The sequence below is a fragment of the Corvus hawaiiensis genome, chromosome 5 (assembly GCF_020740725.1).
Source record: "Corvus hawaiiensis isolate bCorHaw1 chromosome 5, bCorHaw1.pri.cur, whole genome shotgun sequence".
Taxonomy (NCBI): domain Eukaryota; kingdom Metazoa; phylum Chordata; class Aves; order Passeriformes; family Corvidae; genus Corvus; species Corvus hawaiiensis.
The window spans coordinates 7958660-8101546 of record NC_063217.1 but is presented as its reverse complement, the minus strand read 5'-3'; the positions used below and the strand labels follow the sequence as shown (position 1 = coordinate 8101546).

General features: G+C 43.5%; 4 protein-coding genes across 11 annotated transcripts; 3 read left to right on the top strand and 1 right to left on the bottom strand.

Annotated features, from left to right (window-relative positions):
* Positions 1 to 84132: 84132 nt before the first annotated feature.
* TACC3 (transforming acidic coiled-coil containing protein 3) lies at positions 84133 to 104218 on the bottom strand. 4 transcript variants are annotated; one of them, XM_048304691.1, is made up of 16 exons: positions 104137 to 104218; positions 100278 to 100458; positions 99995 to 100140; positions 96573 to 97652; positions 95305 to 95404; positions 94645 to 94837; positions 93589 to 93635; positions 92600 to 92733; positions 91832 to 91943; positions 90969 to 91121; positions 88533 to 88600; positions 88399 to 88442; positions 87296 to 87456; positions 85872 to 85978; positions 85552 to 85672; positions 84133 to 84304 (listed from the first exon to the last, which is right to left on the bottom strand). In XM_048304691.1, exons 2-16 carry the CDS (start codon positions 100455 to 100457, stop codon positions 84239 to 84241), a joined length of 2712 nt encoding a protein of 903 aa, XP_048160648.1. In that variant the 5' UTR covers position 100458; positions 104137 to 104218; the 3' UTR covers positions 84133 to 84238. The 4 variants fall into 4 exon arrangements, with proteins under 4 accessions (XP_048160648.1, XP_048160650.1, XP_048160649.1 ...); XM_048304693.1 differs by lacking the exons at positions 100278 to 100458; positions 104137 to 104218 and having other exon boundaries at positions 96573 to 97496; positions 97598 to 97652; positions 99995 to 100134; XM_048304692.1 differs by lacking the exons at positions 99995 to 100140; positions 100278 to 100458; positions 104137 to 104218 and adding an exon at positions 98664 to 98715.
* A 1461-nt stretch (positions 104219 to 105679) lies between these two features.
* On the top strand, positions 105680 to 113273 carry TMEM129 (transmembrane protein 129, E3 ubiquitin ligase). Its single transcript, XM_048304739.1, has 4 exons — positions 105680 to 106096; positions 107215 to 107689; positions 109952 to 110111; positions 112649 to 113273. Exons 1-4 carry the CDS (start codon positions 105892 to 105894, stop codon positions 112895 to 112897), a joined length of 1089 nt encoding a protein of 362 aa, XP_048160696.1. The 5' UTR covers positions 105680 to 105891; the 3' UTR covers positions 112898 to 113273.
* A 4829-nt stretch (positions 113274 to 118102) lies between these two features.
* Positions 118103 to 128749, top strand: LOC125326531 (histone RNA hairpin-binding protein-like). 5 transcript variants are annotated; one of them, XM_048304891.1, is made up of 12 exons: positions 118103 to 118203; positions 119737 to 119853; positions 121093 to 121197; positions 121551 to 121682; positions 122363 to 122512; positions 123326 to 123460; positions 124062 to 124178; positions 124578 to 124685; positions 125082 to 125195; positions 125535 to 125648; positions 126401 to 126592; positions 127437 to 128749. In XM_048304891.1, the coding sequence occupies exons 1-10, from the start codon at positions 118151 to 118153 to the stop codon at positions 125638 to 125640; spliced, it is 1137 nt and encodes a 378-aa protein (XP_048160848.1). In that variant the 5' UTR covers positions 118103 to 118150; the 3' UTR covers positions 125641 to 125648; positions 126401 to 126592; positions 127437 to 128749. The 5 variants fall into 5 exon arrangements, with proteins under 5 accessions (XP_048160848.1, XP_048160847.1, XP_048160846.1 ...); XM_048304890.1 differs by having other exon boundaries at positions 123323 to 123460; positions 126450 to 126592; XM_048304889.1 differs by having other exon boundaries at positions 123323 to 123460; positions 126418 to 126592.
* Positions 128750 to 131207: 2458 nt separating this feature from the next.
* LOC125326678 (histone RNA hairpin-binding protein-like) lies at positions 131208 to 138960 on the top strand. The gene is made up of 9 exons (XM_048305133.1): positions 131208 to 131414; positions 131475 to 131589; positions 131860 to 131991; positions 134180 to 134284; positions 134806 to 134865; positions 135120 to 135251; positions 135814 to 135963; positions 137218 to 137302; positions 138001 to 138960. Exons 2-9 carry the CDS (start codon positions 131546 to 131548, stop codon positions 138115 to 138117), a joined length of 825 nt encoding a protein of 274 aa, XP_048161090.1. The 5' UTR covers positions 131208 to 131414; positions 131475 to 131545; the 3' UTR covers positions 138118 to 138960.
* The last annotated feature ends 3927 nt before the right edge of the window (positions 138961 to 142887 follow it).

Below are 142887 nucleotides of genomic sequence, written 5' to 3'. Positions count from 1 at the left end.
CTGTGACAGCAAAATTTGCCATTAGAATTTGGATTTCTGTTTTGAAGCAACCTGAACTTTTTGATGCCACTGAGTGTAAAAGTTCCTCAGCCTGAGCTCTGAAACTCCAACACTGTGTCTCAGCTGGACTGGAGAGCCTGAGCACATGGCTTGGCTGCAGAGAAATTAAACCAGGGGGAATCCCTGCTTAGTTTTCAGAGACTCCAGTTTAAAATGCTCAACACAGAGTTTGTGCAAACTAGCCAGAAACTTACCTCCTGGTTCTGACCTGAAGGCCGAAGAAAATCACAAAAGCACAAAAAACCACTTGACTCCTGAGATGGCCAAAATGATGGTATTCCTGTAAAATCAGCTTGTGCCATTATTGTCCTGACCTCTTGATCCTACACATGTGAGGTTTTCACTACATCAATCCCAACTTCTGCAAACTTGATGGTAATTAATACAAACTCTATTTTGGGAACGACTTAAAATCTAACACATATAAAATGCAATGAGGGATTGCATTTTATAGATTGTATTTCCCTTCATTGAAAGGGATCTCTCCCATTAAAAAAGGATGCACTGCTTAAGGAACATTTAGAAAACTGGTCCCTCAAGCACAGGTTACTGGAGGCAACAGCTGAGAATTGCAAGCAGCGACACAAAGGGCATGAACCAACGTTGAAGCAACCCTCTGACATCCCCAAATTAGAGGCAATGGTGAGGACACAGCAAATTGCTAATTGTGAGATGGTTTTGTTTAACTGTCCTGATAGCCCAGGGGGCTAACGCACTGGCTGCCTCAGGCAGGGCAGGGATAGCTGTCTCCCTGGCTGGGAGATCACAGTGCTCTGAAATGCCCTTCCTTCCTACAGAGATGAAAGGCAGCTGGGATGAACAGCTAATTTATTGGGATTACAGTGCTCAAATATAGCACATTTATCTCCTTCTAAGTGTTTTGCTTCTCCCACCACTCAGCTCAGTGAGATAATGCTGGTGGTCCGAGGGATGCTGTGGTAGGTGCAAGAAAGCATTCAATTATCCATTGTGGATGATTTCTAAGCACAGCCCATTTCTGTCCACAGACTGAACTGGCATTTTTCTAAAATATCATGGAAATCAATAGGATTTATGCACTTACAACATTTCAGTGTTTAGGAATACCCACAGGATGTGTCTGATTTTCTTTTCCTGCTGTATGCCTTTACCTCCCACCTTGATGCCAGTGGGTCTCCTGCTGGTGCACACAGAGGCAAGGGGAAGATCCAGGGCTACACTGGGGGTGTGTGTGCATAAAAGGGGAGGTGGATCAATACAGTAGGCTGCAGCACATGAGTACCAAGTTTCTTTGGCCTCCTGGGTGGTGTGCATTGGCAGAGCTGAAAGTAAATACTTTTGGCTTATTCCTAAATTTGCAACCAACGTGGATTTAATTTCACATTTGTCACTAGGAATGTGCAACTGGCTACACTGCACTCCAGTGATGAGTGTGCTTAACTGTCCACGTGTCCAAACCCTTACAGGGCTTGCATTCACATCCTCACACAGCTGCCTTTGCACATCATTTTTAAAAGCCTACACACATCTGTAACCTCACCTATCAAAGAAATCTGTGTTTCTAACCAAACATGCATAAGAATAAAAAGCAAGTGCAGTGTTCACACAGAGCACAGAAAAGAAAAATGGTCATGAGCAGATAACTTCTTGCTCTATGCATGTTGGATGTCAGGAATACAAAGATGTCTACAGCCTTTCCCTTTCCAGGAACACTCTGCACTGAAGCCAGCTCAGGACTGAACACAGTCAGAGGTTTTGCCAATGTTAAGCAGGATGCAAACATTCCTTTGTGGAAGTTTCATGCTTATATACACCTCCATGACTTCCATATCTTTAATGCAGTGTGACATTTCTGCTCTAATCAGGTTGTGTCTCACTGCAACCCCTAGATATTTTGCTGTCTAATCAATTATTTCTTGTATTGGTTGGAACAATTAGCTATGCCTAAGTGGGGTGTCTTGCTCTTCCTGATTTGCTCTCTTCCTTTTTCAGCTCACTTACTTTTCTTGGGGTCTCTGCCTCTAATTTTTAAAATAATTTTAAATTCCAATATTTTCCTCCATAGAAAATGCTAAAATTTTCTTCCTAGCCTAGCTAATCTTGGTGTTCTATCAGCATTTAAAATAGCTCTTCCTATTCTGTTGTCTCAGGGGGCCACTTAGTGCATCCTCCAATTCGAGGGCAAGCCATTTTTATCGTTTGTTTTCGGAGTAAATACTTCCAATCCATGTTTACCCAGTGATGAATATTTTCATCTAGCCTCTCCTTCTTTGGGTTCCCAGTGAGAATAGTGTATTCTGGCATATGCCAGAATCACTCCTCTCCCTCACCCAACACCCCTCTTTTCTTCTGATCAAGGGGAATAACTTTTTAACCTGAACAGCTATTGAACATAAGCAGCTGCTATTGTTCATTTTTAATAGAAGGACTACACCTGGGCATGAACATTAAAGTCACCATGAAAATAACACAGGGGATTACTGGGGAACTTCCAGTCAAAAGGAATTTGACAGAAGTGGGAAAAAAACCCAAAAAACACCCCAAACCAGAATATATCTCATCAGACAAGTCAGAGAAGGCAGACTGACTAAATTAACCCAGAAAATAGAAGCAAGTGGTTGTCCCTTGCATTACCAGGTCCCTGTACCACCGTGTTTGGATGCATCACAACTTTCTGACTCACTGCAGGCAAGATATCCTCCTGCATCTGGTCTCCATTAGACAGTAGGCGTCAGGAGGAGGTGAGGTCTGCTATGGCTTCTTATTTGGAGCTCTTGTTGCTTGGTAGTACAAACAGTGGGCTGTTAAAAAAGCCGAATGCTGATATTTCCACAGTGCTTGTAACACAAGCTCCAGTTTACTTCGGTTTGGTCACAGTGGTTTACACACAGAGCCGCACACATTTAAATATAATATTTATTAAACTTACTGAAGTTTATTCTGAGGCATGACTGCAAACCAGTTTATTCTGGCTGGGCCAGGGAGCCTGTGTCGAGTTTGGAAGTGCGATGTCCTGCCATGTGCACTCGCGGAGCTGGAGCAATCTGCTTTGAATTAGCAGCCCAGCTTAATTTATTGTGCTTGGCCTGGCCCTGCTACCCAGTGACCCCGAGCGAGATTGCTCTTAAAAGAGATAATATGACTTGATAAAACATAAGAAAAAGGGAAGAAGTATCAGCTCTCTGGGCCTAATTACAGCCCACGGTGTATTTCCTTCGTTTCTAGGATGCCTGTCATACACAGGCTGCAGGAGCAGCACTGTGCACCTGTATTTTGGCTGGCAATAAACTCTTCTTCCCACACCAGTGATCTGCCAGTGGTGCAGGCACAGCATCCATCACCCACACAAGGTGCACACTTGCAAATTTGTGTGAAATGCCTCTCTCAGCCTCTCCAGGGCTCCAAAAGCAAAGCCAGGCTTTATGTGGGATACAGACTGAGCCAAAATTGGAGCTAAAACTTACAACCATTTTCATAGGGAATCTGGATGTAGTGCCCAGCTGGAAAAAGGCTCTTTTGTGTAGAATTGCTGAGTAAAGAGATTGCCTTGGGATGTTCTAAGCACATGTAATTTTGATTATTGCTTTACGATACAAGAGGCTACATATCCCATGACAGAAATCCACAAACAATTGTTAACTTGTAATCAAAGTTATGCAGCACATAGAGCATTTCCCCCAAACAACATTCATTGACCTTACTTCCATCAGCTACAGGAACATCCCTCTTATTTTTTTTTCATAGACAAAAATCAGTCTGTTGGAAAGCTCATCAAGATCCACAGCTATTAATAGGGAAATCTGTACATCACTAGTTTTTCTGATAGTGCAAATTCTCAGAACAGTGAAGATAAAGTAAAGGCTGAGGAAGAGAAGAATGGAGAAAAACAATTTGCTAGGCACCTTCCAAACTTAAAGGAGAATTGGTTTTCCTGCCCTTTCAAATTACTACAAACCTGTTTAGAATTTTGTCAGTAAAATTAAACAATTGAGAACAGTTCCAGCTAAGCTCTAGATACATCCATCATCTCTTTGTTAAGCTCATTTAACTCCAGGTATTTCACTTTATTGCTTGGGTTGATTTGGGGGACAGAAGCTCATTCCTAAGCAGTTCAGTGTTTCAGAGCCTCCTAATACTGTTCTTACACAGATCATCTCTTAACACAGCAGCACAGGATGCTGGGGATCTCATTTAATAAATTGCTGAAACACTGTTATTTAAGTTTTATTTTAGCCTGACTGTAATTTGATCAAATTCTGTTTAGCTTCTTTTAGAAAATGGAGTTGTGAAACATTTTCATTTTATTAAAAAAGAAGTTCCTGCTGATATAGAAAGTTTCGATTTTGGTTTTTATTTCTTTATTTCTCTGTGTTTTACCCCTTTCCTCCTCACCACATAAAAATGGAAGCGTTTCTCTTACATCCAGTAAAACTCAAAAAAAAGCATTTCATAGGGTTTTCAATCCATATGAAATCACATTTTTCATTGTATTTTGCAAATAAATCAAAACGGTCTCAAGGAAATTTCAAAATAATTTCATTCTTTTCTCCATGTCTTTCACTCACATTTTGGTGGTGGTGGTGGTGGGAAAATGTGTCCTGCTCTTCATTCTGTTGGTGGAATCCAATCAAGGACCAAAAAGAAAAAAAGCTTAGAAATGCCACTTCTGTTCAAAAGACAATACCACTTCTGGTTTTAAGTTACAGAAAACCATTTATTTGGACATTTAAATTTACTGAGGTTCACAAAGATTTTTTTTTCTCCCCAAATTATAAATGGCATGTGACTGGGTTTCTGTTCCCTCCCGCCATCTTTTGTCTATCTGCTGCTCCTCCAAACACAGTCTGACAAAGTGGATCCAGTCCCATCAGCCTCAGTATCCTTCCTGGACAGGGGTGTCTCACAGGCCAGGTCTCCTTGGAGGGATCCTGAAAGGATAATTCAGATGACTCATCTAATTCTGGGCAGCAGAGAGTGGGAGGCCTGACTGGTCTGTAGCACTTGCAGTCACAGCCAGGGGAGAGGATTTCACAGCAACCTGCCGTGGAAATGCTGGTTCTTCCAAGAGACAGGAGAGATCTGCTCCCGTGGGGTCTCTTGGATGATGTAGAGATCTTGTGCTTCTCTAGCATGGTGAGAGGAGGGGCTGGCTCGAGCTATAAAGGGCAATCTTGGCTCTCCCTGCACAAAGGTTACCAAGAGCTGGGATATGCTGCCTTTCCACAAACACTGCTGATTGCCAGCATCTATCAGCTGGAGATAGCTGATGGGCCCTGCCAGGAGAGGTTGTTGCAGCAGCACAAACCAGGCTCTCTTGCTCGTGTTAAAGCACACGATTTTCTTGTCAGGTGTTTTGTAGTTGCCGTAGGCTCACAGGCAGAGCTGCCTCTGTTTGCTCAGCCTTGCTGTCTGCAGTCAAGAGAAGTCCCAGCTGAGGGATGTGGGGTAGGATCCATATGGGAGAGCTCCTAAATCCAAGGAAGAGCAAGTGACAGCCTTTGCTGTACACATCCACTCACAGTCCTGGGGCGGAGCAAGTGAGCCCAGTTCTCTGGAAGGTCTGGAGGTCCAAGCCCTGCTTCACCACTTCGTGCACTGTTCTAAGGCCAAATCCTCAGAAATGCCCCAGTTCCCATTGCCTTTGTGTATTACGGCCTCATTTCCTCCAGCTCTCTGCCGGGGTTTTCCTTCCAGTTTCGCACCAGAAGAGCTGTATTTCCCTGTTTTCCCCCATTGTGATGCTAACAGGCTGGCAGGGAGAGCAGGGGGCTGTGCCAGCCAGGGGAGGACGGCCAGCACTGCCCCGGGGAAGGCGCAGCAGAGCGGGCTGGATTTGGTGTGTCAGCACAGCTACACAGAGATGCTTCTGCCAACAGCAGCACAGGCTGATGCTCAAGGAAAACCGCTCTTCCCCAAAAAAACCCAGGCATTGCAATGTCCCAGAGTTTCTGGGGAAGAAAAGGGTGGGGGGGGGGGGGGGTCTCTCCTCTCCTTGTGCTCTTCAAGTACCAGTTTAAGCTCCATTGCATTCACCAGGAAGTTCTGGAAATAATGGGAGTCCTGGACTGTGGACAAAAAGTCCTTGAAATAATGGGAGCCCTGGAGTGTGGACAGAGGCTGGGGCACCCTGGGATGGAGATGACTCGGTTACAAAGGGCTTTTTGATTATGAACAAAGCAACCAAGACCAAGCAGTTCCAGGTCCACAAGATCCAAAACCCCTCAGAGGAAATCCCAGGTGACAAACCACCAGTATTTGCAGCACACTGGCTTCTCAGCCCTGCACACCCCAGTGCTGCAGCCCAGCTGCTCCCAGGCTCAGGGGCTGCACAAAATCCTCCCAGAGAAGATAACTCTCTCTGGAATTAGGGCCTTTGTCTGTTCTTTTCTTTTTTAATCTCATGGAAAATATTGCTAGCTCACCACCACCTCAGAGCTGTGGGGACCTTGCCTGAGGCCACCTCTCAAGCCAGTGGGGTGGCATGGGCTGCAAGGCTGGGAAGACAGTGCTGCCAAGCCGCCTTTGGAAGCAGCCCTTGTTGGTTTTCCCTTTCAAACTCTTTTGTTGAAAATCCTTAAGGCACTGAGAAAAAGGCCCTTTCTCAAAACAGTTCCTCCAGACAGCCTGGGAGAGCTGGGAGCTCAGCCCATGGGTGCCGACAGCCTGCTGGAGGGGGCCACCACGGCCCATGCAAGGTCCAGGGCCAAGGACCAGCCCTGAGCAGGGGATGGGCAGGTGTGGGTGATGTCTCAGCACCTACACAAAGGATTCGGTCTTCCTCCTGCCCCAGACCGAGATGATGTTCCCTTGTCACCCTCAAAATTAACAGTAGGACTTGCTAGGATAGGACCCCCAGAAAATGTCCCCGGTATTTAACACCTTCCCAGCCTCATTACAATAGGCGGTTGATACTGATATCCATGGAAGCCCAATGCTCGCCACCCTGGTTAACAGAGCATTTGAATAAGGAGAAGGACAACTCACTCTCCCCAGCTGCAAAATGATCTGGTGTTCAAGGTTTATCTCTTCTGCTGCCTTTCTTCTTAACATTAAAACCTAACTTTTTATTTCTTATGCCCAACAAGCATTTAAATGACATGTTTAGTAAGAGTAACTAAAAGTGCTGTGATGTCTCCCTGCTTCAAGTCCCAGATTGCAGCACCTGCTGGGACAAGACTCTCCCAAACCCGTGAGACCAAATGCTGCAGGATGCTCAGGCTGAGCTCTTTAAACCATCCCAGCTGCATCTATAGCCTCTGAGCTTGAATTTAAACCATCCATGGCCTTGCACATTAGAGATCAAACAGCCTCCATCTTCCCAACCAGGGTATCACTTCAAAAGGCTCAGGTGGCAAGAAAATATATTCCTCTGAGTTGTTTTATGAAGAGCGTACACTTAGTATGGAATCATAAAATGGTTTCTAGTCAAATTAATGAATGTGCTATAACTTTGGGAAGCTGCAGACACCATTCAGATGGAGAAGCAAGCAATACATGGATTGCATTGAGTTCCACATTGATTAGAAATAATACAGGACATAGATTTTCCTTTAAAAGAAGCAAAGGCAGTGAGTAAAGCAAAACATGGCTCCACACAGAAAAATGACAGCACAGCCTAATGCCAGCGCAAAAGGCAGTGAAGCACATGCCTTTCTGTGCTGCATGCATGTGGAGGGCACTCTCCCCAACATTTATCTTCATTTCAAGGTAGTTAGTGAAGTGTAGGGAAAAAATCAACAGCAATAAATGAGTTGTTGCAACCTGCCCCTTCTGCTCCAGTGATTTCCTGTTTTTGTAAATAGGAAACGCTGCACAACTTGGCGAGGACTCGATGTGATAACGCTGAAGAGTGATCAGCCAGCCAACTATGAAACCACACCGGTGTCTGCTGAGGAAAACCCACAAGCTGTCAAGAAAGCTGCGGGATGTTTTGGGACACGATATATCAATTATCCAAGGTGAATGCCTTTATTTATAGATGGATTTCTTTTCCTGTTTTAATTCCATGCCTTCTCAGTCTTACAGTAAGCCACCTGGCCAGTGTGAATACACACGTTAATTTCAAGGTAATATATTATTCTGTATAATAAAAACAAGTTGTCTGGTTGTTTTTAGTGAAGTTGTCTAAGCGTGTTCCCATGGGCTTCCCACCTCCCAGAGCAATCTGTTCTGTTTCATCATCACTTTTGTGTCATTTCCTACCGAGATGAGTGGCACCGAGACAATTTCCAGACGTGGTTATTTGTTCTCCTTGACCTGAGTGACTGCTGTTTTCTAAGCCATTTGCAGTGTCAGTCCTTGGATTTGACACTTGGACTTCTCCAAGTGGGGATTATAATGTTGTATCTTTCATTCAGGCTCCTTATTAATTTTCTGGAGAGAGTTACAATGGAGCTGTTCCAAAAATTTTTTCCTTTCCAATACTTCTGCAAATCAGGCCAATTTCACCAATTTCACATTACTTGATAAGTCAGTTTACACCAAGTAAAAAACCTTTCCCTGGACCACCAACCCTGAATCTGAACAGGTTGTTTAACAACAATGACTACTTATTGGTTCAGTTTTTCACCCATATCTAAGGAAACTTTAACACACTCTGTTCCCAGCTGTGCCTGTAACCTGCAGAGATAGACTGAGAGCAGCTTACAACTCCAAATATTTCCCTCTTTTGAATTCTGTCCATCACTTCCTTGTTGGTTCCCCTCTCAAAGTAAACAGTTCAATGAAAGTTTAAGCAATCTTGAATGAGGTCTTTGCAGTGACCTTATGGCTTAGAAGCAGATGAACCCAGAGCTCATTGGGCAATAATTTCCTATTGTTCGTATACAATCTCATGCTGAAAATGGGATGTGCGTCCCTAAAGCCAGCTTCTACTGTAGTTGAGCAATGTGTTGTCAGGCCCCTTCTTTAAGCAGCTGTCATCTGTAAGCTCAAACATAAACTCAGATGACCTGAGCAGCTCAGCTCTTCTGAGTTACCAGAAGGAGTTCCAGAGCATAAATAAGGCACCACAAAAAGGTCTGAAAGTGAGTCTAGGGGGGTTTTGAAGTCTTGCTCCAACTGGAGGGCTGTTGATCCATCCTTGTTTTCTGTGGAAGTTTGCATTTCCATGTGCCTTGTTATACTGCACCCCAGCTGAGGCCTCTCAAATTCCAGATAAAAGCCCTTTAAACAACACATAAGGTGCTCCACTTGTGTCACTACTGCCGCATTGATGACCCTGTAGGGCTGTACCCCATGGAAGAACTACTCCTTTACTCCACCCTTTGCGGACGAACCTTTTGGGTGGAGAAGAGTAGGACCAAAGCCCTGAAGGCACAGTGTCCTGAATCAGATCATCACATTGAGTCCGTCATTAAAAAACATTTTTCCCAAGGGCAAAACAAAGCTCTGAAAAGAGCATCAGGAGAGCAGTGGTATTTCCACTGCCTTCACGTCTCCTTTTCATCCGGGGATATTTCCCCCCTTCATCAAGGCCATGGTAGAGGAGCAGAGAAAAAGGGGTAAACCTGTTGTTGCCAGCACGAAAATTCCAGCCAGCGAGTTTTTGTCACCACTTCCTCCCTAATTCCCCCATTTCCCCTCCTCTCTGTTCTTGAGGAGGCAATGTTGTGTTTGCTGATGCCAAGGAGCCTCAAAGGAAGGAGCAGTAACAAGCATATCTCTTCGTGCCGGCAGCCTCTGGAGGCAACCTGCATCCCTTGGCAGGGCAGGGCTGGCCTGCAGCGGGCGGTGAGCCCAGAGCAAACACCTCAGTGCTGCAGCACGTTGGGCTGGGAGGCGTTTGGCTTCCAGTCAGGAGATGAGGCTTCCCAGCACTGCCTGAACAAACACACCTACTCAGCGCCAGGTGTGCTCCCTCATAAACACTTCCGCTGGATGCACCCGGCAGCACCGGCTGGATTGACAGCCCTGCCACCGCCCCGGGGGGGTTGATGGAGCTGGTGAGGATCTCCAGGCGTTCCACCAAAGTGGATCAGGAAAAAGCCCAAGTGAGTCAGCAGAAAGGTACGATTCCACACAGGCCCTCTGGACATGATTTGTTGGACTCTCACCCACCAAGAGAGTAGGAGTGTTTTCTTGTTGTTTCTAATGAGTTTTGGATCAAGGTTTTATCGCAAGGAAAAGAAAATAAATAATGTCGATTATAAAACGCTCTCCTCCCCTAGCTTCATTTTTTAACATGATTTAAGAGCGCCCAAGGGAAAACACTTAATCCTAAACCCGTTTTGGATTTGTATTTTAGGAACATGCAGGAAAGTTATGTGATGCAGCATGTATTGAGCTCCTACCAATTCAAAGGCAGACTTTCAAAGGTAGAGTGCAGCTGGCCACATGAATTCCTTTAGCCAGAGCAGGAGAAATATCTGCGTATCCTGTGCACTTCTATATGGAGTCAAGAGGATGTAAGAGAATGTAAAGCCTTTTTTCCATAATATGCACAAGAACACACAGCACAAATTTATCCATGGCAATTACTTAATTCTCTGGATGTTAACTCCAAGAAATTTCAACACAGGAGAATCAAGGATGGGGATATTGAAAATCATCATGATTCCCAAGAAGCTGTCACATAATTCCAATTTCAGTCCACCCAAACTGATTGAGATGAATGAATTTCAAATATAGCCATCTGGTATAACTGTACAGCCTAAAGAAATGACTCAGTGTCCTCCCAAAACATCAAGGTCAGCAGCCTGTTGGGTGCTGCAAAGCTTTACAGTGTAAAAAAAATTGAAAACAAAAGTACACTGGAGACCAAAGATGCCCCCGAGGCTGATGGACTCTAGCATCCATACGAAACAGGACTCCAAAGGACCCAGAGGGGTCGTCTGGTCCATCTACCTTCTCCAGGACAGAGCCTGACTCCCTTGCACTGTCCCACAAGGGAAGAAACCCCTGCAGAGAAGAAACCCCTTGAAACACTTTGCAAGCGTTCAGTCACAAAGAGCTCTGTTTTCCTCAGTAAGTTTGCTTCAAGGGAATACAACACTCCATACCCAAAAGGATTCCTGGCTGCATATGCAAAAACGAATCTTTGTGAGGGGAGGAGGCTGCCACACTCCCATTGCTCATCCAGCCCATCTTCATCAGGAGTGCAATCAGTTCTGCCTCCAACAACACAGGGCACAAAAGGGAACCCCAGCAATGACCCCAGGGCAGGGGGGAAGGATCAGGTGAGGTAAGCAGATGAGATAACCAATACTACAGGACACTGAGATGTTATTGCAATGGTAGAATAACTTAGGAATGCACAGTGATGCAGGGAAAGCAACTGAAACGAAACACTACATTTTTGATGGGCCCAAAATAAGGTCCAGTGCAGTAGATAAGGGATTCTGCTGCTACTCTCAGCTGGGTTTGGATGAAGTGTCCCGATCTTAGATTAACATGGGGAAGTTCAGCTGCACAAGGCTGAGATCAGTACGGCAAAAAAATTATCGGTTACAGTGTGTCACATCTTTCCCATCCCAAACTTCAGTCGTTCTGGTCGCACTGACACTCTGTGGACTACAAGATAAAAAACATTTTTATGTTAGCATAATTTCAGCAACACACTTCATGTGATGATTGTTGGCAGAGGCAGAGCAAATGAAAGCCTCACTGAAACCAGGGACAAAGATCCTATTGACTTCCCCATCATCTGCCTGAGACCACGATTCATCCCCAGCTGTGGGATTCCACAGCACCTCCTGGACTAATGCAGGTAATCGCCTCTTATAATTTTTATTATTTCTGATGTTTTTCTTCCACGCTGACACATGCTATATTGGCAAAGGAAAAGAGCTAAAGAGTGTATATTTTTAAATACCCTATAGGGACAGGCTGTATTTTTTATGTGGAGTTTATGTGGTTTGGATCAAAAATCAATGAGGCAAGTAGTTTTGAAATCAGAAAAATTACTATGTTGCCTTAAAAATTATATCTTTCCCATCTTTTAAAATGCGCTTGTTTCTCGTCATTGTTTTCCAGTTTTTCCCTTCTGAGGGTATAAGAAAAATTGACTTGAGATTTCTAGCCAATATAAAGTTATATTGTCCCATAAGGATACTATTTTCCTTGTTTTTTAACTTGGTCTATATTTACCTCTTTGGTCAATATGGGTGAGCACTGAACTCAACTTCAAGTCAGTACAGGTTTATGCTGGCAACTCACTGTAATATGCTTTGAATTAAGTAACTGGAGGGGGTTTTTTTATTTCCTGCAACGCAAATTTGAGGGAAGGTATGGTTAAATCAGAACAATGGAGTTAGAGTCTGGAACCACTTCAAAAACAAATTAAAATACTTTATGTCAGGAACAACCACAAATTCCTTCACTACCTGCTGACATTTTTGCAAACAGAGATACTATTTTAGGAGAGTGTAATCATAATTCAGCCCAGTAAAGGAAGATATTTCCCATTTCTTGACATCAGTTACTAACAAGGCACATAATGGCAGGGTAAGGACACTGTCAGGTTCTTTCCTCTGCAGAGAGGTGGGGCAGAGGAGCAGGTAGGGACCTGACTGCATTTTGGTTGGCATTTTGGAATCAACACTGGTAGCCCATCACAGGAGGAGGAGAGCAGTTTACACTGAATGAGGCAGCTGGGATTTGAAAAAAAGACCTTACACTTTGTGGCTGGTGGGATGGGCATTGGTGTGGATGCGTGGTGACTCCAAAAGCTGTGATACAGCTGCCTGCACAAGCCCATGGGGATCCCCTAAGTCCTCATGTGGTCCAGAGTCATCATCAATGCAGTGCAATCCATGATTTGTGTTCCACAGATCTTATGGTACAATCTGGATCACAAGAAGCTCTCCGGGTGCTTACCTTCAGGTGTTCCATAGTAGTGAATCAAGTAAGAGTAGATGTGGATTGGATATTTGGAGTAAATTCTTTACTGTGAGAATGGTGAGGCACTGTAACAGGTTGTCCAGAGAACCTGTGGATGTCCCATCCCTGGAAGTGTCCAAGACCAGGCTGGGTGGGGCTCTGAGCAACCTGGTCTAGTGAAAGATGTCCCTGCCCATGGCAGGGGAGCTAGAACTAGATGACACTTAAGGCCCCTTACAACCCAAACCATTCTAGGATTCTATGATTCTGTGTTATTTTATGTTTTTTTAATATCAGCTTTTTTGGCTTATGCCTTTGGGCAATTTTCCATTTTTTTTTTCAAGAGTTTTTTCAATGAAGGTTGAGATTTTCATGCAATTGTTTACCTGCCATTGCTCAAGTTTTAAAGGAATGTACCATGATTCATAAGAATGGCACCAGAGCTGGCAAACTGATTTCAGACACATGAATCACCCTATCAAATACATGGGATTTATCAGCAAGATCAGGGCACAACAAGCAGTGACAAACCATGACAAGCAGGAGTTTGGTGTGAAAACGGGCTCACAACACAAATTCCAAGGAGAAGAGAAATTATATGATGCAAACACCCCGTTTGTGGTTGTAAACATGTGGTAATCACTTCCATTAGCACTGTAACAGTTTCCAGCCCCAGGAGGACAAAGCCCTTGGTAGCTCGATTCCTTTTTCCCAAAAAACTTCAGCCTGCCCCTGCCAAACAGCCCTTGGCTGTACATGGCCCCTGAACAGATACAATCAGAACAGGCCCTTATTGTATCCTGGGGCTGAAAGGCCAGCTCCTGCTCCAGAGATGAAAAGCAATTAATCTTGAATGCCTGTTTGTACAGTAACTCTCCCCCTTCCCACCTCCTGGCTCTGGTAAGCAGCTTTGTGTGGAGCAGACAGGAGCACCTTTCACACAGCCCATCAGCCCCCAAGTCCCTCCTGGCAACTCTTGGACCAGGAAAAAAGTGGTTTGGCATTAACTCTGCTGGGGCGTTTCCCTGTCCCACACAGTGGAAAGAGCAGGGGCGCGACAGCCAGGGACTGGTGGCAGCTGCTGGTGCTGGCCAGGCCTCTGCCACTGCCACAGCATGGCCAGCAAGGCACGTCACCGCTTTCAAAGGAAGGCTCCTGGCTCCTTTTCAAGCCTCTGAGATTGCTGGTGGCAATTCATTCACTGAAGTGGTCACTACACCAACAGATCAGCAGATTTCCCTGTGTGGATGTGTGGGTGTGGGTGCATTTATATTTCAATAGGAGCTGTGCTTGTTTTCACCTGGGGCCAAAAATTGTCTATAGGCACACAGATACTGAGGGAAGGATCTTGCAGTCTCAGGTGGGATCGAAGAATAAACTCCTCTCCAAAAGCAGATGGGTCCTCTGAGACCTTCATCATCATCATAATCTATCTTCTGTACTTTGCTTGCTGCTGCATGGTTTGGCCGTGGCAAACACCATCAGCCCAGCTACTCTTTCATACTGCTCCAGGACCAAGGGGTGGAATTCCTTTTCCTTGTATCTCTCCAGATCCACATTACCTCTTTCAGAATCTCAGGTGTTTGGCTTCAGAGGGACAGATCCATCCTAAGGTGTGGCCTCTGGGTATCCAGCAATAGCCTTTCACAAAGCAAGAAAAGGAACCACATTAAAAGCATACTTTTTAAGTTTTGACCTTCATCACTGTTTCTAAGACTTGAAAGGAGAGCTGGAACTGGCCTCTGTGTGTCTCACACCTGGGAGCAAGAATCACAGCTAGAGCTAGAGATTTCATGGCTCAGATTTTCTACAAATATTTCTCATTTCTGAATCCTCTGCATTTTGCCCCAGAGGTCTAATTTGAGTCCCCAAATCCATGTCCCCACAGACTCTAGATAACATTTCCACCAATCCCCATGCTGTCATGATGGGAGGGCACAATATAACTCTGCCAGTGGGTGATCCCTCCCCACAGGGCAGTCAGAGGTTGGTCAGGTGTCTTATTTGGGGGCTACCACATTCATTTCCATGGAGCCAAGGCCTGAGAACTGCAAAGCACTAGTTTGGTGCCCAAAATTTCCCATGACTTCCACATGCACTCAGTACACATAAGAATGTGGCCCTCATATACTCAAAGGAGGTAATTTCTATTGCTTTTGCCAGCATTTAAGTAGTATTACAAGTGCCCAGAATAAAAATCCAGTCATGAGGACAGAGGACAGCAAAATTAACCAGGGCAAAAGCCCTAAAAGCCCTTTAATCCACCAATCAGATGGTATCTAAAATATTTTAAAGATAATAAATAATATATATCCTTGCTAGGTGAGTTCTCTTTGGCCAATGGAAGGGACCTAAGCATCATCCTCTGTTGGGGAAGATGAAACAGGAAAGCCTTGGAAATATGATTGCCTGACAAAAGATTTTGGGAATATGAAAACTACAGGCAACATCGAAATGAAAGCCACTTTTGAAATACCAGGTCTTAGTTACTGAACAACTAGAAAACAATGGTATGGCCGACTGAAGTAATCTCCTCTTGATGGAACAATACCCTCTGCTTGCAAACAGGTCCAAGGGTCAGAGCAGACCCTACTAGCTCAGCAGAAGGGGTCCAAAGAGTAGTTTTTAGAAGTTAAGATGTAACACTCTATGGTAATATAAGAACTCTTATAGGCTGTATGTAAATGCTATAGGATTTGTATCTTGTATTAGATTGGTTAGTGACAATTAGAATATTCAGTGCAGAAGATGATTTATTGTATTGTAACCAGGACTTCAGACATTCTCACTCTCTCTCTTCTACTCATTCTCATTCTCATTCTCATTCTCATTCTCACTCTCTCTCTTCTACTCATTCTCATTCTCATTCTCTCTCTTCCACTTCCACCCATGCTCCTACTCTCTCTCTCTCTCTCTCTCACCCGTTCACTCTCTTGCTCTCTTGGGCCTGCTCAGAGCTGAGTCTACCAGCTCTGAGCAGTGCCCCAATACCCACGCCCTTTACAATAAACCGACTGTGTCCCAAGACCTGCCTATAGAGATCTCTCGTCTCCATCCGTCACCGTCTACGTCCGGCCGTCCCGACTGGACCCCAGAACCCCCGTAACCTACAATCCTCCTTACAGATTCTGCAAATTCTTCACACTTCAGCAATGATAAATCTTGATGGGCTTGTGGATTTTGCCCCCTTTCTATTTGCTGATGACAAATTTCTAGAGGAAGGTCATTTAGCGACCATCAGCATCTAAAGTGACTTGAGTGTGAAATGGATAAAACTTGCTATTTCTGGAAGTTTACGTCTCCAGCTATCATTTGCTTGCCAGATTTCTTGCCCCCATATAAAGGAAAGCCAGATACACAACGGTGAGAAGTCCTAGGTGAGACCCCTCTGTGGCCTACCTGTCCAAAAAATTACATTTAGAAAGGGGTCTGAAGCCAACCACTGATAGGAATTGGTCTGCCTCCAAACTCATTTATTTCCAATTAGTCCTTCAAACTGCGTGGTAGAATCCACTGTTGTCTAAAACCACTTATTTTGTGCCTTTAGACTGAGCCCTCTTAAAAACCACAAAAGCATGAGCTGTCCCACCTGCATTGCCTCTCCCACGGAGGCTGGAGGCTGGAGACCCCGGATCTCTTGGGCTTTGTGCCTGGAGATGGCACTGGCCTTAACAAGGGTGTGATCTGTGATGACAGTAATTCATCACTTCACAGTCTGGGAACATGAAGGGAAGGTTCTCCTCTCCTCTCTGCTGATTTCTATTGAAGAGAATTAAATATCCATCAAAGAAGCATGTCTCCTCCTGCTCTATATCCTCCCCAGGCTATGCTTTTTCCAGAGTACACTCCCATTTACATTTTTCTTCTGTTTATATCATGTTTTCAGCAAACCAAGGAAACAAAAAACCCAGAAGGCTAGAAAGTCATGTCTGTAAATCTCCTTTCAGTATCAGATTGCTTCCAACAAATTTTTAGCTCTGACTTTACTATCTCTGATCCCTAATTCCAGCAGCACTGCTTTAGGCTGGCCTTCAGCAGAGTCACTTTCATGACTAGCTGATAAAACTTAGCTGAAGTCATTGGAACCCAAGTAGCCCCAAACCAGAGGAATGGGGGAAATCTGGGGGAAATGGATTCTGCTTCCCTTAGTAGCTGAACATTTTAGGGGTCAGGTGAACCAGGCTTCCTAAAGCAAGTGATTGTGCATCTCCCATGGGGAGAGAGAGGAGGGTACTTAGGAATTCTACAATGTGAGGGTCTGCCCAGCTAAGAGAGGGAACTGGCTTCACTAACTATGCAGAGACATTTTCACCCAGTGTAGGAGGATTATTCCTCAACATGCCTTAGGCAGGTGGACTGGATTCCTGCATTTCAAATGAATGCAGAATTAATTACATGTGTGGCTCCTTCCAGCCAACAAATATCACCAGGAATTACTGAATCCTGTTTTATTTCTGTCCCCAAGATATGAATGGGAACCTTTCCACCAGCTTCAACAGATCTTGAGCATTTTATATCCCCATAACAATCAGAGTTATTTCTCTGAGATTTTGAACTAGAGCATCACTTGCTGTCAGCTCTCCAAAATTTTGCTACCACCTGCAAGCCCCAGCAAATCCCAGCCACAACTGCCTTTCACAACATCCGTCTACACATCAGTGAAACCTACAGCTTGTAAAGAGCAGATGCAGCCCAATAAAGGCGGATGAGACATCTGAGCAGTGCCCAGGGGCTCTGCCATTTCCAAAACGCCTGGTTTCCCTTTCCAAGAGCTTGTCTCTTCTGCACACTCCCTCTGCGTGGGTCGGCTTCGGGATGGATGGCTTCCAGCTCCTGCAGAAAACAAAGGACAGGCACATCTGGCAGAGAAGCTGCCAGACACTCATAAATCATGACTGATCATGGTGTTGCTGTGACATACCACAAGATGCCTTTGAAGAGCTGTACCCAGCCATAACTTGATAAATCCAGCACTGCTTCTGCCACTCATGAGCGGAGCAACGACTGCTCTGGCGCCGCGTAAGAGCTGTGGCTTGCACAGCACTGAATGATGGAGCTTTCCTCATCCTCCCTCGCTTCGGATGAACTTCCCACAAGGCTGGAGAGGCGGCCTCCCCACCCATCACCATAAAAACATGTGAGGTATCAAAAGAAATCAAGACGCCAGCCACACCAATAAACACTGGGGTCTTCTGGCGTCTCTGACGCTCATTTTTCTGATGCTCAGGCAGACGAACCACGCTTGATCACTGCTTGAAAATCAATGGCCTATTCTGTAAAATGCTGAAAGGAATGAAATATGTCAACAAGATACTTCCACCACAGCTTCTGAGCTGGGACTGTCTCTGTATAGTCCAAAGGGCTGAAGGCATGAGGTGGCCCATGTTTAGCACAGACCTTCTTCAATTTGATCTACACTATAGAAATATAAATATATAAACTAATTTGAAGTTTTGCTTTTGCAGAAGTATAAAGCCCCATCTCCCTGCCTTTTGTAGACTGATATCAAGGATTTCACTTGAAATGGTACTGACATTTCTCAGTCTTGTTCCCCAACCACATCCTGTACATTGCTGGTCAAAAATGAGGAGTAATTCAGTGAAAAAATGCACAGGTTCCTGGGTTTTCTTGTAAGGAAATTCAAAATTCCAGTAATAAATGTTATCTATATTTGGAAATTGGAAATATTGGAACCAGCTGTCACACCCATATATTTTTCCCTGCCTGAAAAAAGAATCATTTTTGTTGTGCATAATGGTGATAAGAGTGGGTAAATGAAGAGTAAAAAAGGGTCAGGAAATAAAAGATGGATAAATAAATTCATTCTCATGATTCAGGCATTGAAATGGGAACTGTACTAAAAATTTACTGGATAACTGAGGGACACCATCATCCATTCATCCTCACCCTTTATAGCCTTTAGAAGCACATTTTGTGACCACTTTCCTTACTGAACAGCTCTGTGAATAAAATAATTTATTGATTTTAAGATGCTCAGGCCGTGAAAAATTAAGACATAAACTTTTCCTAGGTCTGGATGCTGATGTTGACACAATCATGACGGCCATGAGAACGGAACATGCAAAAAATTCAATGTTTTTTGGCAAACAGAATATCTTTTCATTTTATTCTGACCGCAGTTTAGCAAGGTCTGAGGTGGTGTGCTCTCTCACTGACTTTATGTCTGTTTTCAGCGGTATACAAAACAGATCTGAAATTCAAAGGGTCAGTTGCCTTCACCTCCACCACGTGCCTGCTAATATAACCCCACTGACTGCAGAAATATTTCCCAGAGTTGCATCCAGAGCAGAGAGAACTGGAAATGTCCCACATTTTACCTGAAACAAACAGCTGTCATTATTTCTCTTTACAGCACTTGCCCGTCTCCAAGCAGTGACCCAGTGAATGTCATGGGGAGGTGACTCCCAGATCTTCCCTTTACACATGAGCTTTTCACCTGTCATACATGAAATCCCTATTTGTGCTTGGTCTTTGCATATTAAGTGCTTTAATTAATTAATTTTGAGTTAAATATTTTTAGATTAAATCTTAAAATTAACCCATCAGCCCAGGTACAAAAATCCAGTTCCATTATCAGTGTTTTCAATTGTTCAAATTAGTTTATTAAGAGAGTTGCACCCTTCCCAGTTAAAAGTTCCCCAGTTAAAAACCACTAACTTGCCCCTTTCAAACTTCAAACCACCGGTACACCATAAGAACTACCTTTCCTGTGTTTACTGTATACTTTTACAAGTGTTTTAAGATGTGTTGGATGTATTTCAAGACCTTCCTTTTTTTTTAAGTGTTTTCACTTGCATTCTGATTCCAAGGCCAAAAAACCCCAGTTCTAATAGCCAGCAGCTATTTTTAGCCACAAAGCCATTACTCTGCAGGCAAGCTCCATGGCAACCTGAATACCTGAATTTTAATGAAGGCATTGTAGCTCCCTTATCTCAACTAATATCACCCCCCTCTGACAACGATTAGCCATTGGTGGACAGAGATGATCTATCAAAGGGAAAGAACCAATCACTTTAAACCGAAGGGGCGGGCTGTGGGCGGACGGGGGGGGCGGAGCAAAGACACTATAAAAAGAACGAAGCAGAGAGGCAGGGCCTCTTCTTCCTCTCTGTCTCTGCAGGCTAGCTGTAGTAGACGTAGGTGCTGGGCATTCAAAGCCTTACTCCTTTTAAGGGGCCTTTAGTAATTTTTTTTAAAGTCAGCCCAGCACTGCAAGTTCTTTTTCTCTACCTGAGGTCTAGTGCTATCTCAGCCAGAAGATCTCAAATCCCTGCGCTCCTGGGGCATACCATCTACTGAGCCATAGGATCCCAAATTTTTATATTTTTCTAATTTCTGTAATTTTTCAATTTTTCTGTTTTCAATAAATTAATCTTTTTAAGAGTTGTCTCATTTCTCACATCACCCATTTAGCTCCCTGAATTATCTTTTTATTCAGAGTCTTTTAAGCAAATATATATGAATAAACCATATTTTCCTCTGCACCAAGTTATATTTGAGTCATTGGAGTCTTGTACCTTGCCCAAGACAAGGGTGTTAAAAATACAGACATATTAAGAATGGCTACTCTGTTCTGAGATACGGAATCCCAGTACTGCAGCTTTCCAGGTTTTATAGACCATGTGGGCTGTGGTTAAGATCAAAGATACAGACTTTTTTCCCCCTAGAAAGCCAATAATGGGAGGTTTCCATTGTGATGTAAGAGATAATTCTACAAAAAATTTAAAAAGTGGAAATCATCCAGGTTGGATCTGACCCTTCTACTCACTCCTCTGCTGCAAGAGAGAAGTTCTACAGCTCGGCTGAGCAACACCAGAGGAACTGCTCAGCCATATGGTCTAATTATGGCTTTTGTGTGTACTTTCCATGTATAAATGACTTTCAGGATTGCTGTCAGGAACAAGCAGCACATTGCACTGTAGTGGTGCCAATTCTCGTCATTTCATTATGTTTTGTCACAACTGGCATTCTTCCCAAACATCAGCTCTTTGACTCGGCCTATTAAGCAAGGATCTCGGCTTTCACCAAAGACCCGCATCTCTGGCCTCCAGTCTTGCAGATCAAAGCTTGCAAACATGACCTGATCGGAGCTCCAGAGGGCTCGAAAACAGGGACATAAGCACAAAGTCAAGTTTTTTGCAGAAGGGCGTATTTTCTGGGCTCATCCCCAGGCAGAGGGCAGTGTGGCAGGCAGTGCTGCTGCACGCACACGTGTCATTGCAGGAAATGCCCCGCTCAGGCAGCATGCAAGGCTGCATTTGTGTGCACCAACACACCATCCACAGTGCTCCTGCAGCTTCAGTGTCCACAACGCCTAACTTTCAGCTGCTGGAAACAGCTCTGAACAGCTGACAAGGAAGGGGTTTCCGTTGCAACGTTTTTAATTAAAAGTGCTGATTCCAATCAACTGGCTAATTTGGGACTAATTTTTTTTTCAATGTGTTGCTTTCACAAAGCTATTCAAATCTGGGCTAAACACAGAAATACTTTATTTTGATGCTTTCATAGGAAACCTTTATACAGTTTTGCTTTCAATGCTTTGCAACAAATGGTCTGATTTATTCTCTGGAGCTGCCTAACTTTAGATGGAATATGAAAAGAGCTTGTCTTCAAAGAAATTAAGTTAAATTAAGTTATTCTCACTTTAAACAGATTAACTGAAATTAAATCATTCTCACTCTGTAACTACATTTAGATAATTCTTAACATATTTTAAAGTCTAAACCATAATACTACATGCAAACCAGGGCAAGGGCTTTGTCACAATCTCTTTTGAAAACAAAATGAAAATTTCATTCAAGTCAGTTAAATGAATATCAGTATTTTGGTTTGCCTGCAGAACAGAAGAATCATCTCGTCATGCAGCCCTTTTCTTTTCATGACTATTGGTTGTATACTTCCATGCAACAGAGTACTAGGTAAAAAGGCAAGGTTGAAATCCATTTCTTATAACAGACAAGCCTGACATCTGGTTGTATCTTCCAGAAACTTTTGATTGGCAGGAAAATAAGTTGGAGAGGCCATCAGTATTCTGAACAACTAAAGATCTTTTCCCATTGTACAATGTATCTGTAATTATCTCAGAGGCGATGGGCTCAGATCTGAGTAGAGATGATGCAGCCAGAAAGACTGCAGGGCGCATCCCCCATGCAACAAGATCTGCCATCTAAAGAGACAACTAAAGTTTTCTGTGAGTCTTGAACTGCAGCAGTTGATCATGGACTGCCACAGGGGACTGGTCTCATCCAGTACTGCACCCTGTGCAGCCAGAGACACCTCCCTCGACAATACAAAGATTTCTGTGCCTGGACATACAGCACAGACTCAGACATTTTGCTCCAGAAGTTGCACTAAATGTTACAGATGCAAAACTGTCTGCGCCAAATTTCTCTGGAGCCAGAGGTTGCTCCCGGGCCTGGGTGCCACTGACAGTAGAAATTAATCTTTTTTGAGAGGCTGACATCTGTCTTCATGCCACATTAAAATACTCCCTCCCTTTCCACCACTCAGTAAATGGAGAAATCTTCTTTGATGGAAGAGATAGCATTTAGGATTGATTACATAGTGTCAGTTGGTTGGGATTTTTTTCATTTTCAAGTACGTAGCTTTAAATTCCAAACCAAAACATCATTTGTGAACAACAAAAATCATGTGTTACTCTGTTTGAGGTTCATTTTGAAAATCTGAGAGCTTGGTCCTTTCTCCAGCACATGACTTTTAAAATTACTGGTGTGACTTAGTTAAGTACTTGCATTGTAACAGGATTTTATTTCTCACTGAGAACACACTCCTGGCAATTGTCCAGCCAGTTATTACTCCTGCCTCATGTGGCTACAGTGGAATTCAAGCCTGTACATCCTATCTGTGCTCTCTGTCCTTACCAAATTTTGATGCCATTTAGCTTTCTACTCTTTATTCACAGCCTATGCTGAATAAATAGCAGTGAACAGACCTGCAGAAGGAGCGTGTTTTCATTGGCATTCCTTGGTATGAATGTTTTGTTATTCAAAGCATCTGATACTGTTCTCACTCTTTGTTCAGCTTCAAAGCTGGATGTAGTGGTTTGGTCCAAAATACTCATTACTGTTTACCTTCTGTGAGATAAGAATTAGGAGAAAGCAAAGCAGGCACAAAACTTGAAAGAATATAAAGAAGTTTATCAACTGACCTAAAAGAGGGAAAAAGAAAAAATAAAATCGTACTACACCTTCAGAACTCTTCTCCTCCCCCCACCTTTCCCCCTTCTCCCACTGTAAAAAAGACAGCCCTTGAGATGTTCAGTCTGCTTACCACTTCCATAATAACCTTGCTCAGTTCACTTAGGGAGAGGAGTCTCTCTTGCTCATGCTATGGAGACATCGCCACAAGAAGTTCTCTCATAGCTCAGTATCACAGCAAGACAGCCGCCCGGGTTGGTTCTCTGCTCACATGTGAGGGTCCCTTCCCCCAACTTACAGCTTTTCCCACAACTGATTTCAAGGGTCCAATCTTGAGCTACTGGGACACCATTTTAAGGTTGAGCTGTTCACAAACAAAAGTTCTCTTCACCCATCTCTGGGAGCATTTCATCTGTAAGAATAGAGGCCCTCCCCTTTTCCTGGGAGAAAAGGGTCCTCATCATCTCCATCTCTAGGACTATCTCTGGGAGCATCTCTAGGAACACAGGTCTTCTCCTTCTGATTGGAACAAGAATTCTCATCACTTCCATCTCTCCCTGTTCAAACTTCTCATCAAATTACAGCTGCTTCAGCATTTGCTTATTTCAGCACAGGTGCTTTTGCTCACAAGTACAAGTTGAACGCTCCACCCCCCATGCTTTCATGAAATTACAATGGGTACTCTGATATATCATAGTCCATCACCACCATAGCTTTACAACAGAATTTCAGCTTTAAGCATCTCCTCTTTCTCCTCCCTCAGGATTTCAGCTCTTCTTTCTTTACTTAATGTCTGCAGGCTCCATCTGTTCTGGAGGAAATTTACAGCACTAAAAGGGTTAATCTCACCTGGGCCTTGCAGCTGGAATTTCGCTTATCGCTGTTGGTCACATGATCTTTGCCAGACAGCAGGGCAGCTTCAGCTGAATCTTCGGCCGCACTGGAGGGGGAAGCCAGGCCAGACCATCTACACAGAGCAGGGCTGGGAGGAAGGGCTGCAGGTGGAACAGGGCCACACGACTCCAGGATGGCTGTGTCCTGGCCTGGGCCCGGCCTGAGCAGGTCCCGGCCCGGACCCGGCAGGGCTCACTGGGCCCTGTACGGGCCCAGCCCAGTTACCAGTCCTCCAGCTGGAAGCAAGAGAGAGCTTCCCAGGGTTTGTCCATTCTTAAATGTGGACCACAGAGGCGGTCAAAATTCTAAGTGGCTTAAAAAATTGTCAGTATTCACACTAGCCAGTTGATAGGTTCTGTTAGGTCATAGAGAAAGCTGTAAGCACCTCTTTGCAGGAAAATCCGGAGCTGTGCTTGCTAACACATGACACTGGATTACCTGACAATTATTTCTTCTGCTGTGTATTAGGTATGTCATGACTCCTGAAAAGAAATGCCAGGTTATGAGGTATAAAATAGAAATCCTAACGTGGCCCATGATACTGCAAGATTCCTCTGCTTTCCTTAGCACTCAAGACTTCTAGGATCCAAAATGGATGGTGTGCAGTTTCCTTTTGCTTTCACCTCCTTGTTAAATTGTGCATGGAAACAGCCTTGTTTCCAGTTCCTCTGTGAAATGAAACATTAATCAACACTCCTCAGTTAACAATTTGCAAATTGTTTCTTAACCTTCAGTAAGGTCCAAGCTTGGGTTTAAAGCATAAGGAAAGGGAAAGCAGAACTCAGCTCAGTTTCTGGCCAGGATTTGTCCTCTGATGCAGCCCAAGCCTCTGTACCTGTTTCCAAATCTCTAAAACCTGGATAAGTATTAGATCAAGATCAAAGACAAGGAAAACATGAAACAGAGCTTTTCCTGGCTCTTTCCAATGCAGAAAAATCAACATTTCAGTGAGATGGCAAGGCTTGAAGCACATCTAAGACTCACTGATCTCCTAAGACTTGGTAAACTTCAGCCCACTGATGTTGATATGCTGCTCTATGAGCTGTGAAAGAGCTGCTGAAGAGATGTACAGTTCCTTTTCAAACCACAAACTGATCATAAATAAAAGTTTCAGTCACATAAAAGGCAATTTAAGGACACTGCCTACTGTCTCAAATGCTGCGCAGTAAAGTACAAAAGTTTCTCAAACTGCAAGTCAAAACCCTCAGGAGGCTGGAAGAGGAAAGCAAAGTATAAAAAAGGATTAAGAGAGTTATAACATTGGGGCTTATCTAAATTTTTAAGCATTTAATTGAGTATTAGCATGTTAATAATTTTTAAAAAAGAATAATTTTAGGGGGAAAAAACTAAGAAAAATGAACAGTAATAGTTCTGACCTCCCGCAGTTCAGAGAAGTGGGACAACTGAGTTTATCAGCCGCTGGTTTCCACAGCTACTGAGCTACAAGGCATAAGTCAGGAGGTGCTGGAAACTTCTGAGCTCAAGAGTGGTATATGGAGGGTCCGCAATAAGTAGGTGCCCTCCTGACAGAAGAGCAATTAATCGCCACACAAAAAACAAGCAGAAGCTTCTTTGTTAAAATGTTGGACACCTTGACATTAGATGGTCTAGATATCAGACATTTGCCTGGGTTCAAAAAGCCATTAGGCAAATTCATGGAAGAGGAAGCAACACAGAGATATTAAACACAAAAGGTAATTTGTAGTTAAACTGCAAATCAGTGATAGGAAGGGAACTATTTTTGAGAAGCAGCACTACATTTACCATTTTTCACATGCTCTTCCCCAGATCAGTAAAACACGGGCTCCCAACCTGAGAGGATCATCTCTCCCAACAATTTACAACCTCTTTTTCACCAGTTGCCACTCTGTACTTCCTCAGAGTGGGGATGAGGGTTTGCATCTACAGATGGGATTTAGCCAGCTCATGTCCACTCCAAGATTATTACATGGACAATTAGAGGTATTTAGCAGTTAGGTAGTGTAAAGACTTTCCCACGTGCAGAGGAAACGGGTGTTGCTACTCTGGGGGCAATGATCAAGATGATGCCAGCAGCAGACAGAGGAGCTGCTGTTGCTAACAGGCAGAGTGCACCTGAGTGAAGACACAGCTGAGCTGCATTCAGAAAGGAATCAAATGCAGGTGTGTGCATGGGGAGAGGCTGAAGCAGCTTCTGATTGCAAAAACTAAATAACCCACATACCCTCCCTGTGCTGAAGGTTTGGTTTCACAGAGGAGTTGTCACAAGGAAGTGGGGAGGCCTCTGTGCAGGGTCATGTTTTTATTTGTAAGCAAATTTACAGGAGCTGCTGATCACTGTGGTGTGCCTGAGCTACTGTACACCCTCACTGGACCAGAATTCAGCACAGTGGTATTTAATTTCTGATTTAGCGTGGCCTTCTGGTTTTGTGTCACTGAGTTGCTTAATATTTTAAGGCTAAAATTTCCACATGAGAAAATTAGTTGAAAAATGTGTGGTGGGGTGTTCTGACTACGAAGGTTGTGTATTCCTTGTACTGAGTTTTGCCTGTCAATCTCTCGGTGCAGTGCCCAGCACAGCGGGGACTAAACTTTGGCATAGTTAGCCACTGCTGCAGTAATAAAGCAAATTTCCTATGCAGATAGTTTCTCATGGTTGGGGTTTATTTGGGTGTTTTTTAATTGCCCCCTTCATTTTATTGTGGTAGATGAATTTTAATTGATTTTTATATGAATGCCCCTGTAAAAGTCAACAGCCTAAGGAACTACAGGCAAATTATATCTATTTCTTGTCTGTCTTTTAAGTGTTTCTGTTCCCACTTGACAAATTTTGGAAAACCTTTTCCTCCCACACAGGAAATAGAGTTTTTCAGCTCCTCAGAGGCTCAGGCTTCTCAAGAGCTGTGCACCTGGGTAAGATATAGTTTCTATAATAGCACATGTATTTCCAGAATCTCCCAGGACCTTTTCCCTGTGGTCATTAGGGATCTCGTAAGAAATGTACATGTGCATGCTCTGAGCTGCCAACAGACTGAGCATGAGGGGATAGACTATAACAGAAATTAAAGTGTTCCTTCAGGAGACTGCAGTCTGATTTTGGGTTATGCTGAGCTAAATCAGAAGGTGCTCCTGCAAAATGTATCCACAAATTGGAGAAAAAAATGGGCCTCCACAACAGTGCAGCCTAATAGGTTTAAGAAAAATGCAGTGGAATTGTGTTAATGGCCTGCTTGGGCCTCGTGGCTCTATATGGGAATTCTCAGCAATTCCATCAGTCACACTAATGAAGGCACCATACCCAAACCCTTCTGTAGACAGAGCCTTCTGCCAGTCAAGTGTTATGCTCATCCTAGAGCTAACTCCACAATATTTTCTCTTTGTTGTTTGCTTGTTTGTTTGGGGTTTTTTTCCAGGGAAATTGCCTTGATCTGATCCTAATCTTGTATTGATGCAACTTTCTTTCCTCCAGTAAGGCTGCTCCTGATGGGTGTGGGGTAAGGGAATGCTGAACCAGCTCCTATATGGGTTGGGTGAAGTTCCAGGTTCTTAGCACCTGAGAAGTTTAGAATCAAGGGAGGCAAAATGTTAGAAACTATGTGTTGGGACAAAAAGTAAACATCTTGGATTTTATCTGATCACAAAGATGCTAGCGGTATCTGGTCCATCGGGGACTTGGAATCAGGGACAAAAAACGAGCCCTGAAGTCCACAAAGTACTGACATTCTCCACCTATTGCATGAAACAGGAAATTAATGTTGAGGGAAATTTGCGGAATCACTAACAGCTGTTTTGTTTAGGGGAAAACCAAGTGGATATCCATCCATATCGCTTGCTGTGTACTGTTCATCTGCTTTCATGAAAACATTCACCCTGTGGTTATGTCGAGAGCTCAGCTCATCCATTCCCATCCAATGCAGGATGAGATGGTCTGGTAGGTGCTGGAGCAGAGTAAATATTTTGAGAAATAAAGTAAATGGCAGCCTGTTCTCCCCACAAGGCTTTCTGTCTGGATTTGCAAGTGCACACTGGAGAGCAACTGGAGAAGATGCAGGAAGTTGCTGCCTCTGTGTTTCTTTCACAACTCCCATGTCAAGAGCTGGGCCTTTCCAGCCCTGCTCTTGGAGCAGCCTCTTGCCCTGGGAGCAGTCCCCAGATGTCAGTGACACTAGTCATGCAGAGAAACTGGGCAACATCTGGCCTTATATTTTACAAGTCGTGTATTTTTTGCATTGCCCAAGATTTCAGACAGCAGAAGTACTGGGAAATCAGCCTCCTACAGCCAAAACTCTGCAGTCTCTGTTAAAATGGCTGCATTATAAATTACAGCTGATCATCCTCAAGTAGTCTCTGAGATGTTAATGCCTCCTGTAGTCACTTAAAGGAGAACAGGGATAAATCTACTCTTTAGCCTGGGAGGAAATATTTATTGTTATTCCCTGTGGTAAAACCAGCCTGATTGGGCCACAAAAGACTGAGTAACACAGTAAATATGCTTAATAGTTGTACTAGTGAATGGATATGGTGGGTGTCATGACATTACCCAAGACATCTGCCTACCCATATATAACTGTAAAACCATCCCCTAGCAAAACATATCATTTTTAACATTATTCTGCTGCTCTGCCCATAAAAATGTTATAAGGCTTGTGAATTTGACCTGTGGAGCAGAGAAAACTGGTAGCAAGAGCCCCTGAATAATGGCACATCATTATGCAGACATTATTTCTCCAAGTATTTCAGAGAGAGTTATCACAAAGAGGGAAGTTCAGCCTCATCCCTTCCTTTGGTTACACAACTCCACTGACTTAAAGTCAGCTCTTAGCTCTGGGAAAGTGCCTGCTTTAAGTGGGTCTAGCAGAGCTTTATTAACGCTCCATTCATGCTCATTTTCTTCATACAAACTGTCACTATTTGTCAGCAACTGCTGCACACACAGGATATTCATCAGGTTCAAGTAGGCAGAAAAAAAATGAGTTTGTTATATCAAACCTGGCTCTTTGAAGCTGTGTGAAATACAGTTGTTGCCACCTCAGGGAGCTTGGAGCAGCCACATCAACATCCTAAAGCTCAGCCGAGCCTGCCAAAGCCTGGGGACGGCTGCGTGCTGAGGTCCTGCAGTGCCAGTGGTGCTCCTGGCCACAGCGAGGCAACGTCACCTCCTCCAGCCCCACCGCGGTGCACAGCCACCAGCGCTGCTCTCCACAGCTCCTAATCCCTTCCTGGCCCCAGCAGGTCACCTGCAGCCTCTGGGCCAGCAGGCCTGACCCTGTCCCAGCAAGGAGCTGAAATGCCTGGCAGCAGCAGTGACTGCTTCAGTGGGTTTCACAGGGCAGGCTTTCCCTGGAGAGGCTGGGAGACTCATGACTGCTGAAGTTTGCTGTGTGCATTTACCCAGAGGTGCTGTGGGTGCCCTGTCTGTGGAAAGACTCAAGGACAGGTTGGATGGGGCTTTGAGCAACCTGATCTAGTGGAAGGTGTCCCTGCCCATGGCAGGGGGGTAGAATGAGATGATCTTGAAGGTTCCTTCTCACCCAAACAATTCTGTGATTCTGTAATTGATTACCAACCCACTCTGGTATGCTTCTCCTCCTGCTCAGTGACCACAGAGGTCTGCAAAAAGTACCATTGAGCCAGACTTCATCACTGGGGACAAGATTTAAAAAAACTCCTACTTTATTCCTAGCCTTTATCTTCTTTGCCCTGATGACAAGGCATACCAACAGTATCCTAATAGCTAGTCCTGCCCAAATATAAGTAAGGTTTGCTAGCCAGACACAAAACTGACATTTCTGTCCCTCTCCATCCACCCAGCTGCCCAATTGCTTCAGCAGCTGTTTTAAAGCTCATGTGGAAGCACAAAGATCCCAGCAGCAAAGGGGTGTAAGGAACTGGCTTTAATGTGCAGATGCTCACCTCTGCCTACATCTGTGGAGCATCTCTGGGCCAGGGCAAAGCATGTCAGCCGGGCCAGTGTCAGATGGTCACTATACTAACTCCTTACAGCACTGCTCAGGATAAAAATGAAAGGTGGGATTGATTAGAGTATAAATCCTCCAGCAAAAGTGGCCAGGAAGGGGAACAATAGCAGATGGGTCTTTAAATTCACTGCTGAATCCCTGCTGCTCTGCAGAACATCTCTCAGTTGCTGCCAACCTCTCTGCAGACACCAGGGGCTGTGCAGACCCTACAGGTGTCTGTCTGTCTGTGTTCCAGAGCTGACAGGACACACTGCACAGCACAGGAGTATGAATCTCACCCAGCAATTGTGCACCAACTGCTCCCTTAACCAAAGCCTTGGGTAGGTTCCCAAGGTTAGAGGGAGAGTATTATTTGGATGAGAGTCCCATGGAGTAAACCCCAGAAAATATAACAAATAGCAAGAGGAACCTTGCTCCTGAATCAATGCTCCTGCAGTTGCCCTGCACAGCATTAACTTGGAGACCAGCAGGCTGCCAGAAGTGACAACTTTCCTAAGAGATTTAAAACCAAAGTTCCCTCTGACAGCTTAATCCCTTGCATGTATATGGCACTTCACATGCCCAAATATTAACTGATTCATGGTTAATTAACTCGTGGTTATAAATTTCCCCTGGCACTTTTTGCAAGACTCAGGATGTAAATGTTAAACCAAGTGTCCCAGGCAAATTGCAGCACTGTAAGAAAAATAATAGGGCAGATCATCACCTGGTCTAGTGCAGTTATGTAGATATACTCGAGCCCAAGGCCTGACACAATTGCTCTTGAACTCATTACAGCAAACTGCAATGAATGAAGTGCAGAGCTCCTTCCTATGCTTAACTCCAGTAATTAATTCCCTGCTAACAGAGGGGACATGGTATAATATAACGTGTTCACATTTATTCAGGTGAGTATTATGACGTTGTAATGAAGGAGTTGAGGAAGACAAGGTGTTTCAAGGCAGTGGAATTGAAGGAGTATTGCAAAAGAGCCCTCTGTATAAAAGCTGATGTTCATAGCACAACCTATTCCTTTGCTTGAGCAGCACCCAAAGCAAAGGGAAATTTTACCCCGAAAGAAACTCTACAGGGTAGCTCCTTCACCTCTCTGCCTTTCCCAGAGCTGGTTCGTCCCAGAGACTTTCATTAGAGCTCAGGTCAGCTCCCCAGGGGCCTCTGAGAGGGAACACATACATCCTTGGCTGCCTCCCTGGGAGGACTGGGAGCACACCTCCTTCCTCTTCCATCTTGCTCCATGTCAAAGTCTTTGGAGACCCTCAAAAATTTTCCACAGAGCTAGTTTCACTTTGACCAGTGCTACTCCAGCAAAACCAAACTTTTTCATAAGGATTCTGAATCCATGATTTTTGACCTGGTGAGGAAAGTTTTTGGAAATATTAGACAGCTACACACACACAAACATCTCCTTCTGAGTCTCTGTATGCATATCAGCCATATTTTGGCTTATAGCTCTACACCACTAAGCCTAATATTTAATTAACCTAATAAACATTTTGCAGTAGTTCAGTGTTTTTTCTTCCAAGCAGAATTTGTGGAGGGCTCTGATAAGTACCTCTGGCTTTTCCAGGCATCTAGCCCCTCTGTAGTTTGTTGCTACACTAAACACAAAGCCTTTTTTCTGTGGAGAGAAGCCATAAAGAAATAAGGTACAAAATAATGTATGGTGCAGACACATCCTCTCTAGAAGTGCAAATGCATGAGAATAAGACAAAGCAAAGGCCTTTACAGGAAGAAGTCCCTTATTTTTCTGTATGGATGTCAGTAATCTGAGGAACCTGTTGTGTGATTTTACAAGTTAAAGCACAAAGAGATTTGAGGTGAGGAAAAAGAATTCTGATGTTTTTAAGGCACAAGGAAGCATCTAGCATGGCTAAGAAATGAAATGCTATCAACTAAGTATCAGCTAAGATACGCCAGCAAGAAACACATCCTCAGGGCAGTTTGTTCCATAGGCTAGTCCCATGTAAAAGACAAAAGGTTCTTCCTGGACATGGAAGAAGGGTGAGTATGAATAAGGCATAAACAGGAATGGAACCATCCTCTTAAACCACTCAATAGAGCATGCTTGAGTGGGTTCTCAAGTGTCTAATGAAGCCTGATGTCCCAGTGCAGTCCATCAGCATTAACAGAATGGCCCTTCTCCATCCCACAGCTTATTTACACTTGTAAGGGCTCAATACATTTGAAATTTCTACCTTCCAGTTATATTTAGTCAAAGTTGTCCTGTGAATTCAAAACTAGTTAAGTTTTTATAACACCTGCTAAAAACCATACATGTGCACCACCCAACATGCTGTGTGATGGCACAAGTCTTGTTCTGACACCAAGCTAAGAAGGGGTGCGGGCATGGGAATATCACTCCTTCGACCCCTTCCCAAAACTGTGACCTGAATTCACACCAGCATTTTACACTTAGGTTCCCAGAGGGCATTCAGAGCCATGCTCGGGATCAGGACCAGAACCAGAATGGAAGGCAGGGCCAAGACAGCTTCTGATGCCCCGAACTACAGGGCTGGGGCACAAGAGAGACATGTTCCCTCCTTCCATCTGCACGAGTGTTTCTTTAAACAGAGCAATTTGGGGGTAAGGGTCTTCAGTAACTTCTCAGATCTCTGAGAAGAACATTTTGGCCCTATGTGCTTGGGGGACATGTGCTAGAGTACTGAGACTGTGGTTACCAAACCTCAGCACCCCTCCTTGCCATGCTGCTGCAGCTCCTTCCCCATTGCCCTCCCAACCAGGCTTGCCAGCCTCCATCGGATCCACTGGAGGCATCACTCAGTGATTTGTGACGTACTGAAACGCAGTTTACATTGCAAAAAGCTCTAATACGTCCCTGGAAAGCAATTAAGAGAGAGTTCCACATGAGTGTTAAGGGTTTTGCTCCACGAGCAGATGTCCTCTTGGCAGATGCACTGCCGACCTCTCGCTCCAGCAAGCTTTGCTCCAGCTCAGAGACATGGTGAGGAGAGGGACCGTCCTGCTCCTGAGCAGCCAGGCTGATTTTTATTAGGTCTTTCTCCGGAAATAAGAAGTATGGTGAGGAGAGGTGATCTTCCCCTGCGGCTGCTGGTGTGGATTATGGAGCTGGCAGCAGCAGGAACGCATTAAGGAGGGCTCCCAGCAACGGGTAAGTTTTAAAATGAAAGCTGGCTCAGTGTTAATGCGCAAGTAATGTGTCCCAGCTGTCTTTAATAAAACAGCCAGCTGAAACTCAGCATCATAATAAATGGAGCAGGGATTTCACAAACATCCTGGCCGCTCAGAAAGAGAGGGACTTTTTCTTCTTTTTTTTTTCTTTTTTTAAGTATGTTTTTTCCCTCAGAGCTTGATTAAACATTTCCTGTTTTCAGCTTTCCAGAAAGGTCCTCAGAAGCCTTCCCCTGCTGCTTTCATGCTGGCAGGTTCATTTTTCAAGGCCTTCTGGTCCTGGTGTGACAGAGAAATGGGAGGATTGGTGTGAACCTGGTACTTGGGCAAGAAATGCCTCTGCTGCAGCTGCATCCCCCTCACGTTTGGTGCCATCCCTGCAGGCATGGGGTGGCACAATGCTGATGGCAGCCTCAGCACCTGGTAATCTCACAAGACCCCAGGGCCTTATGACCTGTGGGTTCCTATTTGCAGACAAGGTGAGGAGGAAGTTGTCTACAGCTGGGAAATAAACCTTGGATTTCTGCTTTTGCTGTTGATTCAGGCAAAGTTGCCTTAAGGCTGGACCATCAGAGCTGATTGAAGGTCAATAACTCACAGAGGAACAAGCCCCTGAAGCAGAGCCTGGTGAAGCAGAGAGGGCTGGGTTTCATCCTATTGAACTTAGGTCAGCCTTTAGTCTGTCTCAGCCAGTGGAGCAAAATAGGCACCTTTGGGAACTACTAATTTGAACTAATTTGCGTTTCTTTTTAAAATAAAATTGAAAACATCCTACAAACATGCAGACACGACTGTGTACCTCTTATGTGTCCATAGCCAAACCTTGCATGCAGTCCAAGTCTGGAGGAGGGGAGGAGATTCTCCTGGCCATGCCAGTCCTTTTGATCATCCAGGGCCTCTACAGCTCTTTCCACAAACTCCTCTAAATTAAGGAATTGGAAGGAATAATGTGCTTTTTCTCAATTTTTTTCCCCCCAACTCTAAAGACCAGTCACATCTGGCCACCCAAAATGAAGGTTGGAAGCAGCCTTGAAATTCTCCCGTCCTGCCTCTACCTAGCCAGGGAGCAGGACAGTACTCCTGATGTCCAGCTGAGGTACACTGGCATCTTGCCAGCCTATAAAATCAAGTTTCACAAATTAACTTTCAGTAGTGGAGGGTCTGGATAGAAGTACTCAGCCCTAACCCCAGATAATGTGTGGCAACTTTCAGTGTGCTCATTCCAAGTGTTGAATGGGCTTCAGTGTTTCCTATAGCTCTGTAATATCTGCCACAAACACATAAATCTTTTCTGTGGTACAGAAGAGAGAAAATGCTCAAAATGCTGACTGCAGCAGAAATAAAAACATCTCCTCATCATCTCCTGGTTTTAGTGGCATGTCTCTAAATATCTCTAGAATTCCAGCTTCACCTATTGTTTAGAAATGTCTGTGTTTTCTGGGTTGTTTTCTTGACAGCCAGCTAGGAATCCCTTTGTGATCTGGAATTTAACTTCACCTTGCCTTAACTTTCCCCATCTGACAAAGGTGTTGCCAGGATTAGTTAATAGCATAAGGTGGTGATTAATGAGCAGATATTACAAAACACGACGTGCCGCTAGATGCTGAGGATTTTTGGGGAAGTTTGGAGAGCAGCATTCCTAAGGAGCTAGTCTGAGCTTGACCTCTCTCAATCATAAAATCATCAAATATATTCCATGAAATGGAAATGTTCTCTCATGTTCACTTTTGGTAACAGGCTGGTGAATGGTGAGGGCTTCAGTTGATGCTTCTGGCTACCCATAAATTTCTGCAGGATTTGTAACATTCTGAGAGATGTTCCAAGAAAACAGATTAATTTTCTTTCCCCCGCAGTCTGATTTTACTTTGAATCCTCAGCATTTTCTTTTCCTAAAACAAGGTATCAAAATATCTTGGATGGAAATTTTTAATGCATACTGTGAAATACCTTGCCAAAAAACATTCACTTCAAATGGTATTTGTTTGGAGTACCTGAGTTTTCCTTCAGCCTCAGGAATTCTGCTTAGCACAACTCCATAATACTTCAAAACGGAAACAAAATAACATTGAAATTTATCAGCCATATGCAGTGCTTTTTTAGACTTTGTGCATTGATCTTGGTTAACTGAAAATAAGTTTTTCTGGAGTTTTCTCTGTTTTTTTACTTGTGTTCATCCTTTTTTCTTCTTCTATACAATCTTCTTTTTTATCCTCTTACAAGTTTTCAGAAAGGTTACCTTCAGGCTGTGAACAGAGTGTAATACTTTTCTTGCTTATTATCAATATTTCTAAAATAAGTATTTGTGAACTATTTTTCATTTTCATGGGGTTTTTTCCGAACACCAGTACAGATTCCACAGAAGCAGTTTAGAATAGCTCATGCTCTTTATGATGCTGTAATCTATGCAATAGACCAACCCATACATGCAGGGAAGAAAAGATGTATTGCAACAAACTGTTAAAAATATTTTTTTGAAGCCTCTTTATGTCAAAAATGTGACATTCTTTAAGAAAAAGGAAAAAAATACTAAAAAAAAACCTCTTTGGGAAAGTTTCCATTTCAAAATTTAAAGACAATACCTTTTTCACTGTGTGAGCTGCTTCCATTAGAGTACTAAAGAAAATAAATATTTTTCCTGTTGAAAAAAAGTATGGTGGGGGAAAAAGTGAACTCATTTTTTGTTTCTACCCTAGTGGTCCTATTGCACAAAACCAAATACAAAGTCAACAATCAGAACTTGTCCTCCCCATTTTCATTATGTCACAAGGTAAAAGTTATCTTCCCGACTGGGAGAGGATTTCTCATGAAAGTAAGTCCTGGGCAAAAATGACCTAGCCTTAAAATTAAATGCTGTCCCAGGAGGAAGGGTAGATTTTACTGAGCTCAAACTTTTAGAGCTTTGCCAATCAAGCTACTGCTTTGCTCTGCAAATTGCCATTGAACTCACATCTCAGACCTCAGGCAAAGTTATCATGGCAGTACAGTGCACATCACAAACCCAGCCTGCCCGGGACAGGTGGACAGTTTGACCTTTGAAACAGTTGGATTTTTTCATTTTCTGTTTCTAAAGCCTAGAATTAAATACTGGTCTCAACAAAACAACCTTGAAAGAGGCCTTCGGGTAGCACAACCTGTGTCTGCTGCACAGCCATGCTGGAAAGGGAACAAGCCTCTATCGTGCTTGATGCAGCCCCTTCCCCCAGGAGTGCTGGTTTGACACATAAAGCCAGGGTAAAGGAAAGGGGCTGTTCTTGCCCTCTGCCACATCTCCATTTTTTGGGCTGAGAACCAGGGCGGGAGGTCCCATGATTTATTCTTGGGCGCACACCCAAAGCCTGTGCCAGCAATGGTATTTAACCCCGCTCTTTGTCCCCAGACAATGTTTTATCAGTAATGCCCATTTTTCTCTCCATAGGTTATTTTTGTCCAAACAAATGCACAGGTTTAGGCTATCCCTGCTCTTTTTCCATGGCACATCATGCCTGTCAGCCACTCCTTGTCACCTGCCCAACCAACATGGCCATTGTTTTTTCGTAGATTTGTCCCTCAGAGCGCCATGTCATTGTCATGATGCTCCACTGAAATCAAAGGTCCCAACCAAGATGGAGGCTTGGTTGTTTTAAACATCACCTAAATTACGTTTTGATAAAATAAACCATTTCATAAAGCGAAAACTCTTCTAACAGAGCTGACACATAACCAGCTTTAGGTGCTGCACATCCTTGGCTGTGGAGGAGCTACTGCTGTTCACACAAGTCATCATTTCTGGGAAGGAGGAGACAATTCTCCATGGCACCAAACCGTCATTCTTGGAAAAAGGAGCTATTTGTGACTGGGACAGACAAGCTCCCTTTGCCAGGTTGGAGACAACTCTGGTATGGGCACACCCAGCTCATTCAAAGCACCATGAAGTGCAGCAGTATCAATCTCTAGTAGAGACCTGCTTTGGCAGAGCCAGAGAATAAGTTGATGCCTCCCAACCCTGCACTAAATAGAGACAGACATGAGTGTTGGGAGTACGTGATCATGTTCCATGATGATTATAACAAAGCTTTTATTGCAGGAGAGACTGCTAATTTTAACTCCATATTAATTAATAGTCAAACATCTTGGGGTTTTTTTCCAGATTCTCCAGAAGTCTAAATAGAAAAGCTTATATCTATTTTCAGGAAATTAAGTTATTGTTTTGAAAATTCTACATTAATTTGTGTTTCTTGTGACTTTAGGGGCAGTGTATTAGGCTATGGAGGAAAGCCCACCTCCATCAGTAGGGGGAGAAGCCATGGAGAAGGCAATGTCCCTCGTGCCATATTTAGCCAAGGGCAGGGTCTGCCCCAGGGGTAAGAGCCATGGGCACTGTACCCGCAACATCCATAGCAGGGACAGGGTCTGGCTTCAATGTCAGGGATAAAGAGCTTCAAGTAAATCCTCTGTGGACTCTCAGACTGACTTTGCCTGATGTATCTTGCCACAAGGCCTTTTATTTGTATTTCTCTGCATGGTTTTGCACTTCCTAAGAGTTGTGCCAGAAGTGGGAGTAAGGAGACATCACACACAGTGGTGCCCTCACAGCACTTCCAACCATCAGCCCAAGGGAGGGCAGGAAAACTTGCCAGAAGCCCAGTTTTTCAGAATAGAAGTGTTTGGATAAATACTGACCACTTTGAGGTTTAACCACTCTGGAGCAAAATGGGGGAAACAGGGATGGAAGCTGCCTCTAAGATCACCCAGGCTTATTTGTCTGCCAGGATAGGGTTATGCTTCTTCTCTGCTCTGTCCAGTCCTGGTATAAAATTCCTTGCCAAGAAACCAGCCTGCTCATTTTGGTAAGGCAGGAGAAGTCCTCATCCTGTCAAGGAGGGCAGTTGCTCAAAGCAGGGGGGTTTATGCCTTTGAGGCAGCAATTAGTGCTGGCAGTCCAGCCTCAGAATCGCATCACATGGTTATTTTCTTCTGAAAAAGGACTCATGTTTTACTTGTTTTCTCCTGTTCTTCTTCATTTTATACCCAAATGAAACCATTGAACCAAGATGCCTTCTCTATTACCTCACCATTTCCATCTCTTTTCTTTTCACTCTGCGTGTTGCTGAGAAATCATCATGATGTCCTCATGGGGAAAGATTAACACCTCACTTTATTAGCAGTCACCCCAAATTTTCCTTTCTCAATTTTATCTTGTTGCTCCTCAAAGTACCTCCACAGCTCCCAAGCGGTAAAGCGAGAAATGTTCTTTTCCTCCCAGAAAGCAGCATAGATTAACATTTTCCTTTGTCTATATAATCCATTGTCCAAAATTTAGGTCAGATTCTCAGCCAATATAAAGCTCACAAATTCATACTCTCTACAATGTCATGGCAGCTGAGAATTGAGGTAAAATGCATCTCAGGAAAAAATGAGCCTCTGTTTTCAGACTGTCCTGGCTTCACAAACCAGTCATTTCCAGTGTTGCTGGAAGGAACCATGCCTCAGGTAGGATGGGCAAAGAGATTGTCCAGTGAAGAAAACAGATTATTGTATATATTCATATAATCTTTATACATCTGAAGTAAAACAAGATGCTACTGTATCCAGGCTAAAAAGCTCTAGGGTTAAAAGAACAAGCAGTCAGTCTCTCAGAAATTATTTCTTTCTTTTCATGACAGCTTTTGTGGCCACATTTATCTTTACAAACTATGAGGCCACTGACACCTTCCAAAAGCGTTTCCTGCCCTGCTGTCTCAAAACTCACACATTTCTGCTTGCAGTGGAAACCCTGCGACGAACATGTGCAGCAAATGTACCAAGGTGCATAAGACTTATAAACAGCATGGAAGCCAAGAAACATGATGGATAAAACAGGCTGGATTTTCATCGCTGGTGGCCACAACAACAGTCATAGAAAGTGTAATAAGAACGGTGTTTCTGAGAGGATGTGAGGTTATGGATCCAGCAATATCGGTAAATGGCGTCTGCTCTCCAGTTTGACCACATAATAGCTAAACTGCTGTATTTTCCACACTGCTCAGCTAAACAGCTTAAATTGGACCCTCTCAAAGGCTAAAAGGAATCAATTTCATCCTAAACAATTCCAAGGCCAACCTGACCAAAGCCTTTGATTCATGCCAGCTAAAGTCAAAGGCTTTATGGCACTGGTTATTGTTCAATATTCACCAGCACAGTGAAGAGCAATGGCTGCATTCTCCTTGTTGTCCCCCTGCAGAGGTGGCCAGAAGCTGCTAACTGGGATTATTCAGGAGTGAGGAGCTCCCTGGGTCAGTTCTCTGCTACCAGCTCCATCTCATCGCAGCTCTGCACCTTCTCCTTACCTGGAAGCCATTAACTCCCTGGTCCGCGCTCCCCTTCCAGAGGCCACTCCGCAGAGAATATTGCTGACCGGTTCCTGGTATGTTCTTTCATCTGATGAAAGAGCTTATTTAAACAGAAATCTGAACACTGCTCCTCTGCCAGGCACTGGCGGAAATATGTTAGTAGATGCTTTGTCATGAGCAAATCCAGACCAGAGTTTCCCTCTAGGTTCCTCGAGTTCCAGTTATGAGGTCCTCACTTTTCAGCCATGTAGGTAAAAATCTTTCACATTTTTACAGGTGGGGGAGCTGTGGTGGAGAAGAGAGTGTAAGAAACGCACCCAAGACCAACAGTGATATTTTTTTGTGGCAGAGTGAAGAGTCAAGCTCAGATCTCCTGCCACACAGTGGGGTGCTTTCACCACACCACCCTCCTTCCTTTGCAAGCCTGCTAGAGCTGGGTTAAGGGACAACACTCCAAACCCAGTGGCACCAGCCATTCCACAGAGAGCAAAACGGTGCCCAGGGTCAGTGGCTGGATTGCTAAAATGCAGAAGTGAGACACATCACACACATCTCCTGCAGAAAGACAGGCACACAGTCATGGCTGGAGTGTCCCACCACCATCTCAGGCATGAAAGGCTAACATTTGGCTGCAAAGAAAACTACAGGGAGCTCATGGAAACCACTTGCAAACAGCCCTGTCATTCAGCTCAGGGCCTGAAAGATCAGACCACCCACTCCAGCACAGGAGTTATGTGCCATGTACCTGGTGATCAGTCAGAGAGGAATTCATTTCACCTAATTCAGATGCCTACAAGGTAGAGCTGGCCACCCTCAGGTTTGTCAATAGATGATCCTTGAGGAGGCACTTGTCTGACCTACTCTAAAGCTCTATTTTAAGATGAGTAGAATTATACCCTGGATGTTTAAAAAATAAACAAACAGGCAGCCTAACAGTCTGGCTCAGATGAAAATATCTATGTCCATGCATCTACTTTTGATCACACGTGTCTCACCCAACATGACAAATGGGAATAAACTAAAATTGAAGTAGAATTCTTTCAAAAACCTGTGAAGCGATGGCTAGTCCAAAATGGCTTTATTTTATTTTATATACATATATATTTCATGTGTATGTAAATGCAGTGCAATTTGCACTGCAAAATTTGGCCACAGTAGAGAGCTGATAGTTCTGATCATGGAAATGTTTCCATTATGAAAGATGGTAATGAAGTTGAGAATTAAGTTGAGTGGTTTTGACTCAGTCTTGTTTATCTGCAGAGTAAGGTCATGCTCCCATTTTTCTCTGGGCATAGTGGGAATCAAAGAGTAAAGAAGAGCCTCTCCCTATCTTCTTGGTCTCTTCTTCTGGTCACATCTACACCCAAAACATCCTCTTTGTGGTCAGTTGGGGTTATGTGCACAGCTGATTCTGACAGCTTGGGTCTTTCTGCTGTTACCTCCTCTCTCCTTCTCTGGTGTTTCTGGCACATTTGTTTTTACACACTCAGAATTCAACCAAAACAATACCGTGCCCCCAGGTTTGCCTTCTGCTGGCAGTGAAACACCGCAGGCAGTACCTCTGGGTTTCTGAAGGGCATTGGTACACTTCTGCTTTGGTAAACTTCTATTACCTAAACTCAGACCTATCTGTCTGGAGCAGAGGATGGCCATAATAGCCAGAAATTCAATGACATTTTGCAGAAGTAGCCAGGCCTGGGTGAAACAAGTAGCAGAGTTGGTCCCTTTCAGCTCTCAGTCCCCTCCTGAGTGATCCTGGACAGGCCCTACTTTCAATAACATCCTATTTTGCCAGATTTAACTGTGTGGGCTGAAATGTTATGCTCTGAATATCTGCTGCACACTAAAAGTTTCGAGCCAATTTGAGACAAAACATTTCAGGAGATTTCGTGCACAAGACAAGGGAAAAATACATTCTTTTGCCCATGTTCAGGAAGCTGTTTCATGAACAGCGAGACTGAGGAAATGTGGTTTCACTTCAACACGCAGCCTGTGCTGGTAACACAAACCCCTGCAACTCCTCTTGTTCCCCCCATGCCCTCCGACCTACCCTCCTGGACAAGCAGCAAAACACACCGTGGCTGTCCTGAGCCATCTGCCTATGGACAGACTGGATCTGACAAAATTTGGCCTCTTCTCACCATTTTCAGAACACTGACATGCATCTCTATTCTCTACTCAGCCATGAGGTTCCAAAGAACTTGCAGGATGTTTATTGTATTGGAGTTCTCCCCTCCTCTCTCAAAATTGGTTTGCAATTAGCCAAGCGATTTTAAAAAATGAGCACACATGGGCAGAGGGAACCATCACATCTTTCCATAGTGAAAGAATGATCACATCTTTTCACACTGGTTAATGTCTTTATTGGACCTTTATTAGTGGAATCATGAACTCTGCTTACAGCCCATTTAATATACCTTCCGTGTATTAATGTGTACCTAAACACTGTGGAGAAATGAAAATTCATAAAGGACTTAATCCAAAGCTTTCTGGGCTTCCCTGTGCTGCTAAGGCCAGAAAAACCCTTCCTCTTCCTCTTCCTCTTCCTCTGTTATCTGCATCTGATCTTTTTTCACCACCGCATGAAAATTAAAAAAGCCAATGAGAGTCTACCAGAAGAAATTTTATCTAAAATATTAAATGCCTGGTAGCTTAGGAGAGAAACGTTAGTGGTCACTGCCCAGATCAAAACAAATCTTCCCATGTAAGACACCAGCTCAATGATATCTTCAGGGCACTCACAGAGGAGGCACCAGTATGAAAAGTATTGTTGACCATTTCTCTGATGTGACCCTTTGGATTCAGTTCAGGTAAATAAAGTGCCATGGAAAAAATGTGCATTGGCTACTCTTCCCCTTGCATTATTTGTAAGGGATGTCAAGAAGACAACATATCACAGCCAGTCGTCCAACTAGGCTAATGAGCCACAGAATCACACTATGCAAACCCATTGCTCTGCACACAGTATTTTGGCTGATGAAACACCAGCAAATTAGTACTGAAACTCTTAGAGATCAGAGCTGCAGTGTTATTATCAATTCTTCTTCCACCAGCCCTTCCTCCATGACAAGAAGGAACACACAGGCAGGCCTTTTCATGTGCCCCAAAGTGTCTGAGATGCCCATCAAAATGAACAATTCATGTTGCATGAAGAAATCCCCTCTCCTTGGCGACTGCAAAAATTTCCTGAATACAAGAACATGCATGTAATTACCAGCAGCTCTAAGGTTAGCATAAATCAAAGTAAGAAGTCAGCTGCCAGGGGCACTTCAGAAGCAATGCCCACGTCTCAAATAGAGCTGAGCTAAAGCAATAACCCCATCCAAGTCCCTGAATGGGCCATGGCTTGTAATGGGCTGCCACAAAGCTACATTATCCCACAAGCTGCACCTGCTTCTGGAGCTGCTGTAGCAGCAGCAAATAGAGGTGCCACCTGGCAAGATGGCAGCTCCTGAAGCCTGCAATGACAGGGCAAAAAAAAAGTTCCCAACAAACAGATGGTGCCCACAGAAATGGGAGTTATATGGAAACAACAAAGGGCATTACAGCAACCACAAACACGCTGCTCTCAGCCCTCTCTAAACTGTCACGCACATCCTTAGTGGGTGGTAGAGACAGGCCTAAATTCAGGTGCCTTCTCTCGCAGGAAAAAGGGATCTTGTTTTTCAAGTTCATTGCTTCTCAAACTGTATGAAAAAGATTAGAATCACAAAGACCCACTGAACAGTGTCTGTCCTTCAGCATAAAGACAGCAAAAAATAAAACCCAAGGACTGACAGTGCTAGAAACAGGCCATCTGTAAAGGGATGTAAATGTGACTGTGCCCCCAAGTCATGGCTTACGATCTTGGAAAGCTAAAACATGCTGACTGAAAGCATGCAATTAGTGCAAAGAAGAATATAAACTATGAGAATACAAGGAGTGGGGAGGTAGTCAAATTTTCAAGAGGAAAACAAAAGCTTGTTTATCCCAATGAATTCATTGCAAAACATGGAAGGAACAAACAATCAGAGGTGCCTCTGCCATGGGTTATTGATTCTGACAGTGTCCAGCTCCAGTTGCAGCCACCAGTTACAGAACAAATGGCCTAAAGAGAGAATTACTTCTTGACACAGAATAGTTATGCCCTGAAATGTAAGAGTTTATGTCTTTCCCATGGCTCCTGTTTATCTAGTCTTTAAAATGTTATTATTATAATGCCAGATAGTCCTGTCATCTACTGAAATATCTCATCTTTATTTCCATACAGCCAATTATTTTTTTCAGTCACGACCCTTGAGATTTCACAATAGTGTTGAAATAACAATTGCATTTCAAGGATCTGAAAGAGTTTTGCAAATCATGGACAAGATCCTGTGTCCCTTGTCAGGGGATGCCCCAAGTTCATACTGGAGCCTCCAATGTTGCAGTGTTCTTGGAGACTGAAGTTACCTTCCCATGGGAAGTAAACTGAAAAGTCAATATCAGCTCATAGGTGGCAAAATACCCCAGAAATTATCCCTGCACCAGCATCCTGAATAAGCAATCCATTACTTTTTAGCCCCTAATAGTGCCATTGCCCAAGAGTCCTGTGAGATTCCCTGCCCCACACTGAACACTTGCAGGCTGTGGTTCCAGGTCATTTATGGTGCCAAAGCAGTAGCAGACACAGCTCAGCTGTGTTCACCTTTTGATCCAATTTCATGAACTTTAGTAGATCATTTGCGAGTATGGCAAAGGGTTGTCTTCCTTTTTTGTTTTATGTTCTAGAGAAGGAAAATAGGAAAATCTGGAGCAGCCTTGCCTGTTCCAAAGACTGCAGGTCATGTATTTGGGATGGTATGAGCTGTTCAGAAGGGTCACTCTCCCTGCCTCAGGCAGGAACTCTTTTCTCCCTGATATCCCTTTTATGCAGCAATTGGAGAGGAGCAAGGAGATCCAGCTCCTCTCCCCATGGACCATGTCATGTCTTTTGCATCTTGGAACTTTATGGTTTTTCCCAGTTTGCTTGAAACACAGAGAAGTGCCAAACTGGGGAAAACAGCTCCAAAAGAAATCTGCAGAACTGTTAGGCTGGGTCCTGGTGATCAGTGCAGGCAGTGTAGTGCTCTGGTGATGGCTGCGTGCCGTGCGGGGAAGGGACAGTAAACCCCTGCAGTCCAGGATCCTGGTGACTCTTTGTGTTGCCCCTTTGTGACCACTCCATTTCCAGCCCATTCTGGCCACTGGGCACTCATTTTGGTTGTGTCTTGTATGGTGTTTGGCTCTGTCCTAACCACGGATATATCTTACCTGAAACAAACAATACAAGTGAAACACCAATGCCATCATCTCCACAGGCATTAGCTAACCCCATCCCACACTCATCTGGGTAGAAAACCCAACATGGAAGCACTGCTCTTCCCAGAAAGGCACCAAAGTTTTCTGTATCAAATTCATCCTGGGGAAGTTTCACATCCTTCCAGAATAACTACAGAGTGCTGAAGTCTTGGTGTGGTTAACAGGTGAGCATCTCACCCAGGGTTTGAGCTTCTCTTCAGGCAGGGCTAAGCTTAAAGACAGCCTTTATCTTCTTTTTTTTCATTAAGAGCACGGGGTCCCACTGTCACTGTGTTTTAACTGCAGGAGGTTCAGCTGTTAGCCCCTGTTGTGAGACCAGGGTGGGTGACACAGCTGAAGTTAACAAAAAAGAGAGGCAGAAAGATGCACAAGTGGAAAGATGAAGATGAGAACAAAACAGTTCAAACAAGAAGCACTTAAAATGATGAAAAAACAATCAATCCAGTGCCTGTAGGGGGAAAAAAATAAGACTTAAAGACAGAAAATTTAGCACAAGGGCAAACACAGAATTATCATATTCCCAAAAATGGATCCAGTCATAATGCCAGATGCAACACAGAAATAGTTCAGTCCAGAACACAGCTTTCCAGTGCCTATCTATTTCTGGAATAATCAGTACTATGGGGGAAAGGGAAATAGAAGCACTATAAAGTCTATCTAAGGGATAGAAACACACCCAGCATTTGATGTGAGAAAAGAAAATGTGCTATTATCTAGCATGTGTATTGCAGGAATGGCCACAGGCCCAGGCTGGGATCAAGGTCTATGGAGCTGAACTGCCTGAGTGCACATGGAGAGGCCGAAGTGAAAATATTCTGTCACCATCTGCTCTGACATCATCTGAGCAGAACATGTGCAGACTGATGGTTTAGGGTTTACCCCAGACAACTCAGAAATGAATGAAAAGCCTCCTATAACCCATAAAACAAAACTCAGCAAATATTTTCATGTTTTGCCATCTTTCTCTGAAGTACATCACAGAAGATAAAAGGCTTCAGCCCCAGCTGATCTAAAAACTTTTGAGGTCAGGTGAAATGTTCCCATTTGCTACCACTGGAGAATTAGGTTTCTAAAACTTGTTGATCTGCACCAAAGATGTTGGCAACCAAAAATAAAGTGTCTTGCTAGAGTTTTGGGCAAAGGCTGCAAGAAAGAAGAGTATGCACTTCAGGTAGTCAAAACAACAGAGCCAGAGAGCAAGAGGAGAGAGGGGAAGAGGATCAGAGAGAAAACCAGAGACACCAAGGTTTCAGGAGTGGCTAATGACTTTGACTGTCACAGCTGGTGCCAACTCCTGGGTCTGCTGGCTGAGCCTTAACTAAAATTCACTGCCTCTGCTTTTCACAGTGCAGCTCAATCTGTCTTGATTATACAGCATGATTACCTATTTGAAGAAGGAATTGCTTCCCATTCTGGATGAGACAACCCCTGCCTAAACTTAGATACCAATAACATGGATGTAACTCCAACTTCCCTTGCAGCTGATGAAGAGAAAGACACTTTCACAGAAGATCAGCTTTAGGTGACTACTTCATGACGTCCCACTCCACAGAAAGTGTATTTTCTGTACCATTTCCATTGTCTGCAACTCTGATATGGCACCCACACTGTTTGGCTGCCTCAATCCCAGCCTGTGTGTCTCTGTCTCTATTTCAAGGAGCCCAGATTCCAGTCAGGACCTTGATATACAACAACAACACAAGCAATGTCAGATACATCTGAACACACTGAGAGACTGGGCTCACAGCCACCAGTTATTTAGGGACTCAGCTCCTAACCTGCTAGAAAACCACTGGGAGTCAGGGACCTAAATGCTTCTGTGGGTCAAGATCCAAGTTCCAGACTTACTGGAAGTGGAAGGGCAATGAACTTTACTCACCTTTCAAGGGCTTCAGCAGAGTTGTTGTGGTTTCATACTCCCTCTAACATCCACTGCTGCTGATCTGCTGACCTCAGGGGTCCTGGGATGCAGCCCACATTTGGGGTAGGATGACAATTGGTCTGTTTCTTGTTCCCAAGAACCAGCCTATAATCAGAAACTGGCAAACTTCAGAAAGGCTGGTGTGCCATCCAAAAAGTTCACATGAAACATTAGGGCCAGGAACTAGGATCCAAATCTGCTGAGACCAAACAGGGCTTCTTACCATAGCAGGGCAGAAAGTGCTGGTAACAATAGGCATTTTGTGGTGTTTCACTCTGAGCCCCAGCTGGAGCCAAGGAGAGCATACACCATCTGCAGATGTATTTTAGACTGCAGTGAACCTTTTTTTCCTACATACCGGAGTGAAAAAAAAGGCTGGGAAAAGGCTCTGGATTGTCACTTGCATCTATTCAAGTATAGCTAGCCAGTCACTAATGACAACCTACATTGAGACATGTCCAAAACACAAACCAACCCTTTGATGGAGGTTTCTAAAAGTCTGAATAATAGAGGTTTGGGGTTTTTTTTTTTCTTCTCCTCTCTTTCTTTTCCCTTCAGTTCTTCAGGGTCCCCGGATCAGGAGTGCCAAGATACAGGGGGAGCTGCCCATCCTGCCAGGTTCCCTCAAAGCAATGAATGCTGCTATTCTTCCTGTCCCACAGCAGGCTTTCTCCAGGGTCTCTGCCCGTTTTAATTCCCTGCTGTCCGACAGGGGCTGTGAGCACGGGCCCCTCCCTGGTGATCAATGTAAATCTGCCATGGGCAAATGTCTGACAGGTGAAGCTGGAATCAGCTTGCAGGGCACACAGCCCTTCTTGTGCAGCTGACCTGACCCATTAGGGGGGAATTTATGTCCTTCAGATCTGCTCTGTGTGTCCAAATAGTTGTTGAAATATTTCTATCTAGATAAAGTAATCTAAAAAGTATCTTTTCACCCTACTAACTTGTCTCTTCTTTTGATGCTTTGATTATCACCTCTCAAACTTCCAGCACCGAGGGACCTTGATTAAAGCTATTGAAGCACTCCAGGTTGGGACACTCTACTGCATGCAGGCATGGATTTTTGTCTCTGCTGACAGATCTTCAGTCCAGCGAGAAAGGACTGGCATGTCTAGAGATATCTGAGGATTTCTCATTTTGCTTTTCATACTTTGATGGAGTTACAATTCAGGGAAACACAAAATTGCCGTATTTTGTGAGAGGGTCCTGGATGCAAGGGAAGCACCAAAGTCGTGCTCCCAACCGTGGATCCACAGGTCCCCCACTGAAGTCAGAGAAAGCCAAAATCTTCCCCTTTGTGGGATTCTACAGAATGAGGATCACCTTCAAATCCCACCTGAATTTGGAGGTGAAAACCAGAAGCCAGGCAGAGAGGAAGTGTAGGACAGTCTTTGACAGCCAGCTCAGCCTGTGTCTGCTCTGGTAGGATCATCTCAGAATTTCCACCACTCTGGCTGTTTTCTGTAATCGTGTGAGGGAACACAGGCACAACAAACATTCAGGCTGGCCTGATAAGATTAAGCAAATGTCTAAACATCATCATTCCAAGAGATACACCAAAATGCCAGAGTTTTTCTTCTTCTTCTTTATACCCCCTCCCTGAGTCTGAGTAGGAAAAGCAAAACAGAAAGCCTCTGATATTTCTAGATATTTCTATTTTAAACCTTTTCACTACACTAGCTAGGAAATGCTGCAAAACTGCCCTAGGTACTCAGAGCTAATTGAGCCACTGAGTGCAGGAGAGTTCATTGAACCACACTGAGCTAAGAAACCAATTACAGTCTGACCTACTGAAGAGTCTTTTCATCTCTATCATTTTAATTCCACTCTTCCTTTTAATTAAACAGTTTATTTTCCAGCACAAAGAGGAAATCCCAAATGCCTTTACTTGGGAATTGTCAAGTAATTATTGTCTTGCAAAGTCTATTCCTGGACACTCAAGGATTTATTATAGCTCTATAGTGATGCCTTAAGGCATCACCAACTAACTAATGAATGTTTGTAGACCCATTTGTAGAACATATGTAGGTTGGTAGGAATGTCTTATGGACCTAAAGAAAGGCTTGCATGGACACCAGATCATCTCTATGGGCAGCAGGTGAGGGAGGAGATTCTGCCCCTCTACTCTGCTCTGGTGAGACCCCACCTGCACAGCTGCATCCAGCTCTGGGGTCCCCAGCATAAGAGGTACCTGCTATTCCACAGGAATACCACAAAAATTATCAGAGGGCTGGAGCTCCTCTCCTGTAAGGAAAGGCTGAAAGAGTTGGGGTTGTTCAGCCTGGAGCAGAGAAAGCTCCAAGACGCCTTTATTGTGGGCTTCCAGTACTTAAATGGAGCTTATAAGAAAGGTGGGGACAGACATTTTAGCATGGCCTGCTGCAGTAGCACAAGAGGTTATGGTTTTAATCTGACAGAGGGCGGATTTAGACTGGACACAGGGATGAAATTTTTTACAATGAGGTGGCGAAACACTGGAACATGCTGCCACAGAGCTAGCCAATGCCCCATTCCTGAAAATATTCAACATCAGGTTGAACAGGGCTCTGGGCAATATGATCCAGTTGAAGGTGCCCCTGCTCATTGCAGGGGGGTTTGGACTGGATTACCTTTAAAGGTCCCTACCACCCCAAAGCATTCCATGATTCTGTGAAGACAAGATTTAATCTGTTCCCACAGATCTCCATGGTAGATTCCACAGTTAATGCCACTGATGTTTCACTGCCTTTCTACTATTCCTAATGTCTGAATTGTTTTTCTCCTCTAATTTATGTTCATTGCTTCCTGTTTCAGCTTCATATATAGACAATATATAATTAGGAAACCAAGCTCTGAGGTCTTCATAGCCCTGAATTCTGGAGTGCCAGACAGCCTAGATCAGATTTTTTTTTTATTATATATAGATATAGATTTTTTTTTTTTTTGTACCCACAAGTTAAGCTAAACATGGGGTCTAAATGTCTCCACTTGCCCTCAAGTGTTGGGGTCCCTCCCCTGCCGTGTAGCCCTGGGAGAGGGGCCCTGAGGGCACAGACACGGGGTTTCCCTGTCCCTGCTCAGCCTCGTTCCCATTGGTTGGTTTGTGTTCCCTGCGCGGGCAGAAGGACCCTTGGTCCCGTGACTGGAACAGTTCCTGGGCAGAGCTCCGGCCATGCGGCTGGAGAAATAAACATCTCTGAAACAGCTATCAAGAATCTGTCTGTCCGTATATATTTCCTTTCCACGGGACTCCTGGTTTGATATATGCGTGTTGCAGGATCCCCACTGCAACAAATGGTGGAGATTTGTGAGCAGAACGATCCCCGATCCCTAAGCGACTGATTTGTGTGAGTAAACCCTGGAAACTTTGGATTCCTCTTCTTGGTTTTGCTTTGCTATTCCATATCTAAACTATGGAGGAACCGTGGGAAGACTCTTGGCTCTCAGAGCCGCATATGGACATTTATCTTAAACTTAAAATGATTCTTGAACAACGATTTGTAAATTTTAGCTTGATTCAAGCTCAAAAAGAACTGAAACACTTCCTGGCATGGTTGTTTAAGAACTTTTTCTATGTTTCTTGGGATTTAATTCTTACCAAGGGCTTTTGGAAAACCGTTTGGACACAGTTAATACTGGAGTCAAAATATATGCCGATGGAAGAATATTTTCGTGAATATTATTTAGTTACCGAGACTGTTGAGCAATGTCAGCTGTGTCCTGGCGAAGGGAAGCGTGGCGCAGGGACCGTGCGGCCCAGGCCACGTGCACCGAGCGCTCTGAGAGCAGCAGCGAGGCAGTTCCCGCGCGCGGGCGGAGCCACGCGAGCCGCAGTGTCGGTGGCGGAGCGAGGCGCGGCGGGACCCGGCGGTGCCCGAATGGCCCCGTGCAGCGCGTGGTGGAGCGAGCCCCGTGAACGCCCGGCCGAGAGGGGCGGCGCGCGGGCAGCGGCTGGCGGCGATGGCGGTGGAACGGAGCCGTGCCCAGCCGAGACGTGCGCTGGAGCAGGGCGCGGGGGGGTTGTCGCTCGGGGGCCCGGCCGAGACGTGGGTGCAGCACCTGGCAGCGGCAGCGAAGCTGCGACCAGAGGAGGCGACGCACGGAGAACTGAGCGGCACGGCCCGGCCCGGCCCGCGCAGCCCCGAACGCGACCCTGGGAAGAGCGCGCAGGCACCAGCAGCTCCGACAATTCCAACACGAGAGCGACCGAAGGAGAGAGCAAAGACGCAGCGAGACAGAAAACAGCAGCCACTCGGAAAAAGGAAAAGATCATAGTAACTAAGACCTTAGGGATAGTAAAATGGTATAATGTTAAGCAAAATTATGGTTTTATAACAAGGTGTGACAACCAGCAAGACATATTCGTGCATAGAACTGCTATTAAAAAGAATAACCCTGAAAAATGGATCCCAAGCTTGGGAGATGGAGAGGTGGTGGAATTTAATATTGTACTAGGGAGAAAAGGGTTACAAGCATCGCAGGTCACTGGGCCTGATGGTGTTCCTGTAAAAGGCAGTATATATGCAAAAAATCGTAGTCATGTTAGACAGTATCTCCATTGTAAGCCCCCCCTACAGTTTCCCTTTCCTAATCCCACCTTTCCCTTTTACCCTATGTCCTATTACCCCCAGTGTATTCCCAATCCGTTTTTTCATCCATGGTTTCCCTCACAAAACCATGCTTTTGCCAATTGTGTCCCCAAAAATCCCTTTCCAATGCCGAGTGGGGGATGAAAAGGGGGAGGGAAGAAGTTAAACCCTCTCCTGCCTCAGTTTCCCCACAAAGCATGCTCAGAGTTCTGTCTCCCTTCTGTCAACCCTAAGATGTTCCACAGAATCTGATTGGACATTTAAAGACTCAGGAGGGTGGCTTGTTTTGTCTTGAAACTGTTCTTGTTATGTTTATCCAGTTGTTTTCATTCTCCTTTTATTAAAATAAAACGGGTGAGGTGTTGGGGTCCCTCCCCCGCCGTGTAGCCCTGGGAGAGGGGCCCTGAGGGCACAGACACGGGGTTTCCTGCCCCTGCTCAGCCTCGTTCCCATTGGTTGGTTTGTGTTCCCTGCGCGGGCAGAAGGACCCTTGGTCCCGTGACTGGAACAGTTCCTGGGCAGAGCCCCGGCCATGCGGCTGGAGAAATAAACATCTCTCTGAAACAGCTATCAAGAATCTGTCTGTCCATATATATTTCCTTTCCACGGGACTCCTGGTTTGGTATATGCGTGTTGCAGGATCCCCACTGCAACACTCAAGGGAATGCAGATCCAGGATCTCAGGCTGGGAGCAAGCAGTCAAGCAACAGGGCAAATTTTACTTCTCTTTATTCTGGCAGGAACCACTGTGGAAACGTGAGTAAATTGCACCCTTGGTTTTATATTGTCTAAGAGAACAAGAAATATAGACTGGTTCAGAAGTAAAAGGCTTCAGAGGACTATTGCTGAGCTATGGGGCAAAGTCCTGAGCGAATATATCCCGGGACCTCAAACAAGAGACAGCTGACAGAAGGGAGGAGAGGTGGGTAGGAGAGGTGCTGAAGCCTCCTCTGTGAGGCCTGGGACTTTTCCAACTCAGCCAGAATACCCTTTTGGCAAATATTTCAGAGCCTCAGAAAATGTCAGATATCTGCTTAGCCCTCCACAAACAGAGTGGAGCAAGGGGTGGGAAGAGGGGCTGCTCCGTTCAGCTGTGCCTCTTGCAGTTACCTGGCAGAGTCCTGGCCTGACCCTTCTCGGTCTGTTCTCTGATTTGGCTCCATGGATAATGACAGCAAATGACATTTTGACAGCATTCTTAATTTTATCTTCTTTCAGAGGTCTTGTTCAGAAATCTGCTCTTTTGCTGCTTCACCGGTTTAACTCCCCTATGAACTCTGAATCCCCAAATTATGAAATTGCAGACAATACAAGAGGAAGCTTATGAACTAGCAGCAGTGTTTTGGCTGCCCCAGCAGACAGCTTTTGGACCAGCAGATAATCCTCTTAATAATTTCTCACCTCTTCATTTACTGATGCGAGCAGAATGTCTGTCTGATCCCCAGAGTAGGATCTCTCGGGCTGTGCACTTCAGAGAGCCTGTGAAAACACAGTGGTTTAACATGCTCAAAACCCCCCTCCCAGGCTGAAGACAGAGAGGCAGAGAGACATCCCATGTCATCAGCAGGCCCATCTTTTGAGGAAGACAAGAGTGGTGGCTGTGCCTGTCCAGGAAGGTTTGGTAATGATTTCTAACTCATGCAAAAACATTCCTCTGTTTTGGTGATTGATGCCCAGCACAAAAGTCAAGGCAAAGGTTTGCTTTGCTTGGGTAATCCAAACTTCTCAGCTTCGCCCTTGTAATTTGGCTTCTGCTTCATCCTCCAAGCTGGGAATGTTCCTTCAGGAATGCAATAAGACCTGAACTGGGAACTATGGCCCCAGGTCTGCGAGGCTATGGCTGTGTTGGCCAGATGGGGTGGGTTCACTCAGCTCTTGGGTTGAAGTCAGCAGTCACTGAGCCCAGATAGAACACAAGTCCCAACTCGACCTCAGCATACAGCCAGGCTGGGAGAAGTGAACCAGGAGGGTTTGGAAAGGAGAGTGGAGGATAGAACCTGTTCTCCACCTCTATTTACAAATATTGCCACTTTGGTTGATTCATCGGGTACCAAAGTATCTCTCAGGTGTCTGTTCCTCCCACTCCATCACCCTGGACAACTGCATCAGCCAGTTTTTCCCTCCAGCTCCTACCAGGACTACTAAAGTCAGCAAGATGTCACACCTTTCCACAGGGTCTCAGATATCTCCTCTGGAAGAAGTGACAAGACTCTCGGCACGCATCACTCACTACTTTATTGATTCCTCTGCTTCACTTTTCCTTTGATACTTCCACCCAGGGTACAGTTTGGACAGGGTACAGATTGGGTTTATTGCCCCAGCAGGTGCCTATCTATCCCCCTGGCCAGTACTGAGAGAGTGATACGGGGCACTTGTTACCCAGCTTTTCTGCCCCAGCTCCCTCTACAGAGAAGCTGCTGTGCTGCTAAAGCTGCATCCTGAGATTGGCCAGTATGAACATGCCCCTTCATCAACACCATCTGCAAGATGGGCTGCTCCCTTCAGTCTCTGAAATAGGGAAGAAATTTTTGAGCTTCTCTACAGTGGCCTGCATACCAACCCCCTTCACTCCCAGGGCAGTAAAACAGAGCAATCTGCACCTTTCACCTCCACCGTCTGCTTTTCATTTTCCCCTTTAATCACAAGCAGACTTCAGCCATCAAGTGTGAAAGTTTAGCAGACCCAGAGACCCCTGCAGAGGAGGAGATCCAAACTCAATGCGAAATTCATTTTGTGCCTGCTGATATACCTGATCCCTGGTTTGAAAAAGGGGATTTGCTGAGTGTTTTACCCCCATAGAGAGAAAGAAAGAGGGACGATTTACACTCGCAGGAAGGTAGTTAAGCAAATACCAGTAGTACTACAGGCAGTCTCCCCCTGCTTCAGGAACAAAAACTACCTTCTCTGTGATAAAAGGAAGCACAAACCACAAAGAAGAATGTGCATGGTGACTGATTCACCCAGCTCAGTGCCAGCTGACCTCTGCTCATTCTCTGACGTGTTCTGCATTTGCAAAGCTCCTCGCACTGTGAAAAAGAATAAGTTTAGCTCCTACAGGATGGGTCCCAATAACTTAAAGCCCACCAGCAGGAAAGGTGAGGAAGAAACAGGGATGCACACTCACTGTAGGGACAGGCGTGCTCCAGGTGTAGATTCACAGGGAGGTTTCTCTCAGGGGGATCTGTGAGATATTTGGGAAGGGTCTCCAGCTGAAGGATGCATATGGGATAGTCAGTGAAACCTTCAAGAGGCAGTGGGTGGCTTCTCAAAGCCAAATCTAATACAAGGAATGATGCAGAGTGCAGCAGGAGCAGCTCCCCAGGTGGGACAGTCTCTCCTGGAGTTGTTTCCATCACCCCATGGACTGCTCAGTCTGTCAGGCTGGAGTAGGGTGAGGTGTACATGGAGGAACAGGTCTACTCTGAATCACACACCAGAGCACACCAGGGAAGCTAAAGAAACAGGGAGCAAATTCCTCAATGCCTGAGGGAGGAACAGCTATATTAAAAGACTTTTCTTAAAGTTTCTTTCACAGCCATCAGCATCAGCTTTGCTTTCTCCACTCTTACTTATTTTAGTGAGTTTATACAGCTCCAAACGTTGTTCAGCTGAGCTTGTCCATACACAGGGGAGAAAAACACATTGTTTTTGAGCACTTGAGCACAACCCTCGACATGCACACCCAGTGCCCATTAGAGTGGGGGGGAGCAGAGGGGCTGTCCTGGAGAAGGCTTGTGTGAGCAAGACTGGGGACTCTCTGTTCACCTCCCAACCATCTGGTTCCCTTAGGAAAATCTCACAGACAGCAATAGCTGCTACTACTTGTCTTCTCTCACCGTGCCTGGCAGCGTCCCATGCATTCACCTTTTGAAGTGTGTTCCCAAGGCTGTGTTGGCCGTGTCAGTCATCCCCCAACCCTGGGCTCTTTGAATTTGTTGACAAAATCTTCATTCTCAGCATACCAATATCTCACCACTTGCATCCAGCTAAGAAGCCACCTCTCCATTCCTCTTATTCTTGTAATGTGTATGTTGTTCTGATGCTTTAACTATTTACTATTTTTGTGTCTGGGGAAAACACTGAAACTTAAACAGTAGCAGTCTCAAGACAAACATGAAAACAAATCTCCAGCAGCATAGTGTGACTTCTATTAATCTCCTCTGCAATGTCTCCCTTCTCTGAACCATTAGTTAATATTAACTCTCCAGAAGTCAATCAAGATTAGAGTTTTATCATGTTAGATACTGACTCTTGCACAAAAGAGCAACTAGTTCTTGGGTACTGAATAGAAAACTGTAGGAAAAAAGTGAAGTGACTTGAAAGGAACTTGGTACAACCACTTTTCTCATGGCTGGATCACAGCAGCAATGGGCTCAGGGTGTGTGTGAAGGTGCTGTCAGTGGACACAAGTTCCCCAGGATCACTCATTTATCAGATCCACCCTCCTGGCCCTACCACACCTGAGCTGAGGATGAAATCTCCCCGTGCACATGGCATTTCAGAGAAGTTTAATTATTCTGTGGAGAAGTTTTAGTTATTTGGTGCTTATGCTAGCATTAAGGTACTTTTGTACTGTAAGTTTAACAGCATGGCTACTGAGGGATTGTAGCACATGTTGTATTAAAATAACACCACACGGTGCATTTTAATGGGAATCAAGGCTGAAAAAAGTCTTGACAGTTTGGTAAGTCTGCCTCAAATTATTTTGCCATGCAGTGAAATAATTCCACATGACTCCATAGCTTTTCTGTCTGACATTTCCTACAGTTAAATGCTCCTGAGAACCAAGGGGACTGGAACAGACAGGTATAAGCTCGTCTATTGTGTAGATGGAAAGGATTATTCTAGTAAGCTGAAGTGGCTGTAGGGAGGGGGCATTTCTACTGAATTTGCTGTTCTGGCTAATAAAAGAGCTGAGGCTTCATGTCAGTTGTTGCCAGACTTGCACTGGTCCTGTGTGATGTGCACTTCCCAGGCCAGCACCTCCCCTGCACACAGTGGCATTTGTGAAAACTCTGTTTGCTGGCTCTTCTGCAGAGACAAGACAAATGGCTTGTCTGCAGCCAAACAGCTTTGTCACCTGCTGACACCATGGTCCTGAGGGGACACTGCTCTGACCACTTCAGGAAAGCAGACTGCAGTTTGCTGGGGAGGGAGGGTGCTGTGGAGACATGCATGGAAGGCATCACCGTGAGCCACCTAGCTCTGTGCTACTGGCAGAGGACCTGGCTTCCAGCAGGTATTGCCCTTCCAAAAGAGACTCTCTGGGCTGTCTCTCTGCCTTGGACACATCACTTTCCCAGCTTTTCCCCTAAATAAGTTGTCTTTGCAGTGGTCAGTTCCTCAGCAGCAGCAGCCACCTGAGGAGAGGCTGCTCCCTATCAGCCTGCAGAGGAGGGCTCACAAGCAGCCGTGCCTTCTGGAGCCACCCCAGTTCCTTCAGAGGGCCTACACCCAAAACCGCTTGCTCAGATTACCACAGTACTGACCCATGAATCCCAAATTAGATACACAGGAAGCACAGCAATTTTCAAGAGAATCTGTGTGTGTGAGTGGATTTGAAGTCACTTGGAAATGTCACCTCTCCAGACTTGTGGTGGTGTGAGGCCACAGCCCCACCAAACATACAAAGATGCTTAAGTTCATGTCCCTCTGTGTCTCCCCATGCTCGCCACATTGTAAATATTGTGTTTATGCCTTGCCACTATTATGAACCTGGGACTTTGTTCTTATACATAACATTTTCCTTTCCAAGGACAAACATAATAAACAGGCTTCTAATATGCTGGAAACGCTAGGGAATAGTCTGTGCTCAAGACAACAGTCCACCTGCACTGAGTGCCAGCCATCCTAAATTGCTGCCTTGGCTCTGAGCTGGGAAACACTCACTGGTATTGGATAGCTCTAATCCTGGAAGAGTGGCAAAAGCAGGGAAACCAGGTAGCATCAACACACCCTGATGCCACAGACGCCCCCAGACTTACCCTCCTCAGAGAAACACCTGCAAACTCCAAGCACAGCAAAGATGCAGAATTTTGAGTGGGATATTGAGAGCTGGAGATACAATGGCCCTGTTACTCACATGCTATTTGCTGTATGGAGTAAAAGGAGTTTCTTGCTGCTGAGTTTCAGAGAGGTTAAGGGTCTTTGGCCGATGGAAAAGGCATATTGTGGAGCAAAAGGTCACATATCAACTTACTAATATTTGTGGACTCTGAGGCAGAACAAAAATTAAAGTTTGGACCTCAAACCAGGAATCTCAGGAGGCAGACTGACTAAACCTGCCAAAAATGCCAGTTGCTTGTAAAGCCCTCGCCTGGTGTTAAACTCTTGCCAAACAAGGTAGCAATAAACTTTCCAGCCATGCCACTGGAGCTGGGCATCAGAGAGGAAAAGGAAGAAGCCCACAGATGAGTGCCAGGGCTGGCGAGCACCTTGCTGGCCAAAAGCAGCCTTCCCTCAGTCCTCATTGAATATGAATTCTGCCACTGTGCAAGGCCTGAAATCTCAATGTTTCCTGACGTCCCATGCTCCTATTAAAAATAAACCAAGAAGGTTTCCAACAAAGCACCATATTTTTTATACGCCAGGAAGAAAATGAATCAAAAATGCACGTCTTTGTTTCTTCCTGACAGTATCACATTGATTCAAAGCACTGAGCAAACCAGAGAGCAACAATCAGCACTCTGCAAAGACATGCCCATAACCACACAAGGAGGAGGTTTTGTTCCCCACCCTTGGACTATACTCACTAATAATCTGGATTTCCACGCACATCTCCCTCCTCACCATGGGGAAATCTCAAGGTCTATTTGTGTGCAATGACTCTTGAAGGGAGAAAGCTCTTTAAACCATCCCTGACACTGTGGAAAAATCAGGAAACTTTAATTAAGGGAGCAAAAACAAAAAACCACCCACAAGGCATTTTTGTATTTACTTTCACTAAGTGCAAAAACGAACTTCACAGGAATTTCATCCCACAGGAATTTCCAATATTTTAGTATTTGTTTCCGTTATGACTGGGGACAAAATGTTGAAATATCAAAGCATTTTCATAGGATGAATGTTCTGGGAAGCAGTGTATTTAATGTCATTTTGACGTGTTTCAGATTTGAACTTGTACCTGGCTGAGCTGCCCAGCAGTCTCCATGAAAGTGCCTTGTGGTACCAGGCTCCTTTTTCAACCAGCTCAGGACATCCAGGACTTCCCAACCAACATTCATCATCGAGTCCCATGGCACCACACAAACATCCAACAAGGCAGAGGGCAGCAGTTCAGCACAGAGTTCCTAATCCAGCCAATGGCTCTGTCTGTGTAGTAGAAGCAGCCATCAGATCTCCATCCTGTGTGAGCTGAGCATACATAAATGCTTAGCACAGCTGAGCCCAAATGTTTCATTTCAGCACTGTTTGCCTTGTTTATTTTTTAGCATAAATGATGGACAATTCTTAGCCAGCTGTATCAGTTTATTGGTCTGTCAGCACTCCAGGGTCATCCCCACCTCAAACTGCACAGCAGGACTGCACCCCTGCTGTCCTCCCCGTGACACAGATGGGCAGGAGAGTGAGGCTGTAGTGGCCAGTGTTGGGAACATCTGTCCACATCAGAATGTCCTTGGTCTGGATCCATTCTGGGGGCTGGACCTGTCCATCTATTCCCTCCATCACTACCTTCAAGACATCAGGCTCTCTCACTGAATCTGTCCTCCTCTTGTGGTCATTTGTCCCAGCCCTGCCCCACAGGGTTTTCTAGAGGAGATCCAGGTCAGGGAGCAGAGCAGTAAGTAGGGACACCAGGAAGAAAGTCATCTTTGGAGGAAAGGGGGAAAACCTCCTTCTCAACACAGAGCTGTAACAAAAATTCCCAGCAGTACAAGAGCCCTTGTGCCTTTTTCTGCTGGCTAGTCTCAGCATCAGGTTTTGTCAGGGTCCCTTCCCCCCTGCCGTGTGGTCCTGGGAGAGGAGCCCTGGGGGGGAGACACGGGGTCTAGTCAGCCTCGTTCCCCATTGGTTGTTTTGTATTCCCCTGTGCAGGCAAGGACCCTCGGGTCCCATGATTGCCACAGCTCCTCGGCAGATCTCGGCCATGCGGCTGGAGAAATAAACATCTCTGAAACATCTAGAAAGAATCAGTCCATATGTATATATTCTTTCCATGGGCCTCGTTGTCTGATACACGTGTTGCAGTATCCGCACTGTAACAAATGGTGGTTAAGGCGGGCACAACGATCCCTGATCCCTAAGGACAGCGACTGATTTGGGAGTAAACTCTGGATTTCTCTTCTTGTTTTTGTTTTGCTGTTCCATCTCTAAACTATGGAGGAACCGTGGAAAGACTTTTGGCTCTCAGAGCCGCATATGGACATTTATCTTAAACTTGAAAATATTCTTGAACAACGATTTGTAAATTTTAGCTTAATTCAAGCTCAAAAGGAACTGAAACACTTCCTGGCATGGTTGTTTAAGAACTTTTCCTATGTTTCTTGAGATTTGATTCTTACCAAAGACTTTTGGAAGACCATTTGGACACAGTTAATTTCTGAGTCAAAATATATGCCGATGGAAGAATATTTTCATGAATATTATTTAATTACTGAGACTGTTGAACAATGTCAGCTGTGTCCTGGTGAAGGGAAGCGTGCCTCAGGGACCGTGCGACCCAGGCCACGTGGACCGAGCGCTCTGAGAGCAGCAGCGAGGCAGTTCCCACATGTGGGCAGAGCGAGGTGAGCCGCAGTGTCGGTGGCGGAGCGAGGCGCGGCGGGAGTGGCACAACCCGGCAGTGCCCACCCAGCCCCGCGCAACGCGTGGTGGAGCGAGCCCTGTGAACACCCGACTGAGAGGGGTGGCCTGCGGGCGGCGGCTAGCAGTAGTAGTGGCGGAGAGGAGCCGTGCCTAGCCAAAATATGCGCTGGAGCAGGGCACGGGGGGGCTGTCGCTCGGGGGCCCGGCCGAGACGTGGGCACAGCCCCAGGCAGCAGCAGCGCAGCTGAGACCAGAGGCGGCGGCACGTGGGGAGCTGAGTGGCGCGGCCCAGCCCAGCCTGTGTGGCCCCAAATGCGACCCCGGGAAGAGTGCACAGGCATGAGCAGCCCCAACGGACCCGGCAGCACTGGCAGTTCCAATATGGGAGCGAGCAAAAGCGAAAAAGAAAGCAAAAATGCAGCGAGACAGAAAACAGCGGCCACTCGGAAAAGGGAAAAAATCATTGTAGCTAAGGTTTTAGGAATAGTAAAATGGTATAATGTTAAACAAAATTAAGGATTTATAACAAGATGTGACAGCCAAGAAGACATATTAATTCATAGAACTGCTATTTAAAAGAATAAACCTGAAAAATACATCCCAAGTTTAGGAGATAGAGAAGTAGTAGAGTTCAAAATTGTGCGACGTAGAAAAGGGTTACAAGCAGCAGAGGTCACTGGGCCTGATGGTGTTTCTGTAAAAGGCAGTATATATGCTAAAAATCGTAGTCATGTTAGACAATATCTCCATTATAAGCCCCCTCTACAGTCTCCCTTTCCTAATCCCACCTTTCCCTTTTACCCTATATCCTATTACCCCCAGTGTATTCCCAATCCATTTTTTCACCCATGGTTTCCCTCACAAAACCATGTCTTTGCCAATTGTTTCCCCAAAAATCCCTTTCCAATGCTGAGCAGGGGATGAAGACGGGGAGGGAAGAAATTAACTATTGTTGTTTAGAGTTCCAACAGGTACAAATGGAAGAAACCCTCTCCTGCCTCAGTTTCTCCACAAAGCATGCCCAGAGAGTCCTGTCTCCCTTCTGTCAGCCTTAAGATGTTCCAGAGAATCTGTTTGGACATTTAAAGACTCAGGAGAGTGGCTTGTTTTGTTTTGAAACTGTTCTTGTTATGTTTATCCAGTTGTTTTCTATGTTAAGTTTTAAATCTCTTTTTGTTAAAAATAAGCCGGTGAAATGTCCCTTCCCCCCTGCCGTGGGGTTCTGGGAGAGGGGCCCTGGGGGGAGACACGGTGTTTCCCTGCCCCTCCCCTCGTTCCCTGTTGGTTGTTTTGTGTTCCCCTGTGCGGGCAAGGACCCTCGGGTCCCGTGATTGAGCAGTTCCTCGGCAGAGCCCCAGCCATGCAGCTGGAGAAATAAACATCTCTGAAACATCTAGCAAGAATCAGTCCATATGTATGTATTCTTTCCATGGGCCTCGTTGTCTGATACACGTGTTGCAGTTTCCCTGCTGTAACAAGGTTTCACCTCACCTGGCAGAAAAGGATGGCAGAACCGATTGTGAGCTTTAATTTTTCAAACATGTCTGGCCTAGAAATGCTATTGTACATTTTCCACTTCTGATACTTTCTCACATATTGTTTTGTGCTCTCCAACCATTGCCTTTCTGGGAATTCAGGTGATTTGTGGCTTTTGCAGGCATTTCTTTGCCTAACTTCATTTTTCCAGACATTTTTGGTATCAAGAAAAATAAGTCCCACTCCACACAGACACTTTTTCCTTAAACCTCAATTTCTCCTGGAGCAAGCGTGGATCAGTAGCTGGCCAGGACCACACACAGCTCTTCTAGTATCCCAGACTGATGAACAAGAAAGGGATGGAGGAGACAACCAGCCCACTGTGCAGAAAGGAAATCCAGCCATCCACAGGAATCAGCTGGGAAGCCCTTGCTCAGATCAAAAAACCTGTGAACATTTAGTGAATCTTTTGATAGAGTAAGGACAGAGGAACATGATCTGCATCCTAGAACTGTGTAGGAGAGATCCCTCCTGGCATGACCCCCACTTTGGGCGGGCTGCCATGCCCATTGCTTTCCCTCAGATCCCTTGCAGGTCTCTCTCCATGGGCCAAAGTCTTGTGGGCAGCCAGGGACACAGGTGGGCACAAACACACTGTGTGTGTTGTGGGCGTAACGAATAAAGAGAATTTGTTATGTGCTCCATCAGATCATTTCCACTAAGACATGATGAATTTTAAGGTCCAGACAGTGGAAGATTTTACTTATGAAAAGACTGGGCAGGATGTCAGTTGGAGCAAGTATCAGCTGATATTAACTGAGAGGAGGACATTATCTCTCCTAATACTATGCTAATTCAAGCCAGATCAAATTTCCTCAGAGACTATGGTGGCAAGCTCAGGCTGCTACAAGAACCAGGAGTATTCATAAGACCAGACTCATCTGACCAGACCTAAATCCTAGAAATACTGTAACCTGGTCAGAAAGTACCTGACTTATTGATGGGGTAGGTTATTGATGGTGCCACTGCTGTGTCATCTGCCATTCAGATGTCTGATCCCACATCAGTCCAGGGCTTCAAGCCCTTCAACCCTTGCCTCAGTGTCAAGAACCATGAGTCCTGTGTGCTGGAAAAAGCTGAAACACACAGCTCTCTTTCCAGTCAAGTATCAAGGAAACCCTAAATTTGCAACTTTTCAGTAACCTTAATAACGCACAACTTAGAGAAGCTGGGACAGGTCATGGCGTTTTGCATCTTAAAATCCATCTGACAGCTGCCCAGTAGGAACTGATAAGGAGTCACTCTATGTGGGGAATAATTTGTTGGTGACAAGAGAAATAGAATTGACTACTTCTGACTCCTGTAGCAGCACAAAAGTTGAGCCCTTTGACTCAAATATCTCTTTATCCATTATGTCTTCCTATATCACCTGAAAAACTGTAGGTCAGTGTGCAACAGCATCTACTCATAGCTGGGTTCACTGTATCTTCAATAACAAAAATGAAAAAAAATAAATTCCCAGCACAAGCACAGAAGCACCAGAACTAATCTTCCGGCAGATGCAAGAGACCGTCAACTAATGTAGGAAATTAAATGTTTAAGGAAATTATAGAATGAAAATATAAACTCTTGAAAGGGAGCCAAAAAACACAAATTCCATCATATATTCAAAAAAACTCCAAAATGGGCCTGAAACGGTGTGGGAAGAGCTGAATGAAAGGCTATATTCAGGCAGCAGCACTGTTTAGCTTACTTTTTGGACCTTTTCCCCTTATTGATGCAGTTGGGAGGCGCTCATTCCGAAACCTCTAATGCCGTCGTGTTCTGGGATGAGTTACTAAAAGCAGCCATTCTTCCACATATGAAAACATTCGATTATTTGCATGTTCAGTGTCTTTAATGCCTCTTTTGTGCCTCTGCTTTTGTGGGAGGAGGCAGATGAGGGATCTTGAATTTCAGCAGTATTCTGATATAAACTTCCTCTGAGAGAGGGGAGGTAAAGAAGAAAAAGTCTTTGCAAGGCTGAAATGGAGTTGAGGAGGGCTGGCTTTCTCGATTTACTTGAAGGGTCTGATGAAGGTGTTATTCAGGATTTGTGGAGTGCTGCCAGCCCTGAAGTAAAGACTCAGCTCTAAAGCTGAAGCATTACCTAGCATTCCTTAAGCCATGTGACAAAAAATGCCCAATCTGAACCATCCCGAACTGCTGCTGCAGTGGTACAAATCCCAGCACTGTGCACTGGACAGATGAAGGGCTCAGAAAGCTGCTCCTCAAGCATCTCCACACAGAAAGGGGTGAGGGTATGCAGTGCTAGGCAGGTATTTTGGGGCAGAAAACCTCCTGGCAGGTCAGAGCAGTCAAGTCCAAGCTTCTCTGTGGTCATCTTGGCTCTCTTTTGCATGGGCTAGAAGGTTACAGGAAAGCTGGAGGCACCTAGCCAGCCACAGACATGTTACCAGCATTAGGAAATACTTTAAATACTGTCCAACTGACCTGTGAAACTCATTGCTACAGGACATTACCAAGACTCTGGGAATAAACAGACCATGGCTTGCTCCTTAGCACACTGGCTGACGTTGAAACAGGCTGGAGCTGGGGAGATCCTGCCCTTCTGTAAAGGCAGGTTAAATCTTGGCTAAAATTGCTGCTGAGCTTTGCTGTGCAGAGGGCTAAGAGCTCACAAATGGCCAGTGGCCACAGCTCAGTGGAGAAGTGGTAATTCATTATGCCATGATACTTCAGCTCCTTGTGATTTTCTTCCCATACTCAACAAATCTAGCAGGAATCCAAAAGAGAATTGCTTGCACTTATGGCTAACAAGATTAGCTAGTCACAAGAGGCAGTATTAAACAAACAAACAATAAGATGTTTGGAAGAAATAAAATTCCTCAGGGCTTAAACCAGTGAAGGGAGATTAGGAAGATATTTCTCTGAAGTTCAGTTGTTCTCGAACTCTTGTGGTGTGCTACATCTCCTCCCAGGGCCTCCAGCCTGTGCCTAGGGAGTACTGGCATGGGCAAAGCACCGTCCTGCTTCACCTCAGGCAGGCAGGGTCTGCAGAGAACAGCAGAACACCGTGGTGAATCCCACAGTGGTCCATGATTACTCCATAGTCTCTCTGCATCCCACTTTTGAGTGACAAGTGTTTTGCCCTGGAGCTCAGGGTTTACCCATCAAGGTGCTCCCGCAGCTCTGAGCCGCCCTGGTTTTCTCAGTCCCTCTGACTTGCTCGTTTTACATTGGAGTTTTTATTATGGGTGACTGAAGAGCCCAGCTTTGCTTTCCCGGGAGAGCAGCACCATCTAGAGCCTCCTCCGATATGTGCAGTCCCCATCTGCCCGCGGGAAGCACCTCCTCCTTCCAGCCACAGCTGAGAAAAACGAGAGACAAAAATAATGTGCAGGTGTTAGGGTAGAAAAGAGAAGGTGGCAGACTGAACAGCACCTCTGGGGCTAGAAAACCTAATGTGCAGTCATATACAGCTGGTGAATTGCACTAAAAACAGGTAGGTAGGCTTTGTACTGTTGGAGGGAAAAGGGGTGTGATTTGTAGCTGTAATCTCATTCTCAGGTGGCACTCTCATGTATTTGGAGAAAAAAGCTCTTCGGGGGTGTATGATCCTTGTATACTGCTTCCCTGATGTAAAACAGGGGAAACAACCTGGGCAGAGATGTAAAAGCAGCTGGTGACAGACAGAGCCAGGGCTGCAGCCTGTGGCCACTGCTCCTAGCCAACAGTGGGGTCATTGCTGCTTTTCCAAAGGCAAATGAAGAGGGTCACTGCCTCCAGTGTCTTAAAAACACCCACCTGGTTCAGATGGCACAGGTCCTCCATGCTTCTGGGCACGCAGTGGTGCTCTGCAGTGCTTCCAAGGGCCACTTATGGGGTGAACTTACATCCTGCAGCAGAAAACTTTGGGAAATCACTCTAATGTGCCAGTCGAAGAGAGCAGGACAAACCCAGGTCTCTGGGCCATTCACTTAAGAGTTGGGCTCAATGATCCTTGTGGGTCCCTTCGAACTCAATATTCTGTGATTCTGTGAAATTCATTAGGAAGGGATTTGTAAGACAAAGCTCCAAGATGATGCTGGCAAGCAGAGCATGCCCCATGCTCACAGAGGAGATCAAAAGTGAAAAAAAAGACTTACCTCTGTCTTCTGGTCTGGGGGAAAACCCTGCCTCATGAGCCATCACTTCAAATTCCCTGGGCTGGCCTTTGAAGGACTCAGATGGACAGGGAACCTGGAACCCTAGACACGAGTGTGGGATAGTGTGTGCCTTCCCCAAAACGATCTGGAAATATCATATCCTCAAAAATGGGTTAGCCAGACACTGAGGTTGGTACAGGAAAGGATGGTCCTGCATGGCCCCATTTGCAATAAATCTGTGTTTTGTTTTGCTGCTTCAGGAGCCATGGACCAGTGAACACAAGGGAACAGAGATTTCCCCCTCTCCTCTGCAGAGAGCAGGACCTGCTGTACTGGCAGCAGCTGAACCAGACCCCACCACCATTCATTAGACAGAGCTCCTGGAAAAGAGATTGCAGCTTGTGGCTACATCCATACTAGAATCCTAGATGGAAAAATACCCTCTCTATAGTCCCATGAGTGTCCACAAGATGCTGGGGCACAACAAAGCAGCATGGGCCAGGAACCGGTTTTCCAAAAGGTGGTGTGGATGGAAACCTCTGCCCCTCCTGAGGAATTGCTTTAATCACTTTAGGGAAAGTGTTTATATGCAGTAGGACACCGCAGTTTTGGGTACCCAGGCAGGGCAACAACCAAGTCCCAGAGCCACAGCTGCAAAAATTCCTGGCAGGAGGGAGCAGAGATTTCCCAGGAGATGTTGAAGTGCCAGGACCACGTGTCTTTGATCTCTTTCAGTGCCTCACTCTCTGAGGCACTGTAACAAGGGACTGTATGGGAATAAATCAGCATATTAATGGGAATGCTAATTGCAGCTGAATCTGGATGGACTAAAATAAACACGTTCCTTAAATTATGAATTCTACAATCCAGTTTGAATCACACTTGGAACAATTAATGAGGGTAACTACTATTTTAAAGATCAACCATCCTTTCAGTGGCTTTGATATTTAGATTAAAGTATAAAGGCAGCTAACAGGACAGGTCCCCTTTTCAATATCACAGCATAAACCAAACCACCTCACTGCAGTGTAGAGGCCACTTGGAGTAATTGAGGTCAGGATAGGGCCCAGTATTTGAAAGTGTGCCTTTTTAACAAGAGGCAGAAATCCACTTCTGTTCCCATTTCTCCTTGGCTGAACAATGCTGCAGGGATATGTAATTGGCATTTCAATGCCTGTGTGCAGTGACTACATTCTTGAAGTGTCTGTAACTACAAGCCATACATATCAGTGTGTATATATATATATATATATATGTATATGCTGATTTGTTACCACTCCTCCCTGTGCAGAGGAGTCAGGGTGTTACCTGTTATCCCACCCCAATTTCCCCAGCCCAGGATGGCTTCTCAATGGAGTTTTAATACTTCTAGACCTTTTTTTTTGGTGGCTTAATGAAGTTTAAAAGAACGGAAGCATTCCTTCACACACACAGCTTTACACATGGCCCTCAGCCTTGCCTTGCATCTGCCCCCAGTGAAGCCAGTATGAGTCAAAGACCACTCCCTTGGGCCTGTCTCAGGAGGGGATGATTTACAGGCACAGTTATGAAGGTTAAGTATGTCTTACAGGACTCTCTTGAAGGCAAGAGGAGAGGTGAGGAACCAGGTTCTGGATCATCCCCACGTGATTCCAAGGTCTGCTCAGAATAAGCCCCCAGCCCTCATGGTGTCCTGCAGCAGTGAGTTCCGCAAGCCACACCTGTACTTGTCACTCAGTCCACTACTTTTTATGAATTATTCCCAGGCATTGGTTATTTAGTGTAGTCTAGTGGTGCAGTCTGCCTCCTCTTGTCAGGCCATCCTCCTGCCAGGAGTTTTTCCTGCCCTTTATTTTATTTATGGTTATGTTCACCTTTCTCCAGTACCCCACTGGAGACTGCTCAAGCCACCCAAGTCTCATCTGCATTATGTCAATGCATGATATCAGAATCTGCATTGGCTGAGTGTTTCTTGAGCTGTAGATATTTCCAGTGACAGAGAAGCTGTGATAGCCTTTGGAAATAATTTTAATTAGTCATTATTTCCTATTTTTCTATTGTCTTTCCATTAAACCTCGTGTAGATCCCAAAAGCACCTCACCCTGGTCGTCTTCAGCCTTTGGCTGCCTGAGATCTCAATCCCAAGAGGTCTCAATGCAAGACCAGATGCTGACCTCACTGGCACAAGAGCAGCATCCAAAGCTACTCTCTTTGACTTCTCCAGAATGCCACTGCTTAGAGGCTCCTCCGAATCCCTCCTTCCCCTCCCCACACATGGCATCTTCTTCATGGCTTTCTGTATTTGTCACAGACACTTCATACCTTCATCCATCCCAAAATGTTTGCCTGGAAAGTAAGACATTTGATCAGTTTCCCCATTATACCTTATTCTTGTTTCTTTCTGTGTCTTTGTTCAGGAGAAATTGAATCTGTCTCAGGTGACAACTCAAACCTGAAGATGATTTAATTGTGGCAAACCCAGAGCTATTACAGCATCTTAATCTGAAATATAGCTCTACTCCTAACAGAAAGGCTCAGAGACTAGGTCCAGGAATGCATATACTTCCTTCTACACTGAATTTATTGTGTGTTGTCATATAAAGAGCTGTTAAGTGGAGAGCTAATCTTCTTCTTTAAGGGCGAGCTGTAATGACACTGGGATATGAAGAGGCTGCTGCGCATGAACCAGCTGAGTCAGATCTCTGCAGGCCTTCTGCCCCACAAGAGAGCCAGGGAAATTACTGCACTGCTGATGTCAGGGTATGAAAATACATTGATTTCTGGTTATTCCACATATCCTGATATTTCTGATTATCTGTGCATACATATGAAAATCTGCTCTGCCTTTTCATGTTATACAGGTATAGGCAGAGACTGGCTTTGTTTGTCTGGCAGAGATCTTCTGGCTGGCTGAAACATCCAGGGACCAGAGAGTGCCCAAGGACCCTGGGGCAGTGGTCCTCTGTGGCACTGGTGCAGGTACATGGCACACAGCCCCATGGGGACACAAGAAGGAAAAGGTCAGAGGATAACAGTGGTGCTGGGATGGCTCTGGATTTACCACCACCGATCTAACTTCCTTCAAGGACTCCTTGTGGGGATATTTCAGACAATTATGGAAGTCAGCCCTGCCTTAGAGCATGGGATTGTAAAAGCCAGCTTTGAGTTCTCCCTCAGCTCTTCTGGGGTTTTGATTCATCACATCCTAAAGAAGGATGCTGAGAAGGTTGAATCCTTCTCTGGAAATGCCTTTCCCTCTCCAGTAACCAGGCAAAGCGCAAGACAACAAACTCATATCAAGCACATATCCCCACTTTTAAAGAGCTACATCCACCAAGAGTAACCCTTCCTCATCCTCTGTGAGTGTGAAAGGACCCTCTAGGAGAGAGGGGGAATATGCCAAATTCTGGGTGAGGACCCAAGCCCACAGAGGGTTTTCAGCACTCGAAAGAGTCTTCAGCTGCAAGCCCCAGGCCCAGCAGTCCCCACATGGCTGTGGGAGATGTACACATCACTGCTGGAGGTCAGCAGGTTTCTCCATGCTTCAGCCTCACCATGGGCTGAAGAGCACCTGGTTCTGAGTATGTCACCAAACAGAAACTTCAGCTGCTAAAAAAAATTAAGCAGAAGGACCTCACCTCTTACCATGGCTTCACGAGCTCACCCTGCCACAAGCACAGCTGGAGCGTGTGGTCAGTGGTTTAACCGGGCAAACGTGCCATAAAGTAAATACAAAAAGGGTCAAAAGTAAACAGTACATTTTATAGTTGTTATATTTATTCTGCTGAGGTGTTTTGATACCATATTCAAGGGGAAGAGGGGAGAAGTTCAATCCAGTTAATAGGAGCTGGCTCCACTATAAATATCCTTTCAAAGCTTTGTCAGGCACTGCTATAAAAGGGGATGGCAAGGTGGGTAAACACACCAGCTCTTCAATCTTGCATATTTATGTTCAGTTTCACAGCCACACACTGATTCCAGCCCTCTCTAGATCAATGTGCCCTTGGTGTGGGGCTTTGCTCCTCAAGCTGCAACCCCTGCAGTCATGTGGACAGGTGAGGTTCTCACTCCTGACAATGACCATAAGCTCTCCCTCTGTCATAAAACATCACAGTAGGGCAGAAATACTAAAAACAAATGCATAGTAAGGAAAAACATTAAGATTGGAGAAGGCCTCTAAGACCATCAAGTCAAACCAGGAACTTGACACTGCCAAGTCCACCACTAAACCATGTCCCCAAGTGCCACATCCACAAGTTTTTGGACACTTCCAGGGATGGTGACTCCAACACTTACCTGGGCAGCCTGTTTCAATGCTTGGCCACCTATCCAGTGAATAAATTTTTCTAAATACCTAATCTAAACCTCCCCTGGCACAACTGGAGCCCATTTCAAAGACCAATATACAAAAATACCAGCCACATAAGCCTTTGCTGGTGAAGTTTTCCTCATGATTATTGACATTTCTGCATGAGGAAACACCAGGAATACAAACAGGCTCCCATTTAATTTATTGCAAAAGTAGAGCTTTAAACCAGTGGCACTATGCAGCAGACAAAAAACCTCAAAAGAGCTGAAGATCCTAAAAAATTTAGCCAGGCCCAAGCCTACACAGCAAAGCACAATGGGATTTTAGTTCCATATAAACCTTTACCAAAGACATATAGAAGCCAGTGCCTAAATTATAGCATAGGCCAAGAGAAATATGACAAAAATATGTGAAAGTCAATGGAAATGCACTGGGAGTTGGAGGGCTCATTGGCTGCTCCCTAAGAAATGGTTTCTTGTGTTTTCAAACGTGCTAAAGAGGCAGCCAAAGAAAACCTGTGGGTTTTCATAAAGAAAACCAATGAGAGTAAATGTCTCTCCTTGGTGCTCTCACACAAGAAGAATTTCACATTCAAAGCCTTGGGATAAATTTTTCACATCAGGTGCGTCCTTTACCCTTTGGCTGGCAGATGTCCAGCCAGGCTGCCCGCTGGCCAGACCCTCATGCCAGGTCATGTCTAAACAATTCCTAGATGAAGGTTTTAAAGAAGCTGCTGCTGGGCACAGGAGCAATGGGTGTCTGCTGATCCATAAACTACTCACCCCAGATCCTCTGCTCTCCTGGCCAGGTTCAATGGACAAGAGGCACCATGGGCTATCCTGGAGCTGTGCATCCACTGATTGCCTTGCCAGCAGCTCTGACTCCCCTTGTGTGGACATTGCATGTTCCCTGCCTTCTCCCACATGCATCCTCTCATTCTCTGAACACCCAGACATGTAACAAATCTTGGGCAGATCTGCCAGCTGCATTTACAGCGTGGGCTTAGAGCATCAGAGACACCTCTGCATCTTCAGAATGAAGTCTGTCCAGAAACAGAGGGTAAGTGCAGCCACTCCCTACTTGCAGTAACAGGGGTTTGTGTGAGTGATGAGCTGATGCAGGTGAGCTCTGCCCCAAGCAGTCTCCTTCCCACTGACCTCCTGTCTCCAACCACACCACAGTGGGACCCCATCTCCTCCCAGCTGGACCCCCAAAACTTGGGTAAGGCTTTCTTGTAACCCACTGGCACCCCAGGAAGAGTCCTTAACCTGTGCTTAGCACAGAGTCACAGTGCACCTGTGGTGGGAAAAGACCTCTGGAGACCCTCTCATCCAACCCCCTGCTCCAGTTGGATCAACTGGAGCGGGTTGCTCAGGTTGCTGGCACCCCAGCTGGTGTCACCAGCACAAGATGCTCCCATTTGGAGTGGGATCACTCCCTCAAGGAAGCTCCTGGTGCAAGGACTGATCTGCAGCCCCACACAGAGTGGTTCCTCTGTGTGAAATATACAACACCAGTTAAAATCCACATCTTCACCGCAGTTTTTACTCTTTCTTTGGGTTTAAAAAGAAAAATCTCCATTATAAAGATTGTAAGTTGGATCAGTCTGTGTGTCTGTGAGATGTGATGGTGTGGGTCAGACCAGAGACACTCTGGAGCAGTGTGTTGGTAGGGACACTACTTGGGAAAAAAGCAAACCAGTGCCAGAGCCTATGGGGGAGATGAATTTCTAGAGAAAAAACCAAACAATTTTCAGACCAATGTGGAAGCAAGCACAACATATATAAGGGGCTGATGATGGGATAAAGAGGAGCAGACAAAAATGCGTTAATTTTACTGCCTCACTGTGATAAAAAACCTGTGAATTGAGGCATTGGAGAATGATGTCCCCAGGTTTGGTTTTTGTTGTTGGGGCTTGGGGTTTTATTTTTTCACTTGAAACCATGGAATGGAGGACAGAATAGAGACTTCTCCACAGTTCTCAGGAACTTTGGCATCTGCATACAAACGAGGAAGCACAAACACCTCCTGACTCGAGAGGGAGCTCTCTGTGGGACCCAAGATTTTCAGGAGGAATTACAGCAAGCAACAAAGCTAGACCTGCAAACAGGAAGGCCATCAGAAATGTCCAGGGAGAGGATGTGATCAACAAACACTGGAGCTGAGCAAGGACAGAGCTTCAAGTGAAGGGAGGCTGGGAATGGGGAAATCATCTGTTGCAGGGCAGTGCAGGGATGTAGAAAAATAAAAATGTATTTATATTTTGGACACCAGACCTGGGGGAAAGAGTTTTACTTTTTGTCCCCAGTCCTACTTGCCAGAAGTCAGGCAAGGAAAAAGCAGATTTCGTGACTGAGTCCTTGGAATCCTTCAGTATAATGGCAGCTGTCCGAGCAGGTCTCAATGCTGGGTGGAATTAGACAGGATTAGAGGAATTTTCCTTCCAGTCCTCTCCCCTCCATGTAAAGATGCTTTTACTCCAGGACAGGATAAGTCAGGGGAGAGGCTGTCCTGAACCATGGCTCTGAAGATGTGCTGCCTCCCCCATGGAGCAGAGCAGAGCAGGACAGGATGCAGAGCAGGATGTCCCCAGCATCCCAGGCACTGACAGAAGAACCTGCATCCTAAAGAAAACGTGGAGCACCTGAAGGCTGACAGCTCTCTGAACATGTCCTCAGAGATAAATCTCAAAGAGGTGTCACAGAGACAGTCAGGACCCAGCTAAGGATGTCCTAAGCAAGAGGGCAGCCCTAAACTACTGAAACAGTGCAGAGCAACCAAGGACCAGAATGGGGAAAAGGCATAAGGACAGCCCAGCCAGCAGCCCTCACGGCTCAGGTGAGGGACAAACCCATGAATGGATCCAATCCTTTGGCTTCATGAACGTGGATCCATCATGACTCCTCACCCTGCCAATTTCCAGTTGTGAGCCTGGCCCACACAAGAAGCCCAATGTCCCAGGAGCTGCTTCTCAGGTCCCCTCCTCCCCTTCCCAGAGGTGTCTTCTCCAGGACACCTCCCAGACCCCACATTTCACAGCACACAAGCCCAAAGCAGCAGGTGCCCACTTCCCAAGCTCCCCAGGCTGAGCAGCATCGTTCTGCGGAGGAGCAGCAGCACTGCTGTGCTCATCCTACAGCAGGAGTGGGATGGGGCTCTCACCAAGTGCTCCTCACAGCACACGTCAGCCCCAGGACCATGGCCCTGGCACTGCTCAGCCACCCGCTGGCAAACCTAAGGCAGCTCCCTTGTTGGATGGCATGGAGTATTTTAAAGCATATTCAGCTTTTATATTTGACAGTGGCTTGCTATGCACATTACAGTATAAAGGATTTTATTTGTTCCCATTGTTGCAATGTTTATTCCCCAAACTCTTTTAATAGTGGGCTTTTGACAAAGTGTTTCCCCAGCAGTGGGAACTACATACACAGCCCAAAGCAAACACTTGCAAGATAAACATCCTTCACACCCCAGGCTGGTCCTAACCTCTTGGAGCTTGCCATTACCTCCCTTGGAGCAATTCAGCACAACATAATCAAAGTTAAAAATGATATTGTGTGATTTTATTTTTTGTACTTACTCAGTGAGCTTTTATTGGCAGCTACTGCCAGGCTCTGGGACTCTGCCAAATTCCCTGGTTATATTGCTCCAGTGTGGACAAACAAAGAAAGCCTATTTAAAAGTTTCTTGGACACAAATAAGGTAAAAACAACAAAACCAAAAAACAATGTGTAATTATTTGTTTCCTTTATGAAGGGTCTCCTTCAGAGTCCTTTGAAATCGGTTCTGGTTTCTACCTACTAAAGTCACCCAAGTGAATTATTTGATATTAATAGACATTCCTGAACCAGAATGTTACAACCAGAGGCACAAAATTCAGAGAAAAAAGGCCATCTACCTTTCCCTTTCATATTACACTTCCTGAGCCAAAATACCAACTTTTGCTCCTTGCCTTTCTCAGTAACATTTGCTGCTTCTAAACACAACTCAAAAAACTTTGTAACTTTGTATTCAAATTATTTAAGCACAATTGTATTATTTCAGAATTATATCATTTTAATTTTTATATTTTTTAAATATAAAAATTTTATATTTTATATTAATTAAATATTAAGGCCCCTCTCAACAAAGAATGCCTTTAGGAGCCTGGATTGATCTCCCTACCTTTGGCATTTCTGCATGAGGGCTGCCACCTTCTCCTGTCCTTTTGCAGGTAATGATCACTCCTGCATGAGTGACACTGTGGGCTCTGTCACCTTGTTAAGGTCACTGCCATGGCACTGGCTCCTTCAGCAGTTAAAAAGTCAGAAACACAAAGGCACTGCTGAATCCACAGCCTGAAATTCATCCCTTTGCACAGCACAGCCCCTCACCCCATATCCTCTACACGTGGAAGAGGTGGAGAGAGGACAGGAGAGAAAGAGAAGCAGGGAGAGGGACAGAGAGAGAGGAGAGAAGGAGAAAAGAGAGAAAAAAATATCTCTGTTTGACAAGGCTATTTGGCAGTATTTTGGAGCCAAAGTGCCTCCTGTCAACAACACACACAATGTGCTTTTGAAAAAACAGAAATGTACATGTAGTTCCTTGGCAATTGGAAATAACAGTCAATACACAGACACACAGATTTTGGAGCATATGTTTTTGAACTCCCTAGAAACTGCAGCTCTTCCACTTTTTTTTCCAGGTTGCCTCCAATTTGTTATGCAGAGGCAGTCACTTGCTAGTGTGCACAGTTCTGAGTCACAATAAAGAATAAGGAAAAAACCCACCCTCTCTCCCAGCAGAGGGCTTAAAAAAAAAGCTTCTTGTTTCCTTACCAGTGGCTTCAAAAAGGAGATTAGGGAGTAAATAAAATCCCTGTTTTGCTTCTCCCTCTCACTCAGCAAGTTTGTGTCTGAGAGAGCCTCTTAGAACTCATTTAAGAAGCTTGAAAATTCCAAGTCTAAGTAAAATTCAGGTCATTTGCAAGAATTTCTTGGTCTTGGGAAACATCTGAAATCCTACCTGTAATAGAAAGAAGGAGCTGAGCTAGACCATCTTCCCCACCTTGACTCCACCCTGGCTCAGCAGGCCCACCTGCACCAGGACTTGCGTTACCTGTGGACATCAGGATGCCTGGATGGGAGCCTCCTGCCAGAAACTGCCTTTGCCCACGGACACCCTGCACTTTGGGCAGCCTCAGAGACATGGGGACAAGGGCTGGAAACCCCTCCTGCTGCAGTTCAGCTTCCTCCACTCCTGGAGAGAGACACCCCAGCACCTGCAGTGTCTGTGCCCCAGAACACACATGGCTCTATGGGCTTGCTCTGTGCCTCATAAAGATACTGCTGTCTTATTCTAGCAAGGTGGGTTTAATTCCCCTTATTTCTGTGCAAGAAGGTGTTGGCTCTTCATTGCTTTTGTCAGGATGGATGTGATTAGGAAGAGTGGAGGGAAAGAATTGAGACTTCACCCCACTGAGCTCATTATTATTGAGATGGTGTTGTTTTCTGTTGGTGCTAACGCAGTCACCCAGGTTTTGCAGTGGGAATAAAGCAAGTTGACAGTGCACAGTCTGACAGTCAAGGCAAAAACCCCCTAAATCCTTCACACACCTGGCTGCAGGTGGTGTGGAAATGCTGCCTTGTAATTTGCTCTGTCTTTTCTTGATTGTCACAAATTCCCAGCTCAGATCCCTCTTGGCACTCTAGTGTGGACCTGGAGACACACTCACTGCTAACCCAGGAACCCACAGCCCTGCCTGAGCCACATCAGAGGACCTGGAACTCGAATTGGCCCATCCTGTTAATTTCTCCTGCAATCTTTATCACCTATAAAGCCCTTACCTTTATATTTTACTGATTGTTGATCAAACCAAAATACAAGCTGCAGTTCATTTTACTTGAAAGAATGCAATTTTAAATCCCTTTTATCCATTTCTTTAACATCATCTGGATTTCACAGCCACAAATCACAGCAAAATCCAATTGAAAGATGCAGTTTGAAGTAATTGCTTTGTTGGTTGGCAGGAGGATAAAGTTCCTATAAATAATATTCTTTACAATGCTGAGAAAATGAACATTACTGTGAGCACAGAAAGTAATTAAGCGCACAGTAATGTCACACTTGGACAGGCAGTACAGCCAGCCTAATTCCTTGTCTAGAGCAATCAACCTTCTTTGATCTCTGCCCATCCATGCAAATCAGCTGAAAAGCACCTGTCACCCATGCAAAGTGCTTTCCTGTCAGTGGATCAGAGGTCCTGTTTAGCTGTGTGTGCTGGTTTTGGCTGGGATAGAGTCTGTTTTCTTCACAGAATCATCTATGGGGCTGTGTTTTGTGCTGGAAGCAGCGTTGATAACCCAGGGATGTTTTGCTATTGCTGAGCAGGACTTAGACAGAGCCAAGGCCTTTTCTGCTCCTCGCCCCACCCCACCCACGAGGAGGCTGGGGGTGCACAAGGAGTTGGGAGGGGACACAGCTGGGGCAGCTGACCCCAGAAGACCCAAGGATATTCCATACCATATATATGGCACCATGCTCAGTACATAGGGCAGGGGGAAGAAGGAGGAAGGGGGGGATGTTCGGAGTGGTGGCGTTTGTCTTCCCGAGTCACGGTGACGTGGGATGGAGCCCGGCTGTCCTGGGGATGGCTGAACACCCTCCTTGGGAAGTGGTGAATTAATTCCTTGTTCTGCTTTGCTGCATGCACAGCTTTTGCTTTACCCATTAAACTACCTGTATCCCAGCCCATGAATTGTGTCACTTCCACTCTTCTGATTCTCCCTCCAAACCCACTGGAGGGGTAAGGGAGCAGCTGCGTGGGGCTGAGTAGCCAACTGGGGTTAAACACCACAACAGGATTTCTGGGAGCTGGCGAGCCCCAGCGGGGCTGTGAGGGGCACTTCACATCCCTGGCAGTGCAGGGCATGGGCAGCTGAGACCAGGCTGCCTGACAATACCACTGCTGTTTTGTAATGGGACCTCTGAGATAAACTTATCAGCACCTGCCTGTGAACCACTCTACTCCAGAGCACACAAAGATTTTAGGATATCACTTGTAGGGTCAAGAACCTTGGCTACCTGTACTCAGGAGGCTGTTGGACCCTGACTAATTGCAAAGCACTAAAAGTTACACAAATATTTCTCATAGAGGGCCTCTTGAATGATTTAAGGTTCTTGTGCAAGGGGGGAGTAGTCAACTGTCTGAAGCCAGGCTCAGCCTCAGAGATCCCCCAACAAAGACACCAGGGACCAGCAGCTCCATCTCTACATAACACTTGCCACAAGTGGCATCTTGCCCAGCCAGTGCTGCGATAAAAATGAATATTAAAACCACCCTTCTCTGTGCTTCCCAACAGACAGATGCACACATCATGTGTTGCTGCTGTCCCAGGAAGCTTCGGCAAAACAGCAAGAGGTGAAACCTACAGATATCTGCATATACATACAGACACAAGTATATCTATATATATACATAGGGGAGCAGAGAAAGACAAAGATGCTGCCAGCATTTCCAATTGCAGATCTTTTCCTTATCACGTTATCATAGATGCTCAGATTATTGGATCTAATCCTGGAAATTAAGATTAGGTACTCTTAAATCCAAAGGGCTCTGGGAGCCTCATTTCTTTCCAGATGGGACTCTTCCTCTCTCAGGAGCCAGCCAAACACAACTGATGTTTACTCTCAAGTGTACACAGATACTTCCTAATTTTTTTTTTCCTGTGTGTGTGGTCTGAATGGACATAATCTTCTCGGTCCGTACCAAGGACAGTTCATGGTACATTCACACCTCGGCCAGCTATTTATCAGTCACACATGTTTTTTAGTCACCTCATTCCACATCACCAGCTGGTGTCACCACAGCATCCTCCTTTGGCCCCTGAGCTCTGTCATTATCCAAGTGCTTTCCCAGGGCTCCTCAGAGGGGCTTTATGGTAAAACAGGACAACAGCACTTGGAAGAATGAATTACAGATCCCTGCCAGACAAACAGACTCCAGGCTGCACTTCACATAATTGTCACTGCAGGGACCTCAGGCTCCAGAAGGAGGTTAATAATTCTCACTGCTTGTGTTGAGTCACTCCAAGCACTGAAATATCCTGAGCTGGAGTGATGGATTTGTCAGTGCCAGCTGCTCTGGCCTCTGCAAAGGGATGCCCATGAGGTGCTTCTGCCTTGCTCAGGGTCCTAACAGCACCCACACCTTACAAACTCCTTAAAAGCATTCATTTTACAGAAAGCATGGAGCTGTTTCCACTTTTATTTTGAAACATCACATTTTTCTCATTATAAACAAGTGATATTTTACCACCTGCTCTAAGAACAGACACAGCTCTTACACTGCTTGTCACCTGAAAAATTTAGATCGGGTTTCTCTTTGGAAGGGGGAGTTCTGGGCATCACCTACATTAAAGAGTTAAATCCACAGCAAATCCACCAGCCCTGATGTCCCAGATTCCAGTGATATTAGATCTGGTCTGGAGGCTTCAGATTTGGGACCCAGATATGAGTTCTATCGTTTGGAAACCAACTGCTGATCAAAACACTGTTTTGGAAAGGATTTTATTTATTTACAGAACTCTCCATAGAAACTGCAGAAGAGATTTTTCAACCAGATGTGATGCTTCATTGTTAATTAGTTCATCTATTGGAACAACAGCTTTCCTATCATGAGATCTGGGCAGCTAAAATTTGAAGTGCTAGCTCCAGGCTGCCCCTCAGATGGAAAATATTAGCTACACACTCAGCTTTTGGAACTGAAAACCGCAAGTGTGTGGCATAAAAGCAGCAGACATTGTTAATCTCCAGACACCTCAGTGGAAAAGAGAGGTGCAGAGCACCAAAGTGGTTTCTCCAAGAGCATATTACTACTCAGCACTCAGATCCCCGTGCTCAAATTCTCCTCCCATCACCTAAATCATTACACCCTGCAATGAACTAAATCCCATCTTTGCTGCAACATCCAATAAACAACATTATTGACTGATATAATGGATTATCTCCAGTGATTTTCTGTATCTAAACTCTGGGGGCCAGGGTCAATACCGGGAAAAACATCAGGGTAGCAGCCCATGATGCTGTGATTGGGAAAACAAAGCAGTCATTGCATCCCTGTCTCCTCAGTTTAGGAGCCAGGCTGGATGTATTTTTAGACCAAAAATTACGGCTCTTCCAACCCAAACATAGTTCTCCCATGTAATACCAACAATGCCTTCAAACAGAGCAGTGAAGCATGGTGCCATGACCATAAATAAAATTATCAGCTGTCAGGCACAGGCTCTCACACAACTCCTCAGTGTAAGCCAGGGTAACACTTGTCACTTGCGTCCCAAGCACAGGCCAGTTGGCTTTGCTAATGGAAAGAAAGGCAGGGGATGGTGTTTAAAATGCCAAGAGACAGGCAACCAATGGAAGTTTCTGCTTATTGAAATGTTGCATAACTAGCTTTCCCAAAAATGTTCAATTCCTGGGTCTACCATCCATTGTTGGTTTGTTTTGGTTTGGTTTTGCTTTTTTATTCTTTAATGACACCTGTCCTTTAAACTGGAGACATGAAATTCATGGGAAACATTTGGATTTCCTCCCCACCTGGCCTTGACTGGCACCTTCCTGAGCTCCAGGAAGCACAGCCTGTTCATACTGGCTAATATGTGCTGCTTGATCCCCAAAGCTTTCAGTTAGCTTTGTTCTCTTTTGAGCTGGTGCATTCCCCAGAGGAAATAATGGAGAACTGGCTTGAAGAACTTACACAAAAGGAAATGGGTTCATCAAATTTGATACACACATTCACTTGTGTTGGGGGGGGGGGGATATAGGTTCTTGATTTGGAGAAAAAAAAAATTGATATGGCACTGAAGAGAAGAAATGAAAAAGTAAAAAGTAAAGCAATTAACTGGGCTGCAGGATGCAATATTGCTTAGCAAGCTTGGAAAACAGAAAAGAAAAAGTTTAAATGACTCATTAGCTAATTCAGTGCCATCCTGCACCATTTCCTCCAGAAGAATCTGAAGTCAACCCTGGCATTGTACAAAAGTCACCAGCTTTGGGACTGAGATGATACAGAAGCAAGTATTGGAAGGGTTTGAAAATCTTCCCCGTGTAGTCTTGTGCTGCAAGTCTAAGAGGATTTAAAGAGATGGAGGGAGGAAGATTCACCACATTTGTGTCCCCAGTGGCTTTTTCCTCAAGCCAAACAAGCCATACAACACCAGTGAGCACACGTGGTGCCACAACATGTGTCAGCCCCACTGAACAGCCACAGCTGCTTCTGGGCCACTGCAACCTATCACACACACGGGCAAGCCAGTCCCCAGCTCCAGCAGTGCTCTGACACGGGACACCACCCAAGGGACTCTCCCCTTACACAACCAGAGCCAGGACAGGCTCCATGGAGATGAATAAAGTTACACCACAAACCTCTTGAGGACAGCAGAACTTTGTTGTGAAGCCCTCTCACAACAAGGAGGAAAAAAAATCAGGGTTTGATGTTGCAGCGGGGATTACTGCAACGTGCATAAGGCAGCGAGGCCCGTGGAAAAATAGGGACTGATTTCTGTCTTACACATGTTGCAGTAATCCCCACTGCAACAGTTTGACACAGATTCTGTCTGCAAACTACGAGAGAGACTTTCAAACAGCAAAGACATCACCAGCAAAAATCTGGCAGCAGGAGCTGAAAAGTAAATAGCTGATGTAAAATGCTCTTAATTTTACATGTGCTATCATCAAAAATAGGACAAAACTCACAAGCTAAAGTCAGAGTTTGATTCAGCCCTTGCCTGGTTTCCATTTCACACCAAGGTGACTCTGTTGAAATTCCCTCATGTCAAACTGTGACATTTCTTTACATACTCTGTGCTGTCAGAGCTGCACAAAAGGACTGGAAAATTGGTCAGAGTACAACCCACTGACTCTAGAATCAATCTGGAGAGATTCCCTGACTCCAAAGAGGTTTAAGCCACAATTTCTGAACGACAATCTTTAACTGTGCAGGAGACTGAAGTCTTTTCTTGGACCATAATGAATGTCCTGCTGAAAACTGGTTTTGGCAGAACAGGAGTGGAAATAGCTGGGAAGAAGGTTCAGTACCTTTGATCCACCTTAATCAGCTCTAAGATTGAATATACCCTCTCCTGTACTTCAGCTGGAAACAGGCTGTCTGGAGCAGGAACTGTCATCCTGTTTGTACAGCACCTGGGAATTTTTCATATAACTAATAAATAAAACTAAATGAGCAGAGGCACCAAGCAGTATCACTTTTCCCTCCTATAACCTGCTTGCAGGTTCACATCAGTAAGTAAATGGCAATAAGGCAAAAACAAAGACAGCTTAATTCTTATTTTAGTAAGCAAACACTAACTAATCCCACTGAAACACATGTGTATTTTCCACACAACATTTCACACAAATTGATTAACATGTATTTTGGCACCTCCATTGTATGCTGTAAAGGTGAATTCTTCTGAAGAGGACTGTCCAGTATTAGAAGGATAGTAACAATTCTTTAAAATAACAAAAGTAACATTTGACAATGGTTTTAATGTAGGAAGTACACTAAATTCTTACAGACAGTGTGAGTGTTAAGTTGGAGGTACACATTGCACCTGCAGAGAAAGATAAACCATCCTTTCTGAGCAGTTTAAAATGCAGAGGCCTTCCCTGCCCCCAACCTCTGGAAAGGAAAATAGTTATCCAAGGCAATGCCTTGAAGTTAAGCCTTAGAGACTCACACATAGAAAAGCTGCTCACTCATCCTGCTCGGTTCCCTGGCATTTTATAGCCATATCCATTCAAGCATTCATTTCCATGGATTATCAGTGTTCTTGTAGGTACTGACACAATCAGCAAACAGGAGAGCCCCGGGCAGATTTCCCAGGCAGGGGTCACAGATTACAGTAGGAATGTAGTGTGCTGTCTTTCCATGTTACACTGAAGTACAATTTCCAGTATTTAATATCAACAGGCAGTAACTGGCCTCACAAGGTGTAATTCTTAATGAAACTTTTGATATCAGACAAGAATTGTCAGGCACCAACACAATCATAGCACCTGTATCCAGGCATGCTGATCTCTACTGGCCTTCTGTATTACCGCCATCAAAACACTGGGGATGGTGGTGCTTGTACAGCTGTTATATTCAAGAAACAGAAGAAAATAGGTTGAACATCTCTCACTTCATCCAGCAAACTGGACCAGAGATATTCTGCATAAATAACAGAAAGCCAGAGTGAAGAGCAGAAAGCCATTTTACCCTGAAAGAATAGAGGAACATAAGGAAGAGCCCAGCGCTCCCTGATGTAGCAGTTTCCTAAAGGTGCACACAGGTTGTGTAACACTTTGGCACCTGTAGCACTAAACTCCAGACAGCATTTATCACTATTTTACTGGTTTATCACTAGTTTACTGGTTATCATACATCACTGTGCAGCTCTTTATCCTTTCCAACAGGAATCCATAAAAACACTGTTCTTATTGGCTTTAAGCTCAACTAGAGAAGGACAAACTCCAGCTCTGCAATGTGCTGAAGCACCACGCAGAAAACCCCGTATTTCAAAGAGCAGCAGCTACATCTTGTGGAAGTATTTAGGATTGCAGGTTTATTTATCCCTGACAAACCTACCTTCATCCCTGAAACGCTCTGCCCTTTTCCTACCCCTCTTTTTATGCACAAAGTGAGCCTGCACAACACAATGATCCATCATAAAACAGCAGTTTCAATCAGTCACTGCCCTTTCTCCCAGACCAGTCTGGCTCATCACACCACAGAGATGATCCAACACCAGAGCAAAGCACAGGTCTGGCCTCTGGGGCTGAATGCTGGACCTTTCCTAATTGTAGCCTAATAGTAGCAGCAACTTCAGTGCCAGCCTCTTGTGCTGCCCAGAGAATTTGTGGATGCCCCACCCCTGGAAGTGTTCAAGGCCAGGTTGGATGGGGCTCTGAGCAACCTGGTCTAGTGGAAAGTGTCCCTGCCCATGGCCAGGGGTTGGAATGAGAATCTTTGAGGTCCCCTCCAAAACATTCTATTACAAATTCAGTAAAAATCAGTTTCCATAATTATGGCATCTCACAAATTAGACCAAGTACAAGACTTCTCATCAGCATGGTTGCCTATTTATAAAGAAACAGCCCAAGGCAGTCTGGAGTAATTCCTGAAATCTGAAGTTGAGGCAGGGGGTAGTAAACTTTGGTTTTGTACACTCTGTACTATGGCTATTTTTTCTCCTCTGCCATTTGCCACTTTCCTAAGATACAAGTTGAAAAATACAGCCCAACTTCTACAAGAGCCAGGCATTTAATATCATCGCCACTGCTGTCACCCTCTCATGTTTGTGATTTCTGCACTAAGAAAACCCCACAAATCATGAACCTGAAGCATGCTAATTAACTAGCTTTGATCTGTAGGGTGTTCCTGATACCTACACTCAGGAGTAGCTGCCTCAGAGGAGTTGACTGTGAACTCTGAGGCACTGCTACTCATTTTTCCACCTGCCCTGGCAGCCTACCCTAATTTAAGGGAAGGGCTCCAAGCACAGCTCAGCACTCAGCAGCAACAGCCCTGTGGAGGAAGATGCATCTATGAGTCAGGGAAGTGAGGGAATAACCTCCCAGGTAATTTTAGGAATCAAAAGTTGTAGCTTGCACTAAGACAGTCCTGCTGATGGCTGTTGGGTAATAAATCAGTTGGGTAATAAAAGTTTATCCAAGATGTCTGCTGTTGCCTAGGGCAGACTTCATCATAACCTGTGACCTGCAGCCCACAGCTCTCAAGGCTTTCCATTACAGGCAGGGCCAGTGAGATTGACTGGAGATTTTAAAGTCAGTAGTGTCAGACAGACTAATGACATGGAAAACCCCAGAGAGAGAGAGAGAGAGCAGCAGACAATGAGGCCTGCCATTAAACCTCTGCTTAGCTTATCTGCAAAAACAAAGTCACTCCAGCTCCCCTTAATAATAAAAAACCCAAAAAAACAAATCCACAAACCAAAGCCAAAGTGAAGTTCCAAATATTTTTACATTACTATATACTTTATACCATTTGTGCAGGTTCAGTTTTATTTCAGTCTTGTAACTCTGGAATGCCTCAATTTAAGTGAGAGAGCAGGCAGTGCAAAATAGAGACATGGCCCATGGCAACCCTCCCCAGCACAACCAGGTCACAAGAATAGAACTCTGAAGTTCTTACACAGGGAACAGACTGAAGGTACACTGATTAAAAGTTTCTCCTTTGAGCAACATGGGAAAATGTTATGGAAGACATTGTTACTTACTGGAAGCAGCAACTGAACTTAATACATGTTTCCTACAAAAGATACAGCCAATCATATGAAAGACAAGTGTGAATCAAGTATTTTATTTTTTCCCAACATACATAAAAAAAGTGAGTGAACACACAAGACAGCAAGTCAGAGAAACTAAACATATTTACAAGACAGTTAAGATATCAATTTTTTTCCATCTTCGAGATCAAGTCATCACAGATTTTTGTTAATTCATCATTTTCTTTAGTCTGTGGAAGAAAGAAAAAAGTGAGTTTCAGGTATGTCCAAACTATGTTACAACCTTGTGAGCAAGTTGAAAGTCCTGTTCACCAACACATGGAATAGAAAGTCCATTTACATGGTAGTGGCTAATGCAAATGTAATGTAAAGGACAGTCTACTATGCCAAAGGTCACATGGCATCCTTAGGAGCCTCAGGAAATGAGCCAGAATCCACTATACTCTTTCTACTTCTTCCCCAGACATTTCCATAATACTTGCAGACCAACTGATCCAGGAAAACAAGACTTTTGGGACTCAAAGCCTTTGTTAGGTACACCAAAATTCAAGACAGGGACAGTTTTGCTTTTAATCTTCACAAGACAGACTCTGTAAAATGATGCCTTGACACTTTTACTGACATGTGACAACTTCCAGTTTGTAGAATTCCTTATAGAATGTTTAAACCATTTCTTAACAAAGTGTTACTGTATCTATGACAAGACCAAACTTAGTTCTGTGTTAAATGGCTTCTCTCATCTCTCCAGTTACAGGCCTACTGTTTCCTCAGCTAGGCAAACTTTAGCCCTAAGACTGAAGACTCACAAATATGGTTTTTTTCCATAATAGGAATGTGTCAGCATTATCCATTTTTGAGTCTTTAATGCTGGCAGAGACAACAATGATGCAGTAAAACTAACAGCATGCATCTCCAGCAGTGACTTTTAATCCTCAAAGGTCTTTCTTATTCCTTTGAAGGCTTCCAACAAAGGAAACAGATGCACCTTTACAAAGCATTCTGAGACTTTACCTATCCAATAGGAAACAATATAAAGTACAAGGATTAATGGCCTGAACAATACTGAAAACTTGAGTCACATACAGTTAAATATATATTAGTGCTAACAGCTTACAAGTCATGTTCATGAACAAGCTGAGCCAGACAGTTATTCAAAATTTATTCCCAGATTCTGCTCTGCATCATGTGTAACTGTTAATCACCACCTCCTTCTGTAGTTCAGGTAACCTCCTGACAGTAGCCCAGACTGGTTTGGGAACAAACCTTGTGCTCCAAGAAAAATCTAAACATACAGACAAGTCCTGACATGACAACTTGCGTCTTAGGTCTCAATGCCTAATTCCCAAAGCCTGCCAGGACAGCAGCCATCAAAACCAGTACAGTTAGCAAGGCTCCTTCTAGCCCTGGCACAAGGGAGTTGCTGACCTAGTCTAAGGCAATAGCTTGAAGAGACTCACCCAATGGCACTGTGACTGACCTTTTGTTCAAGGCTCCTCTCTAAAGACTGGATCCTCATCTGTTCTTTGCGCAGGGTGGCTTGAAGTGCTGCAGTCTCTGATTTTGCTTTGCTGCGAACCTGGGCAATTTCCTCATTGGCTCTGAAACAGGTGCAAGATGGTGTTTACATCCCTTCAGACAGCACAACAAAACTCTTCACAGAATCACACTAGATGATTGTACTTTGGATTAATCACCAAATGAAACATGTCTAAGCCAAGTTTTGGCACTATTGAACCACATTCTGCAGCAACTGTGAAAACTATATATTTCACTCCTGGCACTTGACATGTTACTTACTGCTGCAGCTTTTCTTCAGCATGTGCTTTGAGTGCCTGATATCTCCGCTCCTCTTTTTTAATTCTAGCCAAGTAATCTTCTGCACATTTCTTCAGAACTTCTTCATTCTGTCCCAAAACCAAAGAAGTTTAGTCAGCCTTTTATGATAGTAGTTAGAAGAGTCTCTCCACTTGACAAATGGGCTATTTGACTACACTTTTAAGCGGCAGTATTTGCTCACTGGAGTAAGAACAACTGTGAAGTCCCACAGGCCTACATGGACTAAACTGCCTCCTTTCAACTATCTTAACTTTGCAAACATTTATTCACCATATTTCCCCCAATACACTACTTAGTAGCAAACTCTAGTACAGAAAGTCACTAAAACTACAGTCACTAATTGGTTTTGTTTGTTTTGCTTTGATTTTTTTAAAATCAGCTTTGTATTAAGTTGCAATTGTCCCAAAAATACCTAGAAACCCAACTTCTAAGAACCCATGGAAAGATTCAGCCCTGATGTAAACAAATCCACCACTAACAGCAAGAAAATTACCTTGGTAGTCACACTATGAACATATTTTATTAGCTATTGTAGGAAGTTGGAACTGTTCAAAACAGGTGCTAAGACTTTACTAATTGCAGGTCTTGAACTTAGGAACTGTGTTTCCAAGTGATGCTTATCTCTGTGCTACAGAAAAGGCTTCTGAATTTAGAGTGGAGCTGGAGGGGACACAAGATGAAGGAAGCCTGACATCTCAGTAAAGAGGAAATTAAAGTTGTAACAGACACTATGCCTGTTTCTCAAACCTAGACTACCATGGAACTCCTAACAGGCTAGTTTATAAGTTTTAGTAAACAGGGACATTAAAAGATAACTGAATGAAAAAAAAATCTGAAGGCACTTTTTTAAGCACCAACTGAATCAATTTTTATGCATTTCAGGCAGTAAGAAACTATAGCTTATACTCATTAGCTTCCTTCCTCCAGCCTCTGAAGAGGCTGCAGAATGAAGGCTTGACATTAGCTTTAGAAAAAGCCCACAAACATCTTCGTAAAGAGCACTCAAACTATTATTCTGATTTATAATTGCAAATCCTCTTCAACGTCCATTCAATATGATGTAGGGGAAACAAGCTGCTCTCATGCAGCAGTTGCTACATGAGAGTATCTCTATGATTAACAAAAATTATGTGTTGCAGCAAAAAACAGCTCACTTCTGAAGAAACTTTGCCTCCTAACAGCTATCATTATCTTACTTCAAGTCAGTCACTAAGTACAACAAATCAATAGTTTTTTTATAATCTTTTATTTAAAGAACTTAGCACCTGGTTTTACAGGTAGTCCCTATACTACCTAACTAATGGCTGCTCTAGAAATTTCATCATTTCCTCTCCACTAAATCTCATTTATCTTGGAAGGACATTATTTGCATTAAATCATCTTACTCTGTGGTAACCCTCTAACGCATCTTTCTGTTTTTCAAGTCGTTTGAAGAGTTCAGAGAAAGACTTCTCCATAGAGTTCAGATCTGAAGTAGCTTGCTGATTCTCTTCCATCAGCCTCTGTATTTCTTTCCTTGAGGCTTCCTTCTGCTTCTGAGCATCCTCTAGAGAAAGCGGAGTTAACCCATGATAGTTATTACTTTAGAATAAAACTAGTTCCACAGTACAGAGAGATAACCCCCACACCTTCAATTCTTCCTCCTACAAAGGTTCATAACACAGCCTCTCACTGGAAAGACACCATTTCTGTCTTGCTTTCAAGAAGTCTGTCTTTGTCTCTATTTGCTACATATTACCTCACATCAAACTTAAGGCCATTAAACACAATGACAGTTGCTTTCCAAATGCATTTTTTTGCCTGCACTGTAGTCAAAATATTCCACCCTAGTTTACTGTAGCAGGAGCCTCAAATGTTGTGATAGAAGCAAGGAATCCAAAAATATTTTTCATTAAACATACACAACAGCTGGAAGATCTGGAGGAGACTGGGATAACAAGTCAGACTAGCAGAGCAGACTTTCAGGACAGGTTTGTGTTAGCACACCCAAGCTGTGTTTCCCATAGTCTTAGAGAAGCACAAAAGAGTGGGCACAGATGTGCCTATTCAGCTTTGAGCTAAGGAAGTACACCTATACAACAAGAGTTTCACAGTATGTCTTCCTTAGTTTTGAAGTCACAAACTTGACTAAAGCAAAAGGCCAGATCTGTCCAGCAAGAACTTCTAGTGATATCTCACCACTTAAATGATGCCAGATAATAAACAATTAAACAGAAAGTGCTGACAACTGGATCTGCAGTTTTAATAAACCAACAGCTCAAACTCCAGTGTGTTCATGCCTGACTCAAAAAGTCATCCTTACCTACTAAGTGACATCATGTCTGTGAATATGCATAAAATTGTTAGTCGACTTTGTCTTAAACCTTACACTAATCCTGCACTTGAAATACTAATGTCAGAGATGAAAGAGTACTACCCTCATTTAGTAACTCCAGGCTAAGCATGCTCCAGCCCCTCAAGACACTCAAAGTGTAAATATGGAACTTACCCATAACTTGTGTTATTGTCCGTTCAAATTCAGCAACTATTTTTCTACAAACCATGAAAAAGAAAAGTTGACCATAAGTTAGAAAAAGTATCAGGAGTAAATAAGTAGATATAAAAGTCAGGACAGATTCATACCCCATTTCCTTGTATTCCATATGAAGCTTATTATACTTCTTACTCCATTCCAGCTCTTTCTCTTGAACCTTTGAGGGTAAAAAGGTAAGTTTTTATTTTTGCACAAAAAGAGATAAAAGATTTGATACTAAAAATAGTCTGAAGGGCAACTTTGATATACTTTTAATACAGAGAGAGAAATAATTTCTAATTGCTTAACAGAATCTAAATGGTTTCATTACAAACTTGACTTAAATAAGATTTAGATTAATACATAGATCTTGCATATATGACTCCCAGCATATTACCAGTATCTCTTCAAGTGACAAGATCAGAGCCAACTCAGCCAACCAACCTCTTGGCTTCTGTTACTCAGTGTCTGTGTCAATCACTATAACTTCTGAGAGAACATAATGGGCCAAGGAACATTCTCTCAAGTGACACATATTTCCCTCTTATTTACAAGGCAGACAAAAAAAAAAAAAAAAAAAAAAAAAAAAAAAAAGCACTTCACAAACCTGCTAATCTTAACACATGAGAGAACAAATACCAGAAGCTTATTCAAGACCAAACTGCTGTTTGAAATAATTTATATTCAACACTAAATTAGGAAACATGGAAAGGGGAGGATAAAAAGATGCCTCAATTCATTTGAGAATAATCATAACTATTTCACATCAGCTGAACTGAAGCAGAACTCACAGTAACAGTAACGGAATTAAGCAGCACAAATACTTTTTCCTAAACGCTTCGTGCAACATCATAACAGCGGCCTCAGGACAAAGTTACATTTAAGAACTGTAACACAGCTGACTGCAGTGCAGGAGGCCTTCAAAGACAAGAGGCCCAAAATACATAAAATAACCTGGAATTTTTCAAAAAAAAGAAAGTGAAAGCACATGATTACTGCTAATTCTGTCCCAAAACTGCACAGTAAACTGTAGCACACCGATTTTTCAGTATTTATTTTAGAGCAAACTCACTTAAAATATATTCAGATGAGAGGAAGCAGGACACTAGTGAAAAAAGAATGCACAACCTATAAAGAGAAGTAGCGATAGCTAAGCTAGAAAAAAATGTTACAAAACATTACAAAAGCAAAAGTATGAGAAGATGGAAACAAGTTAGAAACTTGCACTTGTAAACTCAGAAAGGGTTCAGTAGACCCCAAAAAAGCAAGCTTTCATAAGTGCTGTATTTGCTCACAGGGAAAACAGGTTTTCCCTTTCCTCCTACTCTTGAGTTGTTTGAGAGAGGGGAAAAAAAAAAAAAAGCCCTGAAGTTTAGTCTGTCTTCCTTTCAGGTTAATATTGTAATTCCAAGCCTTTTTATTTAAGCAACACAGCTGGAGTCATCCAGTCACAACTATAACGGTGTTTGCAGGTTTAAAATAGTTCTTTCAAACAAGAAAGTAGAGCAGCACTTTTAAGATATTACAAGCTTTACCCCCTGCTATTATATAGATTCTTAGTTTTAGATCAATGCACTAAGAGCTGTCCCCTGTCAAAGCCACATCTGTTTTCCTGTACTAGATAATATGCTGGGCGAAAGCCGTCACCTAAATGACAAAGTAAAAGCTACTCCTAGAAAAGCCACTGTCTCTGTACTCTAAAACAAAAGAGTAACTTAAGCAGCAAATAATCATAGGTCATCTTTGTTTGGTGTCCCTATTGTCACTGCCTGCAGTACAGCAGTCAGGAATTTTGAAAGCCACATTTTTTACTGAAGTGATACAATTAGTTTAAGGACACTTATGCTTCCATACTCCTCTTACATTATCTAGTGTTTGTGAAGTTGCATACCTCAGAAGCCATAATGAATCAAGTACTCAAATTTTTAAAATGAGTGGATATATAAATCATCTTGCATCTGTCAGAAGATGGGCTTTTAAAGGCAATTTCTGTAATTACAGAACAGGCTTAAAATCTTACGAACTACTTCTTCCCTCCTTCACTAATGTCCTTCTCCTCTAGAGAGAGCTCCAGATCTCACCTTCACTTTATTAGCTGGATATATTGTTGTGCATTCACATCCCACAAGAAAAGATCTGACCATAGCACTGAGTTGGCACTGCAGTTTTATCTGGTTTTTGGAAATTACATAAGAAGTCACTCTCTTCCATTGGTATGAAAATATATTTTCTGCCTGTTGAGTTAGAAGTATCCAGATCACTGATATTAAGCCTAACTATCCCATCTGATAACATGTGCCTTTTAATAGTGACCAGATCTAAGGCAGAAGCTGACTAATAATGGAGTTTATCCTATTCCCTGAAGTGTTAGCTCTAAAGAGTTCTATACCTACAGCATCCACCAAGTCCACAGAAAGCTTTGCAGAATGAGATACTTATGTCAAGTATGATGAAAAAAACTGCAAAGTAGAGATTTATCCCAGATAATCTAAACCAAAGGACCTTCCAAGGCTATACCAAGTTCTGCTTTGGAAGGGCCACGATACCTCTCTCTTAACCAGCTCAACAGCTGTATCCATGTCTTTTTGGCTGTATTTTAGCACATCTATAATAGCATCCACTGCAGCATCTGTAGAAGCAGCAAAAGGGACTGGAGGAACATCACTGCTCAGGGAGCCTGGAATTAGGGGACCAGTGTCCTGTAAAGAAAAGAAAAATGCAAAGTTTCAAAAGATTCCTACTGTCATGCCATTGAGTAGCTGTATGCACATTATTCAGTATCAAGTCAACACATCTCACTTAAACATACAAGATACATCCAGAAGTTTGTTACCATCAAACTTTCTTACTTTGAAGTTGACCAGAGAGCTCTAAGAAATATCTACAAGGTAGAATCAGAACTGCTGTCCACCAATTACAGCTATCAGAAACAAAGCAGATGACACCATGCTGTTTCCCCAGAAGTAAAAAAGACCATTTCAGGATGAGCTGCTGTTTGCAGATCTGTTCAAACTATAAACCATAGCTGTAAGACCATCCAGTTTAACCAAAGTGCTTCTCATCCCACTAATGCAATTACAATACAAAGCTTGTCTTTTGTGGCTTGACTTGCATAAAAAAAAAGATTGTTAGACTACAGCATTCTTAAAAACAGCTCAAATTCTTGTGGACTATGTGCAATAGCATCAGTTTCCACAAAAAACACTTTTAATTCTGATGAACATTTTCTTAAGTAAGTTCAACTTTGATATAAATGAGTATCCAACCGGGTTTAAAACAACAGTTTAAATAAACATTTATCACATTCTGCAATCCCTAAATTATCTCTGTAAGTCTTAAGTCCAGAACCTAGGCTATCCCCTTCCCAAACTATCAACATGAAACCTGATAGCATTCCAGACACCCTTACAGAAGTTGTAAACGTCCCCAGAAGATCTAGTCCTTTTGGTTTTTCTTCACTTTGAAGGCTCACTAGAGGCTTTCCAGCTTCCTCAAGCAATTTACTTAAATCAGCAACGGGACTAAAAATGAACAAACATACACCATTAAATTCAAGTGCTGCCTTTCTTTGCAAAGCTCCTGTACCAGCAGTAGTGTGTCCAGCAGGGCCAGGGCAGTGATTGTCTCCCTGTACTAAGCACCAGTGAGGCCACACCTCAAATCCTGTGTTCAGTTTTGGGCCTCTCACTGTCACTTTGGACACTGAGGGGCTGGAGCATGTCCAGAGAAGGGCACAGAGCTGGGGAAGGGTCTGGAGCACAAGTCTGATGAGGGGCAACTGAGGGGGCTCAGCCTGGAGAAAAGGAGGCTCAGGGGGGACCTTCTCACTCTCTACAACTGACAGAAGGTTGTAGTGAGGTAGAGGTTGGTCTATTCTCCCAAGGAAGAATACTGAATTAAACAGCCTCAAATTGCACCAGGGAAGGTTTAGAAAGGGGAAATTGGATATTAGGGGAAATTTCCTCACTGAAAGGGTGGTCAAGCACTGGAACGTGCTGCCCAGGGAAGTGGTGGAGTCACCAAACCTGAAGGTATTTAAAAGATGTATAGATGTGGCACCTGGAGACATGGTTCAGTGGTAGACTCCCCAGCACTGGGTTAACTGTTGGACTTGACAATCTGAAAGGTCTTTTCCAAGCTAAACAACTCTGATTTTATGTACTAAGACAGTACCTACCCAGGCTGAGGTGCAGCTGTCATGACACTCTCACTTGATTCAACAGTACCACAAATTGGTTTTCTTGGACTGTCTCTCAATAGCGGGTCAAACTTCAAATACAGTGACTGTTTTCTCAAGGCTGATTCTTTGAACTGAAGGAAAAGAGGCAAAAACTGGCAGATCTGCTGCTTCAGAGCACAACACACACATCCCACCCACACACAAATAATCCTCTGGACAGTGGGTGATCCTATTCTTCAGTGGCCAGAGTATTGTTCTCAGGAGGAAAATTACATAAGAGAACTTTGTGCCCACATGCTTAGGTCCTTATGTAATATCAAGGGAACTCAATCTGCTCACAGACAGAATCAAAAGGGCAATCGTTAGTGAACTATTCCAAACCAGCACAAGACACTGAGAGGGGAAGGATAGTATTATAAGCTGGAAAAGCAGTGTCTTTGCTCCATTCTGTCTTTGCTCATACAATAATAAGGACAAACACAGCATGACCAGAACAATTTCAATTCAGTGCCTCCACTGTTGAGAGATACTCTTATTCTAGACCCAAGGAGGAAAAAATAACTAAGCTGAACTGATTAAAGACAAGCCCCATTTAGAGACAGATTTCCCAAAACTGGCCATAAAGCAAAAGAGCTTAGAAAGAAATCTTTTTGAAACAATGATCCTGCACTTTCAAAGCATCATGTTCTGGCAGTTTTGGACAGAAGTAAAACATCATTCACCTCAGTTTCACTGCTATTAAAGAAAAATAGCACCTTTGCACACTGACAGCCAGAGACCTTTGATTTTTAGTTGAACTGCTATAACTACATTTCCTTGCACCATCACCCCCTACACAGCCTTGTCATCACATTCTTTTGGACTAGGTGACAGTTCAAAGGGAAGTTAATTCATGAAAACATTTAAGGCTTGATAGTTACATCTTTCCTTTCCTCTCTTCTCCATACTGCCAAGACAGCAAACAAAATACTTAAAGCCATACTTACTGATGAAGTCCCAAACTGTTCCAGATAGTCTATGCCCATTCCTAAAACTAGAAAAGGAGGAAACAATACTATGAAGATGCAATATTGTCAAATTGTCCTACCACAGACAGAAACAAACAGATGTGTATAAAGCAAATAAATCCCTCCTCTCAGTCTCATGACTTCTAGCTCTTCATTTGCTCAAAATACTGTCTTTCTATCTAGACCTGAAAAAAGCAAAGACTTTATGCTAAGCAAACTTACAGCTTCCATTTGTTTCCAAATACTTGTAAGAATATGTCAGATTTAGCACACAGTTGAAGAACTTTTGGTGTTCTATGGTTAAAGTGACAAGCACACTCAGATACGCTGTCATACACAATGCCCCATGAAAGAGCAAGATTGTCAATCTCACCATTAAAATTAGCACACAGCTCAGGTTTGATAGATGAAGTTATAGCCATTTCCCAATACAGCGATTCCACTCAAGTATGAAGGTGAGTGACAGACTGCACTGCAGTCAAACCATTTGCTCCTCCTTCCACACAATGCTCCTAGCAGGAATAACCCTTCCAAGTGGTTAAGTCACAGCTATGTAGGAAGCTCTCAAGACAAGCATGCTTGTCAGGAAGATCATTCACACTGCAGTATGAAACCAGTAGTGCTAAGGCCTAATCTACAAGACTCACAAATACACACAGCTGTATAGCTCTAAAGCTCTCAATTTACAAAATCTTTAATACCAGAAATTATTTTAAGGGAGCAATTTTTCAGCACAGAAGCTGCCACTGAAACTTTAAGAAAATAGTTTCTGTACCAGCCTAAATTTCATCATCCCAGGCAGCTGAATTCTAATAGTCAGCTTTTTGAACTTAGCTTAAACCAGAGAAAGTTAGATATAGGCTTAGGTACATTTCCCAGTGCTGCTAGTCATTGTGGGTTCTGGAGTCCTTTCAGAGGCTCAGAATGAGAGGAAAAAAAAAACTAGAATCCATGATAAAACTTAAGTAGAACAATATATACACACACGTTGTTGTAACAATACATCTTCAGTCCGTCTAAAAGAAATGCCCTTACCTTCTGATGATGGTCTGAAGAGCTCCTCAGGTTCAGCATTAGCCGTCTCACCTGCCGTTACTTCAGTTCTGGGGGAACTAGGTTTAATTTCTTCTGCAGACATTGACTTTTTTCCACTGTCAGTGGAAACCAAATTATCTTGAGAAGGGGCAACATTAACTGGAAACATTTTAGATGGGCTTGCTTGCTTCTCCTGATGAGAAAAACAAAATCCTTTTAATTGTTAAAATAATTATTTAAAAATGCAATGAAAATCATTTAAATGATCAAACTGGATTGTCATAAACTAAGTGGGCAGCCAACATAATAAAATGAGAATTCACAGGCATAGAAATTAAGCTACCAACACTGAGCACAGCTCATATTATACAAGAGCCTTTTTTTTTTTAGAGTTCAAGCCCTTATGTTTATCCCTATATGCAACTGCTGATCAAAAAAGATACTAAATACCAAGGTAGCAATTTAGCTGTTTCTGATGTTACCTTCAAAACACCAGGTCTGCACAGTTGACATTCCTTCTAAAGCTGTTGAAGATACACAAACCCACTAAGTCTTACACAAAATATCAAAAATAGGTTTCACAAAATTAAGTCATTAAGTCAAAGAACTCTGCTTCATGGAACAACTTGGTAAGAACTGGCTATCTTTCCTATACCTTACCACTTCTCCCTTTCCTGGAAGTTCAGCTTCCGCTTGAACTCCTGGCTTCTCCTCTTGAGCTTCCAGCATGTCTTCTACCACACTCTGCTCAACAATTCCCCTAAAGAAACACAAAAACAAACAAACAAAATAAAGAGGGAAAATAAAAAAACTGTATTTAAGTCACACAGTTCAAGTTCTATATTGCCAGATGAATTGAACAAAGGTAGCTCCTTTGAAAGATTCTACTGCCACAGCACTGGAAGCTTGACAGAGGGTGGGGATGTAAATTTACTGTCTCGCCTGCTGAGACCTTATGTGACAGAGCTCTCCCTCCATCAGAAGCAGTGTTATCTAGGAAGCAGAAAGTCACAGAAGCATCACTTATTTCTATCCTCTTAACACTGTTCTCTTATTTCCATTTGTTAGGCTCATTACTTTTTTAAAATAAGATAGGTTTTTTGTTTAAGTAAGAACAGAATTACAAGCAGTCTGCTCTTCTTTCCGAGGCAATGCTTTGATTATTGGTGTGAACTTCATTAGAGAAGTCCAATGCTCCACTTGTGCTATCAGCAGTAAGTAAACTTGTCACCTTGGTAAACAGTAACTGACCATGTTACACAGGGAGCAAGAGTGCAAACATTTCTGTCAAATGAACAATTTGTGCCAGTCTAGTTCTGGCAAGTACCTGACTGACTATAGTAACATCGACATTTTAATAACTAGACTTTCTAGGAAAGGTAACAACACATTCCATGCTCAAATAATTTGTGTGGTGCCAAAAAAAATGCAGCTTCAGAGACCGGTATTTTTATTTGAGAAAGCATTTAGATACCAAGAACATGCAGGGAAGAAATAGCACCTTAGAGTTCAAGGTGAACTTAGAGCAGAGAACAAAACTGCCTGGTCCCTTCCCATGCTGCACACCATGTGCAACACTGCTGCCTACTTCCCTGTTTTATTTAAAGACAGTTGCAGTCACCTGATTCTCCACACTTTAATCCCGGAGGAGTGGGGAAAGCACCACTTGAACAATGCTCTTCCCATCTAAGCCTGCTCCCTTCCATTCTCAAAGATTTAAGAACACCTTTTGCCTAGAGCTAGTCATCTCAGAAGTTTCCCCAATTAAGATCTTTGCAGTTGTAACATAATTGTGTTAAAGATTACAACAGACAAGCAGCATTGGAGGGTGGCAGTCAAGGAAATAGGAACGGACTAGTTTGAGATACTATCTAACTTTCCTCACATGGATTTAAGGTGCTTCTGCATTCAGTTACAGATTTACTTACAGATTTTTGGGTTCTTTCTCAAGAGTTTCACAGGTACTGGGACCATTATCCTGCTCCACCAGAAGAGGCTGCCCTCTCAGTGAGGCACTATCCTGTTCCTCTGGCAGGTGAGCTTTCTGAGAGCTGGGTTTAGAACACTCGGGTGAGGTGGAAATTTTAGAGCCTCCTCCAAACGGATTGAAGTTTGGATCATCAAGTTTGTCCCAGTCAAACTTATAAGATGCTTTAGGAAGAGGGATTTCATCTTCCACATTACTTTTATTTTGCACTTCAGTATTCTCTGGTTTTGTTTTGGTAATAGGAATTTTTTTGGAAGGTGGTTTAATTCCAGTTCTTTTACCTAATTTCTTAGGAGGTGGTTTTCTAGCAGTGGTATTATCAAAGTCAAATTCCAGTTTTACTGGTCCAGCCTTGGTGACATCAGGCTTTTCTGCAGGTTTCCCTTTGGAGACACCCAGTTCTTCATCAGGCTTTGACTCCTCTGCAGAGGCTTTTTCTGCTACTGAAACTTTCTGAAGCTTTGATTCCCCAGTTTTAAAAGAGTTAGTTACATCAGAACTACCAGGACCTAAGTTGCCAGGTGACTGTACAGGAGGTGTAGGTGCCTCTGCTAATGCCACTGAATTATCAGTTTGGCTTGCATCTGCGGAAGCAGACTTCACACCCTGCTCAGAGTCACCAATCGCTTGCTCAGGGGACAGTTTGGATTTGTTAGACTCCAGCTCGCTCAGTGCAGATTCCTTTTCAGAGATGAGAGTCTTCTCTTCACTTAAACACTCTGTACTTGCTGTGGTTGAAGCAGAAGGAGCTGCATCATCCCGCAGAAGAGAATCATTACTTTCCTCAATAGTTTTCTCAGGGCTGCTGGATACTTTTACGGAAGACTTCTGCAGATTTCCAGGAGAATGAGGCAACTGTACTGAACTTTGAAAAGGATTGATGTCATTTAAGTTATCAAAATCAATATTGTAGGAACCTCGACTCTTCACTGGCATCTCATCATCTGGGTAAGGAGCCACACTGACCTTCTCTGGCATTTGTATCCGGTTTGTTTCAGCTTCAGTCTTTTGTTGACATGTGCTGCATTTAAAAAAAATGAAGAAAGATTACATGTGCCACAGTTACTTTGCAGGCATGGTTTGAAATTATCTTTAGAAACACTTGCACAAGTAGCTTTGCATGCTCAGAGCAATCTTTTTTTTTTTTTTGCAGTAAGACAGCTGACAGCAAAATATAACAGCAAGAATTCACTTTTCACCTAAACAGTCAAGATTTATGAGCTCTGGTACACACAAAGCATAGGGAGATCAACCTTTGAAGTTAGTCAGTGTTCTTAAGCCTCCTGTTCTACACCTTGCTACCTTATGCCAGTCATCCCTGGAGACTGCTCTACTCACCACAGCATTTGGACATTGCCCTTTCACTAGGCAGTGAAACACAGATTGCTTAGGAGTTATTGACAGGCAGCAGCTCAAACACAAGCACAACTTGTGGTACCATCTTCATGCAGATTCATCTGAGTCACAACAGACTCCAATCTGGGACGAAATCAAGTCATGATTCAGGTTCTCCCACACTAGTCATTACTTTGTCTCGTCATTCCGGCAAATACTTTCCCCCCTGAAAGTATGCACTAGCATCTGTCTTACGGGGTTCTATCCCATATACCAAAACAGAACCTGGACTTCAGGCATTCTAAATTCTGTACAACAGCGGATCTGAAGAGCCAAGTGATATACAAGAAAATACTTCTCAAGTAAGAGAAAGATAAGATTTTCTAGCAAAAGAAACAAGTTAAAGAGTTTGTGTACTCACTATTCTGAATATTCTACAAGTTATAGCTCTCCACTTTATTTCCCCAAACTCTACACAACTTCTGAAAGCTTAGCCTCAGACTACAGAGAGTTAAGCCATTACTTCCTGAAACAGGATTTCCTCCCATTGTTTTGTCCCTCCATAAAGTTATTATTTTTATGTGCCATCCTTATCTGCTGCAGAACAGAACATGATTAAAAGCCACTCACTAAAAACTCCTCTTTGATAAACTCAAAAGCAGAGGTGGGAGATAAGAGCTGAAGAAGTCCTTCTCACCCGGTTTGAGCGCCTCTTCCCGGCAATAGCTCAGCCCCAGGCTTCGACTACTCAGGTCCCTCCCACTCTCCTTCCGTGTTTAACCTAATAAATGCCAGTCAGGAGCAAGACACCTGCTTGGAACGGTCAATCACTTGTGAGGAGTCAAAAGTGACCCCGTTCAGCTACGCGGAGCCCTTTCACTTTTTTGCTACAAACAAATCCTCACATTTTAAAACTAGAGAGGACATGTTCAGTACAAGCAGTGCATTGATACAATTATGCCCTAACTAGAACAATTCGGTGCTGATCCTTTAAAGTCACTTGAACTTTCTAAGTACTAAATCTTTGTTTATTTGTGCAAGCAATGAATTTGGGGCATAAATACCATTACATTATTCAATTGTGGTGTTTTAGTTTAGAAATAGCTTTCTGAACCAGACTGTACATGGAAATAAACAGTTGAAGCAAATTTACACACTTAAAGAATATTTAAGTGTTGCCACCTTTTTTCCTTTCTCCTCTTTCCAACAAGAAAATAGGGATCAAATAAAAGTATTGGGTACTTAAACAAACAAAAGTATTTGCTTGCAGAAGGCAAAACTAAGACCTGCAACTTCTTGCTAGTGGGAATTACAGGTGTCAGATGTTTATGCTACTTTAAAAGGGGGCTAATAAAAGTCAGTAATAAAAATTTTTATTTTTTGTTGTCACAACACCCCCAAATTGAAACATTAAAGACTTTATGCTCTTCTCCAAACAGCTACCATGAGCCAGTTTGAGACTCAAGCTGCTAGACTATAAAGGCATATAAACTTGTTTACACTTGTGACTGATGTTACATTCACTTTGTGTTGCTAGATTAAAGAAAATCTTAAAACTCCCTGACTCAAGGTGTCAATTCAAGCTAATCCTTCAGAAGATTTATCTGTTTATACTCCTCAAGATAACAGTACTTAACATACAAGATAAGATACTTTAAGGCTTAGCTTCAGCATAGTTGTATTCTTACATGAAAACCCTACATCAGGTAGAGAATACGAAATTGTTTCTTACAGTATCTCTTCTCAAGCTATTTATTCATACCATAAGTCACCTCAATGAAACCAATTACAGAGGAGTTAGAAATAAAGTTCAATAATTAATATTACGATCAAATTAACTCATTATTTTAAAGAAAATTTTATCTTTGAAAAAAGTTTATGTATCAGTTAGTATTAATTTTGGTCCTCTTGTACAGTTTACATCTTTTGATAGAATAGAAAATTATATTTTAGAGGTTTAAAATAGGGAAAGTTGACTTGAGCATGTCCCACATGGGTAACACAGTTAGCAGTGGATTCACTACTTACTCAGCATCAGAGGGTACATACAAAACATCATCTGCCACGTCTTCACGGCAACCATCAAGTGCAAAAGCAGTCTGAAGTTTGTCTGTCATAGCAGGACTCAGGATTTTTCGAGTGTGAGGATCTCTTTGAGGAGTTTGAAAGGTTACCTTTAAGAAAGGCGTGGGGGGAAAGAAAAAGGAAAAACATGAGCACAATATCTTTCAAGCACCAAATACCACATGCATTCAGTAGCAGAGATCTCAGAAGAAGAAAGAATAAAAATAATACAAAACCAAAGGTTTACCTTCATTGCTTTTCCCACACTTTTTGGTGGCAAGTTTTCTTTCTGGGACACGCGAAGAATGGAAGGTCTCCCTGTAGGCTCCGGCAGCGCAAAGAAAAAGCCAGCGTCTTCTGCTGTTAAATCATCCTTAATGCTTCCTCCATTTTCTCCATTTTCTGCATTTAAAATCTGCAGACTCATTCTAGAACATCAACACACACAGCAGCGCAGCATGAATGAGAGGGTGTGGTCAGCCAGATGCACTTTGAGATAATGGAAGAAGTTGGCAGCCTGGCACTGACTAGCCAAGATTAACAGCTTCAAAGGGAAAGCTGGAAGCATGGAAAGTCTTCATACGGACAGGTCTATCTCAGAAGACTCTGAAATATCTAAAAGCAGCACAGCACAGCCCCTCTACTTTTGGTAGGGGCTTGAGAAGCTAATCATTGATATTATGCCTTCCACAGCTCACGTTATGGCCTTACTAATTAAGTTGCCCGTCCTTTAAAGGGAGCTCTGTCACCTGCAATGTTTCCTCATTCCCAACCCCTTCAGCCAGTGATGTACAGCCATGTCTCTTGTAACAGAGCATCCAGCTAAGCAACACAACTGCTTCTGCAAGGGACAGGTGAGACACATGACAGTGATCTCTCTGCTTTATTCACATGGTCTCATCACTGCATTGTACACCAGCAAACAGCAGAAACAAATTTGGTTGGTTAGGGTGTGTTTGGGATCAGTCCTGGATCAAATTAGCTTTTTCCTGCACTGTCTGAGCATATGTTGCTCCTGTAAAGCACATAAGATTCAGGAATTCTTTGCAGCATAGACATTATTGGTATGCAAATCTGGGAAAAATTGTCCCTAGAAAGGTATTTCTCAAATACTGTTCTTACACTGGACATGCACAAGCTTTAGTAGATTGTTATATGCTGATCTAATTTTACTAGTGTGAAGGACTTGAAACTAAAGCCTGGGCTACAACTAAGATTAAGAATGAAAATAAATTAGAAATAGAGAAAAAGCACATATAAAATACACCAGACAAGGCACCACGCTATATGTAGTTGAACTCTGCCTACTTTTTATTCCCATTGGAGCCTCTGCTGTTCTTAAAGGTCTAACAGTAACATTCAGTGATGCCATGGCTATTTTTTAAGAAACAGACAAGGTATGGCAAGGAGGATCTAAGCATAACCACTGTCTATGAACCTGTCATGACACCTGAGAAGTACAGTTAATTATCTGGAAACCTGCTATCAAAGTGATTTATTTCATAAGAGCTAATATATTATCTTGTATCACCTATGCAAGATAACCGGTATCAAATGGAAGAGACATTAGCTTTCTGCAATGTGTAACCATTCTAAGTGATCTCAAATGCTTGATGTGCCCAAACACTTAATCCTTAGCCTGTTTTTCCATCATGTATTCGAGATTAATCTAGAAATCAGCTGAAATCCAGAAAATCAGCTGAGAAAGACTACAAATTATTGTTTTCAGTGTCATAAAGAGGTAACAAGAACACTTGGACTGAAAATTTTAAGTCCTGTTTTCAATCTCCTTGCCCTTATGCATTTAAATTTCTACGATGCAGCCTCCAAATATTTCTCCACTCCTACATTAATCCTTATGGGAAAATTTGCTTCCTACTCTCCACAGAACTCAGCTGCTTTTTCTGCAAGCCTGACAACAGCACTTTTAATCAGCAGTGGAATGCAAACAATGGCTATGGAAGCAATGGCATGCAAAGCACGCCTGTATTAGCTATTTCTTCATTCCTTCTGTATTCATCACATTAATGCTTTAGCTCAGGTTATTTTATGTATAAAGTATTTCTACATTAATCACTTGTAGAACTTGAAGTGAACTTCATTGCTTTCCTTTATTCCAAACTAAAATTGAGACAACAGATGAATTGAATCTTTACAAACTGTATTTTTTACTGTAATTACTTTAGAAATAAGCCTAGGACATGATAAAGTTGTCAATACCTTCTAAAACAAGCTCCATAAGCACAGGAGGTTTGTTTGGAGACTTTTTCAGCTTTGTCTTTGAGCTACTTGTGAACCATTGCTAAACCAAATCCAAACCAAGCTGACAACATATACATATAACACTTTAGATATTAAATCTAATAATCAAGTTTTTTCTAGGATTAAAATACTAAAAGTAACTCAGCATTTATTTTAAAAATTTGCAGTCGAGATTTGATCTAACATTCCAGAAGTTCATTAGCTAGTGGCTGTGATAAAGTGAAATTCATATCTTTGTTTCAAGTGGTTGGCATCCAAGGCACACAAGTATTATGAAAGGCAGCAAGTTTTCCCACTATAGCAAAACAAAGCTCAAGGCCAGGCTGGATGGGGCTTGGAGCAACCTGGTCTATTGTAAGGTGTCCACATCCCTGGGAGGTCTCCTTCCTGTAAGGGAGGTTGGAACTAGATGATATTCAAGGTCCATTTCAACCCAAACTATTCCATGGTTCTATCAAAGTTCACAAAAATGAAAATGCTCCTTGTTTTAGAAGAATATTTATGTGGGCACATGCAGGAACCTGCCATTCTACAGTTAAGAATGAAAATAAATTCAATGACATCAGATAATTAATCCTCAGTTACCTATAATTTGTAAAGTGCTTCAGGTAACCTGTTGTTTAACAAATACTGGGACACAATATCCAAAACACCGACGTAATCTCAAATGCCTGAAAAGCCACTGAACATGCAGGGCAGAGATGGCATTTTTCTACTTAATTATCCTTCTGAACTCTTGAGCAGCCAAGATGCAGATCACTCACTCATGGCAAAGTAAATTGGTATGTGCTCTGAATACTTTCATACAAACTGACACATAGCTGACTGCAATATATATATATATATATATATATATATAAGCATTTTAATGCTAACATCTCACTTCAGAACAAAAACACTAGCCTGGTAAGCAACTCTCTCATAATCACCTTCTCCAGACTGCAAGGGAGGAGCAGCAAGGCCAGGGAGGGCGTCGCAGGAGCTCCGTCCGTGCCCACCATTGTAGCGAGATGTGTTTTAAGTCAAACCCAAACCCAACCCTGCCTCAGTCCCTCTTTATTCCTGACTCACCCCAGGTCCCCCATCAACCCCGTATCATCCTCAAAACACAGAGATGCTCCCAAGATCCTCACCTCATCCCCGAATTCAGTGGGAGTGGCACTTGAGCTCCACCACGCCCTCCTGCCATTGCCCCCGAGCTCCTGCCTTCTTTCCATCCTCAAACTGACTGAAACGACCCCCAAATGTCTTAATCTGAAGCTCACAGAAGTGCCCCTGACACCCCCTAGACACGAAAGTGCCCCCGGTCCCACAGCACCCCAAGCAGGAATCTCACAAAGGGGTCTTTGAAAGTCCCCCCAAGCACCACACCACCCCAAGCTTACAGAGGGGCCCTCAAGCCACCCCCCTCAGTCCCATACCACCCTACCTCACACAGAGGTTTCCGAGCTCCCCACGGACTCCCCCACCAAACTCAAACCATCTCCAGCTCAGAGGAGTCACTAAGCCTCCCCCAGCTCCATCCCCCCCACCCCCTAAAACTCACAGAGCGGCCCCAGAGTTCCCCTACCCGAGGACTCCAGGGTCACAGAAAGGTCCCCAAGCCCCTCCCAACGCCAAGCTCCCAAAGGGGTCCCTAAGCCCACCCCCACAGCACCCCAAATTCACAGATTGGTCCCCGAGCCCCCCAATCTCACAAAGAGGTCCCTGAATAGGCTCTCCCAGCCCCACACTGCCTCAACCTTACAGAGGGATCCCCAAATCCCCCAATCTCACAAAGGGATACCTAAACACTTCCTCCAGCCCCACACCACGTCACAGCGTGCTCCTTAAGCCCCCCGTACCTGCCAGCAGTTCCCGGGACGAGTCCGCAGGGCGCTCGGCTGAGGCAGCGCGCGCTACACCCACCGCCGGCCGCAACCTCTCCGCCGCCGCCACACGATTTCAAACCCAACGGACGCCCCGGCTCACCAATGAGGGAGCGGCGTTCGGGGCGCGCCCGCCAATCAGAACAGCGCCCTGCGGGAGGGGGGCGGGGACAGCTCCGCGCGTGACCGTTGCACCCTTTCCCCCCGGAGTGCGCCCCCGCGCGCGGCAGAGCGGGCGGTGCAGGCGCGGCTCCGCCCGGGACAAACCCCCCGGCTGCACCAATGTCCCCGCGTCCCCAAGGACAGCCGCGTCGGCGATGCATGCCCCATCCCTGGTAGCGTTCAAGGCCAGGCTGGATGGGGCTCTGAGCAACCTGGGCTAGTGGAGGGTGTCCCTACCCATGGCGGGGGGTTGGAATGAGATGAGCTTTAGGGTTCCTTCCAACTCAAATGTTTCTATGATTCCACAGTCTCAGTTCTGCTTCATGTGCTTTTGCGTGAAATCACAGAAAGAAGACTTGCTGCTTCACAACCCGTTTTTTATTACTGAATTTCACAGTTCATTCAACACATTAAAACAGTCCTTACTGTTGAGTCACCAGACAGCAACAACGAAATTATTGTTAAAACAATAAACTTGCTAACAAGGCTGTCTTTTAGAATGAAATAAGACTCACAGAATCCAAGCATGATTTTACTGATGTAACCATCCTCAAGAGTCACTAAACCACCATAAATTCCCGATCTCCATCACAACAGTAACACATCAGCCATCTGCCAGCGTTAGGATGTCACATTCCGTGGGTGGCATTTACTATTGACTTGTTTCCCATCAGTAGTAGCATGTAACATCACATGCTGCTTTCTCTGCTGTGCTTTTCCAGTTATACAATCTCCCCTTTCTCTAAAAGAGACGAATCTGGAAGTCTGTGGTTATAACAGGGGGCATGCAGGGGGTTTGCTACATTCTGGAAGAAACAGCAAATCTTGTGGCTATTAGCTATTGCTTGTACTTCAATAGTAACCAGAGATTCAAGCTAGGCCTCTCCATTTACTGTTTGGGGAGGTACAAAGATATCTTAAAATATGGCTCCCTTTAAGGCGTTTTAAGATCTTACATCCCTGTTTTATTAGAAAATATTAGAAAGCATTACATAAAATACACAAGGAGAAACAAAGAGGAGTTTTTTCCGACGCTTAAGTAAAATAGGTCATTTCCCTGCTTCAGAAAGATGCTGCCCTCATCCAACAGAGCTCTTTTACGGTCATGAAGAACTGGAATCGGTTCCTTCTGCCAGGCCTGTGGAGCATGACCTCGATCGCGTACAATGCCGGAGGCCAGCCGCGGGCAGGGGCTGCGTGTCCCGGCCGGGCTGGGCGGGCGCGGGGCGAGGGCGCGGCACGGATCCCGGCTGGAGCGGGGACGTGGCTCGGGGCTCGGGGCCAGGCAGGCGCGGAGGGGCGGAGGAGAGGGAGGAGATGGATGGAGGGGCGGGGACCATCAGTGCGAGGGGAGGCGGGTCCCGCCCCGGCGGCCCCGCCAGCCCGGCGGCGCCCGCGCCGCGCATCCGGGGTTGCGGCGCGAACTACCGCTGGAACTACCGCTGGAGCATCCGGGCCGAAGCGGGAAGTACCGCTGGAGCGGCGGGAAGTACCGCTCCCCGCTGGAGCATCCGGGGGCGCAGCGGGAACTGCCGCTCCCGGGGACCCCGGCGCCCGGTGGGGCGCAGCATGGAGAGCCCCGCGGTGACCTTCACGCTGGCCTACCTGGTGTTCGCCGTGTGCTTCGTGTTCCCGCCCGACGAGGTGCGCTCGGCGGGGCTGACGGTGCAGAGCCTGCTGTCCGCCTGGCTGGGCAGCGAGGACGCGGCCTTCGTGCAGTACCACCTGCGGCGCAGCACCGGCACGCTGCTGGCGCACTCCCTGCTGCCCCTGGGTGAGTAGCGCTCCGGCTGCCTTGGAATGTGCACCCCGAGCTTTGTAACCAGCTGGCTGCACCGCGGCACGCGCACCCACAAAGGAATTGCAGTTTAAGTACAGAATGGGGAAGGAGATGCTGGAAAGGAGCGCCGCGGAAGGGACCGGGGGGTCCAGGTCGATGGAAAGTTGAATGTGAGTGAGCAGTGCCTTGGCAGCCGGGAGGGACATCCCTGTCCTGGGGGGCATCAGGCACAGCATCGCCAGCCGGGCAAGGGAGGGGATTGTCCCGCTCTGCTCTGGGCTGGCGCGGCCTCACCTCGAGCGCTGGCGGCAGCTTTGGGCACCACAATATAAGAAAGACATTAAATTATTAGAGAACGTCCAAAGGAGGGCAACCAAGACGGTGAAGGGCCTTGAGGAGAAGCCGTGTGAGGAGTGGCTGAGGGCACTTGGTCTGTTCAGCCTGGAGGAGACTGAGGGGAGACCCCATTGCAGTTACAACTTCCTTATGAAGGGAAGAGGAGGGGCAGACGCTGATCTCTGCTCTGTGGTGACAGTGACAGGACCCGAGGGAATGACCTGAAGTTGTGTCAGGGGAGGTTTAGGTTGGATATTAGAAAAATGCTCCACCCCCAGAGGGTGGCTGGGCACTGGAACAGGCTCCCCAGGGCAATGGTCACAGCACCAAGCCTCTCAGAGTTCAAGGAGTGTTTGGACAATGCTCTCATGCACATGGTGTGACTCCTGGGGTGTCCTGTGCAGGGCTAAGTGTTGGATCCTTGTGAGTCCCTTCCAACTCATCATCTTCTGTGATTCTGTGTTTTAACCAGAGAATGCAAATTGGCTTCCTTTAGCCATATGATTCTCCTAAAATTAAGTGGCATCTCGCAGGTAATTTTATTCAATCAGCAAATTCAAATCAGGTTTGTTTAACTACATAATTCTGGTAAAAATCAGTGGTGCTTAAGAATTTACCTTCGATTGCTTAAGACAAGAGGCTTGAATTTGAAGTCATCCAGAAGTACAGTACCTCTCCTGGAGCTGAGCTCACTGGTTAGATAACCATATGATTCAGGGCTATGTGTTTTTGCAGGTACTTAATTGTTTTCTGAAAGTAAGTTTTTTTCCTTGCAGGTTATTATCTTGGTATGTGCTTTGCTGCACCTGAAAAACATCTTTGCTTTTTCTACCTGGCTTCAAAAGAATGGAAAACTTTCTTCTTCTTCGCAGTTCTCCTCCCAGCAATCACTAGTGCCCTGGCATATTACTGGTCACGGAAGGGTTGGAATAATCATCCACTAGCCCGGACACTTGCTGTTCATGCTCTCCCGCAGTCGGGTTGGAGGGCAGTAGCTTCTTCCATCAACACAGAATTCAGGAGAATCGACAAATTCGCTACTGGAGCGCCAGGAGCAAGGGTGATCGTTACAGACACGTGGGTGATTAAAGTGACCACCTACTGTTTACATGTTGCCCAGCAGCAGGACATTCACTTGACGGTGACAGACTCCAGACAGCATGAACTCACCCCAGACTCCAACGTGCCTGTGCAGTTCCTCACCATCCGAGTTGCCAGTGTTAATCCCTATGTGAAGGCATTCAATATCCGGTAAAACAACTGCTAAACCTGTTATGTTACATGTGTGCTGTTGGATGTTGCCGATGGAGCGCTTTTGTGCCTGATCTGGAGACTCCCTGGTCTCATCCCTTCCCTTTTGCTCCCTGCTTGGTGTTCTGAGGTGCTGGCCATGTGCAGTGCTGCCATGCAGTGCAGGGAAGGTTGTTTAGGAAGCTTTGTACACGTGCAGCATTGAATACACAACGGATAAACAAAGGGATTGCCCTCTTTGATCCATTCTTAGGGAGAGGATTGTGCTGGATGCAGAAAGAAGTAACTGGATAAAATTAGGTGAGAGATGGAGAACAGGAATGAAAGGTAGAATTTTTGGTCTTCCAAATTTTGGGTGAAGAGAAATAGCTATTTGTCTAAAACTGTGTGTTGTTCACCCACAACTTTGGAGTTTTCCTTGTGCTTAAGGCTCATAATTTTATCACTGCTCAGAAGAGCTCTCACTGAGCTACTGCCCCTAAAGCAAGGAAGTAATATTGGTCCTTTTCTGATTTATGTGCTCTCATAGCAGTAAATCATAGCAAACGTGGACTGTTAGGGCTTGTTTTGGAAGGGCCCATGCTGTTTATCTCAGCAGTCTCTCTGTGTAACCAGCCTAAAGAACTAGTTCTGCAGAAACCTCTGAGTAGAAGGGTGCTAAACTCTTTGTTGTTGTGTTACTAAGAGCCATGTTAGTGCTCCTAAAACTATATTTGAAAAGGTATTTGAGTGTCTTTTTGCTGTAAATTTGTATGTCAGGAGTATTTATTAGGTAATTAGGTAATTAAAAGCAGACAGATCACCAGACTTGTAGGTGTGCAGTGGGGCAAGCACGAGGAAGGCAAAGAGGTGATTATGGTAGAGATGCAGGTGAACAGAACTCAGAACAAGAGGTTAGTTAAGGTAAGCAGGACAATCCTAAGAAAAGAGACTTTTATAGACCTGTGAGAGTGGTGACCAAATGAGTATTAAACAACTAATGATTTTCTTCTGCAAGCACTTCAGTGCCAGAGTGGTAAAACTACATCCCCAGCTGAGAAAATCATAACTTGTTTGACAATTCCTTTTAGGGAAAAAAGTCCTAACCCCAAAATGTATTTTGTAGCTAAACAGAATAGCATCAGGAACAGTGTTTAAAAGCTGTTCTAATAAGATGTCAGAAATAGTAAATCTCTGCTAGAATGTAGCAGAATCATACAGGATCATTGTATGTATCCAGAATCAGAATCAAATACAGTGAGATGTTTCTGGAGGAAAAATGTTTTTGTGCAGGTGGGCCATGTTTTCCTGCATGTTCAGTGCGAATTGTTCCTCTGGATATAAAGGTCCCTGTGATTTTCACGGACAGCATCTGTTAACAAATGACATTATCCTGTAGCAGTAAAAACAATGGAGACCACTGGGAGCTAGAGCTAAGCCAGCCTTGCATTGTGCTGGGCTCTGGGAACTCAGCGAGTGGTAGGAAAATGAGGGCAGTCTTCCCAGGACTTCTCCATGAAAGCTGTTTCATGAGTAGAAGCATTGAGCTGGAGAGTTCTGACACTACAGTTCAGAACTCTTACCATAATCCCAACAGGGATATGTCACTGCAGGGTCTGTGTGAGGTCTCAGGTGCCACTTGAGTGCTGTGGGCATCACTTTAATTTACAGGAGCAGCTGGTGTGGAACACAGCTTGTTGCAGCCTTAAATCAGTAGTGGTTTGTCACCTTTGTGAAATTTCTGGATTTACCTAAAATTGTATCATAAAATCACAGAACCTGATAGATTGACATTCTTCTGCTACTTATGTAGTACTATATCACCTTGTGATGCCTGCTGCATGATACAACTAATTTCTGTCCTCAGGCGTTTATAAACGAGAATTTAGATATAGTCTAAGTAAAAGGCATTAAAAAGGTGACAGAAGTGGTGCAAACAGCACTTTGCAGTTAATGCATGATTTTGTTCATGTTGATTACTTCAAAAGCCTTCCTTTGTTTTTGTATGATGTTTTAGCTGATCTCTGACATACCCTGCTGGCAATCTTACACAGATATGAATGAGGACAGCGTGTTCTGTTGACCAAGTTCTGCCAAAACCAGTAACTAAACAGCAAAAGGAAACAAGAAAAGACAATGCTGTGTATTTATTCTGACTAATAACTACCAGCCTAAATAGCTTTTCTGTGGATTCACTTCCTTGATGTTAACCTCTGCAAGGTACTATCGAGGTGTTTGGGTGGATAATCATGGTAACATTTTGCTCCATCTTTTCTTCTTCAGGTTGAACTCCACAGAGTATGGGGAGCTCCGGGAGAAGCTCCGTGCTCCTATCAGCAATGCAGCTAATGTTGTGATCCATCAAAGCCTTAGTGATTTATTTTTAGAAACCTTTACATCTCTGGTGGAAATAAACCAGACATACCATGTTCCAAGCACTCAGGTGAGACTTTCTATCCATGTGAGACTGTAATAATTATACTTTCAATATAGATGAGCCCGTGATTACTGTGCAATTGATAAATGTTTACCTAGGGCCATCTCCGGCGAATTACTAAGAGAATTCATTATTATGCAGTTAACAAAAAGGTTTTATTAAAAATATTGATTAAACTATGAATGATGATTAAATTATAATTATCATGTGATTACTGCTTAATAATCTTCATTTAATAATTAAGCAGTATTGAGTCATTAATTAAATAGTAATTGAACAGCAGTCAAACACTCTACTACTCACTACACTTCTAATAATTCAGCTACCTTGCATACAATATGTTTTAGATCTAATATAAACTGTCACCTTGCTGTAGATAACAGATAGCAGGTAGGGAATCTCTTGACCTCAAGAGGTAAACCTTGAGAGGTGTCCTACCTACCTGAGCCTGCCCTGCAGGAGAGCTCCATGGGCTTGGGGGCTGCAGTCACTTAGAGAGTGACAGGTGGTTAAACTGCCCCTTGGTGAGGTTGTGCAGCTGTAGGACTTACAGTTTCATCTCACTGGCCCCTCATAAGACATGGCCTGAATTCCTTAGCTTCTTCAGAAGATACAGCCAAGCACAATTTCTTAGGGTCTGCACAGCCAGGCTGACTCCAGTCAGGCCTCCTGGTCAGTGATGCCAGAAACACAAGTGCTCTTTGCTCAGTCAGGGTGATGCTTCCCTCACAAATGCTCACCTGCTGTCTCAGTAAACATGTCATAAATGTAGCTCTGGCTGCTGCTTCTGTTCCTGCTATGAGGAGACAAGCTGTATTGTGAGCATTACGGTATTAAGACATGAGAAATAACACAGTGAAATAAAGTCCACTGTAATAATTTCCATAAAAATGTTACATGAAAACATTTGGAAGTGATGACATTGCACTTGTAGAAAGTTTATGGGGAGCCAGAGTCACAGCTGCTGTTGCTGTTCTTAAGGCAGTTTGCTCCAGTACAGCTTGCTTTTCTAGACAGCCAGGTTTTGCTGGATCTTCTGCTGAAATAAACTAATGATTCTTAATTGGGATTTCTTTTAGCTATAATTATTATGGCCACTATTATATGGTGTTAATTATAACAGCATAGAGTCCTACCTCCAGCAATACTTGCAGAGACCTGGTCATTATTATACTTGTGCAGCAGTCAGAAGTGTGACTGGAGCACTGTCCAGTGTACCAGGGGAAACCAGTTAAACCAGTACTGGTGACCCTGCAGGGACTTTGGGTCCAGTGATTCAGCTAATGGAATGAGGGGTTGGTATCTTTGGTAGTGTTGTGCAGTTTATATGGTTCATGAAGTAGCTAAAATAAAACTGGATCAGGTGTGTCTGCACATCATGTTGTGTGTTCTGATTGCAATGCGAGCAAAAAGAGATGTTCACAATAAAGAGAAGATACTAAAGCTGCTTTCTTGCAGAGCATTTCATTTGTGACACATTTAAGTGGCAGCTGAGCTACTGAACTTGGATTTGACATTGAGTGATAAATGACACCAGAGATTATGATAAGGATGTTAAAAATACAACACTGAATTTTGCCCTATTTTGAAGCTCCATGAATATGTTGAAAAAGTTAGTTAATCTTTCTATGCTAGAATTTTTCCTGCTTAAAACCTGAGATAAGACCTAATTTCACAAGTTAAAGCTGAGTGGCTTGTGTTCAATCTGGATCTGATCCACAGCCAGCTGCCAGTGCAGCTGAGCAGACACTTGAGCTGACAAGGGAAGAGTCACTGGAGATGGGAACTAGAGACCACAGAGAGAGCTAGTTTTTGTTCCACCAGTAGCAGTATGAAGATTCAGGTCTCCATGCCTATTCAGTGTGCTGTCTTTTGAACTTTGTCAAGTTCTTGGACAGCTGGAAGACATGTGGGAAATGCTAATTATTGTTTATTAATTGTAAAACACTTCATAGCAAGATGATGTCCCCATATGCAACTGCAAGTTCATGTGTCATAATTAACTGTGGGGGAAATCAGTTATTCCAATATTATCCAAGAAAAATTAAGTAAGTTTCTAGACCTTCAGGATGAGTGTCCTTGTGTTCAGTACAGCCCTGGTTTCCTCTTTTATGTCTCTTACTTAGAAAGATGGAAGATAGGAACAGCCATTTGCTGTTTTAAGTGGTAAGAACTGTTTGCTTGGTTTGTTTTCCTTACTTTATATTGGTAGTTTTTTTAAAAAATAGTTTGAATGACAAAGCTGGCTGCTTGCTTACCTTGCTGTGGCTGCTGGAAGCTCTTCAGAGAGTGAAAGAATGTTTATTTTTCAGTAATTTTTGTTTAATCATTAGTCTCATGCAGCAGTTCTGGGTTTTCTGTTCAAAGAGAAGCTTTGCTGTCATTAATTAGAGAGTGTTCTAATAAAACCACTTGATATCCTCTGGTGGGGCAGTTCTGCCTTGATTATTCTGGCACAGATGATTTTCTAAATGCCTTTGAAGAGCAGTTACAGGACCCATTCTGTGCAGTTCACAATTTTGATGTTTTTTCTCCTCCCTCAGGAGCTGGAGCCATGCATAGGGTGTATGCAGACTATTGCTAACATCAAGCTCATCAAGAACTGCCAGGAGCCAAACGAGGGGGAATGCCAGCAGTGCTACTGCCGGCCCATGTGGTGCCTCACCTGCATGGGCAAGTGGTTTGCCAGCAGACAGGACCAGCAGCACCCAGAGACCTGGCTGTCAAGCCAAGTGCCTTGCCCGACTTGCCGAGCCAAATTTTGCATTCTAGATGTTTGCCTAATACGATGAGTAGTACTTGGGTACTTTTTCAGTTTGACTGAGTTTCATAGTGGGTTTGGTTAAAGGCCTACTACATCTGTTTCTGAGACTTCACGTTCTACCAGGGTACAGACTCTAAGGGTTTCTTTTACAGTGTTGAAAACAGATGTAAATCTTTTCAGTCCTTTTCCACTTTTACCTGTGGATTTTACTCACCTGATGTTAGCTTCTGGGTTTTAATTTTGTTTAAACTCCTATTTTCTTTTCTTACATTTTGGATGGAATAAGGTTATCCTTCTATATTTGCAGTACTGTTGTCTTTTCAGGTTTTACCGTAGGTTAAATTCTTTACATTTTTAAATTTAACGTGGGTTTTGATTCTTTAATAAAGGGCTAACTGAGAAAATTGCTTTGGTTAGACTTCATTGATAGTTTTGTTATTCTTTAATCCAGTTGTAAAGTTACTATTAATCTTTGCAGTTGTTCTCCAAAGAAGTGTATCAGTTGTGTCCCTTCAGCTGCTCCTCTCCACTCATAAAGGGTTGCAGTGAGCTAAGAAATGTAATTCCTGAAGATTTACAAGTCCTGTATGGACCTTTTATTCCATTAATTTGCCTCTAGCATACGTTTTGATGGATGTCTTTTTTTCAAACAACAGAAGGATTTGTCAACATAACCCATTTACCTACACTGCTAATTTATGGTTAAATCTGTTGGTTTCCAGGAGCTATATTGCTTAGGGTTTCAATACTCTTTAGGTGATGGGACTTTTTTTATATACATTGGAAGGGAGTGCAGCAAACATCTGAGCTTTAATTTGTAAATTAAAATCACAGGTGGGTCAAATAGAGAAAGGAATACTTTAAAGCTTTGGTGTACGAGAACAAAAGCTCTTAGTACTTCCCACCTGAATAATCAAAAGGATCTTACCAGTAAATCATGGGCAGAGGTGACGTGCTGGTGATTACATGCACACCTCTTGATTACTGTGACAGGCAACTGGTTTGAGCAGGAACAACAAGTGGTAGGATGTAAAAATGTACAAGTATTGGAAGCACAACCATGGAACATTACATGAGTCTCAGCTGAGCTGCAGGTGGTGAATGCACCCACCTCCACTTGGAGTCAGCCAGGAAATGGTTACAAATGTGGCTGCAAGCAAGAATTCAGAGAGGGGTAAGGAATTGAAAACAGATCTGACAGCATCTCTTGAAAACTAACATTTATGTTATACTGTTGGTGTTGAATTTTAACTTTGGATTTTTTAAATAACATTCATTTGTAAAAATCCAAACTGGTTGAGTTCAAGGACACTAACTGTTTCAGCATATCTCAGTTGCTCTATGTACAACATCTACTATGCAAGTATCTAAACTACCTATTAATAACAGTGGCTTCTCTGTTTTTCATTAACTGTTGTTTTAAATTGTATAAAGTGAGAATTTGACAGTGAGACAGGTAGTATGGATTTGTCTCTTTCCCAAAGAGATCTTCAGTGGCATGTCACTCTTCATCTGAATAGAACTAAATTGAGTTCTGGAGTTTCAGACAGATTTGTTGGCAACTCTGAAAACTACTAAAAAAATCTAGGAGCTGATCAGCAATTGAATTTAAAATATTTTCCAGTACTTCTATGGGAAATAATTTCTAGATTTAAAATGGTCTCTGCAGGATTTTTCAACTTTTGGAAGATTCTTACAGGGCCGGGTGGTGTTGTCTGACATGCACCTATCACTACACAGCAGCCTTTGCAAATAAGCATTTTGTAACATTTGCTTCTGGAAAGTTTACATAATGTGGCATGGATACAAGGGACGTGGCCCTTGAAATAGTTGCAGAAGAGAGGGTAGGATTTTGGAGCTGTGGTTTTGCCACCACCAGTCATTCAGTTCCTACAGCACTTTGCCTGTTTGGAATAAAAATATTTATTGTAAAGAATGTGAAGCTAAAATCATAAAGGCCTTGAGGAACTTAGATAATAGATACATGTAGTTGCAGATGGTTTTATAGAAAACCAGGTCAGTTGCCAACAGTATTCCATGTAATAAAAGCTTTAAATTCCTAATTGCTCTTGCAGTGGAATCTACTCTGAATTGACTGGAAGTTTTCACTTCAGTGGAACTTTGCTTTTGTTCATCTTACCTCTTTTGTCAGTATAAAAGTATGACAGAGTAACAGTCATAAATGTATGAGACCCTTGCATCTTTTAATGCTCTGTCCACAAAAGTGCCTCTTAGAAAACTTAGTAATAATTACTGAAACAAGATTATGATTTATGTTAATGATAGTACCTGACTTAAATTCCTTAAAACAAGTAGTTTTCCTCAGGTTTAAATTCTCAAAGTAATCTGAGATGCCTCCAACATTTGTGAGCTTCTTAAAGGCTGTGTTAGAGAAACAACTTGTTAAAAATCCACATGAACATGAAAATAATAGAGTACAAAAATAGGCATTTGTATTCATGATAGCTTCAGGTTATCATGCGAAGAGCCACATGCACATATAGGGCCATTTCTAGAGAAGATGCTCTCTGTTTGCAGTAAAGAACACACCATTGCCTCCCACATAATCTTGGTACATTTTTTAAATATGAGGATAGGGTTTAGAATCAGTTTTCTTACAGCATTATGTATAAAAAAAAAAAAAGAAAAAAATTTAAAAACTAAGTAATGCAAGTGGCTAAAATATTTACTGAAAGAATTTTCTTTTTTATTATTGTGTGTAAATCACTAAGAGCGATTTAGTATTACATTTCCAGCTATGTGTGTGCTTTTCCACATCACTGACTTGTGGGTGGGCAATGTTAGTAATCTGAAGTATATTATATAAATGTGATGTCATTAAACTAAAGAAAATCTGTGGGTGAACTCTGTCAGTATAAATACCCCATATGAGCATATCATGTGTAGCCCAAATTTCCTGGTGTGCTGCAGCTCAACAGGTCTTTCTCAACACATGGGTCACGGCTATATTATTTATTTCCACATTGTATTACTTCTGTAATTGTAGTGTTCCAGAAGATATTGAGAAAATATGTTATCTTTTGGTTTTTTTAGGTTAACAAAATTTGTCAACCCCAAAAAGATTTTTTTTCCAAGCAAGAGATATTTTTAATCCAGTATATGAATAGTTTTTCTACCATGAGGTTTGGCATAGCTTGAAATGAAAATACCAGATTATCATGTGATCTTTTCAGTATTTTTATTGTGTTGAAACTGGACCAAGTTGCCCAGAGAAGTTGTGGCTGCCCCATTATTGGAAGTGCTCAGGGGATTGAATGAGACTTTGAGTAACTTGGTCTAGTGGAAGGTGTCCCTGCCTATGGCAGGGGGTTGGAACTGGATGGTCTTTAAGGTCCCTTCCAAAACAAACCTTTTCTGTGATTTCGTAAAACTAGTTAGATTGCAGCTAAGCACCATTCCAGTCAGGACAAACCTCAGTAAGACTGTGGTTCTCAGTGCAATTTTTAAAGAAGTGTTGTTGACTTTGAGCTGTTGAAGGAGTTGAGTAATAAATACTCAAGCTCTTACATGGATTACAAGACGTTTTCTTCCAAAGACATACTGCAGGATTTCTTATTTGTGGTTTTTGGTGGTTCTTTTGCTAGATAGCTTACCTGTTTAAAACTAACAATATTATTTGGATAGCCCTTAAGGAAAAGGTTTAATGAATACATGCAGTTAATCTTAAAACTCTCTGAAGAGCTGAATAAAAATACGATTGATTCTTTGTAAGAGTTCTGGTTTTAATTTTAAAGTTATGTTTACCAGGTAAAACCTTACATGGGTGGAAATCAATCTGACTTACTTGTATGCAATGTCTTATCTGAGAACATGGGAATAAATAAAAATAGGGCTTAAATTCTCCTGAAGGGGTACATGGGAAGTCGTTCTTGGACGGATTTTCCTACTACAACCTGAATGCAGAGAGTTGCATAAATGGAAGAAGGTGTGTATGAAATCTAAATAAGAACCTCAGGAAAAAAACCTCCAATGACTTTTCACAACTACCAGATGGGAAGGAGTGACATTGGATGTCATGAAATCAGCAGGGGCAATGATGAAAAATTTGTCTTTCCAAGGGAGCACTGGCATGCAGCAATGGTGTGTCCTATATTAAACATTTATTTTATTGTGATCGTGCTCAGATTTATTACCAAGCAACAGCAATAAAGAATCTTACCACATTCCTGTAGTAGAGGACCTACTGGAGTGAGTCCAGAGGAGAACCATGAAGATGTTCAGAGGGCTGGAGCACCACTGGTAGGAGAGAGCAGGAGGTGTTCAGCCTGGAGGAGAGAAAGCTCCAGGGAGACCTTGGAGTTCAGCACTTTGCAGTACCTGAAGGGTCTCCAAGAGAGCTGGAGAGGGACTTTTGGCAAGGCCATGGCATGATAGGACAAGGGGGGAATGGCTTTAAACTGAAAGAGAGTAGGTTCAGATTAGTTATAAGGAGGAGATTCTTTACTGTGAGGGTGGTGAGGCATTGAAACAGGTTGCTCAGAGAAGCTGTGGATGCCCCATCCCTGGAAGGGATCCTGTTCCAGGCCAGGTTGGAGGGATCTAGGGGAAGGCATCCCTGCCCATGACAGGGGAGTTGGAAGTAGATTATCTTTAGGGTCCCTTCCAACAAACCATTCTATGATTTTAAAAACTGGTTAGTCTGCAGCTAAGTACCATTCCAGTCAGGATGGTATATAGTAAGAATAAAGTTCTGTGTGCCATTTCTTAAGAAATGTTTGTTGACTTTGAGCTGTTTAAGGAGTTGAGATATAAATACTGGAGCAAATTATCTTTAAGGTCCTTTCCAAATCAAGCTGTTCTATGATTCCATTAATGGTATGAAATGTGGGACACATTCCTGTAGCGTGTAAATTGTCGTGGCCACTAACCCCTCACGACGTCTAGCAGGAAACTACCTTGTCCCAAAACGAATCCTTTGCTATTGCGTGAGGTAACGCCGTGATGTGGGAGCTGGGTTTTCCCTAGATTTGCGAGCGGAGTGGGCCGGGGAATGCAGCCGCAGGGAGATGGCGAGAGGGCAGTGGCGCCCTCGGTGTGAGGGAAGCTGTGCCCAGGCCCTCACAGGGGCGCAGGACGCGCCCCTTTCCTCCGGTAACACCGACCAGGGCCCCGCACGAACAGCCCCGTCCCGGCTCCCCCGGCTGCGGCAGCGCCCGAGCGCGCCTGCGCTCCCCGCGGGAGGACGGGCCGCGCCTGCGCTGCCGCTGAGCCGGGGCCGGAGCCGGGGCCATGTTCGGCGGGGCCGCCGCCCGCCTCAGCCATGTCCGGCGGGCCGCGCCGCCCGGGCTCAGCGGAGCCGGGCGGGCTGCGCAGGTGGGAGCGGCCGCGGGGGGACGGGGAACGGGGCGGGCATCGCCCTGCTGGGCGGGCGGGGGTGCCGCGCTGCCTGTCCCAGGGCGGCTCCGGGGGCAGCTGCTGGCTATGCAGCCGTGGCAGCCCGTGCTCCTCCGCCAGACGGCCCCTTCTCCTGCGGCCTCGGCCCCTTGCAGGAGCTCCTTCGGCCTCCTCTGCCGGTGGCGAGTGAGGGACCAGCTGCCCGGGCAGGCGAGGCACCCCAGCCCGGCTGGGAGCACGGCGGCTTGGCTTCAGACTGGAGTGGGCGGGCAGTGCAAAGCAAATACCGGAATGTTTTTAAAAGGCATAGTTTTCGGTTGTCATTTCCCCTTACGTTTTCAAACAGTGTCGTACTTACGACATGTGTTGTAGTGTACCTAAGCTGGTGTGCTTTTTAAAAATTTTTCTTTCAAGTCATTAAATCGAGTAATTGCTGAAGGTGGTCAGAGAAGGGTTTTATCCATTCACTGTCTTGGCGAAAACCGAGCGGGTTTGGAAGCGTCCTTCTGCCTGGGTCTGTGATTCGGAGGGAGCTGTTTGTGCTGTGTGTTGTTGGTAACTTCGAGCCTCTGGGAGCAGGAAACTCCCAAAGCCAGGCAGGGTGGAGGAGGAAGGGAAAGCAAACATGAGTGCTTAACCCAGGAGTAAAATATGAAAAATCCTTCCTTCCTTCTCCCTTGTTTAGTTACGCGCAGAGAGCTGGCACGTACAGAGCAGTGTGTTTGCTGTTACACACACAGAAACACCGTGTATTTATAGTGCAGAGGCTGCAGTACCCGGTCGCTCTCTCGAGCAGGTGTGGTCCTCAGCCCAGAAGCCAGGTCTGGTGTTAGTAGATGCTGCGATTGTGTTTTGTTTAGTAACCCGTCATTTAACATGCCAAAGCCGCCAGAATCGAGGAGGAAAATGTAGAGAACTCAACCCTTAAGCAATCCCTGGCTGACCCACCAGCGTGGTGCAAGCACTACAGTCAGATCCCAGGCTTCCTTGTGAGGGCTCTGCAGCCATGTCTGGTCAAGAATTTCCTGGGTAAAAGTGTTTCCACATAAACATTTGACCTACTTCTCCTTAGCCATTGCATTGAAGTGTAGTTCCTGAATTTGGCTTTTCCGTGAATTTACTACGGGATGGGGCAGTAAATAAATGTCAGGTAGTGCACTGCTGCCGGAGGATGGTCTGTGGATGTTGGCACATGTCCACAGGTCTATAAATACTGGTGACAGTCCTCGGTTAGGTTTTTTCTCCCACCATTTTGTCTGCAAATAGAGTATATGTTTGGTTGTTTAAATAATAATGGTTTATTTGAAAATGTTGATGTCTTAATTGCATTAATCAAAGACATTTTCTCAGCAATTGCACTGTCTAACATCTTTGTTAAGTAAATGTTTCCTGAATAAGTTGAGGTATATCACATATCTGTATGCCAAATCAGATTGTCCATATTTGTTTTTTATGGGCAATGTTCAGTGACTACCAGTGACTTGATTTCAGATGAAAATTCTTGTTTTCTAGTTCTGTGCAGCATCCACACTGCTGGCATCAAGAACAGGAATATAGAAGCTGGAAGCATTCAGATTCTTTGGTGCTTGAGGAATATCAGTGTGGCCATTCAGGCCATTGGCTGGACAGGTGAGGAATAAATGTGAATTTTCTTTACGTCTCCACTTTGCTACACTCTTCTTTAGGACTCCAAGAAAAGCTTGGACATACTTAGGTTGAGTGTTTTCTTATAACAGAGTAGCACAGAGTTAGGAGATGATACCTGCATCGTGCCTGAAGAAGACCACCCAGTGTGTCTAATTGAAATACATGCCATGGTATTAGCAAGTATTCCAAATGAAAGGGAGAAATGCTATTTAGTGAAGCAGTAGGTTAAGCCCTTTATTGCTGAAGGCTTCAATATTAGTAGAAAATTCCCAATGAAGCCATATGCTGTTATTTTCATACTTTGCTTATGCATCTTTATGTGTAAGTGTGGGCAGGCCATCTTTGTTCACTTCACAGTGCACTTGGTATATTCAGTTCTACTGCAGTTTTTAGTGAGCACCTTTTTTTTTTCCCCTACGGTTGTTGAGGAAAATTTGAGATGAGATAGAATTTTATACATAGGTAATTCTAGGAATATTTTTCTTGGCTTTTGGATATTCTAGACTGAAGACCTACGGTGGAGGAAGTGGTTGAGACTTGTATCTTACTGTCTGATAGCAAGGGTGGAAAGTGGTGAGTGCTGAGATATGTGCAGAAAACTGAACAGAATGTAAGAGGAAATATTTTACTGAGGGTACATGAAAATATTTTTTTTATGTAATTCATACATTTCTGAATATTACGCTGTATGAAGGTGATTTTAATTTTTGATGGCATGTTTAATATTGTTTCATTAATAAATTAATCTTTTGAAGACCTTAGGAAAGGCCTTGTGTTCAGGAGTGTTTTCTGTGTCTTTGATGTGGTCATAAAAAATACTAACGGTATGGCATGAGTGTGAGACTTAAGTGGATGTGCCAGCAGTGTTTTGTGTTTCTCTTTTGCTGAGTGGATATGTTCCTTTTCAGTGTGGAATCTTTGTCCTGTGTTAAAATGATGTTGTCAGCACGGATGGTAATTTCATCTGTTGATGTGAAACCATTTAGGGAAAGTAAGACTATCAGCTAAATCTGCTTCTGTATTACTTATATCACTTGTTAAATGTTGAGGCATTAAAATTGACAGAAGAGGGCAGGCTGAAGGTGACTTAGAACTGAAACAGAGGAGCATGCTTGTGGTTTTACAGTTGTGGAGTGGTTTTGTCCACTATTGATGTTTCTGTTCATTAACTGTGTTACAAGCAGCAAACATTCATGATGAATTCCCATTATTTTCTCTAAGCTCTACAGAACCAGAACATTCTAGACCTCTTTCCAGTTGCCCCAACTGGGAAGGTAGAATTGAAGAAGGCAAAACAATGAGGACATCAAATAAAAAAATCACAAAGTAGGTATTGAACTATTACTGCTTATTGTTGCATTGGTTTTAGCAATAACCATCTGATGATCTCTGACTACTTTACATGCATTAATGAATATTTGAAACACAGGCTGTTTCATATCAAGCCTGAAGGAAGCCTTAAGGAGGGAGTAGCACTGAGAAGTTTTATCTCAAAAGCTACTTGTGTGATCATTTGAGGTTCAGATTTGATTAGCACAGCTTTCATTTCTGTGAACTAGTGAGTTCAGAGTGGTGCTCACTGTCTATCAGTAAGAATACAGGCAGTTCTAGAATATGTTTATGTAACTTGTAAAACTATTAAGGTTCTTTTCAACTTAATTCTTACTTTTATTTTCAAGTTCTGTTGCAAGTGACTCTGCTAATCCAGCTGAATGGGAAACTGATGAAGTGGTCCTGAGGAGAAGACAAAAACAGATCAATTTTGGAAAGAATACCCTTGCATATGACAGATACCTTAAAGAAGTTCCAAAGTAAGTTGCACTGTGTTGCAGCTTTCCAAATGAACTCTTACTTGTTCCTGGTGTGTGTGTGTGTAAAACAGCACACAGCCTTAGTTCTCTTCAAATTCTTCCTCTGGTTTTTACTGCTGAGTGTGACATTATATGGTGCACAGTATCTCTGGGTAATTTGAGTCAGCTGTCCCAGCAGTTTTCCCTTTCAACTCAGTGTTCACCATAAACTTAGTGTCTGTGGGATGGGGCAGGGCTGAATGGGGAAAGGAGAAGGCCTTGAAGCTGTGTGAGCACGAAGGTAACTCCATCCCAGCCAGACTGGGTACAATACTAAATAAAAGAAGCTGCACTTGACTCAGGAGAAATAAAGTTGAAGGAGCTGGAGGTTGGGATATTATTGAAGGAGTATGAGTTATGCTTCTGTTTTGTGTCTGTTCATGGGCAGTAGGGATCTGCTTTTGGCAGCTGTCAGAGAGCTGGACTGGATGAGCTTCCAGTCTGACTCAGAACATGATGGTTAGTTGTTGCTTTTGTGATCTATTTTTGGTAATGTCTTATATACATCTCAATTAAGTGTTTAAAAATATGAACTTTATTTATCAGACCACTGATGCCTGTGTGATCTGATGAGCTGAGGATTCTTTTTAAGGGAAAAACCTCCATGTTCTGAAATAATAAATCTTACTGTGTATTTACAGGGACCAGCGAATTCCAGGAGTTCACCCTAGAACTCCCAACAAGTTCAAGAAGTACAGCCGTAGGTCCTGGGACCAGCAGATCAGGCTGTGGAAGATAGCACTGCATGCCTGGGATCCTCCTGCTGAAGAAACCTGGGATCTGCAGCCAGTGTGTGTATATGGGTGAATTAAGTCAAGGCTTAAGGAATTTAAGGAGGGCTCTGTAGTTCCTTTAGAGCATTCCTGACTGGGAGAAAAAAGATCAGACTCAGAAATGGGAGTCTCCTTGAATGCTTTGTTTTCCATTTGAATTCTGTTAGTCTTCAAGATACTCCCATTATTTAGTCTTAAGATTATCTGCAGTCAGGCATTTATGGGGAGGAAGGCATTTGGTCTGCCTGCAGAATGCATTCCTCCCCTTTTGTCTTTACACTGGTGGGCACAAGGTAATATTACTTTTTTAGAAAGCGAGAGGCATAAGCACAAATTTGGTGATTACTGTTCCTTGACTTTGATAACCTTTCCTTCTTTCCTTTTCCTGATGTCATGGAACCATGTGTCTCCTACAGTAACAATATGTTAGAGGATTTGAGACGTTTAAAGTGAGAGAGAGATTTCTGTGCTCTCTTCAGGAAAGTGTCAGGTGCATTCAAGATGGAAATATTTTTATCTTTTCACAACTTTGAATTTCTGTAACAAGGCTAGCTCTGCTAATTGATGCCACCTCATACTTTACACGATTTGGACTAGTAAATTGGGAGGAAAAGGGTGAATGGAGTTCTTGTAGCTTTGTAACTGCACTGTGTAAATAGTTTTACCTGTGTTGTAATTAACCTGTGGTGGATGTTGCAGTTTTTACACCATTTGAGTGTCATATGAGATGAACTGTTAATTATTACTTCAGTTTAACTGTTTTCTAGTTGGAGCAGTAAGCCAGATGGGTAGTTTTTTAAAGCTTTTTTTTTCCCCTCCTGTTTTTAGTAGTACAGAACCTTCAGGTAGTTCCCAGGAACGGTTCTGCAAAGATGAGGATGCTTCTGGCTCCTTTGTGTTTGACGAAAAGCAGAAGAGAAATGAGTGTGAAGATGAATGCAGACAGACTGACTACATACCTGAGAGGTATGAGAGAAAACTTCTGTGCTTAACTTAGGGAAATAATTCAGTACGTGTCAGTTTTTTGTAGGAAATGTTTAATGTGGAAGAGTAGTTAATGCTCAGCTCTGGAGTTTGGCACTTTTGCTGTTGAATGTAATCCATCAATGGTACAGAGCATTGAATGTGGAAAAATTACCAGCATTGCAGAATTACATGATTTAACAGAAGGAAAGGCAGTATTTTTTCAGCTTCTTAGAGTACTGAGGTTTCTTTAGTCAGTGCTGGAATGTTCTGAAAGTAGAGGAGCTTTTTCAGAAGCAGGAGTCCCCTTCCTTAATAGCATCTTGCCTGTCTGCAGAACAGCAGGGAGGCTGACTCTGAAGTACCTTGTGCACTTCCCTGTTTACTGAAATCCTTTGTCCTGGGGGATGTGTGTGGAGCTCAAAATGGTTCTGCTTCCAAACCGTGAGCCATTTGCTCCATGTTCCTCTGTGTGACTGAAGAATCATACCTCAAAAGAAAACTTCCTCTGTAGCATATGCTATTATTTAGCAGAACTCTGATAAACATTTAGACATAGATAAAAAAATGTTATGTATGTAAAATCTGTGTTTTATTTTTGTAGTTCCTGTTCTCCTGATTCTTCTCCAGTATGGAAACGCAGAAAAAGAAACAGTTCTGACTCCTCTGTGGTTTCAGAGAGCAAAAACCATTATCTGCAGATGTACCACACACTGGAAAGGTATGAAATTATTCTCCATATGGGAATTCATTGATACTACAAACTACCTTTTGGAATATGACTCGTACTTTTCCCTCCATTTGTTAACAGCTTTAATTTCATCTAAAAATGTGTGCGATTTAATGAGGAATGGAAATCATGTCAGAATAATTGTGCTGTATGATAGCAATTATTTACAGTGGTCCATTGCAAGTGTCAGAAGACACAACACAGGGGGTTTTGTGTGTAGATTTAAGCAACACAAAGGGTTTTGGCAGTTTAGTAGACATTTCACACTAACCTTAGTAAAAAATGTTTATACAGGTGTGGTTTTGTGGTTTTTTTCTGTCCACTTAGCCCCCTTAAGAGGAGCTGTGTTACCCACGTGCATGGATTCAGACCTTTTCATTTTCTTTCCAGCCTTACTGACTCGGGACATCAGGAGGCTTTTTCAAAGTGCTCAGAGTGGGAAGCCTTAGGTGAAAAAGATGAAGTAGTGACAGTACAACAAAGTATAGGAATAACAAGGTAAATACCCCAGTGATTATGATGTTATTTCTGTTTATTGCTTATCCTGTAAAGGTGTTCCTTTTCCCTTTTCCCTTTTCCCTTTTCCCTTTTCCCTTCTTTTTTCTTTCCCTTTTTACATTTCCTCCAGCACATGGTATGTTTGGTTGTTACTTCTCTTCTTTGAGCTTACTCAGCTTTTTCCACTCTGACTTTCCCATCTGTTGCTTTCTGCTCTCTGCCATCCCAGATAGTGCTGGAAAATGATGAGCCCCTTTCACATTCTGTCTTGTGGAAAGAATTGGAAGTTTGCCTCTCATTTCCTCAGCCTTTAAGAGCTGGAAGCTTGCTCTCTGTCTCCTTAGAGATTAAGTTGTTTTGTAGTGACAACAATGATAGTTTTTTGTTTTTATGCAGTGACCCAATTCCAGCCAGTTGTTCTTCAGGATGGAACAATCCAAAACAGAGGAAATCCAGCTTCTTTCTGCCTGACAGCAAGACTTGCAGAGATGCAGACTGCAGGCTGGAGAGGTATGAAATGCAGCTCATCAATTGGGGTTTGAGGGGTATTTTTTAATTAATTTTATAATTATAAATTACATTAATTTAGAAGCTTAGTTGCTTTCTTGCTGTAATTCAATCCAAGCTTTTATTATAAACATTGACTTTTTTTTTTTTTTTTTTTTTTTTTTTGCTATTCTTCTTAGGGATGTTTTGGTCGATATTTATATGTTGTGTGGTAAAATTCTGTCCTTATGTTCTTTATGTTCTCATGTTACAGTCTGTGTTAATGGATTGTAGCTATTTTATATTTAAAAGTTACCATAATAAAGGCACTTAGTCTTTGGGTTTGGTTTTTTTTATTTGTAGGCTTAAACTTTGTAGCAGTTTATTGGAAGGACATCAGTCAGAATACCCTGACAGAGGATGGGGAAGTGCAAATGCTGAAGATACAATATTGAGGAAAAAAATCTAAATACCAAAGTGAGTTTGTGCTGACTACTTACGTGACCTGTTCTGTTTCAGTAGCTCATCCACAGTATCGTTCTACAGAATCCAACTGTTCAGTTCAGGCAGATCAGTTTCTTTTTTATTCCTTTATTTTATTAGTGTTTTATCCCATCCTCTTGCACTTAATACAGCCCCTTAATTAAAAGATCTAATGCTTCAGACTTAGGAAATTGAAATTGTTACCTGTCCGCTAGAAGATGTGTTTTTATCACTCAAAAAATGCCAGTTTTTTCAATTATTTCAGTAGCACCTTTTCTGCCTCTTAATGTTTTTGTGATGAAGTTACAACTTGGCATTTGCAGCAGTAGATTTTAGTGAAAATTTTCTCTTGGACTGTAGATTCCTGTGGTGCATTAATAGGATGGATGGCAATCTGGGTCAAACAGGTTTTATTAGCAGGTAGTCTTTTGTGTAATTAGATTGCCTTTGAACTACATTTGATGCAGGCTCTGAAACATGGACTAGGATATAAATGTCTGTTAAACAGTGATCTTTGACTATTTTGCATAATAAAACTCATTTAGAATATGGCCAAAATTAGTTTTACACTTAGATTTTGGATTATAGCAGTATGAGGAAAAGGCAGCTAGAGCTTTTAAAAAACTATGCTGATGGCATTTTTATTTTGACTTTATTGATTTTTAAGTTAAATTCTTTGAGCATGAATAAGATTTAACATGCATTCACTTCCCTTAAGTGCTAATTCAATATTTGAAAATATCTAGTCTTTCTTTGTATATAGAAGTATTGAAGAAGGAATTTCTCCTGTGACAGAAAAAAGACTTGAAGAATAGGAATGTAGTCTGAGACCAGCAGATCAAGTCTTGGAAAACTGGTGCTGTCATGTAGGATCTGCACTGAAAGAGGAAGATTTACAGTCAGCAGACGTGCAATCAACATAAGGTGAAATTATTCAGGTAAAAGAAGCATCTCTACATCACAGTTAAGAGCCTTTCTGGTTTCCACATAGTTGATGCTTAGTGTTTTTTCAGTGGTCTTTGTTGTAAATAAGGCTGTATTAAGGAGTGTATATACTCAGTGGGTTTGTAAATATTTATGTTAGATGTAAGATGTATGAAGTGAATTAAATACCTTCTCTGTGGAGCAACACACTGGTTTTCTGGGATGGAAAGATCAGTATTTAGAGCAACATTGCCTTTAACCTTGGCTTTTAGGTGTGATGAGCTCTAATTCTCAAGTGTCAGGAACTTTATCTGTGGAAGTTTAATCTTGCTTGAAAACCAGATAGTGGGTTACATGATAGAATTCCACACTACCTTCCCTTGCTAAAAGAAAATTTGTCATAATCAGAAATAAATATGAATGTATCTGGTTGCTTTGTGGGGAAAAACCTTAGTCAATAGGATATTTTTAAGATATGGCAGAAATTCATTAATTATAATTGAGATAAAAGTCTATTTTATGAATTAATGACATTTAGATGAAAATTATGTGAGTGGTTGAGAAAAATAGGCTCAGCTGCTTCCTTTTCTTCTTGACAAATACTTTAGGAATGTAGGGTATCTAGTACTGTATTTTCTCAGTAATTTATGTGTTCAAAATGTTCATACTAGCTGTAACACTTTCTTTGGTATGGACAATATGGGTTTCTCCTTTATACTGTGCTATAAGCTCACCATATGCAGTGCTCTCTTCCATTTACTGCTACTGTAATGCTACAGCTTAAAAGAGGAAATGTTTTGCTGTTAATGCCTGGATATAGCACATTTATAAAATGCTGTTACCTGCTTTTTTGTTTAGGTTTCTCCAGATCTTTATAAGGATAGATTGTTTCCTGCAAGCTGTGCCTCAAGTGTAAAACTTCAGATTTCATGAAGCCTGTGCTGCAATGACAATGGATGTTCCTTAAAGCTTTTGTGAGGACATTTCTGCTATGCCTGCATTGGCAGGTGACACGTGCATTATATTGCAAAGCTGCTTCAGGTGATGGATCCTGGCATTCCCTCTGGAGATCTTGTTCCTCAGAGTGTGCTGATGTTTCACCAGGAAATTGGTGAATTGACTCGACTCCAGCATCGAGTCAAACTGAAGAATGCCACCCCTCAAACCAAGGAACCCTCTCTGCTCCACTGGACCAGAATTGCACATCCAGCCCGAGGAACTCCTTCAAAGGAATGTAGATAATTTCAGCTTTCCTCCAGTCATTAAAGACAAGCTGTTAATAACTTTTGGATTGGGCAATCACCCATTTGGCCTATTTATTGTTCTCTGAGATGAATTAAGCTGGCATTTGCCTAAGCCAGGTGAGAGAAGAGAAAGGAAAGGTAGATGGTCTATCAAAATCAGATCCTTTTCTTGAAGAGGCTCAGTGACTTTTAGAACAGCAGCCAGCTTAAATACCTGGATTTTGCTTTTATATGTGTTACAGCCTGACCCAAAGAGCCAGTCTACTGTTAAAGAGTGGGAGAGGATGTATTCAGTGCCTGTTGTTCCTACAACTATTGGGGATGAATAGCAGTGTTTGCAGGTGTGGAGCTGCTCTTGTCCAGGCTAAGGAATTGTGATGATGTTGGGATAAGCTCTCCTTTGTTTTACTCTGCCAGCACTGTGTGCAGAAGTTTGAAGTGAGAGCTGTGGCTACAGTAGTTTATACTAAATTCATGTGCCAGTTGCAAGAATTTTACAGTCCTTGTGTAGCATGTGCTGGGATACCAATGTCTGCTAGAGCTGGGAGTTGTCTCTACAGGGTTTGGTTTTGCTTTTCACCACAGCCTTCTGTGGGGCTGGAAGTACCCAGGGCCAAGAGCCCTTTGTGCTGCTGATTTGGAAATAAGCTGCTTCCCCAGGAACTACTCCCACTCCCAAAATGTTATTTCCAGGCATGTTCAGGCATTTTTCCCAACACAAGGGTGTATCAGTCACACACCACAGAGCACGGAGTGTGTGTGTGTACAAGGGAACATCTGTACAGCACTTTTCTAAGAAGTAATATTTAGAACCTTGTTGTTCCAGTGTGCATGCTTCCATGTGATTTATGGTGATTGTAAATAAAGGAATGTGTTACATTTTTGGCAATTTGCCTTTATGCAGAAGAATTAAAAACTTTAAAAATCCTTGTTAGTCTGCTTTTGGGGTTGTGTTATCAGTTTGACTGTAAAAGGAATATGTGGGCCCAGTAGTCCTTTTTTGTTTGTTTTAGGGTGTTTTGTTTGTTTTGGATGATTTGCTTTTTTAGCCCTTGCTAAAAGGGGAAAGGAGGAGTCTTCAGAGATGAAAATTAGACTCTTGAAGGGATTCAATTCTGGTTGTGTCCAGCCCCTCATTTTGTGCTTAGGGCATGGTAACTTAGTGGAATGCAGCAGCTGGAGTCTCAGCACCCATTCTGCCATGGAAAGGTGTCCTGCTGGAGAAGATGGAACTGCTAGGTGAGAGTAATAGGCTGTCAAGAAATATTTAAACTCATCTTATGTATTTCATGAGTATTAAGAGCCTTTAAGCTTTTGCCTGAGATAGACAGGGCATGCAGTGGATTTATGGACACATCTATAGGATTTGTAATTCAGCAGTCCTTAAAAGATCTTTGTATTTCTTGGTTGAAGGTATTAGTTTAGACATAGCATAACCAATCTGCGTGTGGCAGTCAAATTTTGGGCAGATTTATTCCCAAATCCACATTCTGTATGCTTGGACAAGCTATGGTAGCACAAGGGAAGGAACGAAACAGCAGATGAGGTTTGAAGTCTGCTGAAGTCATTTCATGCAGTGATGTAGAACATCTACACTGGATGTAGAATCATCCTGTGTTCTAATTAGTAACCTCATTAGTGTAAACAGAGCAGTCAAAACTGGAACACAGCCTGTCCATGCACTTGTTTACCTACCCACGGCTGTCTGACACGGAGTTTACAACTGAGGTAAGCGAGCAGAAGTCTGGCACTCCACCCCCAGTTTTTCCTTTAATTTTACTCAATTAAATCTCCTCTGCATAAATCCGTGCTCAGTTTGTAATTAAGCCAAAATACACCCTGAACTTCAGCAGACAGGTCTCAGTTTCTGCCTAGAAGTGACAAGTGTCTTCTGTTGGCATGCTTCCACTGGGAGAGTCTCCTTACAGATGATACATTATCTGTGCTTGTGGAAACCATCCTTCACTGGCAGTTCTGAAATGCCATGGGTTGTGTGTCCTTTGTTTCCTTTGTAAAACTCCTTTGAGGTCACAGCTGAGGATATCTCCTCCCCTTAAATTCCCACTGTGGTGTGAAACTGCTTTTCTGAAGGATTTTTGTTGTTGACAAGGACAGAAAGTTCTGGATAAAATGAATTTAATTTGTACGTAGTGTTATGCTAAAAGTACTGTGTAGCTTCCAGGCTGTAGCTGTTCTCTGTCTGGCTTGCTTGGATGTGTTCAGGTCATTGTTCTAGCTTGTGTCAGAGCCAGGCTGAAGGGAGGGGAGTTTGTGCACATTTTGAACCTCTGCTGTACTTCAAGCATGACTTTGGTTCAGGAACACAGTTATGTTTTCCATAGTAGTGTGTGGGAAAGGAGAGGTGCCAGCAGAGCAGACTTCTCTGCAGGAACATGGATATTCATGCAGATGCCACACAGAAGATGCGTGAGTTTGTACAAAATTTACTACAGTAAGGCCAGGCAACAGGAAAGGAATTTTCAAGGTAAATCCCTTCATGCATCGCAAGGCTGAAAGTGTATCTTCATTTAAAAAAATCCCCAAAACCAAACAGCACCTGTTACTGTGTGTTCAGAAAGTCTCTCCAAAACCATTGCTACTCTTCAATAGCTGCTTTTGTGTTTTAAGCTGATTTTAAAAAACCCACCAAACAACTTTTCCTTTGCTACTTCTGCCATCTGTTTTACCGGATGTGGTACCTGGGGACATGGTTTAGTGATCAGCTGGTTATACAATAATGGTTGTATTTGATGATCTAAGAGGACTCTTCCAACACATAATGAATCTGTGATTATAAGGCTTTTTCAACCTTAGTGATCTCTGATTCTAAGGACAGAAGAAACCATCTCTCTGAAGTGTCCCACCAGTCTTCAGGCTGCAAGGGCTGCAAATGTATTACTGTTTAAAGCTGTTTGTGTTCTGTTGGAGTTCTTCACGTTGTTTCTAAATTGCTGTTCTAAAATGTGAGGGTATGCCCAATAACAGGACGAACGGGATCTCGTTGTGCATGCATGTGCAATTAATAACTCCAGAAAGCTCCACGAGCCAAGGCCTAGCAACCTCGTGGCATTACCCAATCTTCTTCACTATTGATAAGAAATTTCATACCATGTCATTGTGAAATTTATGTGGTAACCATCGGGCGTGGGGTTTGAACTGGCCCTTGAAATACCCTGTCCGCTTCATCGACTGTAGAGCCGTGCCGGTGACCGTCATCCTTCATATCTGAATCGCGGGAATTTGTATTTTCCCTTTTGTTTGGGCTGGGTTTTTTCCTGTTGTTTCACGTGGGTCCCGCCACCACCGCGCGCCAAAACCGCGCGCCAGCGCTCTCGATTCTCCCGCCACCACGCCCCGGGGGCGGGGCCGGGCTGAGCCATTGCCCTGGCGGGGGGTGCCGCGTGTGTGAGGCCGTAAGGGTGCGGGGCGGCGGCTGAGTTTTCCCGCTCTCCCCCCTCCCCTCCGCACCTGTTCCCGTGGAGGCGCCCTGCGGGGAGGCGGAGCGGGCGGTGTCGCCCCGCGCCGGCGGGAGATGCGAAGGGGCTGAGCGGGAGGGCGGTAGCGCTTCCTCACCGCCCGTTCCGGCTCTGCCTCACCGCCCGCCTCAGCTCCTTCACCGCCCGCCTCAGCTCCTTCACCGCCCGGCTCTCCTTCACCGCCCGCCTCAGCTCCTTCACCGCCCGGCTCTGCGTCCAGCCCTCCCTTCCGAGGATACCTCGCACCATGTCCTTCCGCCAGCGGAGCCCGCACGACAGCACGAAGAGCAGGTAGGGCCTCCGGGCTGAGGCGGGGGTGGCAGCGCCGGGCCTCGCTCCCCCCGCGCTGTCCGGCTCTCGCTCCCCGCCGTCCCGCGGGCGGAGTTCTCTGAGGGGGTGGGGGGGGGTGCGCAGAGCTCCCTCAGAGGGCCCGCAGCGAGTGGCGTCGCCTCGCTGCGTTGGCGGGAGCGAAATCGGTAAAAAACCGCGGTCTCGGAGGGAGATTAAAGCGCTAAAGCCCAGCCGGGTGCTCACCTCGTGTGTCGCTGTGTTTGTCGCCAGCACGCAGCACCCCCCGCGCTGGGCCCAGGCGCGGAAACGCGGCGCAGATGGGAAGCGGCGGAGGCAGAACGAGCCCGAATCCTCCGTGTTTGAGGAAAACAAGCCCAGGCCTGAGGACAGCCGACTGGACAGGTGAGGAGGAGGTGGACAGTTCACCAGGAGCTGTTGAACTAAAACCGTTTTGCTCAGTTTTCCAAGCCCTGCCTGTTTATCAATCACTCATCAGCCACAAATAGTTCGTTTTAAAGGAGGAAAAAGGATCGAGTGCAATGCCCTTATCTTGGCATTCTTAAGAGTCAACATTTTTCGGTTTTACCTCTTGAAATACATTCTTGATAATTTATGTTCTATTTCACGCTGGTTTACTGCCATTTATCAAGAAGTAATAACGTATAGGCTAATTATGTTTGTAAATACAGGCTGTACTGTAAAAAGAAATTACAAAAATTCAATTCTTAGAAATCATTTATTTTATGTTTCTGAAGGGAGTACAGACCACCTTGAGAAGCTGTGTTGTATTTCAGCACATTTGTGTGGGGATCCGGTTTTGAGGTCACCTCATAATGGTCACACTGCTGTTCGCTGCCTTCCGTGTTTCCCAGCACAGCTAGACTTAAATGACTTATTTTACATCACATTTACAGTCTGAGCTATTCATGCCACAGTCCCTTTAGTCACTTTGATCGGTGGATGGGAGTTGTGGCCACAGCCTAGTTGATTGAATCAAGGTTTCTAATCTAAAACAGGGTGGGTTGTGCCTTGTAACTACCCATTTTCCTTTGCTGACAACAAGGACCACGTTGGTCAGTGGCTCAAGTTACACTATCCAGAGTAGCTTAAACTAATTCCAGGAAGCATGGTTGAATAGCAGTACAAGAATGAAACTTTACACATAGTTTTGTCAGTTTCAAGGTAAACAAGCAACATTTCTGTGTGTCTTCCAGTATTGAATTGTGCAGACTTACTTCCTGGTTTCAGTTTGGATTGAGCTCTGAGAGAAGTTGTTCTCTTATTGGGCTGAAACTACTTTTTGTTTATGCCAATCCAACCATGTCAAATTAAAATTCTCAAAAGTAAAGAAGATCAGGTTGGAGGCTGGGTCATCTATAATCACAGCACAGGTGCAGAATCAAACATATAAAAAGGTACCTCGCAGGGTTGAGGAAAAAGCTCAGGAGTTGGGAACAACTGGGATTCTGTTTGTTCTCTGCCACAGGAGAGCAATAATTGAACATGGCCTGTGTTCTCTGCAAAACTAGAAATCAGTAAAAGCAAAAGTTAAAAACCCTTGGAGCTTGAACAGATTTTTGCAGAGGGACCTGTACTGTTTGCTATGGATTTTTAATTTCGCCAAGTTTGTAACTGGGTTTCAACTAAATGGAACTTTTAGTTTGAATTAAATAAAACATTCAAAGTTGTGCAAACCATTTTGGGAGCAGGGAGGGAGTTGGAGGTGGTTTTAGTGCAGATGGATCTAATTCCCTGACTCTAAGGGACATGTTTGCACAGAATCCTGGAAAGTCTCCAGAGCATTTCGAGATCTACTGAAAAAGCTGTGCTCTGTAGGATACAGTTTTGAGTTTTACTTAGTGAAAACTGGTCATCAGGAGGACAGATGGGAAACATTGGATAATCTGAATGCAGGCAGCTCTAGATGGCTGGGAAAAGATCTGAGCTTATTCCCCTGCAAGAGTCTGAACCTGCTTGCGATGCTAATGGGCTGCAGTAAAGTTGTTAAACCAGTTTGCAAAGCCATAGTAAGTCTCAGTTTCCTAGCTAAAAAAGGACATTTTTGTCCCTTTGCCTTCTCTACTAGGCATATATTTACACAGAGAAACTCCTGGTGCTATCATGTAACTTTAATTAATTAGCTTTACATCTTGATTCTGTGTTCTAATTTTTGTCTCTTATATAGCTAATGAGTCTGCAGTCATGAAAATATAAATAATTGCTAAGTCATTTAGTGGAGTGAAAACAAGTGAGTGAATAAATAAAGCGGGTATTTCACATACCATCTTCTGAAGGACACGAGCTGGAAGTTACTGAAAACACAGGCTGGGTTAACAATCTATGCTATGTTTCTATAGATACCTACATAAATTTTAAGAAAACCCAACACAAACCACACAACCTCAAGGTGGAACTCCCAACTGATGCTTAATTTTGCAATGATGAAATTTTAATAGAACAACACAAGATTTTTATGGCCATTTTGAGTACTGTAAATAATTATGTTTAAGGGGTCAAGCTGTGAGTGTGGGAGATAAATACAATAACCCAGGCTTTTAACACAGAGCCTTAATTTTTTTTTTCTTTCTAGTTTTACAACACCAGAAGGCCCTGGACCCCTTTCCCGGTGTTCAGACTGGGGAACTGCAGTGGAAGAAGATGAAATGAGGACCAATGTCAACAAAGAAATGGCAAGGTACCCCTGGGTGTTTAAAATGAAGTGGGGAAAGGAAGGGAAATGGAAATTGTCTTATAGAATCTGTTTTGACTTGTATTTTTAACTTCACCTTTGTAGCAAAATCAGGCCAACCTCAGCCTCTTGTCTGCTGCTTTTAGATCAGCTTTGGGTTAAGTCCTGCAGGAATGTCATGGGAAACTCTGGAAATTGGATGTGTATCCCTAAATATCTCCCTTTTGGAAGAAGCTTTTCCTGAATCTCTTAGATTGAAATATTTGAAGTACCCTCTCACTAATGACTGTTTGTTTAATATCATTACTCTAAAAAGTTGTTTTAGGGAAAACAATTAGGAAAAGAAAGTCCTTGTATTTTTATTTTTTCTTTATGGAAAACTGAAATATTTATTTCATAGTGGAAAGGCCTCTACAGTGTCTCAAGTGCTGCTGCTTTGCTGAGAAGTTAATTCAACTGTGAGCTGTGACAGTGCTTTATGTTCTCTTTGTGACATATGTTCTTAATACTGATTTAAACTCTTACAGATACAGAAGAAAACTCCTGATAAATGAATTTTCAAGAGAAAGGAAGTCCTCCTCAGGAAGGTAGGTTAAATTTCTAGCTTAGCTGAGGAAAATCTTGAAAATAGGTCTGAATTTTCGTTGTACAGTGTTGCTTCTTAAACCACACAGTTTAAAATAGTTCATCTTAAGTCTGTTCCAACACCATAGTTCAATAACACCCTGAGCATTTATTTGAAAAGTTTTAACACATTTATTTATAGTCTTTTACAAGTGGGTTTGTTTGAGTGTCACTGGTTTTCTAGTAGTCCCAAACCTAAAATGTTTTTTTTCTTCAGTTCTGATTCAAAGGAGTCCACGGTGACAGCAGAACTTGAGACAGATGAGGTGGTTTTGATGAGAAGACAAAAACAGATAAACTATGGAAAAAACATGATTGCATATGATAGATATATTAAAGAAGTTCCTAGGTAAGCTGCTTGGCTTTATGGAAAACTAAATGTTCTTTATAAGCACATGGATGTACTACACTTGGTATCCAATACACATTCAGATAGAAGGCATCTACAAATGAAACTATTGAACTTTTAAGATATATTTCGACTGTTAGGTCACACTAATAATGAACTGAGATGTGGTTTGGGTTTTTTTTTTAATGAGTCTATAGAAGAAATACCTCATGCTGCAGAAATGGAAATGAAAGTTCTTTTGGTTGTCAACAAGAGGAAATGAAACTGCTTTTTGCTGTGAGTTGTCTCATGACTTAATTACGAAACAAAATGGGCTACAGTTGCAATTGAGTTTGGAATGAGGTTTTCAGACCTATAAATGATAATCCTTTTTTTTTTTTTTTTTTTGACTTGTAGTCAGAAAAACTAAAGTTCATATCAAGCTGGCAAGTCTTTGCTTGAGTGCTGGAATTGCACATTAGTCTTTTCTCATAAATAATACAATCAGTCTTTACATTTAAAGCCATGTTATGTATGTGTGAATAAAACACTGATAAATTTTCCATGTCTAATATCTGAATAGATGCCATCGTATACCAGGAGTTCATCCCAAAACTCCAAACAAATTTAAGAAATACAGCCGTAGGTCATGGGACCAGCAAATTAAACTGTGGAAAGTGGCACTGCATTCCTGGGATCCACCAACTGAAGGAGGATGTGATCTGCAGGAAATGTATGTACAGAGTATTCAAGATGCTTTTATAGAAATTATGATGTGAAGTCTCATGTTTAAGAAATAAACATTATTCCCAGCATAGTTCTTTTTGAGACAAGTCTGAATGCTGAATGCTTTCACTAACTATTTGTCCACACTTAGTGCTGTTTAGTTCCTTCTCAGTCAAAATATCCAATAGCTTCCCAAACCTTGCTGGTGGGAGTAGACTTGCCCAGTGTCCTTGGAAGGGCATACATACATATCCCTCACTTTTTTAATGGTGAAAGCAGAGCCAGTTCTGCACTGCTCTATAAAATAAATCACCACACCATCAACATGAGCTGATTCTTTCAGGGCAGTCTTCCAATTATCTGGTAGGAGCAGTGCTGGAGAATTCTCACTAATGGCAGGTCTCCTGAATATTGAGCTTGGACCAATCCAGTGTACAAGAACCCGCCTCACCCTTCCCACTTGCTAGTTCAAGAACAATGCTGTAAAATGTTGTTTCTTGACCAGAGAGGGAGAATTGTGAACTCATCCCAAGGTGCCACTAAACTCAGCATGGCCACAAGCGTTCACAGTCCAAGCTCTAGAAGACTTAGTGTGATGAGCCAGTTATTTTCTTCTATAGAAAGCAATACAGCTGATCAGGCAACATGCGACATAAAATGGCACTAGAGAATGAAGGGGAACATAATTCCTCAGGAAGCAGTTTTATGTTAATAAAGTAGTGTTTTTCCTTGATGGAATGCTGATTTTAAAACCAGTGCAGAGCAATAGGATCTAAAAGCAAAGCTTCCTTTTAGCTTCCCTTTACTTGCCATCAGTGTGAGGGGAAGTTGGCACTTTGGCCAGAGCCCTGCTGTGTGCATTGGTGTTGAAATACTACCTTCAGATGCTGGGGTCTAGCTCTGGGGATAATGGGTATTAAATCTTTGCAAAACCAGATGGATGAAAACCTTGTCTGAGAAAAAAAATTCCTTCCTCTCCTGTAACATTTGTATTGAGGCATTGTTTGAGCATTGGGTTTTCATCTTTGACAAGTTGCACTACTCAGTCTCAAGACTTTTCATTCAGTCCTTGGCCATGTTGGCTGTACTGAGCTGTCCTGCAGTTCTGTTTGCTCTCCCCACTTTGCCACCACTGTCCCTGTGATCTCTGTAGGTCTCTTTGCTCTCCTCTGGCCATTGTTTTCAGAACTGCACCACAAACTGCAGCTTAACACTAAAATATCAATTTGTTTATGCTGTATTATTCTAAATGATTTTACAGTTGTCCAGTTGACCTTGGTGAGATGGAGACAGAATCTGTTGGAAGCAATTCTACTGAATCTCAAACAAGCTGTCAAGATAATAATGTAAGCATATCTGTCATTTTTATAAATATTTGTTGATAATTGGCTCGTTGCTTAGAGTTATATCCAGAGTAGCCTGAATACCTGACAAATTCCATCATCTACTATGTTTAGGGACTGTTTACAAAGCTGAGCAATCTTTAAATTCAGGTATTTTCCAGCTATAGCCATTATCTGTCTGTAGTCTTGGTTTAGAGGATTATAATTTAAATGATCATCTCAAATTAAAAATATCCGATTTTTTCATAGCCTACAAAAGAAAATTTCTGTTGAAAGCAAATCAGTTATGAACTGTAATGTAGAGTTGAAATACTACTTTAGATTGCAATATCTAATTTCCTTGTCACACAGAAGTAGGCTCCTTTTATATCCAGAAAGCACTTGCTACAGCTCAGCAGTAAAGATCTAGGAATGCTGTTCTTACTGGATTTGTTTTTCTTATTAATATTAAATCTGCATAATGTTTTAATGTTTGCATATATATGTCCTTAGAACACTTGCAAGGTATCTTCAAATGTGGTTGGATGGGCAGAAGCCTACATCTCTTTAATCATAAGGCTAGCATTGGGTTTTATATGGCCTTTAAAGCATTTTTAAGCCTTTGTTATAGGGCAGTCTAAATGAATTACAGAAGTTAATTGAATTACCTGTACTAATAACCTCTACTTAATTAGTAATTATTAATTGCCTTTGCCTTCCAGGATACCTGTTCTGGCACTCCCACCAAAGTTAGACATCTTGACTATCAAGCAGAAGGAGAATTTGACTTGGAAGTGTGTTTGAGTGAGCCACTGAAAGAATTTGATACAGTGAGTTAAATAGTCTTGTGCAAACTGTTTTAGAGAAAGTTTTTTTTAAATTTGAGAGGTTAGCTTGATCCTTAATCTGTTAAGAGTAAGAAAGCTTAAGCAAAGTTGAAGACTGTTCTCAAATTGTGGTTGATCTAGATATTCTCCAGACCAGACTTCTGTAAAATTGCAATTAAGTTGTGTGACTTCCTGTTAACTTTTAATTTATGTATATCAGATTTTTTTAATAGGAAAACTAGCCAAAGGCTGTGCTATCCCCTAGTAATTATAAATAGTACAGCAAGATCTCACCAATTTCCCCCCATTCCCTCCCCCACTGTGAACATGATTTCAATTGTCCACCTGCAGATCAAAAGCCAAGTAGGGAGATACTTTTTTTGTTATCTTGCTTTTACATCTGGCTCTTCTAAAAGGTCTGACTTGAAATAATGCACGTGGTAGCTGAACCATGTGGCTGATTAGTACTCGTAAACCCATCTACTGCAGTTACTGTAAGATTAACTACCTTACCTTAAAAAAAACCACTTTATTTGCAAAAATGTTTCAGAAACAATTGGAAATTAAATACCCTCAAGAAATTGGAGGTCAACATGGTAAAGTCTAAGCAATAATGTTTTTTTCAGAAGCAGTAGCCTTAATTTGAAATTTGTAAATAGTCATCAGTCATTTATTAATGCAGTCAAGAAAACAATGTCTAGGGAAAGAGCTTGATTCTTTCAATTTGCTAGTTTTAAATGTAAAACTGTTGTAAATGATAACAACTGTACAGATTTTCTGCTGAGAGCAATTCGTGTTTCTGTTGCTTTTGTGTGGGATGTTGCTGGAAAATAAACAGAACTGCGTTTACTTTTACATGCGACTCTTCATTTCCTGCTAGCAGTGCTCTGTGGATAATGAAACGCAGGGAAGTACTGGAAGCCAAGTGTCTCATATTGGTACTAAGCCAGCATGTATCTGTGTTAGCATCATCCTCTGGCTTTGAGGGAGACCTTAAAATCTGTTTACTTGTGTGCAGGCCACCAGAGTGAATCTGAGACAGTTTAGTTTAGTAGCTGTCCATTAGCTGGTTGCCAAGTTCTGTTCTCTAGGAAAAACTGCTAGAAGAGCTGGGTGAACACTTCAATCTTCTTTACATTTTCTACAGTCACCTCACTTGTACTTAAACTCATCGACTCAAGGGACTATCTTGGCAATTAATATTGCTTACAGCTGTCTAATTTGTTAGGCACTCTTGAAATCAGGTAGCTTGATCTGATGGGGAAACTTCCAAGAGGAAACAGTGGCATTGGGATAAGGTTGGTGCTAAACTCTGATGTTAAGGAGACAGCCCTTCCTAACATGTATTTTTCCCAGAGAAGGCAGCAAAATGGTAGTTGCTTTCTACCTGGACTGAGCCCCCTCTGTCCTCCCCAGATTGCTTTTCTCATGTCACATTTTCTGGCCATGCTGTCTCTGGTTGTTCTTAAGTATTTCTGTTGTGCCAGTCTGTACCTGAGTATCAGAACTGCCAGTAGAATTGGTTTTTTAAAGACAGTTTTTCTATCCTGATGTAGCTACCCAAACAGGTTGGATCAGTGGATATTCAGGAGATGGTTTAGAGGTTTCTGAAGGGTAAAGTTACTTGCACCTGGTTTTAAAATAAGGAAGCACATGGGTTGGGACAATCTCTCCAGCACAAATGCAGGCTGGGGTATGAACAGATGGAGAGCAGCCCTGAGGGGAAGGACTTGTGGATGTTGGTGGGTGGATGAGAAACTTTAAGTGACTCAGCCATGTGCACTCATAGCCCAAAAAGCCAACTGTGCCCTGAGCTGCACTAAAAGCAGCGTGGCCAGCAGGGCAAGGGAGGAGATTCTCCCCCTCTGTTCTGCTTTTGTGAGACCCCACCTTGAATGCTGCATCCAGGTCCGGGGTGGAATGTGGGGAAAACATTGTGAAGAACACTAATCCCTGGGCCGTGTAGAAAGATACCAGGCAAACAACGGGGATGTACTGTTCTGTTATAATGGAGTACACAACAAATAATTCTCCTTTGAATCTCTTGAGATGCTTTTGAAATTCTGCAGAGTAACTTCTCAGTGGTTAGTCCATAATCTGCAATATAATTTTATATTAATCCAGCTAACCTGCTACTACTCAGACAAGGTTCTCAGCAAAGGCCTTGGGGTATGACCCTCTTGCTCTCAGCATTGCCTGTGCCCTGCTCTCTGAGCTGTGCCCTCCTGAACACAACCCCACCCTGCTGAGATGGGTGTTGCTTCTCACTGTTCTGCACTCACTCTGTTCCATCTCTGCACTATCCTGTCACCTTTCAGTGTGCTGTCACTTCTGCTTCAGACTGTAAGGTTCTATGTCACTGTTCCTTTTTTTTTTTTTTACTAGTTTATCCCTTGTTTTCTTTTCCTGTGTTGTGCTCCAGCTTGTTTACAGATAATTCTGTTGGTGTCATTAAAAGCAATCTGAGGTGTTGTTCAGCTTTCAGTTCTGTGCTGTGCAGCACTCTTACCCAGAAACAGGGTGGGTATGATCCAGACTAGAAATGTAGCTGGTCTGTGTTCAGTAGCTATTTGTGAAACAGGCTCAGATTTGTTACTTTTTCCTGAAGGAGCTGGCCGTACACAGTAGTGTCTTCACTGAAATTATTCCCCTTTGCCTCAATTACTTGGAGCACTAAGCTTTTATGGTTGGTATTTAAAGAGAGCACTCAGTTTGGATGTTTTTCCAAAGGTACTGAACACCGAATTGGAAAACAACCGGGGTCTTTTTGTGATAGAATTAAGCCCTCTAGTGGTTAAATGTGGGCTAACCCCATCCATTTAGGGCAGTATCTGGTAATAGAGGAATCTTATGGAAAAATAATATCCATATGTTCAGTTGTGCATAGTTGCATGCAGTGGAGTTTGCTTCAGATGGAGAACAGGCAAGTACTGCTGTCAAATTTTAGCCTTATTAGGTTAAATTCCTCTAAAAATGAAACTGAGCAGGTTGTTCTGTAGGCAGCAGAACCTGTCAGCCCTGCTTTTTATAGACCTGTGCCTTCTGGTTTGTGTTTCTCTTACTCCCTTCACACCAAGCCCTGTCCCCTTTCAGCATCCTCATGCCATGCCTGGCTGACAGCAGTTGTGGCTGTGGCTAATTTAAAGCTCCATCTGTTTTGACTGGGCCATTGGTACATGTGTATGGGTAACGTGGCAAGCAGAACGCTAAAGGCCTGAGCTGTCCCAGCTTGTCCCTCACTTGGGCATTAATTGGGTCTTCCTTCATTACTCAGCTGCTGTCACATAACCTTAAGGAACATATTTACCTTTCTGTTTAGTACCTGGACAGCCAGTCCAAAAATTAGAAAGTGGGCAGGATGGAGATTTTGGAAAAGACTTGCCGGTACAACAATTTAATGCTCTAAGGAAGCCAAGCTAAAATCAGCTTTCTTCCATGAATCCATTTTTAAGTCCAAAATACCATTCAAACAACTTTCTGTTCATGCAAGTATTTACTGAAGTTATTTTCAGGATTATCTGTTTTATTGTGCTCTTAATGTAAATAAGAGCATATGGAGAGCAACTACGTATGCCTGAGGATGGATCTGTGTGGAAAGCTGGGAAACTTCTTTATCAAAATTAGACTGGTAAAAAGAGCCATTCTGAAAGAATTTTGACCTTACTGGAAGTTCTTGCTCTTCTGTGTTTTCTTCTTCTATATGGTTTCTCATAATGTGAGAAAATTGGTTGCTATCTGTTGAATACTAAGTTTGAGTGCTTCCTGACAACTAGGGAGAATTTTGCCAAAATATTATATAAATAGTTAAGCGATTAAAATTACTTTGTGCAGTGTCAAAAATCCATTTTACTTTCAAGGAAAACAGTGTAGTTAGGATGTAATATATACACTTTAGTTAGGAGATAAAGCGGTAATGCTGAGCAGAATTTACTCTAGTTGTGTAGTATTTAGTTTTGTGGTATCTGAGTAACACCTAAATACAAAATATGCTAGGAACCAAGATTTAGCATCTGCCACTGCTGGCCCCCCACTGTATTTTTTGATTACCACTCCTGTTCACTCTTTGAGCTGGTCACTTACCTCTTGGATTGTGTTTAAGCACAAGAGAAAACTAATTTATCCAGAAAATGCTGATTCATACACTCCAGAAATAACTTCACTTTGAGTGGAAATTTGGAACTTATTTTGTGGGTTAAAGTGGGGCCCAGCTGTCTGTGTTGGGACCTTTCTATCTATCCAAGCCTCTATTGAGAAAGTTTCTGGGAGGTACAGGAATGGCTCTAATTATTTGCAAAAACAACGTTCCCTTTTGTGTTTCTTTAGAAAGGGGCTATTCCATTTCTGCTGAGAAATACTTTGTTTTCAGAAATATGAGTGCCATATAGAGATGAAGATTTGGGCCTGCTCTTTGATTCCACTTTCATGTGCTGGAATCAAAGATACTTTGGAGCACTGCAGAGGGCAGTAAAAGTGCATGTTTAATTACAGGCACACAAAAGGGAGCTCTGAGTTGCTTTACATTTGTTGTAAATGCCAGGAATCTAATTATACTTACTGATTCTGACCTCAGGAGCAACCCATAGTCCCAATAAAGCCCCCTCAAGTCTGTCATCTCTCACTGTTCATTCCATTTCCAGTTTCACTTGATCTTAAGCCCATTATTACAAGGAATGGAAGATAATAGTAACTTAACAGCAGAGGAAAAATGGACTTCAGGGGGGAGAAAAACTCCTCCTGACAGACAGTACGAGCCTGCTTGCATTTAAAATCCTAAAGTATCTG

Coding starts and splice junctions, on each gene's coding strand:
- TACC3 (XM_048304691.1), bottom strand. CDS start 100,457: ATGAGTCTGCAGATTTTAAATGCAGAAAATGGAGAAAATGGAGGAAGC. Junction 93,636..94,644: donor CTTCAGACCATCATCAGAAG/GTAAGGGCATTT, acceptor CTCCTTTTCTAG/TTTTAGGAATGGGCATAGAC. Junction 88,601..90,968: donor TTGAGCTGGTTAAGAGAGAG/GTATCGTGGCCC, acceptor TTACCCTCAAAG/GTTCAAGAGAAAGAGCTGGA.
- LOC125326531 (XM_048304890.1), top strand. CDS start 118,151: ATGTCCGGCGGGCCGCGCCGCCCGGGCTCAGCGGAGCCGGGCGGGCTG. Junction 122,513..123,322: donor ACCTGGGATCTGCAGCCAGT/GTGTGTATATGG, acceptor TCCTGTTTTTAG/TAGTACAGAACCTTCAGGTA. Junction 125,196..125,534: donor GCAGACTGCAGGCTGGAGAG/GTATGAAATGCA, acceptor TTTTATTTGTAG/GCTTAAACTTTGTAGCAGTT.
- LOC125326678 (XM_048305133.1), top strand. CDS start 131,546: ATGTCCTTCCGCCAGCGGAGCCCGCACGACAGCACGAAGAGCAG. Junction 135,252..135,813: donor TATATTAAAGAAGTTCCTAG/GTAAGCTGCTTG, acceptor ATATCTGAATAG/ATGCCATCGTATACCAGGAG. Junction 137,303..138,000: donor CAAGCTGTCAAGATAATAAT/GTAAGCATATCT, acceptor TTTGCCTTCCAG/GATACCTGTTCTGGCACTCC.
- TMEM129 (XM_048304739.1), top strand. CDS start 105,892: ATGGAGAGCCCCGCGGTGACCTTCACGCTGGCCTACCTGGTGTTCGCC. Junction 107,690..109,951: donor GTGAAGGCATTCAATATCCG/GTAAAACAACTG, acceptor TTTCTTCTTCAG/GTTGAACTCCACAGAGTATG. Junction 110,112..112,648: donor ACCATGTTCCAAGCACTCAG/GTGAGACTTTCT, acceptor CTCCTCCCTCAG/GAGCTGGAGCCATGCATAGG.